The sequence below is a fragment of the Triticum aestivum genome, chromosome 6A (assembly GCF_018294505.1).
Source record: "Triticum aestivum cultivar Chinese Spring chromosome 6A, IWGSC CS RefSeq v2.1, whole genome shotgun sequence".
In the NCBI taxonomy this organism is placed as follows: Eukaryota; Viridiplantae; Streptophyta; class Magnoliopsida; order Poales; family Poaceae; genus Triticum; species Triticum aestivum.
Window position 1 is genome coordinate 93,709,108 of NC_057809.1, and position 144,179 is coordinate 93,853,286.

Below are 144,179 nucleotides of genomic sequence, written 5' to 3' on the forward strand. Positions count from 1 at the left end.
ACTAGCATATATGGTGGCTAACATACGCAAATAAGAGCGAGAAGAGAAGGCAAAAGAACGGTCGAGAAACTATGATCAAGAAGTGATCCTAGAACAACCTACGTCAAGCATTACTCCAACACCGTGTTCACTTCCCGGAGTCCGCCAAGAAGAGACCATCACGGTTACACACGCGGTTGATCTATTTTAATTAAGATAAGTTTCAGGTGTTCCTATGAGCTGACCTACCACAATCGGGTGGAGAGGTCCATTAGTCAAAGCCAGTCCGACGAAAGTCAAAGGGTTAGTTCTCCTGGTCAACTGCTCCAGGGTTTGGCGGGACGTGTGCCTTGGGGGGTAGAAATGCCACCGGAGCATCGCGCGGGGCCCTCATACATGCCATAAGTTGTTGTGGTGGCATGTTTGAGGAGGCAGCACACCACTCCGGGTGTGGCCCCCCTCACAGACAGCGATGACATGGTATAATAATCGTTCTGCGGTAACGGTGCGGCGTGAATATTATTGAACATTCAGAGCACGATAAAATCATGTTTTTCTTACACGGCGTGGGCACATGTGATATAGGACGTATGGTATTTTTTCATAATTTTTGGTGATGCAAAAGTATATGAACAATTCCCTCTATGCGAATTGATCTTCGCGTGTCTACGATTGTGACCTGCGGCTTCCGGGGGCTAGCCATGCCGCCAAATCCGCCAAATCTTGCGTTGGGGCCTCTTAGACGTCTAGTAGTGTGCTGGCGGGTATGCTAGGGTGTCGAAAGAGTCATGAAAATATTAAAGTGGCGTTAAATTAAGAATTTTACAAATAAGACCCATGGAAACTAGTCGACAAAGAATAGGTTAGAATAATAATACTAATTAAGTAGTAAATATAAATGCAATGAAAACCATCTTAAACTAATTTCGCACAAATGTTACGTGGTGCAAAAAATCCACAAATATGTAAACCTAGTGCTTTCATCGGGCACACGGCTTATATGTCCTAGAAGCCGAGTGCCTTCTTCGGGCACACAGCTTATATGTCATATAAGCCGAGTGCTTGCTCCAGACACACGGCTTATAGGTTGCTCCGTGACGGCGCCGTCAACCACTGCCGTTGCAGACACATGTCAGATGTCTTTGCCGAGTGTGTGTTGTAAGCCGGGTGCCTTTTCACGTAGATACCATGTGTTTCATATAAGCCGTGAGCTTTTCTGCGGTACTCGTCTTATAGATGACCATAAGCCGAGTTCCTCTTATTTACGGGTGTTTTTTCTCCAGACTCGGCTTAAAGAAGCATAAGCCGGGTGCCCGAAAAAAGCACACGGCTTATATGCCAACACACGGGAAACCGGGATTTTCTTGTAGTGTTACCGGTCAGTACCAGTATTAACGATGTCAAACTACACATATATATGTACATTGCATGCCTATCATATGGTATCCATTGATGTATACATACATACATACTTACATACATACATACATACATACATACATTGCCTACATACATCAAGCTATACATACATAAATTGCGGAAAAATACCAATAATTTCTTCATTAACTAGATGATTATATAACCACAAACAGACTCTTCTGAAATTATCCCCTTTTAATCCCGGCCGTGTGTTGCAGGATGAAATGCTAAATTTGATAGGGCCCAATCGAGGACCCGCAGAAGCTGATGTTTTCTATTTTGAGATCAACCTAAAGATCAGGGGCGAAGAACCTACTATGGATATGATTTTCAGCAGGACGTTGGTGTACCAAGATTATCCTCTTGATGCATGGACTAAGAAACAACAAGTTTCAAGTTGGCTAAGTACATTAGAGTTTTCATATAGATCTGTGCACTATGCGGTGGAAGCCACCGTTAGGATCAAAATTTTGAGAGGGCCACGATTCTTGCATGGCGGCCTGATAGCTTCACCTCCGAAGAGCCTAGTGAGATGATGCTATATGACAGTGAGCGCTGGGGTGCCAATACCAAGGTTGCTGAGGATGGGTCGGTGAATCTACCTCGTTGTCTAGTAATTCTGCGCGTAGATGAGGATTTATTCCTAAAAGTTTGTGTTTTTGGCCGTCACCATAGAAGAGCTAAGCCCAAGACCACTGTCCTTACAGTTGAACATTCTGATCGATCATTCGATATAAAACTAGGTTGTTATCATTTACAAGTTACCGTGTCTTGGTCAGGCATTTTGTTGCGCTAGATACATCTGTTTGAGTGACAGATAATATGAATTGGAGGGAGTAGTATAGTTTTTGTAATTGCGATAAATCATTAATTCGAATAAAACAAAGTTGTTTTTTACCGGTTGAAGTTCACAAAGAAAAAAATAATACAAAACCATCAAAAACCATCTAATCCATTTTCATGGAGGGGCAACTCGGTTGCGCCTTCCACCACTCCCCCCGCACGACCATGGCAGCGCCGCCGGCCAGATCCTTGCTTACGACTGCTGCCGAGGCTTTGACTGGTACATGTGCGAACCCGCCGTCTTCGACCACGAGGAAGAGTGTAAGATAAATATTATTATATCATATCTCTCTCTTTCTCTTTTCAAAATTAGTGTTCACGTTCAAATTAAATCTCTTTAAACAGATAGAGGTTTGCACAACATGTTTTTTGAGTTTCTTCTCTTGAGCTCACAGCAACGGCTCGGTTCTCAAGGCCGCTTGACGAAATCCCGGAGTCTGACTGCGTGAAGATCACACTGAATGTGATTCATGTGAAGCTATTAGCCTCCGTTGTAGGTTTCCCGGTCAGCGTGTTTGAGAATGTGTTGTACGCTATTCGAAAGTAATAGAAAAATATTTATCTTTTTTTCCCGCGAATACGGAATGCCTTGCGTATCATTCATTGATAGGTAGAAGACTATTGTACAAGAGTACATGAAAGAGCAATGGGAGGGGCGATGAAGTGGGTCGTACAAAGGGATGGCGACCACGTCAACGCGAGCAGAAGAGACGTGGGTTGCTCAGCCCACCCTACGCCCTAAAAAGCTACGATAGAACATTGGTGAGTCCATTGCCCCCCGCCTTGGCCCAAGCTCTAGCTTCTTCCTTGATGGAGTTGGAGAGGAGAAGCGTGGAAGGTTGCTTTCGTCGAAGATACATCCTTTGCGATGGGTCCAGATGGACCAAACAATGAGAAGGATCATGGATGAGAGTCCCTTCCTTGACGGGGCAGGAGAGTTGTAGCCTGCAGAGTGCCACCACTCCAGGAAGTCATTTGCCAGAGATGGGGGAGGGACGACAAGGGAGCACCACGTGAGTAAGTCGCACCAGGTCTGCCGGGAGACAGAGCAGCCGATAAGCAAATCAGGCATGGTTTCAGGCTCCTTGTCGCAAAGGCGACATAGTGGATCATGGGGGAGCCCATGTCTGGCAAGGCGTGCTGCTGTCCAACAGCGGTCCTGGAGGGCCAGCCAGGCGAAGAACTTGATGTGGAGGGGCGCCCAGGACTTCCATGCCAGCCTCCACTGCGGGGCATGAATTGAACCATGGAACAGTGCAAGGTAGCAGGAGCTGGTGGAGTACACGCTAGACATGGTCCAACGCCATACAAGCCTGTCCGGCTCTGAGGATAGGGTAACCTGGCCAAGAAAGCGCCAGAGGTCGATGTAATCCACCATGGCGATGGGAGAGAGGGCACCCTGGATGTCCCTGACCCAGGAGCGCAGATGTAGGCCCTCAGCGACGGTCCACGCGTTGCGCTGGCGGCGCGGGATGAGAGAGGCAATCGTTGGGGCAACCTTCGTAATGGCCTTGCCGTTGAGCCAATGATCCACCCAAAAGCGATACTCGTGCCCATCTGCAAGCGCCCAGGTGGTCGAAGCACGGAAGATGGCAGTAGTATCCGCATCGACGGGGATTCGAAGGTGGCAGCAAGGCCTGGCGGGGTCTGTACGCTGCAGCCAACACCAACGTGTGCACAGGGCGATGCCGAAGCGATGAAGGTCATGTTGGAAATATGCCCTAGAGGCAATAATAAATTGATTATTATTATATTTCCTTGTTCATGATAATCGTTTATTATCCATGCTAGAATTGTATTGATAGGAAACTCAGATACATGTGTGGATACATAGACAACACCATGTCCCTAGTAAGCCTCTAGTTGACTAGCTCGTTAATCAATAGATGGTTACGGTTTCCTGACCATGGACATTGGATGTCGTTGATAACGGGATCACATCATTAGGAGAATGATGTGATGGACAAGACCCAATCCTAAGCCTAGCACAAGATCATGTAGTTCGTATGCTAAAGCTTTTCTAATGTCAAGTATCATTTGCTTAGACCATGAGATTGTGCAACTCCCGGATACCGTAGGAGTGCTTTGGGTGTGCCAAACGTCACAACGTAACTGGGTGGCTATAAAGGTACACTACGGGTATCTCTGAAAGTGTCTGTTGGGTTGGCACGAATCGAGATTGGGATTTTGTCACTCCGTGTAAACGGAGAGGTATCTCTGGGCCCACTCGGTAGGACATCATCATAATGTGCACAATGTGACCAAGGGGTTGATCACGGGATGATGTGTTACGGAATGAGTAAAGAGACTTGCCGGTAACGATATTGAACAAGGTATCGGTATACCGACGATCGAATCTCGGGCAAGTACCATACCGCTAGACAAAGGGAATTGTATACGGGATTGATTGAGTCCTTGACATCGTGGTTCATCCGATGAGATCATCGTGGAACATGTGGGAGCCAACATGGGTATCCAGATCCCGCTGTTGGTTATTGACCGGAGAACATCTCGGTCATGACTACATGTCTCCCGAACCCGTAGGGTCTACACACTTAAGGTTCGATGACGCTAGGGTTATAAAGGAAGTTTGTATGTGGTTACCGAATGTTGTTCGGAGTCCCGGATGAGATCCCGGACGTCACGAGGAGTTCCGGAATGGTCCGGAGGTAAAGATTTATATATAGGAAGTCCTGTTTCGGCCATCGGGACAAGTTTCGGGGTCATCGGTATTGTACCGGGACCACCGAAAGGGTCCCGGGGGCCCACCGGGTGGGGCCACCTGCCCCGGGGGGCCACATGGGCTGTAGGGGGTGCGCCTTGGCCTACATGGGCCAAGGGCACCAGCCCCTAGAGGCCCATGCGCCAAGATATAGGAAAAAGGGGAGAGTCCTAAAAGGGGAAGGCACCTCCGAGGTGCCTTGGGGAGGATGGACTCCTCCCCCCTCTTAGCCGCACCCCTTCCTTGGAGGAAGGGGCAAGGCTGTGCCTCCCCCCTCTCCCCTGCCCCTATATATAGTGGAGGGGAGGGAGGGCATCCATACCTGAGCCCTTGGCGCCTCCCTCCCTCCCGTGACACCTCCTCCTCTCCCGTAGGTGCTTGGCGAAGCCCTGCAGGATTGCCACGCTCCTCCATCACCACCACGCCGTTGTGCTGCTGCTGGATGGAGTCTTCCTCAACCTCTTCCTCTCTCCTTGCTGGATCAAGGCGTGGGAGACATCGTCGAGCTGTACGTGTGTTGAACGCGGAGGTGCCGTCCGTTCGGCACTAGGATCATCGGTGATCTGAATCACGACGAGTACGACTCCATCAACCCCGTTCACTTGAACGCTTCCGCTTAGCGATCTACAAGGGTATGTAGATGCACTCTCTTTCTACTCATTGCTGGTCTCTCCATAGATAGATCTTGGTGACACGTAGGAAAATTTTGAATTTCTGCTACGTTCCCCAACAGTGGCATCATGAGCTAGGTCTATTGCGTAGATTCTTTGCACGAGTAGAACACAAAGTAGTTGTGGGCGTTGATGTTGTTCAATATGCTTACCGTTACTAGTCCAATCTTGTTTCGACGGTATTGTGGGATGAAGCGGCCTGGACCGACCTTACACGTACTCTTACGTGAGACAGGTTCCACCGATTGACATGCACTTGGTGCATAAGGTGGCTAGCGGGTGCCAGTCTCTCCCACTTTAGTCGGAACGGATTCGATGAAAAGGGTCCTTATGAAGGGTAAATAGCAATTGGCATATCACGTTGTGGTTTTGCGTAGGTAAGAAACGTTCTTGCTAGAAACCCATAGCAGCCACATAAAACATGCAAACAACAATTAGAGGACGTCTAACTTGTTTTTGCAGGGTATGCTATGTGATGTGATATGGCCAAAAGGATGTGATGAATGATATATGTGATGTATGAGATTGATCATGTTCTTGTAATAGGATTCACGACTTGCATGTCGATGAGTATGACAACCGGCAGGAGCCATAGGAGTTGTCTTAATTTATTGTATGACCTGCGTGTCATTGAAGAACGCCATGTAACTTACTTTACTTTATTGCTAAACGCGTTAGCCATAGAAGTAGAAGTAGTCGTTGGCGTGACAACTTCATGAAGACACGATGATGGAGATCATGATGATGGAGATCATGGTGTCATGCCGGTGACGATGATGATCATGGAGCCCCGAAGATGAAGATCAAAAGGAGCAAAATGATATTGGCCATATCATGTCACTATTTGATTGCATGTGATGTTTATTATGATTATGCATCTTGTTTACTTAGGACGACGGTAGTAAATAAGATGATCCCTTACAAAATTTCAAGAAGTGTTTGTTGGAAATATGCCCTAGAGGCAATAATAAAAGTATTATTATTATATTTCCTTGTTCATGATAATTGTCTTTTATTCATGCTATAACTGTATTATCCGGAAATCGTAATACACGTGTGAATACATAGACCACAATATGTCCCTAGTGAGCCTCTAGTTGACTAGCTCATTGTGATCAACAGATAGTCATGGTTTCCTGGCTATGGACATTGGATGTCGTTGATAACGGGATCACATCATTAGGAGAATGATGTGATGGACAAGACCCAATCCTAAGACTAGCACAAAAGATCGTGTAGTTCATTTGCTAGAGCTTTGCCAATGTCAAGTATCTCTTCCTTCGACCATGAGAGCGTGTAACTCCTGGATACCGTAGGAGTGCTTTGGGTGTATCAAACGTCACAACGTAACTGGGTGACTATAAAGGTGCACTACAGGTATCTCCGAAAGTATCTATTGTTTTATGCGGATCGAGACTGGGATTTGTCACTCCGTGTAAACGGAGAGGTATCTCTGGGCCCACTCGGTAGGACATCATCATATGCGCAATGTGACCAAGGAGTTGATCACGGGATGATGTGTTACGGAACGAGTAAAGTGACTTGCCGGTAACGAGATTGAACAAGGTATAGGATACCGACGATCGAATCTCGGGCAAGTAACATACCGATAGACAAAGGGAATTGAATACGGGATTGATTAAGTCCTTGACATCGTGGTTCATCCGATGAGATCATCGTGGAACATGTGGGAGCCATCATGGGTATCCAGATCCCGCTGTTGGTTATTGACCGGAGAACGTCTCGGTCATGTCTACATGTCTCCCGAACCCGTAGGGTCTACACACTTAAGGTTCGATGACGCTAGGGTTATAAAGGAAGTTTGTATGTGGTTACCGAATGTTGTTCGGAGTCCCGGATGAGATCCCGGACGTCACGAGGAGTTCCGGAATGGTCCGGAGGTAAAGATTTATATATAGGAAGTCCTGTTTCGGCCATCGGGACAAGTTTCGGGGTCATCGGTATTGTACCGGGACCACCGGAAGGGTCCCGGGGGCCCACCGGGTGGGGCCACCTGCCCCGGGGGGCCACATGGGCTGTAGGGGGTGCGCCTTGGCCTACATGGGCCAAGGGCACCAGCCCCTAGAGGCCCATGCGCCAAGATATAGGAAAAAGGGGAGAGTCCTAAAGGGGGAAGGCACCTCCGAGGTGCCTTGGGGAGGATGGACTCCTCCCCCCCTCTTAGCCGCACCCCTTCCTTGGAGGAAGGGGCAAGGCTGCGCCTCCCCCCTCTCCCCTGCCCCTATATATAGTGGAGGGGAGGGAGGGCATCCATACCTGAGCCCTTGGCGCCTCCCTCCCTCCCGTGACACCTCCTCCTCTCCCGTAGGTGCTTGGCGAAGCCCTGCAGGATTGCCACGCTCCTCCATCACCACCACGCCGTTGTGCTGCTGCTGGATGGAGTCTTCCTCAACCTCTCCCTCTCTCCTTGCTGGATCAAGGCGTGGGAGACATCGTCGAGCTGTACGTGTGTTGAACGCGGAGGTGCCGTCCGTTCGGCACTAGGATCATCGGTGATCTGAATCACGACGAGTACGACTCCATCAACCCCGTTCACTTGAACGCTTCCGCTTAGCGATCTACAAGGGTATGTAGATGCACTCTCCTTCCCCTCGTTGCTGGTCTCTCCATAGATAGATCTTGGTGACACGTAGGAAATTTTTGAATTTCTGCTACGTTCCCCAACAGTGGCATCATGAGCTAGGTCTATTGCGTAGATTCTTTGCACGAGTAGAACACAAAGTAGTTGTGGGCGTCGATTTGTTCAATATGCTTGCCGTTACTAGTCTTATCTTGATTCGGCGGCATCGTGGGATGAAGCGGCCCGGACCGACCTTACACGTACTCTTACGTGAGACCGGTTCCACCGACTAACATGCACTAGTTGCATAAGGTGGCTAGCGGGTGTCTGTCTCTCCCACTTTAGTCGGATCGGATTCGATGAAAAGGGTCCTTATGAAGGGTAAATAGCAATTGGCATATCACGTTGTGGTTCATGCGTAGGTAAGAAACGTTCTTGCTAGAAACCCATAGCAGCCACGTAAAACATGCAAACAACAATTAGAGGACGTCTAACTTGTTTTTGCAGGGTATGCTATGTGATGTGATATGGCCCAAAGGATGTGATGAATGATATATGTGATGTATGAGATTGATCATGTTCTTGTAATAGGAATCACGACTTGCATGTCGATGAGTATGACAACCGGCAGGAGCCATAGGAGTTGTCTTTATTTATTTGTGACCTGCGTGTCAACTTAAACGTCATGTAATTACTTTACTTTATTGCTAACCGTTAGCCATAGTAGTAGAAGTAATAGTTGGCGAGGCAACTTCATGAAGACACGATGATGGAGATCATGATGATGGAGATCATGGTGTCATGCCGGTGACGATGATGATCATGGAGCCCCGAAGATGGAGATCAAAAGGAGCAAAGTGATGATGGCCATATCATGTCACTATTTGATTGCATGTGATGTTTATCATGTTTATACATCTTATTTGCTTAGAACGACGGTAGTAAATAAGATGATCCCTTACAACAATTTCAAGAAGTGTTCTCCCCTAACTGTGCACCGTTGCGACAGTTCGTGTTTCGAAGCACCACGTGATGATCGGGTGTTAGATTCTAACGTTCAAATACAACGGGTGTGACGACCTAGCATGTACAGACATGCTCGAACACATGCAAACACTTAGGGTTAACTTGACGAGCCTAGCATGTACAGACATGGCCTCGGAACACGGAGACCGAAAGGTCGAGCATGAGTCGTATAGAAGATACGATCAACATGAAGATGTTCACCGATGATGACTAGTCCGTCTCACGTGATGATCGGACACGGCCTAGTTTGACTCGGATCATGTAATCACTTAGATGACTAGAGGGATGTCTATCTGAGTGGGAGTTCATAAGATGAACTTAATTATCCTGAACATAGTCAAAAGGTTTTTGCAAATTATGTCGTAGCTCACGCTATAGTTCTACTGTTTAGATATGTTCCTAGAGAAAAATTAGTTGAAAGTTGATAGTAGCAATTATGCGGACTAGGTCCGTAAACTGAGGATTGTCCTCATTGCTTCATAGAAGGCTTATGTCCTTAATGCACCGCTCAGTGTGCTGAACCTCGAACGTTGTCTGTGGTTGTTGCGAACATCTGACATACACGTTTTGATAACTACGTGATAGTTCAGTTAAACGGTTTAGAGTTGAGGCACCAAAGACGTTTTTGAAACATCGCGAAACATATGAGATGTTTTGAGGGCTGAAATTGGGATTTCAGGCTCGTGCCCATGTCAAGAGGTATAAGACCTCCGATGACTTTCTTAACCTGCAAACTAAGGAGAAAAGCTCAATTGTTGAGCTTGTGCTCAGATTGTCTGAGTACAACAATCATTTGAATCGAGTGGGAGTTGATCTTCCAGATAAGACAGTGATGGTTCTCCAAAGTCATTGCCACCAAGCTGTTAGAGCTTCGTGATGAACTATAACATATCAGGGATAGATATGATGATCCTTGAGGTATTCGCGATGTTTGACACCGCGAAAGTAGAAATCAAGAAGGAGCATCAATTGTTGATGGTTGGTGAAACCACTAGTTTCAAGAAGGGCAAGGGCAAGAAGGGATACTTCATGAAACGGCAAATCAGCTGCTGCTCTAGTGAAGAAACCCAAGGTAAAACCCAAACCCGAGACTAAGTGCTTCTGTAATAAGGGGAACAACCACTAGAGCAGAATTACCCTAGATACTTGGTAGATAAGAAGGCTGGCAAGGTCGATAGAAGTATATTGGATATACATTGTGTTAATGTGTACTTTGCTAGTACTCCTAGTAGCACCAGGGTATTAGATACCGGTTCGGTTGCTAAGTGTTAGTAACTCGAAACAAAAGGCTACGGAATAAACGGAGACTAGCTAAAGGTGAGCTGACGATATGTGTTGGAAGTTTTTCCAAGCTTGATATGATCAAGCATCGCACGCTCCCTCTACCAAAGAGATTGGTGTTAAACCTAAATAATTGTTATTTGGTGTTTGCGTTGAGCATAGACATGATTGGATTACGTCTATCGCAATACGGTTATTCATTTAAGGAGAATAATGGTTACTCTATTTATTTGAATAATACCTTCAATGGTCTTACACCTAAAATGAATGGTTTATTAAATCTCGATCGTAGTGATACACATGTTCATGCCAAAAGATAGTAATGATAGTACCACCTACTTGTGGCACTGCCACGTAAGTCATATCGGTATAAAACGCATGAAGAAGCTCCATATTGATGGATCTTTGGGCTCACTCGTTTTTGAAAAGTTTGAGACATGCGAACCATGTCTATTGGTGTATATGCATGAAGAAACTCCATGCAAATGGACCGTTTTGACTCACTTGATTTTGAATCACTTGGGACATGCAAATCATACCACATGGGCAAGATGACTGAAAAGCCTCGTTTTCAGTAAGATGGAACAAGATAGCAACTTGTTGGAAGTAACACATTTTGATGTGTGCAGTCCAATGAGTGCTGAGGCATGCAGTGAATATCGTTATGTTCTTACTTCACAGATGATTCGAGTAGATGTTGAGTATATTTACTTGATGAATCACGAGTCTGAATTATTGAAAGGTTCAAGTAATTTCAGTGTGAAGTTGAAAGATCGTCGTGACAAGAGGATAAAAGATCTATGATATGATCATAGAGATGAATATCTGAATCACGAGTTTGGCACAGAATTAAGACATTGTGGAAATTGTTTCACAACTGATACAGCCTGGAACACCATAGTGTGATGGTGTGTCCAAACGTCATAGTTGCACCCTATTGGATATGGTGCATACCATGATGTCTCTTATCGAGTTACCACTATCGTTCATGGGTTAGGCATTAGAGACAACCACATTCACTTTAAATAGGGCACCACATAATTTCGTTGAGACGACACCGTATGAACTATGGTTTGGAGAAACCTAAGTTGACGTTTCTTAAAAGTTTGGGGCTGCGACGCTTATGTGAAAAAGTTTCAGCTTGATAAGCTCGAACCCAAATCGGATAAAATGCATCTTCATAGGACACCCAAAACAGTTGGGTATACCTCCTGTCTCAGATCCGAAAGCAATAAGGGATTGTTTCTAGAATCGGGTCCTTTCTTGAGGAAAAGTTTCTCTCGAAAGAATTGAGTGGGAGGATGGTGGAGACTTGATGAGGTTATTGAACCGTCACTTCAACAAGTGTGTAGTAGGGCATAGGAAGTTGTTCCTATGGCACCTACACCAATTGAAGTGGAAGCTTATGATAGTGATCATGAAGTTTCGGATCAAGTCACTACCAAACCTCGTGGGATGACAAGGATGCGTACTACTTCAGAGTGGTACGTGATCCTGTCTTGAAGGTCATGTTGCTAGACAACAATGAACCTACGAGCTATGGAGATGCGATGGTGGGCCCAAATTCCGACAAATGGTTAGAAGCCATAAAATCCGAGATAGGATCCATGTATGAAAACAAAGTGTAGACTTTGGCAGAACAACTCGATGGTCGTAAGGCTGTTGAGTGCAGATGGATTTTGAAAGGAAGACAGACAATGATGGTAAGTGTCACCATTGAGAAAGCTCGACTTGTCGTTAAGATGTTTTTCGACAAGTTCAAGGAGTTGACTACGATGAGACTTTCTCACTCGTAGCGATGCTAAGAGTCTGTTGGAATTATATTAGCAATTACTGCATTATTTATGAAATCTTGCAGATAGGATGTCAAAACATTGTTTCCTCGACGATTCTTGAGGAAAGGTTGTATGTGATACAACCGGAAGGTTTTGTCTATCCTGAAATATGCTAATAAGTATGCAAAGCTCCAGCAATCCTTCTGAGGACTGGAGTGAGCATCTCGGAGTTGGAATGTATGCTTTGATGATGATCAAAGATTTTGGGTGTATACAAAGTTTATGAGAAACTTGTATTTCCAAAGAAGTGAGTGGGAGCACTATAGAATTTCTGATGAGTATATGTTGTTGACATATTAATGATCAGAAATGACGTAGAATTTCTGGAAAGCATATAGGGTTATTTGGAAAGTGTTTTCAATGGAAAACCTGGATTAAGCTACTTGAACATTGAGCATCAAGATCTATAAGGATAGATCAAAACGCTTAATAGTACTTTCAAATGAGCACATGCCTTGACGTGATCTTGAAGGTGTTCAAGATGGATCAGTCAAAGAAGGAGTTCTTGCCTGAGTTGTAAGGTATGAAGTTAAGACTTAAAGCTCGACCATGGCAGAATAGAGAGAAAGGAACGAAGGTCGTCCCCTATGCTTAAGACATAGGCTCTACAGTATGCTATGCTGTGTACCGCACCTGAAGTGTGCTTTACCATGAGTCAGTCAAGGGGTACAAGAGTGATCCAAGAATGGATCACAGGACAGCGGTCAAAGTTATCCTTAGTAACTAGTGGACTAAGGAATTTTCTCAATTATGGAGGTGGTAAAAGAGTTCGTCGTAAAGGGTTACGTCGATGCAAGCTTAACACCTATCCGGATAGCTCTGAGTAGAGATACCGGATACGTATAATGGAGCAACAATTTAGAATAGCTCCAAGTAGAACAGTTATTTGGAATAGCTCCAAATAGAACGTGGTAGCTGCATCTAGGAGATGACATAGAGATTTGTAAAGCACACACGGATCTGAAAGGTTCAGACCCGTTGACTATAACCTCTCTCACAAGCATAACATGATCAAACCCAGAACTCATCGAGTGTTAATCACATGGTAAATGTGAACTAGATTATTGACTCTAGTAAACTCTTTGGGTGTTAGTCACATGGGGATGTGACCTTGAGTGTTAATCACATATCGATGTGAACTAGATTATTGACTCTAGTGCAAGTGGGAGACTGTTGGAAATATGCCCTAGAGGCAATAATAAATTGATTATTATTATATTTCCTTGTTCATGATAATCGTTTATTATCCATGCTAGAATTGTATTGATAGGAAACTCAGATACATGTGTGGATACATAGACAACACCATGTCCCTAGTAAGCCTCTAGTTGACTAGCTCGTTAATCAATAGATGGTTACGGTTTCCTGACCATGGACATTGGATGTCGTTGATAACGGGATCACATCATTAGGAGAATGATGTGATGGACAAGACCCAATCCTAAGCCTAGCACAAGATCATGTAGTTCGTATGCTAAAGCTTTTCTAATGTCAAGTATCATTTCCTTAGACCATGAGATTGTGCAACTCCCGGATACCGTAGGAGTGCTTTGGGTGTGCCAAACGTCACAACGTAACTGGGTGGCTATAAAGGTACACTACGGGTATCTCTGAAAGTGTCTGTTGGGTTGGCACGAATCGAGATTGGGATTTTGTCACTCCGTGTAAACGGAGAGGTATCTCTGGGCCCACTCGGTAGGACATCATCATAATGTGCACAATGTGACCAAGGGGTTGATCACGGGATGATGTGTTACGGAACGAGTAAAGAGACTTGCCGGTAACGAGATTGAACAAGGTATCGGTATACCGACGATCGAATCTCGGGCAAGTACCATACCGCTAGACAAAGGGAATTGTATACGGGATTGATTGAGTCCTTGACATCGTGGTTCATCCGATGAGATCATCGTGGAACATGTGGGAGCCAACATGGGTATCCAGATCCCGCTGTTGGTTATTGACTGGAGAACATCTCGGTCATGACTACATGTCTCCCGAACCCGTAGGGTCTACACACTTAAGGTTCGATGACGCTAGGGTTATAAAGGAAGTTTGTATGTGGTTACCGAATGTTGTTCGGAGTCCCGGATGAGATCCCGGACGTCACGAGGAGTTCCGGAATGGTCCGGAGGTAAAGATTTATATATAGGAAGTCCTGTTTCGGCCATCGGGACAAGTTTCGGGGTCATCGGTATTGTACCGGGACCACCGGAAGGGTCCCGGGGGCCCACCGGGTGGGGCCACCTGCCCCGGGGGGCCACATGGGCTGTAGGGGGTGCGCCTTGGCCTACATGGGCCAAGGGCACCAGCCCCTAGAGGCCCATGCGCCAAGATATAGGAAAAAGGGGAGAGTCCTAAAGGGGGAAGGCACCTCCGAGGTGCCTTGGGGAGGATGGACTCCTCCCCCCCTCTTAGCCGCACCCCTTCCTTGGAGGAAGGGGCAAGGCTGCGCCTCCCCCCTCTCCCCTGCCCCTATATATAGTGGAGGGGAGGGAGGGCATCCATACCTGAGCCCCTGGCGCCTCCCTCCCTCCCGTGACACCTCCTCCTCTCCCGTAGGTGCTTGGCGAAGCCCTGCAGGATTGCCACTCTCCTCCATCACCACCACGCCGTTGTGCTGCTGCTGGATGGAGTCTTCCTCAACCTCTCCCTCTCTCCTTGCTGGATCAAGGCGTGGGAGACATCGTCGAGCTGTACGTGTGTTGAACACGGAGGTGCTGTCCGTTCGGCACTAGATCATCGGTGATTTGAATCACGACGAGTACGATTCCATCAACCCCGTTCACTTGAACGCTTCCGCTTAGCGATCTACAAGGGTATGTAGATGCACTCTCCTTCCCCTCGTTGCTGGTCTCTCCATAGATAGATCTTGGTGACACGTAGGAAATTTTTTGAATTTCTGCTACGTTCCCCAACAGGTCAGGGATGCCAAGCCCGCCCAGGGCCAGGGGATGACAAACCTTATGCCAATTGACTAGGAAATGGCTAGCGGAGGTGTCACGATGACCGTGCCAAAGGAAATCCCGAATAATCCAATTGATCCGCTTGAGAGTCGACGCGGACAGAGCGATGGCCATCATAATGTGGGTCGGCATGGCAGAGAGAACATGTCGGGCAAGGGCGAGGCACTCTACCCTAGACATCATCGAGGCGCGCCAAGTGGACAACTTTGCCCCCATGCAATCAACCATGGGTTATAGAGCGGAGGCAGGCACCTTGCAGAGCGACAAGGGCAAGCCTAGGTAGACAAGAGGAAATGAGGTGACAGGGCAAGCCAGCTCGCTAGCCACGATCGCGATCTCCTCTAGAGAGCACTGGATAGGGGTGGCCGAGGATTTTTCCATGTTGGAGTGTAGACCAGAAGCCTCACCAAAGACTTGCATGAGGATACGTACAACACGAATGTCGTCGGCGTCAGGGTGGCAGAAGATGGCGACGTCATCGGTGTACAAGGACACTCGAGGCGAGATGCCAGGCGGTTAGTCTATGCAGGACGCTGGCCCCAAGGGCATGCTACAGAAGGGAGTTCAGGGCATCGATCATCGGCGTGAAGAGCACAAGAGATACTGGGTCACCCTGCCGGAGGCCCTTAGCGTGATGAATCGGCGGCCCCGGCGAGCCATTCACGAGGATGCGTGTGCTACCTGAAGATAACATAATGGACACCCACTCAGACCATCTCCGACCGAAGCCAAGGTGACGAAGGACCTCCAGCAAGAAGGGCCAGGATACGGAATCGAACGTCTGGGAGATATCAAGCTTGAGGAGGACCCGGTGGGCACCGGCCTGGTGTAGGTGCCGTGTTGTGTGCTGAACTAGCATAATATTGCTGTGGATGCAGCGCCCGACAATGAGTGCGCTCTAGCAAGCGGAAACAAACTCCCCGAGCCGCGGGGCGAGCCTCAGAGCTAGGACCTTAGCTACAAGCTTGGAAACCGGGTGAATCAGGCTAATCGGCATGTAGTCGAACAGGGAGGAGGCATATGGACGCTTCGCGACGAGGGTGATGAAGGCTTCATTTAGGCAGTGGAATTCTCAACCATTCATATGGTAAAGCTTATCGAATGCCCCCATGAAGTCCTCCTTAATTGTGCCCCAGTAGTGGCGAAGGAACTCCACTGAGAACCCATCCGGGCCCGGCGCCTTGCCGGTAGGCAGCGGCTTAATGGCTGATACGTCTCCAACGTATCTATAATTTTTGATTGCTCCATGCTATTATATATTCTATTTTGGATGTTTAATGGGCTTATTTATACACTTTTATATTATTTTTGGGACTAACCTATTAATCGGAGGCCCAACCCAAATTGTTGTTTTTTGCCTATTTCAGTGTTTCGCAGAAAAAAATATCAAACGGAGTCCAAACGGAATGAAACCTTCGGGAGCATGATTTTTGGAACAAACGTGATCCAGAGGACTTGGAGTGGACGTCAAGCAACCAACGAGGAAGCCATGATGCAGGGGCACGCCCTCCACCCTCGTGGGCCCCTCGTGGCTCCACTGACCTACTTCTTCCTCCTATATATACCTACGTACCTTGAAAACATCCAGGAGCACCACGAAAACCTAATTCCACCGCCGCAACCTTCTGTACCCGTGAGATCCCATCTTGGGGCCTTTTCCGGCGCTCCGCCGGAGGGGGCATTGATCAATGAGGGCTTCTACATCAACACATAGCCTCTCGATGATGTGTGAGTAGTTTACCTTAGACCTTCGGGTCCATAGTTATTAGCTAGATGGCTTCTTCTCTCTCTTGGATCTCAATACAAAGTTCTCCTCGATTCCCTTAGAGATCTATTCGATGTAATCTTCTTTTGCGGTCTGTTTGTTGAGATCCGATGAATTGTGGGTTTATGATCAAGATTATCTATGAACAATATTTGAATCTTCTCTGAATTCTTTTATGTATGATTGGTTATCTTTGCAAGTCTCTTCGAATTATCAGTTTGGTCTGGCCTACTAGATTGATCTTTCTTGCAATGGGAGAAGTGCTTAGCTTTGGGTTCAATCTTGCGGTGCTCGATCCTAGTGACAGTAGGGGAAACGACACGTATTGCATTGTTGCCATCGAGGATAAAAAGATGGGGTTTATATCATATTGCATGAGTTTATCCCTCTACATCATGTCATCTTGCTTAAAGCGTTACTCCGTTCTTATGAACTTAATACTCTAGATGCATGCTGGATAGCGGTCGATGTGTGGAGTAATAGTAGTAGATGCAGGTAGGAGTCGGTCTACTTGTCACAGACGTGATGCCTATATACATCATCATTCCTAGATATTCTCATAATTATTCGCTTTTCTATCAATTGCTCGACAGTAATTTGTTCACCCACCGTAATATTTATGCTATCTTGAGAGAAGCCACTAGTGAAACCTATGGCCCCCGGGTCTAACTTCCATCATATTAATCTCCCATTAACTAGCTATTTCTATCACCGTTTATTGCAATCTTTACTTTCAATCTTTATCATAAAAATACAAAAAATATTTATCTTATTATTATTATTATCTCTATCAGATCTCACTCTCATAAGTGACCGTGAAGGGATTGACAACCCCTTTATCGCATTGGTTGCGAGGTTCTTATTTGTTTGTGTAGGTATGAGGTGACTCGCGCGTGGTCTCCTACTGGATTGATACCTTGGTTCTCAAAAACTGAGGGAAATACTTACGCTGCTTTGCTGCATCACCCTTTCCTCTTCAAGGGAAAACAAACACATGCTCAAGAGGTAGCAATGGCCCGCCAAACCTCATCCTCGGTGAAAGGGTTCTCCAAGGCCGAAAGATCGAAACGACGATGGTCGATCATGTCGAGACGGAGGGAGGAGCTGTGCGGGTCGGCGGTTCCCATGATGGACGAGAAGTGCTCGAACGCAGCCCTAGAAAGGCCGCAGTCCCCGAACATGACCTCGTCGCCGCAATGCAGCGAGAGAATCCTATTATTTTGCTTGCATTGCACGGCATGGATGCGCATGAAGGTAGATGATGCCTCACCATTGTGAAGCCAAGAGAAATGAACTTGCTGTTGTGGGATGGAGCGCTCAAGGGAAGATAGGCCGAGGAACACGCCCTTAGGGTGGTGGCGAAGCCAGGACTCGGCAGCGGAAAGAGGTCGGGACTCTTGGGAAGCGTCCAGGCGCACAATCAGCTCACGAGCAACCTAGAGCTGAAGGGAGATGTTTCCGATGGACTTAGCACTCCACCGCTGCAGGCGCCATGTTGTGGAGCGTAGCCGCAGGAAAAATGCTTCTGAAGGGATCCGGCTCCTGTGCCTCCTGGGCCCAACCATCAACCACGACTTGCTGGAAGACCTCCATCTTAGGCCAGATTCTCTCGAAGCGAAACCGGCACAACCCGGGTCAGCTCACTGTGCAATCTACCATGAGGGGGCAATGATCGGAGGCCGCAGAGGAAAGGCAGTGAAGTTGATAGTGTGGGTTAGCTTCATTCCATGCGGGGGTGTAGAGCACACGGTCAATTCGGACTAGCATGGGGTTATCTCGCTCATTAGACCAAGTATAGCGACGACCATGGAGGTAAAGGCCTCGCAGCTCCATGTCCACCATGAAGCACCGGAATCTCCACATCATGCGCAAGTTGAGGCATGAGTTGTTTTTGTCGGCAGCGGAAGCGATCATGTTGAAGTTCCCTCCAAGGACCTAAGGCCCTGCGCAGTTCGCCCGCTCCTCCTGCAAATCAGCAAGGAATTGCAGCTTCTCGACTTCGCTTTGAGGGCCGTAGATGCCAGTTAGCCACCAGCGCTGATCACCGGCAAGCGAGGAGACCGCCACCATGATGTGGTGGTAGCCATAGGAAGGACTGGTAACGAATAGCATGGAGCTACGCCGAGCTAGAAGAATAGCGCCCCGGGTCTCCTCCATAGGGAGAAAGAAGAAACCATCGAAGGAAGGCTCGAGAGTCTGGACCACAAGTGGCAGCGTGATGTGGGCAAGTTTAGTCTCTTGGATGCAGACAATAGAAGGCATGTCTGAGGTGACAACGCTACGTACGGCGGTGGGCTTGGCTCTGGAGTTGTGATCTATGATGAAGAGGGAGAAACCCAGTTGGAGAAGAACAGAGAAGGGTGGGCTGGACAATGCAACTACAATTGCGAACGGCGTGGGCTGGTCCATGGCGAGCAGAAGCTCCTCGGAAGGCACGCCCCCAGCCATAGAACTCGACGAAGGCTTGAATCACATCGATGGCGAGGGGGCACTCAAACAGTTTGGCATATCTGTCCAAGATCGCATCTGAAACGGCCTCATCATCCTGCAGAAGGTCTAGACGCCGCAGAAGAACTCTCTTGGCCTTCATCTCTGAATTGAGTCCTCGGTCAGCCTTAACAAGGCGAGCACTACTGCACAGGGTGAAGTCCAGGGGAACGATGCGTCGATGCCACCGCGGGGTGGGGAGGAGCAGAGGAGCAACAACGCTGCGGGTCGAGTCCACATAGACTGCGAGGGTGGTGTCATTGTAACATCTACAAATGTAGCAGCCTGGGAGGAGCTGGGGACGTAGTCATCGTCATGCATGGATTGCATGGCTAGCAAGGGGCTAGATGGACGCTCATTATTAGAGAGGGCTGGGCCAGGATCCGCGCTAGTGGCATGGCCCTCCTTGCCCGACAAGCCTGGCGCGGAAGGGGAGGTAGGGGGCACCCTGACCAGATCAGCGGGGCCACCTGAGGACAACATGGGATCAATAGCGTTGTAGGAGGTAGACATAATCTCTGTAGAAGGCTGTGGGTGATAGGGTTTAACACCCACGATGTGGCTATATCTCCCACGTGTCGGAGGACGACTTAGAGGCATAACCGCATTGTAGGCATGTTGCAAGAGGGGTAATCTTTACATATCCTATGTACTGAATAAGAAAGAGGTACAGAGTTGGCTTACAATCGCCACTTCACACAATACATGAATAAAACATTACATCATTCAGATACAATCAAGGTCCTACTACGGAACCAAAATAAAAGAAGACCACCCCTAATGCTACAGATCCCCGATCGCCCCGACTGGGCTCCACTACTGATCAACTGGAAACAAAACAACACAACGAACATGATCTTCATCGAGCTCCTCCTTGAGCTTGGCTGCGTCACCTGCACGATATCATCGGCACCTGCAAGCTGGTTTTGGAAGTATCTGTGTGTCACGGGGACTCAGCAATCTCACACCCTCGTGATCAAGACTATTTAAGCATATGGGTAGGGAAAAGGTATGAGGTGGAGCTGCAGCAAGCACTAGCATATATGGTGGCTAACTTAGGTAAATGAGAGCGAGGAGAGAAGGCAGAGCACGGTCGTGAACTATAAGTGATCAAGAAGTGATCCTAGACTACTTACATTCAAGCATAACACCAACACCGTGTTCACTTCCCGAACCCCGCCGAGAAGAGACCATCACGGTTACACACACGGTTGACGCATTTTAATTAAGTTAAGTGTCAAGTTCTCTACAACCGGACATTAACAAATTCCCATCTGCCCATAACCGCGGGCACGGCTTTCAAAAGTTCAAATCCCTGCAGGGGTGTCCCAACTAAGCCCATCAAAAGCTCTCACGGTCAACGGAGGATATTCCTTCTCCCAGGAAGACCCGATCAGACTCGGAATCTCGGTTACAAGACATCTCGACAATGGTAAAACAAGACCAGCAAAGCCACCAGGATGTGCAGACAAATCCCGATAGGAGCTGCACATATCTCGTTCTCAGGGCATACCGGATTGTCCAAACTTCCGGTAGGCCAGCCCAGAGTTGCCCCTGGTGGCCACCGGCGGCTGACAAGTTGGACCAATACTCAGAGGAGCACTAGCCCGGGGGTTTAAAATAAAGATGACCCTTGAGTATGCATAACCCAAGGGAAAAAGGTTAGGTGGCAAATGGTAAAACCAAGGTTGGGCCTTGCTGGAGGAGTTTTATTCAAGGTGAACTGTCAAGGGGTTCCCATTATAACCCGACCGCGTAAGGAACGCAAAATCAAGGAACATAACACCGGTATGACGGAAACTAGGGCAGCAAGAGTGGAACAAAACACCATGCATAAGACCGAGCCTTCCACCCTTTACCAAGTATATAGATGCATTAATTAAATAAGATATATTGTGATATCCCAACAAAAATCCATTTTCCGACATGGAACAAACTCGAATCTTCACCTGCAACTAACAACGCTATAAGAGGGGCTGAGCAAAGCGGTAACATAGCCAAACAATGGTTTGCTAGGATAAGGTGGGTTAGACGCTTGACATGGCAATATGGGAGGCATTATAAAGCATGTGGTAGGTATTGTGGCATAGGCATAGCAAAAGAGCGAGCAACTAGCAAGCAAAGATAGAAGTGATTTCGAGGGTATGGTCATCTTGCCTACAAAGTTCTCTAAGAAGATGAAAGCTTGATCCTCGTAAATGTACTCAACGGGTACCTCGAACACAAACTTGTCTCCCGGCTCTACACAAAGCAAGAACACGATCAAAGAAAACGACAATCAACCACGGTGCGATGCGCAAGCAACATGATGCAAAACATGGCATGATATGCGGGATGTGATATGCAGTGCATATGCGAGCTCCAGAAGGAAAAGATTGAACCAGGCCTCAACTTTAAAAACCAAGAGTACCGCTGGAAAGATGAGTTGATTTCGGTCGAAATCGATATAAAGATCACCGGTATCGGATGCACGGTTTGGAAATGGCAAGCAAAACAATAATGGCACTATTCTGCGATTAACAGCATGATGCCATCTAGAATGCAACAAGAAACTAAGCTAGTGCACTCTAACATAACAACAAAGCACATGGTAGTGATCCACTCAAGATGCTTGACAAAATATGAACACTGAGATATGGCTAATTCACTCAATAGCAGGTTCAAACAAGCATGACAAAAGTGCAAAAGATAACAGGTTTACAGACTTAGTGAAATTAACATGTCAGGATTTAACATCAGGAAGCAATGTTTAGAGCAAGATAACTACATGCTACAGGAACATATCATGGCAAAGCAAGGCATGGAATGAAACTACTCAAAGCATATAACAAAAGTCCCTTACTGACCATAAGCCAAAAGGGATCAGAAGATACAATGGCAACCATGTAAACATAGCAAGTTCCGTTAACAGATTCAGACAACAGAAAAACTGGACATGGCAAAACAGAATTACGTAGGCATGTCTGCGAGCTCGATGCACTCATCACAAGGCATTGCATGACAAACTAAGCAGATACCCAGAAAGAAGACAAGATCAATAAGCTAACCATGGCAAGAACACTCTCATAGCATGCATGGATCAACTACAACAACCTCGGCAAAATTTATTAACATGTAAACAATCTGCCAGGAACATTTTATAGCAAAAGTAGAGCAATATTGAGTCATGCTAGCGTACTCCATAATTGCAAACAAAGACATGGATGGATAGAGCATAACAATATCTTAAAATCATCCTTACTGAACCAACTCAAAAAAGGGATGGATCACTCTATAGCAACCTGAATACATGGCATAAAAATAACAGCAGACAAAGAATTTGTGAAATTCTAAGTCTCTGAAATCAGCAACATCACGAGAGCTACTTTGCATGCTTGTGGTAGTCACCACATTGATCACAAAAATACATGGCATACACCCCTATAAATATGGCATGTCATAGCCCAAAACACATGTAGGGCTCAAGTTCATAGGAGGCACACATTAATCATGGCAAAAAATGACAAATGCTCATAAACTGATAAGAAACAGAAACTAACATTACATAGCACTCTTGCAACAACATTTAGGGCATCAAGATGGACTCAAACAAGCATGGTACAATTGAATGAAATGAATAGGACATCGAGACGAACAATTTGATATCTCATGCACGCAAAACAAAGCTACAGATGAGGAGATAAGATTTGTTGAATAGGGGCTTAAAATGTTGCACGGAAAAGACTTAGGCAATAATATACCCTCTCAAAAATAGATCTAGGGTTGACATGGCACGGATGTCGAGGTGAGGCCTGGCTCGTCGTAGAACGTCGTGGTGGCCGGAGTTTGTCGGGGATGGCGGAGGTGACGCCGGAGAGGAGGAAGGAGAGGCCGGAGAGGTTCGCCGGAGTGGGGGCCGGCCGGATCCGGGGCGGTGACCAGCGACCGAGAGGAGATGGGGTGGCGAGGTCGTCGCCAGAGTGCGGAGCTCCATGTGCGGCATGGCGCAAGGCGGCGGTGCAACGAGGGGCGTTGTGGAGGCGGTGGGCGGCGCTTGCGCCGACGGCGAGGGCGCGGTTCGCCGGCGGGAGGCGGTGCGCGAGCGGCGCGCTGCTTGGTCGGGCGCTCGGATGCGGCCCAGATCTGGCCCGGGGTGGGCCGGCCTCGGGCCCCGGCGGGCTTCGGCGGGGACGGCGGGCGCGGGACACATGGCGTGATGCCCCTGGACAGGAGCAGCGGCGGGATTTCGTCCGGCGGCGTGCGGGGGGGGGGGGGGGATTTTTAGGGGTTCAACTGCGGAAATTTCGGGGGAGAGGACATATATATAGGTAGAGGGTGCTAGGAGAGTCCAAATGAGGTGTGGTTTTCGGCCAGGCGATCGTGATCGAACGACCGAGAGGATGGAGGGGCTTTGGATGGGTTTTGGGCCACTTTGGAAGGGTGTTGGGCTGCAACACACACGAGGCCTTTACGGTTCCTTGGTTAACCGTTGGAGTATCAAACGAACTCCAAATGGCACGAAACTTGAAAGACGGTCTACCGGTAGTAAACCAAGGCCGCTTGGCAAGTCTCGGTCCAATCCGAGAACATTTAACATCCGCACACGAAAAGAGACAAAAGGAGGCGCCGGAGGACATAGGAGCGCCGGATTGCAAAATGGACAACGGGGAAAATGCTCGGATGCATGAGATGAACACGTATGCAAATGCGATGCACACGATGACATGATATGAAATGCATGACACACAAGCAAATGACAAGGCAACAACAGCGAATAACTGGAAGACACCTGGCGCAACGGTCTCGGGGCGTTACAACACTCCACCACTACGAGAGGATCTCGTCCCGAGATATAGAATGGCACTGGAGGGAAAACGAAAGAGAAAGAGAAGAGGTAAAACTAAGTTACTTCTTTGACAAACGAGTGAAACCAAGAACCTTTAGAGGTTAAGCCATTTCAAGAAAAGAATACAACGAAGATGAACGTAGTTGAAAGCACTCCGTTAAGAAAGAGGAATAAGAAAGAACCGATTCGGGTAGCACTCCGGTTGAAAAGAGATGAAAGACTTGATAAGATGAAAGAACTTGAGCAGAGGACACAACACTCTGGTTTAATGTATAAACCAAGAAAAGAACACTATCCTGACAAAACAAGAAGATGGGTTGGAGATAGCAACATCATAACGCCTCCGGAACAAAAGTAAGAATGAAATGGAATGAACGAGGAAACAAAATCTTGGGAGAGCACGCTTACAAGATATTCTCGAACGGAGTTGTTGTATTATTAATAGCGAAAGGATAAGCTTGATGTGGGCTTATGGAAGTCATCTCAAAATTATGAGTTGAAATTCTGCCACTAACGGAAAACAATAGATTGGATTGATATGAGCAAGAAGACGAGAAACTATTTTACCAGGGGGATAAAAGAAGAACTTGGGTCATTTATAAGCACCATAAATAGCAAGAATCCTTCGGGAAAGCTCTAGGTGAAATATAACCCAAGATAACTCCAACGAAGAGGTTGATGGATTTAAAATACATCATTCTTAACAACATGTGAATCATGAAACATGAACTCGAATTACCAAGAATGAGGTAATACCACCTCCGATGATAGGGTAGAAATAATTACACTCCGAATTGCAAGATGAAGAATACTTTAACTCCTTTGAAAATAATCTCGATCAACACTTCAAGAAGGAATTAAATCCTTGATGAACCAAGATGTAGAGCCTCCATGAAGAACTCCGGTAACAAAGGATGATCAAACGAAAGGAAGTGACATAGAGAACACAAGGTGAAGCCTTGCGATGATTTAGATGGAGCTTCGCGACGAGATAAAGTGGAAACTTGGAACTCTGGAAAAGAAAAGATGAACAAAAGAAAATCAAGAATTTATTCATCATGAACAAACTCTGAAGGAAGTAATTGGTCACTTGGATGAAACAAGAATAAGAATTATGATATGTATATCCTTCACCAATTTAAATTGATGACAAGCAATGGATTTGACATACTACTTATTCCCGTCGAAAAGGATTGATGAGAGATATAGTGTAAACTTGAGAAGGTATTGATGGAACCACTGGTGGGATTGAAACAACGAATAAATGATTTGATAACCAAGGAAGAGAACTCTTGAACGAACCACCGTAAGGATCAAAGAAAAATGAACGAAGTAAAGGGATGAATCACCGGTAAGAATTTGAAAACGAACAAAGATACTTGGGGAAATTTAGATACAAGTGAACGAAGAGATCGTGAACTCATTAGATAATACTTGAATGATGCACCGGTAAGATTTAGAGAAAGAGATCTGAAAGCTAGAATGAATGATATTTGAAAAGATGACCTTCGGAGGAAAGAAATGGAAACAACTCATGAAATGCTCCGGATGGGTGAAAAGAATTCTCAAAATCAAAAACAATTATGATAGGATGCCATCAAGCTAGAACCATGGATCCTTGAGAGAACGAATGAGATATGGAGGAAAAACTCTTCTTTGGTCTTCAAATGCCAAGAGTGACGACGAGAAAACACCACCATGAATTGTTGAGACACTCCGGAATAGAAAGGTTGAAACAACAATGAAAAGAATTTGAAAGATCTTGGAGAAAGGCACTTGACTGATGAAAATTCATTCTTACATCAAACTTTGAAAGATTTGAGAATAGCTCCAGGAAAATTAGAAGAGTTAGGTAAGATCCTGGAAAAAGACCTATGGGTTAGGGCCCACTCAAAAGATACACCGTTGAACAATTTAAAAGAGAGATTGCACCAGTTGAATTAAATGGCTTCAATGAGATAACAACCTCGAAATAGGTTGAACAGATCTTGAATGAAAAGATGAGCCTTCTGAGATATCTTCAGCACTCCGAACAAATGAACAGCGAGAGGTGAATGTTTAAGTGGTGCACCGACATGAGAAGGTATTAGAACCGAGCAAAGGATTTGATCAACAAAGCTTGACTTGAAACCACCGGAGAAGAAAAGAATGAAGATTAATGAACTTGAAGCTCTATTAGAATCTTCTTGAGAATCACCGGATAAGAACATTGACGGAAAAGAATGGAGAGGCTTCCCATCAATAAAATTGATACTTGATTAAGAAATCCGAGTCCTCGAAGAAAAAGGGTGGGTGGGCGGGAAAACAAAGGCAACTTGGGACGGATGAAACAAACAACGTTGAGAGGACTTGAGTTGATCTTGCGGATGTTGAAAAAGATCGGATCCACTTGAAGAGAAACACGCCGGTGGGCAAAAAATTGGCATGACAATCTCAATGATCAAGAAGCATTAGTATCCACATAGGAATATGAGAACACCACTTAGGAAAGGTATGGAATCAACACTTGACTTCGAAGCAACTCGAATACCACAACTGAAAACAAAACAAAGGATTGGCTTGTAGAATAAGCCAGAACAAACATATGATAGAAATTTCGTCTGAAGTTTTTGTGGTGGGGCTCACACGGGCTCGATCGTACAACACCATCATGTACAAGGCAGTGCACATGACATACGAAGCGTCCCCGAGTTAGCATAGCCAAGGACTCTTTAAGACACAACGAGACCACTTTAAAACCAACCGTGGATAGGCGGACCACTAGACGTTGAACCCCAATCTCATATCATGCATCTGTCTGAAAGATATCCTAGAAGCTACTTGAATTCCCATTTATAAACTCCCGAAACTTTCTAGTTATGCAATCAGGTGTTGGGGATATAGGGGAAGCATAATATCACACCCAAAACTAGCAAATCCTACATCCAGCTGTATCCATCCTTCAACACATAACCAAGAAACCTTCGGAAATCATTTACCTCAACCTTCGAAAAGCATTCGTTATACAAGTTATGGCAATACTCCCGAACTCCCGCCCCAGTACTGGGTGGCGTCGAGGTTATCTCACCAACAACTGCATAAAAGAGATTTTCGATGTCGGCGAAACTCAGGTATTCCAGAACTGCAACGATAAAATTGTGACGACAACACCTCGGAGCTCAACTCCCCGGGACACTGCCACAACCCCTAAATGTCAGGAGGCACCAATAACAATGTTCTCGTCACAAAACCATCGGAACGATTCCAAGATACCCGCGTGATCCTAATTTTTTTAGAGAAATTTGAGGAGAGAAGAATCAAAACTCTACGTCAGGAGGCCTCACCAGAGCGACGAAGGGACTGAGGAGTAAAAAGAATCCTACTCTCCGACATATATAATCCTATAAGACTCAATTTTTTTTCTAGACTCAACAACGCCAGCGATTCGATCAAGCAGGGGGCTCTTAAGTCGGGGAAGGCTCTGATTACCAACTTGTCACACCCACGTTGCGGCTATATCTCCCACGTGTCAGAGCACGACTTAGAGGCATAACCGCATTGTAGGCATGTCGCAAGAGGGGCAATCTTTACACATGCCATGTACTGAATAAGAAAGAGGTACAGAGTTGGCTTACAATTGCCACTTCACACAATACATGAATAAAACATTACATCATTCAGATACAATCAAGGTCCGACTACGGAACCAAAATAAAAGAAGACCACCCCTAATGCTACAGATCCCCGATCGCCCCGACTGGGCTCCACTACTGATCAACTGGAAATGAAACAACACAACGAACACGATCTTCATCGAGCTCCTCCTTGAGCTCGGCTACGTCACCTGCACGATATCATCGGCACCTGCAAGCTGGTTTTGTAAGTATATGTGATTCATGGGGACTCAGCAATCTCACACCCTCGCGATCAAGACTATTTAAGCTTATGGGTAGGGAAAAGGTATGAGGTGGAGCTGCAGCAAGAACTAGCATATATGGTGGCTAACTTAGGTAAATGAGAGCGAGGAGAGAAGGCAGAGCATGGTCTTGAACTAGAAGTGATCAAGAAGTGATCCTAGACTACTTACGTTCAAGCATAACACCAACACCGTGTTCACTTCTCGGACCCCGCCGAGAAGAGACCATCACGGTTACACACACGGTTGATGCATTTTAATTAAGTTAAGTGTCAAGTTCTCTACAACCGGACATTAACAAATTCCCATCTGCCCATAACCACGGGCACGGCTTTCGAAAGTTCAAATCCCTGCAGGGGTGTCCCAACTTAGCCCATCACAAGCTCTCACGGTCAACGAAGGATATTCCTTCTCCCAGGAAGACCCGATCAGACTTGGAATCCCGGTAACAAGACATCTCGACAATGGTAAAACAAGACCAGCAAAGCCACCTGGATGTGCCAACAAATCCCGATAGGAGCTGCACATATCTCATTCTCAGGGCACACCGGATTGTCCAAACTTCTGGTAGGCCAGCCCAGAGTTGCCCCTGGTGGCCACCGGCAGCTGACAAGTTGGACCAACACTCAGAGGAGCATTGGCCCGGGGGTTTAAAATAAAGATGACCCTTGAGTCTGCAGAACTCAAGGGAAAAAGGCTAGGTGGAAAATGGTAAAACCAAGGTTGGGCCTTACTGGAGGAGTTTTATTCAAGGGGAACTGTCAAGGGGTTCCCATTATAACCCGACCGCGTAAGGAACGCAAAATCAAGGAACATATCACCGGTATGATGGAAACTAGGGCGGCAAGAGTTGAACAAAACACCAAGCATAAGGCCGAGCCTTCCACCCCTTTACCAAGTATATAGATGCATTAATTAAATAAGAGATATTGTGATATCCCAACAAAAATCCATGTTCCGACATGGAACAAACTCCAATCTTCACCTGCAACTAACAACGCTATAAGAGGTGTTGAGCAAAGCGGTAACATAGCCAAACAACGGTTTGCTAGGACAAGGTGGGTTAGAGGCTTGACATGGCAATATGGGAGGCATGATAAAGCATGTGGTAGGTATCGCGGCATAGTCATAGCAAAAGAGCGAGCAACTAGCAAGCAAAGATAGAAGTGATTTCGAGGGTATGGTCATCTTGCCTGCAAAGTTCTCTGAGAAGACGAAAGCTTGATCCTCGTAAACGTACTCAACGGGAACCTCGAACACGAACTCGTCTCCCGGCTCTGCCCAAAGCAAGAACACGAGCAAAGGAAACGACAATCAACCACGGTGCGATGCGCAAGCAACATGATGCAAAACATGGCACGATATGCGGGATGTGATATGCAATGCATATGCGAGATCCAGAAGGAAAATATTGAACCAGGCCTCAACTTGGAAAAACAAGAGCGCCACTGGAAAGATGAGTTGATTTCTGTCGAAATCGATATAAAGATCACCGGAATCGGATGCACGGTTTGGAAATGGCAAGCAAAACAATAATGGCACTATTCTGCGATTAACATCACGATGCCATATAGAATGCAACAAGAAACTAAGCTACTGCACTCTAACATAACAACAAAGCACATGGTAGTTATCCACTCAAGATGCTTGACAAAATATGAACACTGAGCTACAGCTAATTCACTTAATAGCAGGTTCAAACAAGCATGGCAAAAGTGCAAAAGATAATAGGTTCACAGACTTAGTGAAATTAACATGTCAGGATTTAACATCAGGAAGCAATGCTTAGAGCAAGATAACTACATGCTATAGGAACATATCATGGCAAAGCAAGGCATGGCATGAAAATACTCAAAGCATATAACAAAAGTCCCTTACTGACCATAAGCCAAAAGGGATCAGAAGATACAATGGCAACCATGTAAACATAGCAAATTTCGTTAACTGATTCAGACAGCAGAAAAACTGGACATGACAAAACAGAATTACGTAGGCATGTTTGCGAGCTCGATGCACTCACCACAAGGCATTGCATGACAAACTAACCATACACCCAGCAAGAAGACATGATCAATAAGCTAACCATGGCAAGAACACTCTCATAGCATGCATGGATCAACTACAACAACCTCAGCAAAATTGATTAACATGTAAACAATCTGCCAGGAACATTTTATAGCAAAACTAGAGCAAGATTGAGTCATGCTAGGGTAGAGCATAACAATATCTCAAAATCATCCTTACTGAACAAACTCAAATAAGGCATGTATCACTCTGTAGCAACTTGAACACATTGCATAAAAATAACAGCACACAAAGACTTAGTGAAATTCTAAGTCTCTGAAATCAGCAACATCACAAGAGCTACTTTGCATGCTTGTGCTAGTCACTACATTAATCACAAAAATACATGGCATACACCCCTGTAAAGATGGCATGGCATAGCCCAAAATACATGTAGGGCTCAAGTTCATAGGAGGCACACATTAATCATGGCAAAAAATAACAAATGCTCATAAACTGATAAGAAACAGAAACTAACATTACATAGAACTCTTGCAACAACATTTAGGGCATCAAGATGGACTCAAACAAGCATAGTGCAATGGAATGAAATGAAGAGGACATCGAGACGAACAATTTGATATCTCATGCATGCAAAACGAAGCTACGGGTGAGGAGATATGATGCGTTGAACAGGGGAATAAAATGTTGCACGGAAAATACTTAGGCAATAATATACCCTCTTAAAAACAGATCTAGGGTTGACTTGGCACGGATGTTGAGGAGAGCCAGGCTCGCCGGAGAACGTCGTGGTGGCCGGAGTTCGTCAGGGATGGCGGAGGTGAGGCCGGAGAGGAGGAAGGAGAGGCCGGGGAGGTTCGCCGGAGTGGGGGCTGGCCGTATCCGGGGCGGTGACCGGCGAACGAGAGGAGATGGGATGGCGAGGTCGTTGCCAGAGTGCGGAGCTCCATGTGCGGTGTGGCGCAAGGCGGCGGTGCGACGAGGGGCGTCGTGGAGGCGGCGGGCAGCGCTTGCGCCGGTGGCGAGGGCGCGGTTCGCCGGCGGGAGGCGGTGGGCGAGCGGCGCGCTGCTCGGTCGGGCGCTCGGGCGCGGCCCAGATCTGGCCCGGGGCGGGCCAGCCTCGGGTCCCGGCGGGCTTCGTTGGGGACGACGGGCGCGGGACACGTGGCGTGATGCCACTGGCCAGGAGCGGCGGCAGGATTTTGTCCAGCGGGCGCAGACATGTCCGGCGGCGTGTGTGGGGGGATTTTAAGGCTTTCAACTGCGGAAATTTCGGGGGAGAGGGCATATATATAGGTAGAGGGGGCTAGGAGAGTCCAAATGAGGTGCGGTTTTCGGCCACACGATCGTGATCGAACAACCGAGAGGATGGAGGGGATTTGGATGGGTTTTGGACCACTTTGGAAGGGTGTTGGGCTGCAACACACACGAGGCCTTTACGGTTCCTCGGTTAACCGTTGGAGTATCAAACGAACTCCAAATGGCAGGAAACTTGACAGACGGTCTACCGGTAGTAAACCAAGGCCGCTTGGCAAGTCTCGGTCCAATCCGAGAACTTTTAACACCCGCACACGAAAAGAGACAAAAGGAGGCGCCGGAGGACATAGGAGCGCCGGATTGCAAAATGGACAACGGGGAAAATGCTTGGATGCATGAGACAAACACGTATGCAAATGCGATGGACATGTTGACATGATATGAAATGCATGACACACAAGAAAATGACAAGGCAACAGCAACGAATAACTAGAAGACACCTGGCGCAACGGTCTCGGTGCGTTACATAGGGCTTTATGCAGGCAGCGGAAGCGAGGCACGCGCCATGTAGAGCAGAAAGAGAGGGCAGGCCAGCAGAAGGGGCAGGCAGGGTGGCAGGTGATAGGACGGCCACCCCGCTGTCGACAAGCGTCACGCTTGAAGTGGGGAATGGGTCTGAGGCGACTAGTTCCAACCCATTGACCGAGTTTGAAACCACGACGGGGCAAGGGGGCGAGGAGGCGGCCGTGCGCGAGGATGGACCATCGGCCAAAAGCGGCAACCCAGCGGCTTTTTCCAACGGCAGGAAGACCAAGCGGCTAGACACCAGGGGCACAACACGCGCTGACCGCACAAGGGTGGGGGCCCAGGATACCCTACCAACCCCGCGGCACGGGCGGCAAATAACGCCGGCGACGATGGCTCCCGGCCGTGGGGGCCGCGTGAAGGAAATATGCCCTAGAGGCAATAATAAATTTGTTATTTATATTTCCTTATATCATGATAAATTTTTATTATTCATGCTAGAATTGTGTTAACCGGAAACTTAGTACACGTGTGAATACATAGACAAACAAAGTGTCACTAGTATACCTCTACTTGACTAGGTCGTTGAGTCAATGACTGTTATGTTTCCTAACCATAGACATGAGTTGTCATTTGATTAACGGGATCACATCATTAGAGAATGATGTGATTGACTTGAACCATCCTTTAGCTTACCACGATGACTGTTTATTTTACTACTATTACTTTCTCCATAATTTATACATGTTCCTATGACTATGAGATCATGCAACTCCCGAATACCGGAGGAACACTTAGTGTGCTATCAAACGTCACAACGTAACTGGGTGACTATAAATATGCTCTACAGGTGTCTCCGATGGTGTTCGTTGAGTTGGCATAGATCGAGATTAGGATTTGTCACTCCGTGTATCGGGGAGGTATCTCTGGGCCCTCTCGGTAATGCACATCACTATAAGCCTTGCAAGCAATGTGACTAATGAGTTAGTTACGAGATGATGCATTACGAAACGAGTAAAGATACTTGCCGGTAAAGAGATTGAACTAGGTATTGAGATACCGACGATCGAATCTCGGGCAAGTAACATACCGATGATAAAGGGAACACCATATATGTTGTTATGCGGTTTGACCAATAAAGATCTTCGTAGAATATGTAGGAGCCAATATGAGCATCTAGGTTCTGCTATTGGTTATTGACCGGAGAAGTGTCTCGGTCATGTCTACATAGTTCTTGAACCCGTAGGGTCCGCACGCTTAATGTTCGGTGATGATCGATATTATGAGTTTATGTGTTTTGATGTATCGAAGGTAGTTTTGTGTCCCGGATATGATCACGGACATGACGAGGAGTCTCGAAATGGTCGAGACATAAAGATTGATATATTGGACGGCTATATTCGGACACCGGAAGTGTTCCAGGTGATTTCAGACAAAACTGGAGTGCCGGAGGGTTACTGGAACCCCCCCGGGTTACTAATGGACCACATGGGCCTTAGTGGAGAGAGAGAGGGCCGGCAAGGGCAGGCCGCGCACCCCCTCCACCTCTGGTCTGAATTGTACTAGGTAAGGGGGGCGGCGCCCCCCTTTCCTTCTCCCTCTCCTCCTTCCTTTCCCCCTCCTAGTAGGACTAGGAAAGAGGAGTCCTACTTCTACTAGGAGGAGGAGGACTCCTCTCCTGGCGCGCCCCAAGGGCCGGCCGGCCTCCCCCTTGCTCCTTTATATACGGGGGTAGGGGGCACCCTAGAACACAAGTTGGCCATTGATCTCTTAGCCGTATGCGGTGCCCCCCTCCACCATAATCCACCTCGATCATATCGTCGTAGTGCTTAGGCGAAGCCCTATGCCTGTAGCTTAATCATCACCATCATCACGCCATCGTGCTGATGATGCTCTCCCTCGACACTCAGCTGGATCGAGAGTTCATGGGACGTCACCGAGCCGAACGTGTGCAGATCACAGAGGTGCCATACTTTCGGTACTAGGATCGGTCGGATCATGAAGACGTACGAGTACATCAACCACGTTGTCATAACGCTTCTGGTTACGGTCTACGAGGGTAGGTGGACAACACTCTTCCTCTCGTAGCTATGCATCACCATGATAGATCTTGCGTTTGCGTAGGATTTTTTTGAAACTACTGCGTTCCCCAACACCGCGGCTGAGCAGCCACTGGCCCACGGAGGGTGATGGAAATATTCCCTAGAGGCAATAATAAATTGGTTATTATTATATTTCCTTAATCATGATAAAGGTTTATTATTCATGCTAGAATTGTATTGGTTGGAAACCTAAATACATGTGTGAATACATAAACAAACACCGTGTCCCTAGTGAGCATCTACTTGACTAGCTTGTTGATCAAAGATGGTTAAGATTTCCTAACCATGGACATGAGTTGTCATTTGATAACGGGATCACATCATTAGGAGAATGATGTGATGGACAAGACCCATCCGTTAGCTTAGCATTATGATCGTTCAATTTTATTGCTACTGCTTTCTTCATGTCAAATACATATTCCTTCCACTATTAGATTATGCAACTCCTAGATACTCGAGGAATGACTTCTATGCTATCAAACGTCACAACATAACTGGGTCATTATAAAGATTCTATACAGGTATCTCTGAAGGTGTTTGTTGAGTTGGCATAGATCGAGATTATGATTTGTCACTCAGAGTATCGGAGAGGTATCTCCGGGCCCTCTTGGTAATACACATCATAAGCTTCCAAGAAAACGACTAAGGATTTAGTCACGAGGAGATGTATTACGGAACAAGTAAAGAGACATGCCAGTAACGAGATTGAACAAGGTATGAAGATACCGACGATCAAATCTCGGGCAAGTAACATACCGATGGACAAAGGGAATTACGTATGTTGTCATAATGGTTTGACCGATAAATATATTCATAGAATATGTAGGAGCCAATATCAGCATCTAGGTTCCGCTATTGGTTATTGACCGGAGGGGTGTCTCGGTCATGTCTACATAGTTCTCGAACCCGTAGGGTCCGCACGCTTAACGTTCATTTACGATATAATATTATATGAGTTATGTGATTTGGTGACCGAATGTTGTTCAGAGTCCCGAATGAGATAACAGACATCACGAGGAGTCTCAAATTGGTTGAGAGGTAAAGATTGATATATAGGATGATAGTATTCGGACATTGGAACTATTTCGGGGGTACCGGGTACTTATCGGGTCACGGAAGGGGTTCCGGGCACCCCCGGCAAAAGATATGGGCCTTATGGGCCAAGAGAGAGAACGCACCAGCCACAAGGGGCTGGTGCGCCCCCATATCTGGACGGCCTAGGAGGAGAAGGAAAGAGGGGAAGGGAAAGGAAAGTGTGCAGTAGGACTCCCCCTTCCTTCCCTCTCCCCCCTCTTTCCTTTCCCCTTAGTTATATATGGAAAGGGGGGCACAGGGCAAGGCAAGAGCCCTAGGGCTGACGCCAGGTCTCTTGGGCTCCCTAGGGGCTGCCTCCTCCCCTCCCACCTATATATCCACGGGGAGGGGGTGCGACACAAAGACCAGAACATTGTCTTAGCCGTGTGCGGTGCCCCCGTCCACCGTTTACTCCCTCGGTTATATTTTCGAAGCGCTTCGGCAAAGCCGTGCGGAGATCACATCACCATCACCACACCGTCGTTCTGTCGGAACTCATCTACTACCTTGTTGTGTTTCTTGATCAAGAAGGCGCAGGACGTCACCGAGCTGAACGTGTGCAAAACATGGAGGTTTCGTGCTTTCGGTACTAGATCGGTTGGAGCGTGAAGAAAGTTTAACTACTTCAATCGCGTTACGAAATGCTTCCGCTTACAGTCTATGAGGGTATGTAGACACACTCTCCCCCTCTTGTTGCTATGCATCTCCATGGATAGATCATTGCGTGTGCGTAGAATTTTTTTGTTTTCCATGCAATGTTTCCCAACAGAGGGAAGTCGTGGCGACGTGGGTGGGCGGCGGGAGCGGCGGGTGTCGGTGTCAAAACCGGAAGATCTCGGGTAGGGGGTCCCGAACTATGCGTCTAAGGATCGAAGGTAATAGGAGATAGCGACACGGTGTTTACCCAGGTTCGGGCCCTCTTGATGGAGGTAATACCCCACGTCCTGCTTGATTGACTTTGATGAGTATAAGGGTTACAAGAGTTGATCTACCACGAGATCGTAATGGCTAAACCCTATATGTCTAGCCTGTATGATTATGATTGCCTCTATGGACTAAACCCTCCAGTTTATATAGACACAGGAAGGGGCTAGGGCTGTACAAAGTCGGTTTACAGAGAAATGAATCTTCATATTCGCACGCCAAGCTTGCCATCCATGCAAAGGAGAGTCCCATCCGGACACGGGGAAACGTCTTCCATCTTGTATCTTCACGGCCCATCAGTCCGGCCCACGTTACATAGCCCGGACGCCCAAGGACCCCCTAATCCAGGACTCCCTCAGTAGCCCCTGAACCAGGCTTCAATGATGATATGTACGGTGTGTAGAGTGTCTTCGGCATTGCAAGGCGGGTTCCTCCTCCGAACACTTCAAAAATAGCTAATCAATGTTAACTATATCCGGCTCAGTTTAGTAGTTACAACCCACTACCACAAGGGTACAACACTTAGTTAAAAAACATAATATGTCTTTACTGACAACTTTGCTTGGCGAGACATTACGTCCGGCCATCCCATTATTTTGAATCGTTTTTTCAATTTCTCGTTTCGCATTTCGAGACGCAGCCTCCGGTGACACGTCTTGTCAATACAAAGATCATTTCCTTTTATCATGGGATTCTCATCAATACGAGCCTAGGCAATCCAACCGTGATGTCCGCATGACCCCTTGGGAATAGGCGAGTTTTAAGGCTCGTGGGAGACGTTCTATATTCACGGCCTTTATAAGGAGATAACAATCCACCTTTTCACCCCACACTTTCTTCTTCCTCGGTCCATCCACCCTCGAGCTCCAGCGCCCAAGCTTCGACCCCTTCCATCCCCGACAAACACTCTAACCATATCCGGATCTGGAATGCAGGGAAAGTGGATGGCCTCCTCCGTCATGGAGGAGAACATCAAGGAGCTCCGGGAAGCGGGGTATTTAGCCAAGGAAATCACCCATCGGCTTTCGGCGAAGAAACAGGTCGTCCCTATTCCGAAGCCCCATGAGAGGGTAGTATGCATTCCTCATTTCCTTCACGGACTAGGGTTTCCACTCCATCCTTTCGTCTGAGGCCTTATGTTCTACTACGGGCTAGATTTCTTTGATCTAGCTCCGAATTCCTTCCTCAACATTTCGGCGTTCATCGTCTTATGCTAGGCATTCCTCCGCATCCCTCCCACTTTGGCCTATGGCTCAAGGTCTTCAATGTGAAGCCAAAAGTGGTGGATGGTCAACATGCGGAGTGCGGCGGCGCCATGGTGAGCAAGCTTCCCAGCGTCACTTGGTCGAAAGGAACCTTCATGGAGACAGTGAAGGGGTGGCAGCAGGGGTTGTTCTATGTCACGGAACCCTGTGACTCCACGTGGGCCGCTCCTTCCGAGTTCAAGTCCGGGCCTCTACTGTGGCTGACGTCCTGGCTCAACAAGGGCCTGGACTGGGCATCATATGATGAGGTGACGATGCTACAGATGCGCATCAAGAGTATGGTAGACAAGAATACCAGCCTTGCTAGCGTCATCCAGGTAATGCTCTTTCACCTGATTCTGCGCTGCCAAGGCCGGACTCAGCGCATGTGGGAGTTTGACCCAGCCGGTCCCCGGACCCTGCGGCGATTCTTTGGGACGAAGCACGAAGACATGTGGAAGTTGCTGTTCAAGACTGTCGGCGTTCTGGGAAAGGGGGTCCCCAGACTTGCCTGCCTGCGGCCTGCACCGTGGCTCAAAAGGGGGCCTAGCACGGACCATCTTCACCAACACAAACCCAAGACCCTCGCGAGGGTCCAAGCCTCGCGGGGCGGACGATGCGGAGCTTCCTCAGGCACGACCTCGTCAGGCTAGCTCACGAGGAGGCAGAGAGATCAAGGCGGGGTACCTCACGAGGTGCCCATGACGCAAGCCATGACGACCGAGGGCGCCAGGCGGGTGCCAGCCCGCGTAGTGTCCTCCTTCCCTCTTTGGTGCAAGGGGGGCAAGCGCAGCCGCAGAGTACCGAGGCATCAGGCAAAGGTTGCCATTTCGGTGCAACGAGACCAAGACCAGGGGGACTACGAGACGGAGGTCACCGTGGAGCCCAAGACGGCGTCATCACCAGAGCTTTGCGCAGGTGAAGACTACTTTTGTCAGGGTAGCTTGTACTAGCTGTCACCCTTCAAATTAGCCCACCATTGTTGGCTCCCTTCCCGCTCGATATTTGGGAAGAGGACAAGGGCCTCTATAAATAGGACCAGCCACCCACATCGAAAGGGGGGAAGGTTGGAAAGGTTTGGTAGGATAGAGAAGATCAGAGAGAGAGAGAGAGAGAGAAAGGCGACTGAGCTCCTCTAGCAGTTCAGCGTCCCAGCCAAGAACAGACCCTCGCGAGGCTGTTCTTCCTTGTATTGTTCATCATCATCAGCCCAAGAGGCAATCCACCACACCACACACTGGAATAGGGTATTACACCACAACGGTGGCCCGAACCAGTATAAACCCTGTGTCTCTTGTGTTGTTCTTGCCATAGTTTAGATTCTAGCGAGGCGGAGGGGTGCAGGCAGGTATGAGGCGAAATCTCCGCGCGCACCCCAGTGTTCGAACCTCAAGGGTCTGCCGGAACCCGAAATCCGACAAAGACCCAAAAAACTTGGCCGAAAACGACCAAATACCTCGGCCTTGACCGTACTCATGCAGCATCCCCCGTGAGTTTTCACGATAACTTTACCATTTATAAATCCAAGGGGCATACTAAGTTTTCCATCCTTCTCACAGGGCTGGACGAAGAAGGCGGAGCAGATTTATTGTTTGTCTCTACTACCCGAAGACCTAACCATCCCTCTGCTAACGAGGATGCTGGTTTTGGCGCACTATCAGGCACCGGAGTAGAAGGCCTAGAAGAAGGGCAAGGAGGCAAGAAGTGGCCTCCGTCGTAAAGGCACTTTAGACGTAGTGTCCAAAGACACTGAGACTCACTCCTCCCCTGATGAAGACGAGGGGAGGAGGAAGAGAGTAATTCTCCCCTCAAGGGGGGAAAGAAGAAAAGGGGGGCTTTCGCAGATCTAGAGGCGGAGGCGTCCAAGAAAGGGAGAATCTCCCTCACAGATGACTCTGAATAGGATGCCGATGAGTGGCGCCCCAGGCCAGAGCCTCTGGCCGAATTGTAAGTATCCTGTCGTGGATTTGTCACGGCAGATGTCCTAGCGAAAGGACTTAGTCGTGGAGCCATCGCTACGAGTTTACTTGAAGGGGTTAAAGCGGACACAAAGACACGTGGGGTTTATACTAGTTCGGCCCCTTCAATGAAGGTAAAGCCTACGTCTAGTTGTGATGGAATTGATATGGTCTCGATGGCTAGGGAGCAAACAAGCTTCGCCTAGGCCCGAGTTGTGGTTGTCCCTTGAACCGCCGCCGGGTCGTCCCCTTATATACACGGGTGACGCCCGTCGGTCCATAGAGTCCCAGCCGGTTCATATTCGTATCCCGGTCGGTATCTCTCTATTCCTAACTTACAATACAAGCTATACATCAGGTCGGTTTTACTGATACAGATTCTAAACCGACTATAGGCCTTGGGCCTTCACCTGCTTATACCACTATGACGTTAACCCGGCCCAAGTAAGCCGGTTTACGCCCAGTGGTAATATCCCCAACATTAGGCCCCAGATTGATTTGAACTGGTTCATGTCAATCCTTCACACCATCTTGCGTCTTGGATGTCTTCTGTTAATTGGCAAATCTCCATGTCGTCATCATTTTTGGTCACTGTAAACCGGCATGACGTCATCAGTTTTGGCTACTATAAACCGGCATGACGTCATTATGAAATTCATAACGCCCTCTTAATGACAGCTCCTGGATTCGCGCGTTTGACCTAGCTCAGTTGCCTTATAAATAAGACCGAAGGGTCATTTCCTTTCTCTTCCCCTTCGTCCCTTCTTCTTCTTCTTCCTTACGTCGCCGGCCTTGGAGCTCCGCCACCACCGTCGACCTCTGCCTCGTCTCAGGCCGCTGCATCAACCTGCACGTACCAGAGTGTCGCGGCGTCTTTCCGCATCCTCTCCGTTCCTGGTAAGTTCTCTCTCCCTCTTAACCTAGATCTGTTCTTAGGGTTCCATGTTCCTTGCTATGTTCATCGCGCGTTCATAGCTGCTCTCTGATCTTGAATGCATCCGTGAACTCTTGCTGTGTTTAGTAGCGATCCCTTTAGCATCCGCTTACCATTTCTCATCCAGACTTATAGATCTCCCGCATCTATCCACTCAATGGTTCACTTCTGTTTCCGTCTTAGTCTTCGAAATATTTCCTGTTTTTATGAGCTTGCTGTAGATCCGCGGCTGTAACATAATTTTGTGAAACTTGTTTCTGCATAACTAGTTATCCATAGTTTCGATTGCTTCCGATGCTTAGGCCAGGCGGTTTAACTTCACCATAGAGAAAAAATTGCTAGACCGGTATATATGCCATTAGTCCCCTGGTTGAACCGCCAGAATCCATCTGATGCTGCGTTGTAGAAGACCGGTTTATGGTACTGCCTCCGGTTTACCGTAATTAGATCACCACCGTTTTATCCGGCATGTTCTTGAACCGGATCATTTATTCCTTGTAGATCTTGTCATGGCCAAACAAGTGTACGAGTGCAATTGGGTTCCCTCCCGTGTCACAGAATCACAGCTGAACGACCTAGTCCTGATTGGCGCTTTGGATAGCAAAGACACGATTCATTGGAGGGTTCCTGGAGATGAATGTCCTCCTACACCCCAGGAAGGAGAGGTCGTGGTCTTCACAGATCATATGGCCCGGGGCTTCAAACCGCCCGGCTCCAAATTTTATCGGGACGTGTTAGCCAACTTTCAACTCCGTCCACAGGATATTGGCCCCAACTCCGTCACCAACCTATGTCACTTTCAAGTACTTTCTGAGGCATACCTTCAAGAGGAGCCTTCCGTCGAGTTATTCAGAGATCTCTTTCATCTGAACCGTCGTACTGAATTCACTGACGGCCCTAATACCGAACTAGGCGGTATGGCCATTCAGAAGAGGAAAGAAATCACCTACCCTCACGTCAAACTCCATACTCACCCCAAGGAATGGAACGTAACTTGGTTTTATTGCAAGGATACATCTCCTGACAATGAAAATCCCTTGCCTGGCTTCCGTCCGGAACGGCTCAGCAACACTCACCCCTTTCCACAAAGGCTAAACGCCAAGGAGAGAATTAAATATGCTCCTCAACTATCCAAGCTCCGGGCCTTCATGGCCAACGGTTTAACAGGAATAGACCTTGCACGCTGCTGGATATCATGGAGTATTTTGCCTCTAAGCCGGCGCCCAAATTTGATGTGTGAGTATACTGATAGTGTCGATGACCCACTCCGACACACTAAAATCCAACTCCCTGAGGATGAAGTCACAGAATCTGTGAAGAAGATGCTGAATGAACCGGAGCACCTCTGTGCTCAAACCGGTCTACTTCCGTACTGCACCACCAACAAACCGCCAGCGGTAATATTTCAATTGCTTTATTGTTGATCCGAGTTACTATTTTATATGTTCAACGTTTTAATTGCTGCTGATCCAGGGTGATAATCCGTTCTGGAGTAAAAAACTTCCTCAAGACAAAACGGAAAAGGCAGGACGGCCAACCCGGCCCAAGACCAAGGCTGTCAAGAAACCAGCTCATAAGAGGAAAACCACCGCTTCATCTGACCCGGCCATTGATGATGATGTGGGTAATCCGGATCTTGAGATAGAACTTGATTCACTTGGCTTACTTTTTACACGCCTTATTGATGATGATGTTTGTCAGGATGACGCTGAAGCCAGCAATGCGGCTTTCGTTGAGGTAACCATTTTCTCTTCTGATTCAGAAATCTTGCCTTTGCCAAAATTTCGCCGGGAAAACCGGAAAGTTAAATTTTCTCATCCTCTTGCTTATCTGGATTCCCAATTTCTTATGAAGACCCAGCAACACGAAGCTTGCCGCACAACCCGGCACAGTGGCCAGGTAGTTACCTCTGCCGGTTTACCAAACAGTCCGGTTCGAAAACGCCGCTCCGAGGTCTCCGACCTTTTTATTGATTTAAATCGTAAAGCGGGTTTCTTCCGTCAACCTCTTAATCCATCCGACTCCGATTATCAGGTCACTTCTCATTCCTCATCTGGTGAATCGTCGGCCACCCAGCTACCACCTTTGAAAACAGTTGCTGGGTAAGTTAAACCGAACATATGCTTCCAGTATACTGCGCAATGTCTTACGCTTTTCCTTGACCTTTGACTTTTTTTTATTTTTCTTTCAGGGCTAAACCAAAACCAAGCAAGAAGGCCCGCCTGGATAAAGCGGCTGAAGAAAATGTGGCCCCGGAACATGACCAAGCGCCGGATCATGAAGTGTTTATTTCTGAAGATATCCCCAATGATCCTCCTCTGCAAGACGACATTATCCCTGAAGAAGGTCTTACTAATGCTCCAGCGTCTGCTGATCCGCCTGCCAGTTCTGTCCATATTGAGAAATCCCACACTCCTGCTGACAAAACGGCCGCACCAACCCAAACCGGCGAATCAAAAGATGATGATGTTGTGATTACCGGTGTAGGCCGTTCTGAACCCGGGAATCCTGCCACTGTCACCAGGCATACCATCAAAGAGGATTCTCCCTCTTTGAACAAAGGAAAATGGGATGTCGAATTGGAAACATATGCCGCTCTGAATGCTCAAGATCTTCATTCTGGCTATTTAAACCGGCTTTACACTAGCCGTGACTGTGAAGCTGGCCTGGTCAAAATGATGATGGATAAATTTGAGGTAAATTCCTTCTTTCTCTTCTGCTCTTGCATTCATCCCGGTAGCCCCCAAGGGCCGGTTTGTGACCTTGGTCAAACCGGGACTTGATCCTGAATATATACTTTATTGAAATCTGTCGGTATAACCCTCGAGGGCCGGTTTAGCATAAGCAAACCAGGGCTAAAAAGCTGTCCTTAAAACAGAACTTGATCAAATAGCCATTAGCCCCCAAGTGCCAAGTTGAATACTTGTATTGAGCTTGGGACTTTGTAGTTGAGCAATATACAAAAAAAATGAAGATACATTAGCCCCCAAGTATCAGGTAGATAACTTTGTTTATGTGGTTGATACTTCACTTTCTTGTCTCGACTGTGAAATTTTTTAAAATGTCATCTGTATGCAGGCTGAGATTAAAATCAAGGAGGACCGGATTGCCGATTTGCAGGAGGGACTGAAGACCCAGCAAGCTGAAACAGATAAAGCCAAGGAGGAATTAACCAGCGCTTTGAGCACTGCTGAACGGCTGAAACAAAAGTTTAAGAAAGAGCGAGCTGACTGGGCCACTGAGAAGGCCGGCTTAACCAAAAGAGCAGAAAATGCTGAAGCGGCCTTTAAACCGGTGGTAGATGAACTGACGGCCGTATAGCGGCAAATACACTCCATGACTGCTGCTATCTTTGGTAAGCTCCTTGTAACTTCTGTGATAATTTTGAATCTGCTGTATCATAAGTCCGGTTTGAGACCATTCCAGTCCTTTTGTAGGCACACGTATTGGGCACTTAGGAAATGATGTGCAGAAGAAACTGAAAGCTGCCTACACCTTGGTAGAACAATTGTACACTGGAGCCCAAAGGATCATCAGCACAGCTTCTCACAACAATCCGGTGCCCTCTTTAATTCAGGACACTCTTAGCAAGTTGTCAATGCTTCCAGCCCGGATTGAGGAGCTGAAAAAATCCGCTGCCCGAACCGGAGCCATCAATGCTTTAATCCGGGCAAAGGCATGGGTGCCCGACTTTGATCCTGTGGAAGCAGCTCAAGGCTATCCCAGTCTGAAAGAAGACGGCTCTGAGTTCGACGAAGAAGATTTAAGGGCTATAAACCGTGCAGTGCGCCCTCTGGCTTGCCAGCTAGCTGAAGAGGCAGATTTGACGCATTATCAAGCGCAATACAATAATCAAAACAAGCGAGTGCCTGCCCCAACTGTTGAAGCGGAGAATCTGATTCCTCCAATCCGTAAGCACACTTACGCCCCTGATATTGAACCGTCTTCCCTGATCCATGAAGAAGCTGTTTTCCAAGCTTTAATGGGAATCGACTGGACCACTGTTGATTTCCAGCCAATGGGTAGAGACGAGGAAGCTGAAGCGGCGGAGGACGAGGAGCAAGCTTGAACCGGAAGCCGGTTTGAAGTGCTATTTGAAACATCCTTCTACAAAAACAATGATTTTGTTTGGGCACCATGCTGCCTTGTAATAGGATAGTTAAAACTTCTGCCTGGGATATGCCTTCGTGCATAAGTACTAAAGCTTTTGCTTGAAAAACTTTAATTCATATTTCCTGCAATCAGAAAAAATTTGAACTTCGGTAGCGGTTATACCGCAGCCGGATTATGATCTTGATATGTGTATCAGAAATATAACAAACACATGATACATAAATACCTTCCATGTTTGGGTATAAAGCTGGCTTATCCAAGCCTGAAGCGGTGGTTTTATAAACCATTACCGTCAAAAAGGGAGAAAGTAGCCCCCGTACAAACCGTGCTGACTTAATACAAGCCCCCTGGTTATTCCATGATGTTAACAGGGAAAAGGTAAACCGGGAGACTCCTCCGGATTAGAAGGGGGATCAAAAATCATTGGCTGAACCGGAAAAAATATGCTTGTCGACATAAAGAAATCCAACAAAAGCAAAAACGAACAAACCATGAAAACAAGATGGAAACGAAAGTAATGATAAAAACCATCCGCAAAAATATGCTATATTAAGCTGTTCAGATGGCATTACCATGGTCGGACAGGATCAAGGCCCCCAATAGGGGTGACAATGATTCAAGTCAGCCAGGTCCCCAAATGACTCGTGGCATATATGCCAAATCAAGAGGCGTAGCAATGGCTCGGGCCCGACCATGCTCCCAAGTGATTTTGTGGCCTTAGGCCGACCAAGAGGCATTACTGGTTCAAACTTGACCCAGTCCCCAAATGATCTGGTGGCTGTCGCCTATCAAAGGGTGTTCGTTGGTTCGGACACGACCAAAGCCCCCAGTGATATTGTGGCCTTAGGCCGACCAAGAGGCATTACTGGTTCAAACTTGACCCAGTCCCCAAATGATCTGGTGGCTGTCGCCTATCAAAGGGTGTTCGTTGGTTCGGACACGACCAAAGCCCCCAGTGATATAAAAACAAATGTCAAGGGGTAAACCGGAGGCCGCTTTAGACAGAACCACTCCGTGTAACCTCGCATGATGAGAAAGACAGAGACCCCGCTTCAGCTGAGGCTCCGGTTTGATATATCAAAGATAATATATACATTGTCATGATATGTACATAAATAGAGCCAATGGCTCAAGTATAGTAAGGCCGAAGATGAGCTATATTCCACGGTCTGTTGGTCTCCTCTTCTGATGTACGTGAGTCTTGATGCTCTCGAATATCAATCAGATAATACGACCCGTTGTGCAGATTCTTGCTGACTACGAAAGGTCCCTCCCATGGTGGGGATAACTTGTGCATATCCGTTTGATCTTGGATGAATCGAAGCACCAAATCTCCTTCTTGAAAAGTTCTGGTTCTAACCCGGCGACTGTGATAGCGACGAAGATCTTGCTGGTAAATCGCCGAACGGGCAGCCGCTATATCACGCTCTTCGTCCAATAGGTCCAAAGCATCTTGTCGTGCTGTCTCATTATCTGCCTCAACATAAGCTGCCACACGAGGCGAATCGTGCCGGATGTCACTAGGGAGAACCGCCTCTGCTCCATAGACCATGAAAAACGGCGTGTATCCTGTGGACCGGTTTGGCGTAGTATTGATACTCCATAATACAGATGGCAGCTCTTCAACCCAACATCCTGGTGTTCTTTGCAATGGGACCAAAAGCCGGGGTTTGATGCCTCGCAAGATTTCCTGATTAGCTCGTTCTGCCTGTCCATTGGACTGGGGGTGTGCTACTGACGACACATCAAGTCGGATGTGCTCACGTTCACAGAACTCCTTCATAGCACCCTTGGATAAATTGGTACCATTATCAGTAATGATACTGTGTGGAAAACCAAACCGGAAAATCACCTTCTTGATGAACTGTACCGCTGTTGCTGCATCACACTTGCTGACAGGCTCCGCTTCAACCCACTTGGTAAATTTATCAACTGCCACCAAAAGGTGAGTTTTCTTATCCTTGGATCTTTTAAAAGGTCCAACCATGTCTAGCCCCCAAGTTGCAAACGGCCATGTTATTGGGATCATCCTCAACTCCTGAGCCGGCACATGAGCACGCCTTGAAAATTTCTGACATCCATCACACCGTTTAACCAAGTCCTCCGCGTCAGCATGAGCTGTCAACCAGTAGAACCCATGACGAAACGCCTTTGCAACCAGAGACTTTGAACCGGCGTGGTGCCCACAATCCCCTTCATGGATTTCTCTTAAGATTTCACAGCCTTCTTCAGGAGAGACACAACGTTGAAACGCCCCTGATACACTGCAATGATGTAATTCACCATTGACAATCGTCATAGACTTGGATCGCCGGACTATCTGCTTGGCCAGAATCTCATCCTCTGGCAACTCCCCCCTTGTCATGTACGCAAGATAAGGAACTGTCCAATCCGGAATAACACGCAGGGCTGCCACCAATTGGGACTCCGGATCAGGAATGGCCAAATCCGCTTCACCTGGGAGCTTGACTGACGGATTGTGCAACACATCCAAAAAGACGTTAGGCGGGACCGGTTTACGCTGAGAGCCCAACCGGCTTAAAGCATCCGCCGCTTCATTCTTCCGACGGTCCACATGATCCACTTGATAACCCTTGAAACAACCTGCAATATTATCCACTTCCCGACGATACGCAGCCATGAGCGGGTCTTTAGAATCCCAAGTGCCAGACACCTGTTGAGCCACTAGGTCCGAGTCACCAAAACACTTGACCCGGCTCAAATTCATCTCTTTAGCCATCCGCAGACCATGGAGCAAGGATTCATACTCAGCTGCATTATTAGTACAAGGGAACATTAAGCGGAGAACATAACAAAACTTATCACCTCGCGGGGAAGTTAATACGACTCCAGCCCCCGAGCCTTCCAATTGCCTGGATCCGTCAAAATGAATAGTCCAATATGTGTGATCCGGCTTCTCCTCTGGTGCCTGTAATTCCGTCCAATCATTGATGAAATAAACAAGTGCTTGAGACTTCACGGCCATTCGAGGCACGTACTTCAGACCGTGCGGCCCCAGCTCTATAGCCCACTTGGCAATCCGGCCAGTCGCCTCCCGATTCTGTATAATATCACCCAAGGGAGCTGAACTGACCACTGTGATGGGGTGCCCTTGAAAATACTGCTTCAATTTCCGACTGGCCATAAAAACACCATAGACCAGCTTCTGCCAATGCGGATACCTTTGCTTGGACTCAATCAGCACCTCACTGATATAATAAACCGGCCGCTGAACCGGATATTCCTTGCCTGCCTCTTTGCGCTCTACCACAATAGCCACACTAACTGCCCGAGCATTAGCCGCTACGTATAATAATAGTGGCTCCTTGTCGACCGGAGCTGCAAGAACAGGCGGATTGGCTAACTGCCGCTTCAAATCCTCAAATGCCTCGTCAGCAGCTGTACTCCAGACGAAATTGTCTGTCTTCCTCAGCAGTTGGTACAAAGGGATAGCCTTCTCCCCGAGGCGGCTGATAAACCGGCTCAGCGCAGCGATTCGGCCCGCCAAACGCTGAACATCGTTGATACACTCCGGTTTAGCTAGAGATGTAATAGCCGTAATCTTCTCCGGATTAGCCTCAATTCCTCTGTTAGACACCAAGAAACCCAGTAACTTGCCTGCTGGAACACCGAAAACACACTTGGCCGGATTAAGCATCATCCTGTAAGCTCGCAAGTTGTCAAAGGTCTCCTTCAAATCATCCACCAGTGTCTCCTTCTGCCTTGATTTTACTACAATGTCATCTACATATGCGTGCACATTGCGGCCGATCTGCTCATGCAGGCAATTCTGTACACACCGTTGATAGGTGGCTTGGGCACTCTTGAGCCCGAAGGGCATAGATACATAACAGAAGGCTCCAAAGGGAGTGATGAATGCTGTTTTCTCCTGGTCCTTAACCGCCATCTTGATCTGATGATATCCAGAGTATGCATCCAAAAAACTCAAACGTTCACAACCCGCCGTGGCATCAATGATCTGATCAATACGGGGGAGGGCAAAAGGGTCTGCCGGACAGGCTTTGTTAAGATCTGTATAATCCACACACATACGCCAAGTGCCATTTTTCTTAAGAACCAGCACCGGATTAGCAAGCCACTCTGGATGGAACACCTCAATAATAAAACCAGCTGCTAAAAGCCTGGCCACTTCCTCTCCAATGGCTTTGCGTCTTTCTTCGTTAAACCGGCGGAGGAACTGTTTCACCGGTTTATACTTAGGATCCACATTAAGAGTGTGCTCAGCGAGTTCCCTCGGTACACCTGGCATGTCAGACGGCTTCCATGCAAAAATGTCCCGATTCTCACGGATGAACTCGATGAGCGCGCTTTCCTATTTGGGATCCAGGTTGGCACTGATAGTGAACTGCTTGGATGAATCGCCGGGCACGAAGTCAACAAGCTTGGTCTCAGCTGCCGATTTGAACTTCAGATCTGAATCATGCTCTGTAGTTGGCTTCTTTAAAGGGGTCATATCCGCCGGATTGACATTGTCCTTATAATACTTTAACTCTTCCTTGGCACAGACCGACTCTGCGTAAGCCGCATCACCTTCTTCACATTCCAAAGCGATCCTACGGTTCCCGTGAACCGTTATCGTCCCCTTGTAACCCGGCATCTTGAGCTGTAAGTAGATATAACAAGGCCGCGCCATGAATTTGGCATAAGCCGGTCGCCCAAACAAGGCGTGATACGGGCTTTGGATCTTCACCACTTCGAAGCTCAATTTTTCCGACCGGGAGTCGTGCTCGTCTCCAAAAGTCACATCTAGAGCTATTTTACCAACAGGATATGCAGATTTGCCTGGCACAACACCATGGAACACCGTATTTGATGGTCTGAGATCCTTGTCAGTTAGTCCCATGCGCCTGAATGTCTCATAATACAGTATGTTAATACTGCTTCCTCCATCCATGAGCACCTTGGTGAATTTATAACCTCCCACCTGAGGGTCCACCACTAATGCTAACTGACCCGGATTATCATCCCGGGGCGGGTGATCTTCTCTGCTCCACACGATGGGCTGCTCTGACCAGCGTAAGTAACGCGGTAAGGCCAGTTCAACAGAATTCACCGCTCGTTGGTGGAGTTTTCGGTCACGCTTATCCAAGCCTGTTGTGAAGACATGGTATTGCCCATTGCTCAACTGCTTCGGCTGGCTCTGATAGCCCGACTGCTGCTGCTGCTGCTGGCTGTTTTGATTATTCTGGTAGTTGTGACCGCCCTGATTACGTCCTGAACCGGAAACCCCCTCGTGATCCGGCCCGCTGAAACCGGATCCTGAACCGCCACCTGATCCGTGATCATACCGGAAAGCATTAGAGTTCTTGAACTCCTGCATGATGTAGCAATCTTTCCAAAGATGGCTAGCCGGTGCCTCCTTCGTCCTGTGCTTTGGGCAAGGCTGATTCAACAAATAGTTCAAACGGCTTGCACTAGGATTGGGAACCCCGTTATGATTTGCCACTTTACCTCTGCGCCGCTGCCCCCTGTCCTGTGCATTAGTGTTAGCCACAAAGTCCACGCTGCCATCCGCCTTGCGCTTGCCTCCGTTTCCATGACCCACTAGTTTATTCTGCTGCTGTTTGGAGTTGCTATCCTTCTTTCCCTTCCCTGCTTCATTATCATTAAGCTCGGGATCCTTGGTACTGTCCGAATCGGCATACTTCACTAGGGCAGCCATGAGGGTTCCCATGTCATTACAGAGTCGCTTCATGCGTCCCAGTTTCAATTTTAGAGGCTCAAACCGGCAGTTGCCTTCCAGAGTTAAGACCGCAGAGTCAGCATTAATCCTGTCAGACGAGTGCAAAATTTCCGAAACGCGACGCACCCAATGGGTCGTTGATTCTCCTTCTTCCTGGACACAAGCCGCCAGGTCTACTATGGACTTGGGCTGCTTACATGTATCCTTGAAATTCTGTATAAACCGGCTCCGCAACTGGGCCCAAGAGCTGATAGAATTGGGCGGTAGGCTCTTTAACCAAGTACGAGCCGTGCCTTCGAGCATCATGGTGAAATATTTGGCACATGCAGCCTCATCCACATCCAGCATTTCCATGGCCATCTCATAACTCTCTATCCATGCTTCAGGGGGTAAATCAGCGGTATAATTCGGCACCTTGCGTGGGCCCTTGAAATCCTTAGGCAGGCGCACACTACGCAAAGCAGGGATCAAGCAAGGCACTCCCAGAGCGGATGTGATTCCTGGTCCGGCAAAGGTGGCAGAACGAACCGGTGTAAGTTGGCCCGCATTATCCTGTGCTGCTAACTCGGCCTCCCTTTGTGCCCGGGCCCGGTTCACCGCATCCCGAGCATCGACAACACCACCCGCCGGGTCATCACCACGGGCCACTTCACGGCCGTGCGCATTGCTTGATATGGCCGGTTCATCTATGCGCCTGCTGTAACTCCGGCTCGGACGGGGCGTAGAATGAATCCGATCACGGCTGTATGAGTATGCCTCCTGCTGCATCAGCGCGGTCCGGAGAAGCTCCTTAACCCGGCGCGTTTCTACTGCTTGCGGAGAATCCCCTTCGACCGGGATGGCCTCTAACCGTGCTGCGGCCGCAACAAGGTTGTCCATAGGATTCGAATAATGACCCGGGGGCGTCTGCACCGGTGGAGGCATCGCAATATTTTGTTGAGGGGGCTCCATCAGGCGAGGTTGGACCGTCGCTCCTGGCCCTGGCGCCTCAATCCGGTTTGTCTCCTGGTACCGCGGTGGATTACTGGGTCCAGCTCCCGGAGTGTGAAAGAGATTTCGGGGGTCAAACCCTAACGGCAGGCGTGATCTGTGCTTTCGCTTTAAAACCTCCTGTGATGCATTCTGGTCAAGCATGAGTTTATAGGCCTGTGCGTCCAAAGCGGCCCGCTCTGCGGCCATCCGGTCTTTTTCTGCTGCCAGATCCGCTTTGGCTTGCACGATCTGCTCTCTCACCTTCGCGATTTCTGCATTATGAGCATCTTGATCCGCCGGGTCATCCTCTGCCATAAGCGCGGCCAGTGCGTCAAACAGATCAGATAGAACTTGAACCGGCGGGCGCACAAGGCCTCCTGCCCCTGCTGCCGCTGCCGCTGCGGATCCGGAGAGCATTGCTGCGGCAGTCGAAGAATAATTCGCCGCCTGGGTGCCAGCCATGAATATTCCAACCCGGTTGATCTGGCCTGGGGGGTCCGGAATACTGTCGCCATCGGAACAACCCCTAACTTGATCTTCTTGCATCCGGTATAGCGACTCGGTCTCTCCGGTCGAGGACTCGTCGCCAGAATAGACGACAGTCTCGCTATCGTGCTCTGATTCGTCCTCAGCGCCTCCTCCGTAGATGACTCCAACGAAGGCACGCTTCATGGCCGGTTTAACCTGAGTAAAGCTCGCACGCTGAGCCGTCTCGACGGGGTCGGTGCAGATGTCCGGCTCAGGCCCAGGCTCACTGATCTTGCCGACGAAGACGTGTACGCTGCCAAAGGGGACCCGGTATCCATACTCGATTGAATCGGCCTCAGGACCCCATCCTACATCATCGATGTAGATCCTGCCCCGATGACTTTTGGTCATCCGGCCCACAACATAGCCTTCGAGTCCTTTGAGCTTGCCCTCCAAGATCGTCAAACCATCGTGCGATAGCCCCACGGTGGGCGCCAACTGTCGTGGATTTGTCACGGCAGATGTCCTAGCGAAAGGACTTAGTCGTGGAGCCATCGCTACGAGTTTACTTGAAGGGGTTAAAGCGGACACAAAGACACGTGGGGTTTATACTAGTTCGGCCCCTTCAATGAAGGTAAAGCCTACGTCTAGTTGTGATGGAATTGATATGGTCTCGATGGCTAGGGAGCAAACAAGCTTCGCCTAGGCCCGAGTTGTGGTTGTCCCTTGAACCGCCGCCGGGTCATCCCCTTATATACACGGGTGACGCCCGTCGGTCCATAGAGTCCCAGCCGGTTCATATTCGTATCCCGGTCGGTATCTCTCTATTCCTAACTTACAATACAAGCTATACATCAGGTCGGTTTTACTGATACAGATTCTAAACCAACTATAGGCCTTGGGCCTTCACCTGCTTATACCACTATGAAGTTAACCCGGCCCAAGCAAGCCGGTTTACGCCCAGTGGTAATATCCCCAACATATCCCGAAGGCATTTGTACTTATATACTTTTCCACCTTGTGATTGTAATATACTGAATTACATGTTGCAGTCCGGCTCGCATCCACCCCCAGCAATCCTCATCTTCGAGGAATTCGCTGAATTCAAACGTGATGGACAGCGGGTCGCCTCCGTCGGCCTCCTCCGCCAAAGCTCTGGACAATGCTGAAGTGCTGTCCTGAAGGACCCTGTCGGCGTTCTGGGAACGGGGGTCCCCAGACTTGCCTGCCTGCGGCCCATGGCGTGGCTGAGCTAGCAGGCTCGTACGGCCCATCATCATCGACAAGGCATTCAAGACCCTCGCGAGGGGCCAAGCCTCGCGAGGCGGACGACGCAAGACCTCCTCAGGAGCGGCCTCGCCAGGCAGGCTCACGAGGGGTGGAGAGATCAAGGCAAGGCAAACCTCGCGAGGCCCTCGTGACGTGAGCCATGACGATCGAGACCAGGTGGGCGCCAGGCGGGCGCCAGCGTGCAGTGTCCTTGTTTCCTCTTTGGTGCCAAGGGGGCAAGAGGAGGGGCGGAGCACCGATGCATCAAGCAAAGGTTTCCATATCGGTGCAACGAGGCCAAGACCAGCAGGACGGCAAGATGGAGGTCACCATGGAGCCCAAGACGGCGTCATTGCCAGAGCCTTTTGCAGGCGAAGACCGCTTTTGTCAGGATAAGTTGTACTAGCTGTCCCCTTTCAAATTGGCCGTTGTTGGCTCCCTTCCCGCTCAATATTTGGGGAGAGGACCAGGGCCTATATAAGTAGAACTAGCCACCATAGTAGGGAAAGACGAAAAAGAGATAACTGATTTGAGGACTGAGACGGAAGAGAGGACGGATCCAAGATCATCTCACCCATACAAGTTCGCCAAGAACAAGAACACCTCAACCTCAGGAGGCTGTTCTTTCCCTTGTATTGTTCATCATTAGCCCAAGAGGCAATCCACCACCACCACACTAGAGTAGGGTATTACACCACAACGGTGGCCCAAACCAGTATAAATCTTGTGTCTTTCTGTGTTGTGAGTTTGTCGAGTTCGTCCGCGAGATCTTAGAGAGCTAGGGCGTGGATCGATAGGGATAAAACCTTCGCGCGCACCCCAGTGTTTGAACCTTGACGGTTTTGCCGGAACCCATGATTCGACATTTGGCACGCCAGGTAGGGGTGCGCTGAAGCTTCTCTGTCGCTCAACACCCCGTTTCTCCGCACCCTGTTGCTCCATTGTCTGCATGGCAGACATGCGCCGCGCTGGTGCTGAGCGCCGGGCTGCCGTCGCCGCCCACGTCACTCAGACGGCTCCCGTCGATGGGCCACCTCGTTGTTCCCCATCGCCTGCCATCAACGCCGCCACCGGCCCTATGAGGAATGAGCAGCAAGCATCCTCGCTGCACCCCTCTGTGTGGCTTGACGACCGCACCGCCACTCCATCGCTGACCCCGGCCAGTTCTTCTTTCCATGCACGTCGCCCTCCCATGGACGCACGGGCCGCGCTCCTCATGGCGCACGAGCTCCTGCACTACCGCTCGGTTGACAACCTTTACGAGAACTGGCTCAACCGCATCGCCGAGCTTGTCTACGCCGCAGGGGGCTCCCCTGCACCGTCCCTCTCTCCGCTTCGCCCTCTGCCAGCTACGGGCGACGTAGCTCACGGAGCACCTCCACCACCTCTGCCCCAAGACGGCGCCCTGGCGCCAAGGCGCGCGGCTCCGCGACGTGACCCGCCGCGTCCCGTGCCCGCGCGTGAAGAAAGAAGCTGTCAAGAAGTCCCTTGTCCGCAAGGAAAATGCTCCGCCGCTCCCTGCACCACCGCGCGGGACCGGCTGCCACGGCAAGACCGCGCGCCACCTTTAGCGGCAGGGCGCGGATCCCATCAAGACCAAGCTCCACCCCCAAGGCGGGCCCCGGTGACCACAGCCGGCTGCCGCGCCTTCACCCCTGAGCTGCGTAGCGTCGCCTGGCTAGGCAAGTTCAAGTGCCTCCTCGCTACGACGGCACCCCCGACCCCATGGAATTCTTGCAGCTCTACGAGCTGAGCATCGAGGCGGCCAACGGCGATGAGAAAGTCATGGCGAACTGGTTTCCCATGGCTCTCAAGGATGGTGCCCGCTCCTGGCTCCTGAAGCTGCCACCGGGCTCGATCTCCTCCTAGGACGAGATGCGCAACCGCTTCGTCGCCAACTTCCAGGGCACTCGCGACCGCGGGCCGGTTGCTGGTGACCTACGCCGCGTCAAGCAGCAACCGGGAGAGACCCTCAAGATGTACATCCAGCGCTTCAAGAACGCCCGCCTCAAGATCCCCAAGGTGACGGACGAGGCCATCATCTATGCGTTCTCTGATGGCGTCCATGACATCAAGATGAAGGAAGAGCTCGCTATCCATGAGGAGATGTGCACATCCCTGGAGTTGTTCAACCTAGTGACCAAGTGCGCAAGAGCTGAGGAGGGGCGCCTCTCCTTCCTTGAGCTCCCAGCCGCAGACCCGGAGGAGAAGAAAGCCATGGCCAAGGACGTGAAGCGCAAGGGAGCAGTCGTGCTCGCAGCGGAACCAGACACCAAGCGTGGCAGAGACCAACTAGAGTCATCCAAGAGCAGCTATCCGTTTTGCGCCTTCCACAACCTGAACACCCACAACACCAGTGACAGTAAAGAGCTTAGAGCCATTCGTGAAGGATGCTTCGGTCGACGCCCCGAGCGCGGCGATCGGGGCTACAGCCGAGGAGGAGGACGTGGTGGCGGACGCTGGGATGACCGTGGCCCACGCTAGGAGTGGCGCGACTGGCCTCGCGAGGACCGTTGGCAGGATCAACCTCGCGAGGGTGCCTGGAGGGATCAGTCTCGTGAGGATCGTCCTCAAGGTAATTCTGGGCTCCCTCCACTTCCGCCACCGCCAAGAAGGAATGACAAACACCATCAGGACGAGGGGGCTGGGGGCTTCCAGGAACCGCGTGCCATCGCCTACATCTTGGGCGGAGGCCAGGCCCCAGCCTCGCAGCATATTTTTAAGCAGTTTGCTCATGAAGTGAACACAGTCCTCCCCAAGATCGAGGCCACACGCCCGCTCAGATGGTCCCAGTGCCCCATCGCGTTCAGCTCGGCAGATCAGCTCAAGTGCGCGGCTACCGCTGGCGCACTCCCGATGCTTTGCTCTCCAGTCATCAGCAACATGCAAGTTACCAAGACCCTCATCGACGGCGGCACAGGGCTCAACGTCCTGTCCGTCGACACGTTCGACAGCCTCCAAGTGCCATATAACTAGCTTCAGCCCACCAAGCCTTTCTCAGGATTGACCGACGGTTCCACCACACCGATAGGGCAGGTCCGCCTCCCTGTCACCTTCGGAGAACGCAAGAACAACCGCACCGATATCATCGACTTCTACGTCGCGCACATCCGTCCCCCGTACAATGCCATCCTCGGGTATCCAGCCCTGGCCAAGTTCATGGCGGTGACCCATCACGGCTACAATGTCCTCAAGATGCCGGGAAGCGATGGGATCATCACAGTCCCATGTGAATAAAGAGATGCGGTGTGCTCCCTCGAGCGTGCCTTCCAAGCTGTAGCAATCGACGACCTTGACAGCAAGGGCGATGGCCCTCCTGAGGCCATCCCCAAGAAGAAGAAGAAGCAGCTGCGTCGTGCAGGACCTCAGGAGGGTGGCGTCAGAGCCGGAGCCTCGTCAGGATCAGCGCCCCCTCCAGGGGCGCCTCCCACCATCGCATAGGATGGCTCGCCCGACGCCCTTCTCGGGCAGGGCTCGGGGGCTTTCTTCTGGAAGGCCTCAGACCTTGCCCACATCATGAGGGAGGCGCTCGGACACCACTTGGAGGCGTGCTTCGCGGAATGTTTCCCTCAGGAGGGCACAGGGCAAGGATTGCCCACCGTTCAGGAGTTCACAGGACCACCCAAGAATTGCAAGATGCAAGGGCCATGCACGGCGACCGCCGCTCACGAGACGCAGCCTCCTATCCAGCTGAGGACGCCGGGCTGCGGGTCTGCATCGACGTTCCAGGGCTCAACAGGGCCGCTTCTCAGGAGCTTTTATGGCCTTCACGTGTGGGACGCTGCGAGGGCCCACCGCACAGCTACATTCGCATGCCCTTTGGCCTGCCGAGCGTGTCATCCGCCTACCAGTGCAATTTTCAACGCATCCTAGCGGCTCAGGAGGGCAGGCACCACGCTGTCCTGATGGAGATGGAGACGGTCCTCAAGGAACCACCTGAGCCCCATAGCCTCCTGAGGCTCAGGGCCCCGATGGCTCGTGAGGAGCAACCCTTTCGCCGTGCACATTTAGCTGCCCCAACTCTCCTTTGTCAACAGAGCCAGGTGACATTTTCCAAGTTCATTTAGCTGGGAGCGCCCCTCGGGCTGCATCATTCCCAGGCCGCGTGGGTCTGTCCCTATGGCATGTACCCCTTTTTATGTCTTCAGCTTACCTTGTTGCGGGCGCCCCTCGGGCAGCATCATCCCCAAGCCGCTCGGGCCTGACCTGGTGGAACGTATCTCCCATGCACTTACTTAAGCCTGCTACCCTCATGTTTAATCTACCTATGATTACTACTTGCTCGATCGCCACCCATCATGGGCACCGCGCACGGGCCGTCTTTCTTCAGGACCCTTCGTGTGAGTAAGTTGAGCACGACGTCTTTGCAGCGTTGATAAATCCAACGGCTAAGCTCTGTCTGGCGGGTCGGCCCCGTTTACGTCACCTCCTGGGGCCATTGGTGCTTGCTTTCTCACGTGATAAATTCAGGAGATTCGTTCGGCGCAGGTTGTCTGACCACCTCGCAGGACCAGCACAGCGAACAAGAACCAAGACTAGGCGCAACCCGCCTTGAGGTAGGGCCTCGTGAGTCCTGCGCTGGCTCACGAGTGCCCAGATACACCTTTTCTAGCCCTGCCGTGCAAGCCACGTGTCAGGGCAGGGTTGTACACTCCTCGCGGGCTCTCCACAAAGGGATCCCCCCTCCCAGGCACAAGTGGAAGCACCATGCTCCATGCTGGCCGTTAACACTGCCGAGGAGCGGCTATGCCCGTGCACAAGCGGAAGCACTATGCTCCGCGCTGGTGATAAACAAGTGAGGGCGGCTTCACGGTCATATCAACCTCAGGGAGCCCTATAGCTCAACGTCCGGCCTCACTTCAACGCCTCCCCCGGGGAGAGCTGCGCGAGGGGGCTGGGCTTGGGGGCTGCGCTCGGGTCACGCCCAAGCGTACGCCACCCAACCATGTCTCCCGGACCTGGTCGCCGCACGCCCCTCCCGAGCCAGGCCTCGGCGAGTGCAAATGTATAGAGATTGTTTGCACGTCAAGGGGGACTCCTGAGCGTCGCGACTCAGGAGCCTAACTGGTCACATAGTGATAACCCACAAGTATAGGGGATCACAACAGCTTTCAAGGGTAGAGTATTCAACCCAAATTTATTGATTTGACACAAGGGGAGCCAAAGAATATTCTCAAGTATTAGCAGCTGAGTTGTAAATTCAACCACACCTGGATACTTAGTATCTGCAGCAAAGTGTTTAGTAGCAAAGTAATATGATAGTGGCGGTAGTGGCAACAAAAGTAAAGACAACAAAAGTAATGTTTTTGGAATTTTGTAGTGATTGTAACAATAGCAACGGAAAAGTAAATAAGCGTAAACCAGTATATGGAAAACTCGTAGGCACCGGATCAGTGATGGATAATTATGCCAGATGCGGTTCATCATGTAACAGTCATAACATAGGTTGACACAGAACTAGCTCTAGTTCGTCAATGTAATGTAGGCATGTAATCCGTATATAGTCATACGTGCTAATGGAAAAGAACATGCATCACATCTTTTGTCCTACCCTCCCGTGGCAGCGGGGTCCTGTTGGAAACTAAGGGATATTAAGGCCTCCTTTTAATAGAGAACCGGAACAAAGCATTAGCACATAGTGAATACATGAACTCCTCAAACTATAGTCGTCACCGGGAGTGGTCCCGATTATTGTCACTTCGGGGTTGCCGGATCATAACACATAGTAGGTGACTATAGACTTGCAAGATAGGATCTAGAACTCTCATATATTGATGAAAACATAATAGGTTCAGATCTGAAATCATGGCACTCGGGCCCTAGTGACAAGCGTTAAGCATAGCAAAGTCATAGCAACATCAATCTTAGAACATAATGGATACTAGGGATCAAACCCTAACAAAACTAACTCAGTTACATGATAAATCTCATCGAACCCATCACTGTCTAGCAAGCCTACAATGCAATTACTCACGCACGACGGTGAGCATCATGAAATTGGTGATGGAGGATGGTTGATGATGACGACGGCGACGAATCCCCGCCCCGGAGCCCCGAACGGACTCCAAATCAGCCCTCCCGAGAGGTTTTAGGGCTTGGCGGCGGCTCCGTATCGTAAAACGCGATGATTTCTTCTCTTTGATTTTTTTCTCTCCGAAAGCAAATATATAGAGTTGGAGTTGGTGTCGGAGGGTCAACAGGGGGCCCACAAGGTAGGGGGGCACGCCCTAGGGGGGCGCCCCCCACCCTCGTGGAAAGGGTGTGGGCCCCCTGGTCTTCATATTTGGCGAGGATTTTTTATTGTTTTTTCTAAGACCTCCCGTGGAGTTTCAGGTCATTCTGAGAATATTTGTTTTCTGCACATAAAACAACATCATGGTAATTCTGCTGAAAACTGTGTCAGTCCGGGTTAGTTCCATTCAAATCATACAAGATAGAGTCCAAAACAAGGGCAAAAGTGTTTGGAAAAGTAGATACGACGGAGACGTATCAACTCCCCCAAGCTTAAACCTTGCTTGTCCTCAAGCAATTCAGTTGACAAACTGAAAGAAAGAAAGAAGAACTTTTACAAACTCTGTTTGCTCTTGTTGTTGTAAATATGTGAAGCCAGCATTCAAGTTTTCAGCATAGATCATAACTAACCACATTTGCAATAATTCTCAGGTCTCATAATTACTCATATCAATAGCATAATCAACTAGCAAAGCCATAATAATAAATCTCGATTGACAACACTTTCTCAAAACAATCATAATATGATATAACAAGATGGTATCTCGCTTGCCCTTTTTGAGACCGAAAAACATAAATGTAGAGCACCTTTAAAGATCAAGGACTGACTAGACATTGTAATTCATGGTAAAAGAGATCCAATTCATAGTCATACCCAATATAAATTAACAGTGATGAATGCAAATGACGGCTGTGCTCTCCAGCTAGTGCTTTTTAATAAGAGGGTGATGACTCAACATAAAAGTAAATGGATATGCCCTTCGCAGAGGGAAGCGGGGATTTGTAGAGGTGCCAGAGCTCGGTTTTAAAATAGAGATAAATTGTATTTTGAGTGGTATACTTTCATTGTCAACGTAACAACTAAGAGATGGCGATATCTTCCATGCGAAACACATTATAGGCGGTTCCCAAACAGAATGGTCAAGTTTATACTCCCCCTCCACCAACAAGCATCAATCCATGGCTTGCTCGAAACAACAAGTGCCTCCAACATACATCAGGTCCCAGGGGGAGTTTTGTTTGCAATTAATTTTGATTTAGTTTGCATAAAGCATGGGACTAGGCATCCCGGTGACCAGCCATTTTCTCGTGAGTGAGGAGCGGAGTCCACTCCTCTTGAGAATAACCCGCCTAACATGGAAGATAAGGACAACCTTTGTTGATACATGAGCTATTCGAGCATACAAAACAAAATGTTTATTTGAAGGTTTAGAGTTTGGCACATACAAATTTACTTGGAACGGCAAGTAGATACCGCATATAGGAAGGTATGGTGGACTCATCTGGAATAACTTTGGGGTTTAAGGAATTGGATGCACAAGCAGTATTCCCGCTTAGTACAAGTGAAGTCTAGCAAAAGACAAGGAAGCGACCAACTAGAGAGCGACAACAGCCATGTATATGCATTAAAATTAATAAACATTGGATGTAAGCATGAGTAGGATATAATCCACCATGAACATAAATATCGTGAAGGCTATGTTGATTTGTTTCAACTACATGCGTGAACATGTGCCAAGTCAAGTCACTTAAATCATTCAAAGGAGGATACCACCCCATCATACCACATCATAATCATCTCAATAGCATGTTGGCATACAAGGTAAATCATTATAACTCATAGCTAATCAAGCATGTCACAAGTAACTCTGATCTCTAATTGTCATTGCAAACATGTTTATTCATAATAAGCCGAATCAAGAATGTGGGACTCATCATATTTACAAAAACAAAAGAGATCGAGTTCATACCAGCTTTTCTTATCTCAGTCAGTCCATCATATATCATCATAATTGCCTTTCACTCGCACGACCGAATGGTTAAATCAATAATAATGCATATGAGAGCCACTTCAACAATTTAATTATGGTCTTCTCCTACTGATCCCCAAATAAAAGAAAATAAATAAAACTATTTACACGGGAAAGCTCCCAACAAGCAAAAGAAGAACGAGAAATATTTTTGGGGTTTGTTTTTAATTATTAATACTACAACAGAAAAATAAACTACTACTAATTGTTTTTGGTTTTTCTTAAGGTTTAACAAGCACACAAGAAGAAAGCAGGAAAAAGAAAATAAACTAGCATGGATGATACAATGAAAAAGTATGAGTACCGACATCTAGCAATGAGTGTGTGTGAACATAAATGTAATGTTGTTGAGAAATACGTACTCCCCCAAGCTTAGGCTTTTGTCCTAAGTTGGTCTATGGCCACGGCTGGCCTGGCGGATATCCATAATAATAGTTGTTGGGGTCGTACTGTGATGAGGAGGAATAGTTGGGATCATATTGTGTTGAAGAAGAAGACTCTGACTGCCACTGGCTGTCAGTCATCTCTGGATCCCAAGAATAAACAGATATTCATGGAGGCTCATCGTGTGGTTCCTGTTTTGGCTCCTCGGTAGGTGCAGGGTTCCGGTAGGCATGAATAGCTGTCAACGGAACAAGGTATGTGCCTGCAGTCAAATCAAACAAAGAAGGAGCAGGCAGGGTGATAGTCTCAGGATGATGTTTATTAAAGAACAATTGATATCTAAACTCCCCTGCCCTATTTTTAACAATAAAATCATGTGCCACCGTACTTTTACGATCTAGATAAACACGGTGTAGCACTTTTTCTTCCTTCTCAGCATGCCTAATAGGTATGTTAAAATGTGCGGCTAGGCGTGTGGCATAGATGACTCCAAAGATGGGGCCCTTAGTACGGTTCATATTTAACCATCTAGCAATAATACCGCCTAAACTAAAAGTGTTATCACTATATAAACCTTGGAGCAGAATAATTAAATCAGGGATACTAAGGTTTCCAGAATTTCCGCGTCCAATTAAATAACGACTAGCAAATAATGCAAAGTAATGCAAAATAGGAAAATGTATGCTAGTGATTCGTGCATCGGAAACCTTCCTGGTTTCTCCTACAGTGATATTATCAATAAATCCAGCCACATCATCATGATGTGGTTCTTCTGTCTTGCCTTCAAAAGGGACTAAACAAATCCGACAGAAATCATAAAGCGACATCTCCTTAGGCTCATCATAAAAATGAAATTCCACCGTAGGTGGTGAGTTCCTAGGATAAAAATAAAAGTTTTGCACAAAGGTATTTGTGAGTAAGAGATACTGATCGCATTGGTCGCAGAGGAAAGTGGTGAGGCCTGCATTGTGAGCCAATTCATGGAAATCTTCATAGATACCGGCTGCTCTCAAGAAATCTTCAGAAGGCCATTCACACGCCCGAATCTCCGCGGTGTGTGGCAAATTATATTTAGGCTTAGGTGCCTTTTCCTTTGAGCTTTGGCTTGATGAGCCCCTCAATAATCTCCTCATCATTTTTCTGAAACAATCTGAAATTTTTAGTAACTTCAAAATAAAAGTAAACTAAACTCAATAAAACTGATAGCAACTATTCCTACAAGTGCCTAGAGCCTATATCAAGCATTAGAACTACTTGGAACCATATAAATTTGACATGCAAGCTCAAGAACATGGTCACCTATGCAGCACAAATTTGCAATGAATAAAGCACTAGAACAAAAACTAATTGGACCAATGGAGGAGTCACATACCAAGGAACAATCTCCCCAAGTAGTTTTGCGAGAGGTGCTTTGAGCAAGGAGATCGAAAATCGCAGCAAAAGTGGCTGGAACTTGTGCTTGAGTTGGTTTTTCGGGTTTGTGTGAGAGAGAGGAAGAAGATGGGTGCTGGGATAAGTGGAGGAGGGCCACCGTGGGCCCACGAGGCATGGGGCGCACCCTATAGGGGGGGGGGGCGCCCACCACCCTCGTGGCCAGGTGGCAGCTCCACCCGCGGTAATTTTTGCACAGTAAATCCTCAAATATTCCCGAAAAAATCATATTAAATTGGCATGGCATTCTGAGGACTTTTATTTTCGGGATATTTTTATATTGCACGGATAAGTCAGGAAACAGACAGAAAATACTATTTTTACTTTATTTAATATAAATAACAGAAAGTATAAAGAGGGTACAGAAGTTTGTGCTTCTAGTTTCATCCATCTCATGCTCATCAAAAAGAATCCACTAACAAGGTTGATCAAGTCTTGTTAACAAACTCATTCCGATAATCATGAAACCGGAGAAATTTCGAATAACACTAAGTTACCTCAACGGGGATATGCACATCCCCAATAATAAGAATATCATATTTCTTCTTGACAGTAGGAAGAGGAAATTCAAAACCTCCAAATATAATCGATGGAATTTTTCCAATAGAGTTGATACTATGAACTTGAGGTTGTTTCCTCGGAAAGTGTACCGTATGCTCATTACCATTAACATGAAAAGTGACATTGCCTTTGTTGCAATCAATAACAGCCCCTGCAGTATTAAGAAAAGGTCTTCCAAGAATAATAGACATACTATCATCCTCGGGAATATCAAGTATAACAAAGTCCGTTAAGATAGTAACATTTGCAACCACAACAGGCACATCCTCACAAATACCGACAGGTATAGGAGTTGATTTATCAACCATTTGCAAAGATATTTCAGTAGGTGTCAACTTATTCAAGTCAAGTCTACGATATAAAGAGAGAGGCATAACACTAACACCGGCTCCAAGATCACATAAAGCAGTTTTAATATAATTTCTTTTAATGGAGCAAGGTATAGTAGGTACTCCGGGGTCTCCAAGTTTCTTTGGTATTCCACCCTTAAAAGTATAATTAGCAAGCATGGTGGAAATTTCAGCATCCGGTATCTTTCTTTTATTAGTAATGACATCCTTCATATATTTAGCATAAGGGTTTGTTTTGAGCACATCAGTTAATCTCATACGCAAAAAGATAGGCCTAATCATTTCAGCAAAGCGCTCAAAATCCTCATCATCCTTTTTCTTGGATGGTTTCGGAGGAAAAGGCATGGGTTTCTGAACCCAAGGTTCCCTTTCTTTACCATGTTTCCTAGCAACAAAGTCTCTTTTATCATAACGTTGATTCTTTGATTGTGGGTTATCAAGATCAACAGCAGGTTCAATTTCTACATCATTGCCATTACTAGGTTGAGCATCATCATGAACATCATCGTTAATATTTTTACTAGGTTCATGTTCATTACCAGATTGTGTCTCAGCATCAGACATAGAAATAACATTTGGATTATCAGGTGGTTCAACAATAGGTTCACTAGAAGTTTGCGCAGTTCTATCATTTTTCTTTTTCTTCTTTTTAGAAGAACTAGGAACATCAATATTATTTCTCTGAGAATCTTCCTCGATTCTCTTAGGGTGGCCTTCAGGATACAAAGGTTCCTGAGTCATTCTACCAGTTCTAGTAGCCACTGTAACAACATAATCATTTTTCTTACTATTCATTTAATCAAGCACTTCTTTTTGAGCTTTAAGTAATTGTTCTACTTGAGTGGTAACCAAAGAAGCACGTTTTCTAATAAGTTTAAGTTCACCTTTAATATCAGCCATATAATCACCCAAGCGTCTAACCATATAAGCATTTTCTTTTAATTGTCTACCGAAATAAGCATTGAAGTCATCTTGCTTATACATAAAGTTATCCAACTCATCCAAGCATTGACTAGCAATTTTAGTAGGAGGGAGTTCAGCTTTATCATATCTATAGAGAGAATTTACCTTTACTACCTGTGTCGGGATATCAGGATCAGGAGGTTCTTTAGTAAATAAATAATTGAGATCATAAATTTCTTCAACAGGGGATGAATTAAGACCATGTATTTCTTCAATAGGAGGTAAATTCTTAACGTCTTCAGCTTTAATACCTTTTTCTTTCATAGATTTCTTTGCCTCTTGCATATCTTCAAGACTGAGAAATAAAACACCTCTCTTCTTCGGAGTTGGTTTAGGAATAGGCTCAGTAATTGGAGCAGGAGTTTGCTCAGGAGCTGGCTCAGGAGGTGCCCAGTTATTTTCATTTGTCAACATATTATTCAATAGAATTCCAGCTTCATCCGGTGTTCTTTCCCTGAAAAGAGAACCAGCACAACTATCCAGGTAATCTCTGGAAGCATCGGTTAGTCCATTATAAAAGATATCAAGTATTTCAGGTTTCTTAAGAGGATGATTAGGCAAAGCATTAAGTAACTTGAGAAGCCTCCCCCAAGCTTGTGGGAGACTCTCTTCTTTAATTTGCACAAAGTTGTATATTTCCCTCAACGCAGCTTGTTTCTTTTGAGCAAGGAAATGTTTAGCACAGAAGTAATAAATCATATCCTGGGGACTACGCACACAACCAGGATCAAGAGAATTAAACTATATCTTAGCATCACCCTTTAATGAGAACGGAAATATTTTGAGTAAATAGAGGTAACGTGATCTCTCATTATTAGTGAACAGGGCGGATATATCATTTAGTTTAGTAAGATGTGCCACAACAGTTTTCAGATTCATAGCCATAAAACGGATCAGATTCAACCAAAGTAATTATATCAGGATCAACAGAGAATTCATAATCTTTATCAGGAACACATATAGGTGAAGTAGCAAAAGCAGGATCGGGTTTCATTTTATCTCTAAGTGATTCTTTGTTCCATTTAATTAATAACCTCTTAAGCTCATATCTATCTCTACAAGCTAAAATAGCTAAAGAAGCATCTTGATCAAATAAATAACCCTCGGGAATAGCAGGCATATTTTCATCATCACTATCATCATCGTATTTAGATTCAATAATTTCTTTTTCTATAGCCCTAGCAATTTGTTCTTCTAGAAAATCACTAAGTGGCACAGTAGTATCAGGCATAGAAGCAGTTTCATCATAAGTATCATGCATAGCAGAAGTGGCATCATCAATAACATGCAACATATCAGAACGAATAGCAGAAGCAGATGTAGGTGTCGCAAACTTACTCATAACAGAAGGTGAATCAAGTGCAGAGCTAGATGCAGTTCCTTACCTCCCCTCGTAGTTGAGGGATAGATCTTGGTTTTTGGATCTCTCAAGTTCTTCATAGTGTCCAGCAGATATAAATCCCAAGTGACTCAAAGAATAGAACTATGCTCCCCGGCACCGGCGCCACAAATTGGTCTTGATAACCCACAAGTATAGGGGACCGCAACAGCTTTCGAGGGTAGAGTATTCAACCCAAATTTATTGATTCGACACAAGGGGAGCCAAAGAATATTCTCAAGTATTAGCAGCTGAGTTGTCAATTCAACCACACCTGGAAACTTAGTATCTGCAGCAAAGTGTTTAGTAGCAAAGTAATATGATAGTGGCGGTAGCGGCAATGAAAGTAAAGACAGCAAAAGTAATGTTTTTGGTATTTTGTAGTGATTGTAATAGTAGCAACGAAAAAGTAAATAAGCGTAAACCAGTATATGGAAAACTCGTAGGCATCAGATCAGTGATGGATAATTATGCCAGATGCGGTTCATCATGTAACAGTCATAACATAGGGTGACACAGAACTAGCTCCAGTTCGTCAATGTAATGTAGGCATGTATTCCTTATATAGTCATACGTGCTTATGGAAAAGAACTTGCATGACATCTTTTGTCCTACCCTCCCGTGGCAGCGGGGTCCTATTGGAAACTAAGGGATATTAAGGCCTCCTTTTAATAGAGAAGCGGAACAAAGCATTAGCACATAGTGAATACATGAACTCCTCAAACTATAGTCGTCACCGGGAGTGGTCCCGATTATTGTCACTTCGGGGTTGCCAGATCATAACACATAGTAGGTGACTATAGACTTGCAAGATAAGATCTAGAACTCTCATATATTGATGAAAACATAATAGGTTCAGATCTGAAATCATGGCACTGGGCCCTAGTGACAAGCATTAAGCATAGCAAAGTCATAGCAACATCAATCTTAGAACATAATGGATAGTAGGGATCAAACCCTAACAAAACAAACTCGATTACATGATAAATCTCATCCAACCCATCACCGTCCAGCAAGCCTACGATGCAATTACTCACGCACGGCGGTGAGCATCATGAAATTGGTGATGGAGGATGGTTGATGATGACGACAGCGACGAATCCCCATCTCCGGAGCCCCGATCGGACTCCAGATCAGCCCTCCCGAGAGGTTTTAGGGCTTGGCGGCGGCTCCGTATCGTAAAACGCGATGATTTCTTCTCTCTTATTTTTTTTCTCTCCGAAAGCAAATATATAGAGTTGGAGTTGGCGTCGGAGGGTCAACAGGGGGCCCACGAGGTAGGGGGCGCGCCCTAGGGGGGGGGCGCCCCCCACCCTCGTGGAAAGGGTGTGGGCCCCCTGGTCTTCATATTTGGCAAGGATTTTTTATTATTTTTTCTAAGACCTCCCGTGGAGTTTCAAGACATTCCGAGAATATTTGTTTTCTGCACATAAAACAACATCATGGTAATTCTGCTGAAAACAGCGTCAGTCCGGGTTAGTTCCATTCAAATCATACAAGATAGAGTCCAAAACAAGGGCAAAAGTGTTTGGAAAAGTAGATACAACGGAGCCGTATCACGTAGCCCCTCACTCCTTGGTCTGTCCTGGTCTCTGGTCATCCCAACAGTGGTTGAGGTATGCATGGGGCCGGGCTCTACCGACATAGAACGTCAACCTATCCTCACGTATCCTTCCTATAAGTTGTTTGTGTGTCAAGGGGGACTCCTGAGCATCGCGACTCAAGAGCCTAACTGGTCACGTAGCCCCTCACTCCACGAGGCCTGGCGCATATTGCAGGAATGAAACGGGAAAGCAGCTGCAGGTCACCCCTGGACACCACCATCGCCTGCAGAAGGTGCTCCTCCCTTGGTAGCGTCGTCTTCACCCGCACCACCAGCCGCCGGATTGGTGGAATCGCCGGTCGAGGGCGTGAGGACGAAGACATAGAACTTCTTCAATAGGGCCTCCACCTGACCTTTCATGGATGCGACAGCGGCCGCACAATGTTCATCAGCTATAGGCTCCAGCAGCTCATTGAGACGAGCATTGGGGTCGTGAAGGTACAGATGGCTGAAGACACACGTCAGTGCAGCTGAAGAAAGGACATGAGCCTCTGCCTCCGCCATGGGACCGATGCCCTCCATGACTTCCTCAAGCGCCTTCATCAAGTGGGGAAGCAGCTGAGCAGGACCATCCTCATCGGTGGTCAGCGGCTTGGGGCCGGAGGCGCAGCAGGAGGAGGAAGCGATGTCGTTACCAGAGCCTGGAAGATTGAGGGCTCCGGAGCCCTTGGGACCTCATCAGCCGAGCCGGGTTTCGGCACTACCAGAGCCAGCAGGGCCACAGGGGCTGATTCCTCCCGACGATGCTCCTCTTGGCCTCGCGAGGACGACCGGGCTGGGGAGGTGCGGGTGTTGTCGCCTCTCTTCTCCGCAGAGGGGGGCATGACCGCGACATCCTCCTTCTTCTTCTTCTTCGCTGAAGACCCCGGCCTGATCAACCAAGGGCGAATGTCAGAAAATAGCAAGTACAAGCAGGAACAAGACGAAGCTCGAAGCACTTACTGATCCACCGCGACATAGTCCACCTTCCGCTTGGGGAGCTTGAAGCCCGAAAGCTTCGGGGCCTGAGGAGTGGGCACACGGGCTCCGTGGGAAGAAGACGGTGCAGCAGAAGGGCTGGATCCGGCCCCAGGCGGTGTCAAGACGGAGGCAGCATCTCGAGAGACGGGCGACGATCTACCCCTTGTCGGGATGAGGGGCAGCTCCCTCTCCTCCTGGCGGCCGTCGACCTCGGCGATGTCTGGCAGAGCACGGAGGATGTCGGCCTTGCACAGGGGGGAGTTCTCCCCCGTCTCCTTGGGAGTCTCCTCAGAGTCTTCCTCCCCGCGGGACTCGTCAGAAGACACCTCCACCTGCTTCGGCGTTGCAGAGGCCCCAGTGAGCGCCGGCGGCACTAGCCCGCGCGCATCGAAGGTCGGCCTGGAGGCAACGAATTGCTCCCAGTCCTTGTAGTGGAACAAAGGAACAAAGGCGCTCGACAAGTACTCTTGGTTATCCCCAACTGAGGGAGTCCTGGATTAGGGGTCTCCGGACAGCCGGACTATATCCTTTGGCCGAACTGTTGGACTATGAAGATACAAGATTGAAGACTTTGTCCCGTGTCTGGATGGGACTTTCCTTGGCGTGGAAGGCAAGCTTGGCAATACGGATATGTAGATCTCCTCCCTTGTAACCGAATCTGTGTAACCTAGCCCCCTCCGGTGTCTATATAAACCGCAGGGTTTAGTCCGTAGGACAACATACAACCAGACCATAGGCTAGCTTCTAGGGTTTAGCCTCTACGATCTCGTGGTAGATCAACTCTTGTAATACTTATATCATCAAGATCAATCAAGCAGGACGTAGGGTATTACCTCCATGGAGAGGGCCCGAACCTGGGTAAACATCATGTCCCCTGCCTCCTGTTACCATCCGCCTTAGACGCACAGTTCGGGACCCCCTACCCGAGATCCGCTGGTTTTGACACCCCGAACCTATAGCATTATATGCATCAGCTCCGAATCATGTCTTGGGTCAATAGTTCGGTTTCCCCGGCTCCCATGTTTTGGTACCTTACGTTCCGCTATATCGGCTAAGGTAGCACTAGGAGAACTACTGTGATTGTGTCGCGGTTCTTCCGGATGAGCACCTCAGTAGAGAAAGCCGAAAACTGACTGTCATGATACGGCGAGAGCTGGTTAGCTGTTCGAGCGGTCACAAAATCTTTAAGGATTTCTCCTGCATAATGCCATAATCAATGCAGCATGCGATGGATCGGCTTTTTCTCCGATCAGGCGCTTATAGAGCCCCTAGTACGGTCTTCTGAACACAAGGGGCTGCGCTGACCATTCTAAAGCTCCTATGGCTAAGTGAGAGTGATAAAGCCCTATAGTCCGATTGCCTGGTTCATTGTGCTAAGCACCTCCTTCGGAGGACCCAAAACTGGGATAAAGAGTGCTCAGGTTTATCCCGAACACCCCCGTACTTCTTACGTGGGGGCAGAAGCCGACGACTGGCAACTCTCATTCTTAACATAAAAACGGCTGCACAAGAGGGTAAACTTTTATATAACAGGCGACATATAAACGACCTTGTTTAAACATTACAAAGGACAACATGATCGGCATTCATGGAAATATAATGTCCTTGGTGCATAGCTCCGCTGCAAGGTAGGATCCTTTCAGGACACTCTTATAATATAATTCGGGCTTGCGGTGCTCCTTCCCCTCTAGTGGTCCCTCGGTCACTAGATTTTCGGCATTCATCATCCCCCAGTGCACCTTTGCGAGGGCGAAGGCCATTCGCACACCTTCTATACAGACCGACCGCTTAATGACGTCAAGTCGAGGGAAAGCGCTTACAAGCCGCCTCACAAGCCCGAAGTAGCTGCTTCGAATCGGCTCGGCAGGCCATAGCTGGATAACCATATCTTTCATGGCTAGTTCCGCCGCCTTATGCAGTTCGATCAGCTATTTCAGTTGATCGGCAAAAGGCACCGGATAATTCGGCGCCAAATACTGCGACTAAAAGAGCTTATCGGCGGTGTTCCTTCCTTTGGCTCGGTAGAATTGAGAGGCATCTGATATGCTGTGAGGTAGCTTGGCAAATACACCTGAGAAGTCCAGATTCACAATCAGAAACATAGTTTTCCCTTCAAATACTTGCTTTACATGGGAAAAGCCTTACCCGCCGCGATCTTCCTCGCCTCTTGGATCCCCTGCAGGCCGCTTTGGGTTTCCCCCCAGGCGTCGCTCGTGGCTTGACGCGCCTTGGTGAGTTTGGACACTTTCTCCGTTAAACTTTGCTCCAAGGTCTCGCATTTACTTACGGCCTCTTGCAGCTCCTGCTCAGCTTTAGTAACTCTGGCCTCGTGTTTCTCATGAAGAGTCCGCTCCGTGGCCGCCTTTTCCTTGGCCTGGGCAATGGCCCTTTTGAGGGCCTCGACTTCGGTCATAACCCCTAGCACAAATCATGCGGCTTATTTCATACTGAACATTTATTTCACAATAAATGCGCGCAACGCTTGTGCATACGTTGTTTATACCTCAACTGCATTTTCAATTGGCCAATTTCTTCTATGGCCCGCTCCAGACTTTGATTCAGTCCGGAGATCTTCGCAGTACGAGAGGCAGCAGCCGCTATAGGTATCTGCTTGAAACAGAAGAGAAACCAATATCAGTCAATGAGTCTTACTGTGATCATCAATGCGATCCCCTGTCCGGTTCTTTCTTTCACCGAACAGTGTATCAGGGGCTACTATCTATACTATGACACTCTTCGACAACTTATAAAACATACCTCAAAGCCTCTTATAAGGCTGATACAGGCTTCATTCAGTCCAATCTCAGTTGACTGAATCTTCTCAACCACTGCACCCATAAGGGCACAGTGTTCATCAACGATGGAGGCGTCTCGTAACGCCACCAACAAAGCATCCGACACCTCTGGATGGACAGAGGTCGCCGGCGGAATAGGCACGCCCCCTCCAGCTGAAGGAGGCTGCCTTCTTCATTCTGGAGCCATATAGGCCTCTGGAATTGCATCCGGTGGGGAACCGAACTAAGGATCGCCCCCGCTGTCAGACCCCATGGGAATCTTTCCCCCCATGTGTACGGCCCCTGTCGTTTGACCTCCAGGCACCGCCTTCATGGTTTCTTCCTTTCCTCCTTGGTCGGGGTCCTTCTGGGACGATGCCTCGGTGTTATGCACCTGGTTGGAGGAAGGAGCCTTGGGGGTGTCCCACTCTCCATAGAATTTGAGCTCAGCAGGTCCTCTGATGAGGATTGTTTGGTACGGGACCTCACTAGACTACCAAAAAAAGATGGCTTAAGGTTAAAATACTAAGCCACGACGAGTCCGGACGCTTAAACGTACTCAGATTTTATATACTTACGAGTTCGCTAGGGGCTGGGCCCTAGGATCCCATGTCGGGCCGCTGTCGGCGGCGGTAGTGGACTCCTCCGGAAGAGAAGCCCTTCCCCATTTGGGCAGTTCGGCCTCCAAGGGTGCGGAGGCCGTCCTCTTCCTTCTCCCCCCGTAGGGGATTCATCTTCCTCCTCCTTCTCATCCTCTTCAGAAGTGGAACGGGCATCAGAGCCTTCAGGTCCGAAGTGTCGCGACGACGAAGGCCGCCCCGGGTCTTTTTGGCCTCCTTCTCGGCCGTCTTCTTCGGCACCTTGTAGGGCGCCGGGACCAGCATCTTCGTCAGAAGTGGGATGGCCGGGTCTTCGGGCAACGGGGCCGGACAATGGATCCGCTCCGCCTTCTTCGTCCAGCTCTAGGGGAGTTGAATAAACACGCATTAAGCACTTCCTTTGGGTCATGCGGATAGAAAAGTTTGATGAACTCACCGAACTTGCAGGGCAGGATAGTTGGTACCCGCGGTCTTCGGCGGAGTCCGGCCATAATTTGCTGGACTTTAAAAGCACCTTCCAAATGTCCTCGTGCGAGGAGCCGAAGAACCTTCGCAAAGTTTGGTGCCTGGCCGGATCGAATTCCCATAGATTGCAAGTCAGGTGTTGACAAGGCAGTACCCAGCGGACTAACATCACCTGGACTACGTTGACAAGTTCAATGTTCTTATCTCCCATATATTTAACGCACGTCTATAGCACCGATAGTTCGTCGGACGAGGACCAGTCCAGGCCTTTCTTGACCCAGGATGTAAGCCGCAGAGGGGCGCTGGATGTAAGCTGCGCGACTCAGTGATGTAAAACCACTTCTATTGCCACTCCTTGACAGAATAATTAAAGGTTCCCGTTGGCCATACGACGTTGGGCATCTTGCTCACCATAGCGGCCCCGCTCTCGCCATGCTCGCCGCCCACCACCATGGGCTTCACATTAAGAACCTTCAGCCATAAACCGAAGTTAGGTGAAATACGGAGAAAAGCCTCGCACACGACAATGAATGTCGATATGTTGAGGAAGGAATTAGGGGATAGATCGTGAAGATCGATCCCATAATAGTACATGATGCCACGGACGAACGGGTGGAGGGGAAACCCTAGCCCGGGACAAAGTCAGGGAGGAATACAACCCTCTCGTGGGGTTCCGGAGTAGGGACGATCTGTCCCGCCATCGGGAGACGGTGGCTGATTTCCTTGACCAGATACCCGGCCTCCCGAAGCTTTTTGATATCCTTCTCTCGAACGGTAGAGGCCATCCATTTGCCTCCTGCTCCGGATCCGGACATCTTTGAAAGACCTTTTGTGGGTAGAGAAGATGAACGCTCGGGCACTAGAGCCTGAGCAGAATGGAAGGAATCGGGAAGAAGGCGTGGGTGAAAAGAGTGAATCCTAGTCCCTTTATAAGGACGGAAGAGGCGATGCGCCTCCCCACTCACCTGGTAAAACTTCTTATTCCCGAAGCGCCGTAATTGATGGCGTGGTTGGGTTACCTGCATCCGTATTGATGAGAATCCCATGATAAGGGGACACGATCTCTGCTTTGACAAGACGTGCCAAGGAAACCACCTCGCGATTTGTGCAGTAGCTGGTTGAGAAAAACGGTTCGAATAATGACCGGGCCGCGACGTGATGTCATGCTGTCAAACGTGTCAGCATTAGATTTGTGGAAATATTATTCTCTCTTAGGTGGTATGTGGAAATTATTTTGCAGAGCCGGACACTATTCTTGTGTTCAAAATCTTCTATGGAGTATTCGAAGGAGGAACCCGCCTTGCAATGCCAAAGACAAATCTGTGCGCCGAACTCATCGTCATTGAAGCCTGGTTCAGGGGGTACTGAGGGAGTCCTGGATTAGGGGGTCTCCGGACAGCCGGACTATATCCTTTGGCCGGACTGTTGGACTATGAAGATACAAGATTGAAGACTTCATCCCGTGTCTGGATGGGACTTTCCTTGGCGTGGAAGGCAAGCTTGGCAATACGGATATGTACATCTCCTCCCTTGTAACCGACTCTGTGTAACCCTAGCCCCCTCCGGTGTCTAAATAAACCGGAGGGTTTAGTCCGTAGGACAACATACAATCAGACCATAGGCTAGCTTATAGGGTTTAGCATCTATGATCTCATGGTAGATCAAATCTTGTAATACTTATATCATCAAGATCAATCAAGCAGGACATAGGGTATTACCTCCATCGAGAGAGCCTGAACCTGGGTAAACATCGTGTCCCCTGCCTCCTATTACCATCCGCCTTAGATGTACAGTTCGGGACCCCCTACCCGAGATCCGCCAGTTTTGACACCGACACCAACCAAGAGGCGCAGAACTGCAGTCAGCTCGTCATCAGGCAGGGCCACCGGGCTCAGGCGAATCTAGTCTTCTTCATCTCCAAGCTTCCACAAAGGGCGCGTGCGCGCCTGGAGTGGAGCAACACACAGCGTCAAGAATTCCGTCAGGAGCATGACCCCGTCACCTTGGCCGCCTTCGCATTGCCCGGCTTTAAATCGATCTTCATTTGCTCCAACACCGATGACGCCCGCTCGTTGGTGAGCTCTACACAAGACCACCCCTTGTCCGATTGGGGCATGTTTGTCGGCAGTTCCAAGCATGGATGGTGGTACCTCTTGAGCACTGCATTGGTTTTCCCTTGAAGAGGAAAGCGTGATACAGCAAAATAGCGTAAGTATTTCCCTCAGTTTTTGAGAACCAAGGTATAAATCCAGTAGGAGGCTACGCGTGAGTCCCTCGCACCTACACAAAACAAATAAATCCTCGCAACCAATGCGATAAGGGGCTGTCAATCCCTACACGGTCACTTACGAGATTGAGATCTGATAGATATGATAAGATAATATTTTTGGTATTTTTTGATAAACATGGAAAGTAAAATAAAAGACAATGAAAATAACTAAGTGTTGGAAGATTAATATGATGGAAGATAGACCCCGGGGCCATAGGTTTCACTAGTGGCTTCTCTCTAGAGCATAAGTATTTTACGATGGGTGAACAAATTACTGTTGAGCAATTGACAGAATTGAGCATAGTTATGAGAATATCTAGGTATGATCATGTATATAGGCATCACTGCTGAGACAAGTAGACCGACTCCTGCGTGCATCTACTACTATTACTCCACACATCGACCACTATCCAGCATGCATCTAGAGTATTAAGTTTAAGAGAACAGAGTAACACTTTAAGCAAGATGACATGATGTAGAGGGATACATTCATGCAATATGATAAAACCCCATCTTGTTATCCTCGATGGAAACAATACAATACGTGCCTTGCTGCCCCTACTGTCACTGGGAAAGGACACCGCAAGATTGAACCCAAAGCTAAGCACTTCACCCATTGGAAGAAAGATCAATCTAGTAGGCCAAACAAAATTGATAATTCGAAGAGACTTGCAAAGATAACCAATCATACATAAAAGAATTCAAAGAAGATTCAAATATTGTTCATAGATACACTTGATCATAAACCCACAATTCATCGGTCTCAACAAACACACTGCAAAAGAATTTTACATCGAAGAGATCTCCACAAGAGAGGCGGAGAACTTTGTATTGAGATCCAAAAAGAGAGAAGAAGCCATCTAGCTAATAACTATGGACCCGAAGGTCTGAGGTAAACTACTCACACTTCATCGGGCTATGGTGTTGATATAGAAGCCCTCAATGATCGATGCCCCCTGCGGCGGATCTCCGGAACAGGCCCCAAGATGGGATCTCGTGGATACAGAAAGTTACGGCAGTGGAATTAGGGTTTTGACTCTGTATCTGATCGTTTGGGGGTACGTAGGTATATATAGGAGGAAGAAGTACGTCCGTGGAGCAACAGGGGGCCCATGAGGGTGGAGGGCGCGCCTGGGGGGGGGGGGTAGGCACGCCCCCTACTTCGTGGCTTCCCTGTTGGTTGCTGGACATAGGGTCCAAGTCTCCTGGATCATATTCGTTCCGAAAATCACGCTCCTGAAGGTTTCATTCCGTTTGGACTTCGTTTGATATTCTTTTTCTGTGAAACTCTGAAATAGGCAAAAAACAGCAATTCTGGGCTAGGCCTCCGGTTAATAGGTTAGTCCCAAAAATAATATAAAAGTGGATAATAAAGCCCAATAATGTCCAAAAGAGAAGATAATATAGCATGGAGCAATCAAAAATTATAGATACGTTGGAGACGTATCAAGCATCCCCAAGCTTAATTCCTTCTCGTCCTCAAGTAGGTAAATGATAGAAAACAGAATTTTTGATATGGAATGTTACTAGGCATAATTTCAATGTAATTCTTCTTAATTGTGGCATGAATATTCAGATCTGAAAGATTCATGATAAAAGTTTAATATTGACATAGAAATAATAATACTTCAAGCATACTAGCTAAGCAATTATGTTTTCTCAAAATAACATGGCCAAAGAAAGTGCATCCCTACAAAATCATATAGTTTAGTCATGATCCATTTTCATCACACAAGAATGCTCTCATCATGCACAACCCCGATGACAAGCCAAGCAATTGTTTCATACTTTAGTAATCTCAAACTTTATAAACCTTCGCGCAATACATGAGCGTGAGCCATGGATATAGCACTATGGGTGGAATAGAGTATAATGATGGGGATTATGTGGAGAAGACAAAAAAGGAGAAAGTCTCACATCAACGAGGCTAATCAATGAGATATGGAGATGCCCATCGATTGATGTTAATGCAAGGAGTAGGGATTGCCATGCAACGGATGCACTAGAGCTATAAATGTATGAAAGCTCAACAAAAGAAACTAATGGGTGTGCATCCAACTTGTGGCTCACGAAGACCTAAGGCACTTGAGGAGGCCCATTGTTGGAATATACAAGCCAAGTTCTATAATGAAAAATTCCCACTAGTATATGGAAGTGATAAAACAAGAGACTCTCTATCATGAAGATCATGGTGCTACTTTGAAGCACAAGTGTGGAAAAAGATAATAGCATTGTCCCTTTTCATTTCTCGTTTGTTGGGCCTTCTTTTTTTGGCATTTCTATCTTTTTTTATTGGGATAATGCTCTATTAAATGATGATCATCACACTTTTATTTATTTACAACTCAATGATTACAACTCGATACTAGAACAAGGTATGACTCTATATGAATGCCTCCGACGGTGTACCAGGATATGCAATGAACCAATAGTGACATGTATGAAAGAATTATGAACGGTGGCTTTGCCACAAATACTATGTCAACTACATGATCATGCTAAACAATATGACAATGATGTACGTGTCATGATAAACGGGATGGTGGAAAGTTGCATGGCAATATATCTCGGAATGGCTATGGAAATGCCATAATAGGTAGGTATGGTGGTTGTTTTGAGGAAGATATAAGGAGGTTTATGTATGAAAGAGCGTATCATATCACGGGGTTTGGATGCACCGACGAAGTTTGCACCAACTCTCAATTTGACAAAATGCAATGCACTGTACCGAAGAGGCTAGCAATGATGGAAAGGTGAGAGTGCGTATAATCCATGGACTCAACATTAGTCATAAAGAACTCACATACTTATTGCAAAAATCTACAAGTCATCAAAAACCAAGCACTATGCGCATGCTCCTAGGGGGATAGATTGGTAGGAAAAGACCATCGCTCGTCCCCGACCGCCACTCATAAGGAGGACAATCAAAGAACACCTCATGTTTCAAATTTGTTACATAACGTTTACCATACTTGCATGCTACAGGACTTGCAAACTTCAACACAAGTATTTCTCAAATTCACAACTACTCAATTAGCACAACTTTAATATCACTACCTCCATATCTCAAAACAATCATCAAGCATCAAACTTCTCTTAGTATTCAAAACACTCATAAGAAAGTTTTTACTAATCTTGAATACCTAGCATATTAGGATTATTTAAGCAAATTACCATGCTATTTAAGACTCTCAAAATAATCTAAGTTAAGCATGAGAGATCAATAGTTTCTATAAAACAAATCCACCATCATGCTCTAAAAGATATAAGTGAAGTACTAGAGCAAAACTATATAACTCAAAAGTTATAAGTGAAGCACATAGAGTATTCTAATAATTTCCGAATCATGTGTGTCTCTATCAAAGGGTGTGTACACCAAGGATGATTGTGGTTAACTAAAAATCAAAGACTCAAATCATACAAGACGCTCCAAGCAAAACACATATCATGTGGTAAATAAAAATATAGCTCCAAGTAAAGTTACCGATGGAAGTAGACGAAAGAGGGGATGCCTTCCGGGGCATCCCCAAGATTTGGCTTTTTGTTGTCCTTAGATTATCTTGGGGGTGCCATGGGCATCCCCAAGCTTCAGATTTTGCCACTCCTTGTTCCATAATCCATCAAATCTGTACCCAAAACTTGAAAACTTCACAACACAAAACTTAAAGTAGAAAATCTCGTGAGCTCCGTTAGCGAAAGAAAACAAAACACCACTTCAAGGTACGGTTATGGATTCATTCTTTATTTATATTGTTTTCAAAACTACTATATTCCAACTTCTCTATGGTTTATAAACTATGTTACTAGCCATAGATTCATCAAAATAAGCAAACAACACACAAAATAAGAATCTCTCAAAAACAGAACAGTCTGTAGTAATCTGTAGCTAGCGCAATATCTGGAACCCCAAAAATTCTAAAATAAATTTCTGAACGTGAGGAATTTATCTATAAATCATCTGAAAAACGAATTAACTCAATAGCACTCTCCAAATAGAAATGGCAGCAGTTCTCGTGAGCGCTAAAGTTTCTGTTTTTTATAGCAAGATTAACAAGACTTTCCCCAAGTCTTCCCAGCGGTTCTACTTGGCACAAACACTAATTAGACACACAAAAAACAACAAAAAAGAGGCTAGATAAATTATTTATTACTAAACAGGAGCAAAAAGCAAGGAATAGAAATAAAATTGGGTTGCCTCCCGACAAGCGCTATCGTTTAACGCCCCTAGCTAGGCATAAAAAAGCAAGGATAGATCTAGGTATTGGCATCTTTGGTTTTATGGAAGAAAAGAGCAAACTTGCTATCTATGGAATTAATCTTTCTATTTTGATAAAGCACATGGCTATTAATGGTAGAAGAAAGATTAAGTATGTTACGAAAATTTGTATCTAAGCTAGCCTTCATCTCTTTGATAGATTCATTTTGGTAAGAGAGCAAAAGAGATGTAGATTCAACTTTCTCATTCATGGGGTGCCCAAAAATGGTTTTCAGCTTCTCATAAGTGTCTACGGCATCCCCTTCAAGAAAGCCTTCTTCAAATATAGAATCTAAGACATGCTTAAAAGAAGAAGGAAGGGCAATATAAAAGCTTTTTAAGTAAATTTCAATTTGGTATTGAGGCACATTGCTAGCCCTGATCCTTAATAGTCTATACCAAGCATCTTTCAAAGATTAATCAAGTAAATAACGAAAAATTCCAGAATCTTATTCATAAAAATTATTAAGATTCTCATTGATAACTTCGATAGGTTTTTCCATAGTATCCTTATTTATGAGCTTAGCGAGAATAGAAGGGTTGTCCAAAGTACTAAAACTCGGGAGAGAACCCCCAACCCTTTTTGATTCAGACATGGCGGAAGGAAGGCGAGAGAGAAAAAGAGAGGGCAAATAAAATGAGAAGGGTGAAGTGGGGGAGAGGAAAACGAGAGGCAAATGGCAAATAATGTAATGCGGCAGATAAGGGTTTGTGATGGGTACTTGGTATGTTGACTTTTGCATAGACCTCCCTGGCAACGGCGCCAGAAATCCTTCTTGCTACCTCTTGAGCACTGCGTTGGTTTTCCCTTGAAGAGGAAAGGGTGATGCAGCAAAGTAGCGTAAGTATTTACCTCAGTTTTTGAGAACCAAGGTATCAATCCAGTAGGAGGCTACGGGCGAGTCCCTCGCACCTGCACAAAACAAATAAATCCTGGCAACCAACGCGATAAGGGGTTGTCAATCCCTACACGGTCACTTACGAGAGTGCATTTGATGGATATGATAAGATAATATTTTTGGTATTTTTATGTTAAAGATGCAAAGTAAAATAAAAAGCAATGAACATAACTAAGTGTTGGATGATTAATATGATGGAGGATAGACCCGGGGGCCATAGGTTTCACTAGTGGCTTCTCTCAAGAGCATAAGTATTTTACGGTGGGTGAACAAATTACTATTGAGCAATTGATAAAATTGAGCATAGTTATGAGAATATCTAGGTATGATCATGTATATAGGCATCACGTCCGAGACAAGTAGACCGACTCCTGCCTACATCTACTACTATTACTCCACACATCGACCGCTATGCATCATGCATCTAGAGTATTAAGTTCAAGAGAACAGAGTAACACTTTAAGCAAGATGACATGATGTAGAGGGATAAATTCATGCAATATGATAAAACCCCCATCTTGTTATCCTCGATGGCAACAATTCAATAAGTGCCTTGCTGCCCCTACTGTCACTGGGAAAGGACACCGCAAGATTGAACCCAAAGCTTAGCACTTCTCCCATTGCAAGAAAGATCAATCTAGTAGGCCAAACCAAACTGATAATTCGAAGAGACTTGCAAAGATAACCAATCATATATAAAAGAATTCAGAGAAGATTCAAATATTGTTCATAGATAAACTTGATCATAAACCCACAATTCATCGGTCTCAACAAACACACCACAAAAGAAGATTACATCGAATAGATCTCCACAAGAGAGGGGGGGGAAACTTTGTATGGAGATCCAAAAAGAGAGAAGAAGCCATCTAGCTAATAACTATGGACCCAAAGGTCTGAGGTAAACTACTCACACTTCATCAGAAGGGCTATGGTGTTGATGTTGAAGCCCTCCATGATCGATGCCCCCTCCAGCGGAGCTCCAGAACCAGGCCCCAAGATGGGATATCGTGTATATAGAAAGTTACAGTGGTGGAATTAAGGTTTTGGCTCTGTATCTGATCGTTTGGGGGTACGTAGGTATATATAGGAGGAAGAATTACGTCGGTGGAGCAACATGGGCCCCACGAGGGTGGAGGGCGTGCCTGGGGGGGGGGGGGTAGGCGCGTGCCCCTTCCTCGTGGCTTCCCTGTTGGTTGCTTGACGTAGGGTACAAGTCTCCTGGATCATGTTCGTTCCGAAAATCACATTCCCGAAGGTTTCATCCCGTTTTGACTCTGTTTGATATTCTTTTTCTGCGAAACTCTGAAATAGGCAAAAAAAAGCAATTCTGGGCTAGGCCTCCGGTTAATAGGTTAGTCCCAAAAATAATATAAAAGTGGATAATAAATCCCAATAATGTCCAAAATAGAAGATAATATAGCATGGAGGAATAAAAAATTATAGATACGTTGGATAAGTATCAGATGGATGCACTTGGCACTCATCATGACCCATTTGGCCCTGATGTTGTCAACTCTCTTCCCGATGTTTGAGATCGAGTTGGCCTGGCCGTCCGCGATGAAGTTGGCGCACCCGGAGATATAGCCACCAGTGACGCGGAGGAAGAAAAGGTGGCGCAACAGTGCCACAGACGGCATCACGCCAAGGTACTCCTCGCAATAATAGGTGAAGATAGACAATAGAAGAACGGAGTTCGGGTGGAGATGCAGCGCCTATAGCACAAAGTGGTCGAGGACCTCGAAAAAGAAATCGGAAAAAGCGGGAACCAACCCGGCGGCGATGCTGCTCGTGAAGAAAGGGAAGAAGGTGCTTCCCTCAGACTCCGGCGCATCGGAGGCAAGCCGGAGCTCCGTCTTCCCACTCTCGTTGCTCTCCCCCTCCGTCAGCAAGCGCGTGGCGGCTAGGTTCTTCTCCGTGGCGTTGGGCGCATCAAGGGCTGGCTCGAACCAAGCCGGCACCAAGGAGGACTTGACCTTGCACGACGCCATTGGTCGCAGATGCGGAGCGAGGTCGAAGCGGCTCTGGAAGTTCTGGCAGCAAGGAGCGAGAAAGGGGATCTGGAGCAAGGCGAGGAAGAAGCAATGAAGGCAAGCACTGTCCGCACCAGCCTTTTTGTCAAGTCGGGCGTTTGCCGAGGCAGCGTGGGGAAGCGGAGACGCCCACGTCCAATCAATCACCACACGTCAACCAAGGCCGCATGCTTTTGGGGCCCGCGGTGCTCCGCGCTTGACCTTTGGCTTCGCCTCGACGCCAAGCCCGAGCGCACCTTGGGCCCGGGGGCTACTATCGGTGTTCTGGGAACGGGGGTCCCTAGACTTTCCTGCTTGCGGCCCACGGCGTGGCTGAGCTAGCAGGCCCGTATGTCCCATCGTCATCGACAAGGCATTCAAGACCCTCGCGAGGGGTCAAGCCTCGCGAGGTGGACGATGCAAGACCTCCTCAGGAGCGGCCTCGCCAGGCAGGTTCACGAGGGGCAGAGAGATCAAGGCAAGGAAAACCTCGCGAGGCCCTCGTGACATGAGCCATGACGATCGAGACCAGGCGGGCACCAGCACAGTGTCCTTGTTTCCTCTTTGGTGCCAAGGGGGCAAGCGCAGGCGCGGAGCACCGAGGCATCAAGGAAAGGTTTCCATATCGGTGCAACGAGACCAAGACCAACAGGACGGCAAGACGGAGGTCACCATGGATCCCAAGACGGCGTCATCACTAGAGCCTTTTGTAGACGAAGACCACTTTTCTCAGGATAAGCTGTACTAGCTATCCCCTTTCAAATTGGCCGTTGTTGGCTCCCTTCCAGCTCAATATTTGGGAGAGAACCAGGGCCTATATAAGTAGAACTAGCCACCACAGTAGGGAAAGACGAAAAATAGAGAACTGATTCGAGGACTGAGATGGAAGAGAGGACGGATCCAAGATCGTCTCACGCACACAAGTTCGCCAAGCACAAGAACACCTCAACCTAAGGAGGCTATTCTTCCCCTTGTACTGTTCATCATCAGCCCAAGAGGCAATCCACCACCACCACACTGGAGTAGGGTATTACACCAGAACGGTGGCCCGAACCAGTATAAATCTTGTGTCTTTCTATGTTGTGAGTTCGTCGAGTTCGTCTACGAGATCTTAGAGAGCTAGGGCGTGGATTGATAGGGAGAAAACCTTCGCGCGCACCCCAGTGTTCGAACCTCGAGGGTTTTGCCAGAACCCGTGATCCGACAGACTCTTCCGGGCCAGGGAGAGGTGCAGGAAGCCGCCGAGGTGGCGCTAGAGGGCGATACCTCTGCTGCCGGAAACACGGGGGCGCCGACTCCTATGAAGACTGGCAACGGGGACCATGCCCAATTCGGTCCCCAACCGAATATTATTCCGGAGACATATATGGCTCTGGAATTAGGAAGGCAACCTCCTTCGAAAGGAGGGGATGCGCGAATCCCACCGGCGACCTCTGTTAATCTAGAGGCGCCGAATAGTCTGATGGAAGCACTTTGGAGTGCCGTTATTGTAGAAGAACACCATACCCTTATGGGTACAGTGGTTGAAAGAGTTCGGTCCGCTAAAAGCGGATGGAACGAGGCCTACACTACCTTCCGAGAGGCTTTGAGGTATGTAGTATACTGCTTTTTAGCTATACTAGGACAAGTTCCCGTGCGTTGCACCAGGCGATAAAATTAATAGAACCTTCTCAGCGTGCCATTCCACAACACTTCACATATCCAATTTTGAGGAACATCAGAAATAAGGTAATCCTGAGTATCCTTTCCCTCCATGAAGTGTGAATGTGAAGAAATCTCCCAAACATCGTTCATCAGGATGTACTATAGCTCCGCACTTTCATCTCACATTTTCATCTGATCACAAAGTAGCGATGCATAGAATAGTTTTTCACTCTTTTGTTGTTGTTCAGAATAACACGATTTCTTTTTTTAATGTATTTTTTGCAATTTTTGAGAACATTATTTGAAAATTTTAAGTCATTTTTTCATGACTAACTTGTTTGATTTTGAAAATTATATTTCATTTGTAATTGTTTTTTACTCTATTTGGGCTTGCCCCCAAACATAAGGACTTGGCCTACACAACACGCACGCTCTCAGGAAAAGAATACACCTTCTTTCTAGTGAGACCAGAACTGCACGCACTGTCTCTCTTCCGGTTCCTCATCTCACTATACTAGTAAACGCCACCGCCGGCTGCCTTTCCCAACCGTCGGCCGCTCACTCACGCGGCAATCTCCACCAGTGTAGATTCAGAATTTTCTTTTGTGTTAATCCCCAGCTACGCCTCGCCATGCCGATCAATGCCGCCCCTTCGTGTTTCTAGTGTGGCATCAACCTGGACAATGGCGCGGCTTTCTCCGGTTCTTGTTCCTCGTTGCCGTCTATGAGGTCCTGTCTCTCTGGGTGATGCGGTGCTCCGCGCCTGCGCCCGTGGCGGGCTAGTTGGTGCTCGGCTTAGTCGCCCACTATGGCCTACGATTTTTGACTGGTTAGTCCCCGCTTCCACTCAGCTCTCAATATAAAAAGCTACTCTTCTTATCAAACTATCTATGTCAAATTAACATAAAAATATAAGAAGAAGGCAGTACCACCAGGATCACTATATGACATATAAAATTAATAGAACCTGCAGCAAAAAAGAAGTGTAATATACAACACATACTACAGAATCAGGAGCGTCCTTTTCATGGTTACTACTTGCTTGCATCAATTTAAATTGCTACTTGCTGCAAGCTAGATTCACAAAGGAGCATTACTCTCTCAACAGTACTGCTGAGTTCAATTTGTCAGCAATGAAATAGTACTGCTGAGTTCTCAGAGTGTAGGGCTCAGGATTTAGATCGAAACAAAATGAGAATTGGGAACTAATTTATCAAACAACAACTTGGGGTAATTTCCTCAAATACTTCTGAATTGTTCACTGGTTAGGGGTGACATGATCCACAACGCATGTCAAATACTATGTGCTCATGATAAAGTGAACTACCAAAAACTTCATAAAGCACCTGAGAAATAAATTAATAGTACAAACTACTTTTAAATTAGGACAAGAGTAACATGTAAACGTTGTGCCTCCAAAAATTATATGTATCAAAGACTACATCACTGTCAGGTATTGCATGTTCTGTCCACCAATATACAATATAATATTAGGCTTGTAGATCAACCATGAATGTATGCGAAAAATGCATCTACTGAGGTTACATGCATGTCATAAGTATTTATATCTGAACTCACTTCTTTCCCTTAGGAAAAACATAAGTTATATATTAAATCCAAAGGGGTAAACTGTAAGAAGCAACTCTTGCAGAATTCTCGATTCGATAGAAAAAAGAACATACAACAGTTGCTAATGTTACTGTTAGTCATACACATGAATGTATCTCTAATGCATAGCACTATAATTCAGAACCTTTAATCTTTGTCCTGGAGGATATGTTGCTTGACATGGATCTGGGTCTCTCTAGTAAGAAACATTGCTATCTCATCAAGGTTAATTCGTGCCAATAAATACGTCCAAAGAGATGAACTGTAGGTTGCCAAAGCAGCCAAAGCGAGTTGGGGAGGAAGAGAGGTTGCAGACATATTTGAAACCACAAACTGTAAGTCGCTAGAGAACCAGAAATCATGATTTCAAGCCTGCTTGTCCACATACCTCAAGTTTAAAATTGGCCGACAAAGTTTCGGCAAACTGTGGAACACTGTCAGATGCTAGATTGTTTTCCATCGAAGTCTGATGAGGCGACATTGGGCAGTATTTTGGACGTCGTCTTGTTTTCCGGCGAAGTCGGTGAAGGCGACATTGGGCGATCTTCCGGCGAACTTGGCGGGGGGTGAGATACTTGTAGTCTTGCAAATTTACTATGCAATTTAGCTCGATTTCTAGTCGATCCTTTCTTTCTATTGCATAAATTCTTTGTGGAATCCTGATGGAGGCATCCATGACTTCGTATTGCGATGGGAGAAAAGAAATCACACATCCTATAAACCTAATAAGCGTGGTTCAAGGACCCTCCCTCCTCGGTCCACATCATCTATTTGAAGTTTTTTGAACACTGAACACGACAACCCGTAAGTGATAACATTTATCCTCCATCTGACGCTCGCCCGTCACAATATCGCATTTTAGTTCTCGACATCAACAATTCAGATATATAGAAATCGTTCACCCATGACATGTGCACCTAAACACAACACCTAGGAATTCAGCTACAAAGAAGCGGTTCAACAAATTTAGAAACAAAGAAAAAGTCATCAGTTCAGTAATTGAATATACCTCGGACCGTGTAGGAAAACTATGCTATTTTTGTGGCAAAATTACCAATGGTCTTCAATTAAACCACCAAAGAAAAAAATCATATGCTTAGGAAAGATGAACATCCATATTCTAAGAATCATGACTAACCTATGAGGTGCATACGTTATAGGTGCGTGGGATGATGATCCCGCGGCAGAAGATGGAATCAAATAGTCAAAAAATACAACTGTGTCAAGTGTCATACAAAATTAGTTCACGTTTTTACGAAAAACGCTCGAATTAGTCTGAGAGACTAAATGCTTCTGGTTTTAACAAATGGGGGTAAATGACCATTTGTAAACATTTGATATCTTGAAGTTGTGCGCACACTAAAAGAAGAAAAATATTACTTTTTTTCAAGAAAACTACACTTCAATCTTTTTACATTTGGCTTAAGACGACCGCAAGATTTGTTCCTTTAAAAAAAGACTTTACTTGTTTGACACCGTGGGCGTAGGCTTCTTATTGATCTTGTAATCCGCTTTGCATCTGCTCGAGAGATCCAGCACTTGGTACGACAAGATACAATACAACGTTGTTTAATTGGCAAGTGCACCAACGCATGCATCCCATTTTCCTTCTTTATTTTTCCTTCTACTCTCTTTCTCTTTCCTTCTAGTTTTTCCTCTTTCCTCATTATTCTTTCCTTCTGTTTTATACGCAAGCATCCTAGTTTCCGCCTTTAATTTTCTTTCTCTTTCCTTCCTTATTACGGGATGATTTATTTCCTTATTATTCCTAAGACGCCTTCGTAATACCTAGAAAAGTCCAAGGCGTATATAAATTAGAAAGATTAGATCTAAGGGAGCAATGTGGGATTATTTAATAGGATTATCAACGTTCTATTATCAAATAGTGTGAGCTATGTGAGTCGGTTACAACATTTGTTTTTGTACATGAGGTTGAGAGTTGGAATCGCACAACAAGCACTAATTTTTTGCACCGGGCCGCCTTGCTGGGCCGGAACAATTTGGCCCATCCCGATAAAAGCACCTGCGCATGGAAAATCATTAACAAAATTTTAGTACCACCTCAGATAATAAAAAATCTCCAAAAAACAGAAATAATAATTTGGGTGAACGAATTAAAAATTTGGAGAAACGCACCTTGCTTTATTAGTAGGTATAGATAAGAAAAATATCTGCGTATAGATAGTAACCCCTGAGACTCTGTTCAGCGTTCACAAAGAAAGGTCAAACAGAGGATCTAAGTACTCGAGCAGGAGATTAACATACATATCTATTTGAATCAAACAGGCTGCGACGCAAGCATCAACTTCCCATGCCGCCGAAGCATCTGAGATGAGGCGGAAGTTAGCGGAAAAACAAGGTATGTGATACCAAAAATTCGTCTGAAATAATATCAGTGATAACTTTTCATCTGAAATGAGTGTTATAACTTTGCTCACAGCTGACGCGTCTGAGGTCGAGACCCTCAAGAGCGCACTGGCCGAGGCCAAGAAAGAGGCAGAGGAGGAATGAGCCACCCGCCTGAAGCATGAGTCAAGGGTGGAGGAAGTCCAGCAAGAGCTCAAGTATGCTATAAGCAAATGTGAGTCCTTAGAGCACGACGTTTCGGATCAATATCTGAACTTGCTAGGCTCTCCAAAATGCTCAGGAGGCCCCGACTGAAGCCCAAAACGCATGCCGGGAGATCCCGGAGGCGAAGCAAATTGTAGCTGGTAAGGCCTTTAACATGCAGAGCAAATTTGTGAGGAAGAAATACATCTTGCTCACCCGGATTTGCAGTTCTCCAGGAGCATTTGCGGGCCTGCCCCGGAGTATTGCCGATGCTGCGGAGTTCTTCCGAGCCGAAGAGGGGAGCTCAACGGAGAAGCTATACTGGTCGCAGTATCTTGCGCCTAAGCATCCTATGCCGCTCAGCGATCAGCTGAAGCAGTTGGACGAACTGCATAGGGTGGCCGGATTGGCCATGAGGGATTTTGTAATCCGCATGTGGCCTGTCGAACCCATACCCAACAGCTACTTCGGGCTCGTGAAGCGGCTGGTCAGTGCCTGCCCCCGGCTTGATGCCTTGAAGCGGTGGGTCTGCATCGAGTGTGCACGAATGGCCTTCTCCTGTGTCAAGGTGCAGTGGGCGAAGATGGACGCCATCAAGCTCGCAACCAAGGAACCGCCCGTAGGCAAAGAGCACTGCACGCCGGAGCGGTATTTCGATGATGTCCTGGAAGGACCACACACTGTAGAGAGCGAATGTTCGAAGGACATCATTTTTGAATGAATGTATCTATGTTGTCCAATCCTGTATTACGAAACAAGGCTTATGTATGATATATTGCTTGCTTTATTTTGAAATATTTCCTCCTGTGCGGCCGTTTACGAAATCTGAGAGTTGGCTAGTCGTCGGCTTCGGCCCCCCATGTAGATAATAAGGGGGTGTTTGGAATAGCACCAAAACACACTTGACCCAGTGATTTAGTCCATGAAGGAGGTGTTATGCGGCGAACCAGGCAATCAGACTATATGGCTTTATCGCTCTCAGCTAGCCATAGGAGTTTTATAATGGTAGTATAGGTGCAACCCCTAGTATTGTTCGATTATCCGAACATGGGTGTTGTAGTTGCCTGGTTGGCTGAAGGCCGGCCTATCACGTAATGCAGAAAAATCGCAAGAGATTTATACTTAATCGCCGAGTAGCTGACCAGCTCTCGCTGCATCATGATAGTCAGTTTTTGGCTTTCTCTACTGAGGTGTTTGTCCGGATGAACCAGAAACACAATCGCAGTAGTTCACCCTTTACTACCTTAGCCGAACGAACAAAACGTAAGGTAGCAAACACAGGAGCCGGGCAACCCAACTATTGACCAAAGACATGATTCGGATCCGATGCATATAATGCTAAATTCGGGACGCCAAATTGTACTATGAAAGTGTTCAGACTTTTTTTAGTATTGAAAAAATGTACATGGCTCAATAGAGCCCCTGGCAATTTGAGTCCTCCGAGGTGTACTTGACAATCGGAAAATACAGGGAACAACAGATTAAGAGATAAGCCAATGACATATAGGTTGGGCTAGAAACTATTTCCATTGTATTCTGATTGATACGTCCAAACGTATTGGTACAAAAAGTGCAGTAAGCAACAAGGCTATTTTACAAGCCGAGCACAGGGGAAAGCTGCGTGCAGGTCTTGCAAATGGACGAGGTCCTCTTTAAAGACCCTTTTAGATACTCCGCCGTGCCTCTACGCTACTTGTCTCCTTGGTGTATTGTCCTTTGAGAGGATCATCACTCGGTGTTGTCATGATAGGCCTCGAAAAGAGGCCTAGGCACTGTTGAAAAGGTGACGTGGGTTGTAAGGAACCTGAAAAAGATAAAAAGAAGAAAAAGGGGGAAATATGGATGTCCGGATATGGTCTTGCCGTATTGTGGACTTTATCATTATTGTGCCTCCGTCTTTGGCCATGGTATCTTTAGTGCGTAGTTATGTACGTGTGGCACGTGGACCGCAATTCGGTTGGGGCGGAGGCCGAATTGCTAATCGAGCTCCTGACGAGCTGGACTGTCGTATTGTGGGGTAGTCCAGACTCGTTTGACCGTGTTCGGGGACTTGACCTCCGATGTAGTAGTCGGCTTGATAAGGCCGCCATGTACTTCCGCTGCCAGGGCGGCGATGTGCTCCTTGGTATAGAGGGAGCGTTCCATGTTTCCATGGACCGTTATAACACCGCGTGGTATGGGAATCTTGAGCTTGAGATAAGCATAGTGCGGGACCGAATTGCAGCGAGTGAACGCGGTTCGTCCGTGCAGTGCATGATAGCCACTGCGGAAGGGGACGATGTCGAAGATCAAGTCTTCGCTCGGAAGTTGTCCGGCGAACCGAAGACGACCTCCATGTGATTGAACCCGTGCACCGGGCCTCTACACCAGTTGTAACTCCTTTAAAGGTAGTTTTCCTAGGCTTGATCCTTGACGGATCAATGCCCATATTGCAGACTGTGTCCTCATAGAGCAGGTTAAGGCTGCTGCCGCCGTCCATGAGGACTCGCGTGAGGTGGAATCCATCGATGATTGGGTCAAGGACTAGTGCGGTTGAACCTCCGTGATAGATACTGGTCGGATGGTCTCTACGATCAAAGGTGATCAGACAGGCTGACCATGGGTTGAATTTAGGGGCGACTGGCTCTATCCCGTAGACGTCCCTTAGCGCACGCCTGCGCTTTCTGTTGGGGATATGAGTGACGTATATCATATTTACCATTTTGACTTCGGGGGGAAATTTCTTCTGTCCCCTATGTTCGGTTGACGAGGCTCCTCATTGTCGTCCTCACTGGGCGACCCTTTCTCCTTATGTTCGGTATTTAACTTACCAGCCTGTTTAAAGACCCAACAACTTCAGTTGGTATGATTGGCAGGCTTATCGGAGGTGCCATGAATCTAGTAGGATCAATCGAGTATTCGGTCCAAGCTGGATGAGCCTTCTCTATTTCTTTTGAATGGCTTCTTCCGCTGACCAGACTTGGAGCCGTTGAATCCGGCATTGACCGCCGTGTCGTTGGTATTTTCATTATTGCTGCGGTGCTTGTGTTTGTTGCTTCGAGGCCTGCCGTTGTTATTCTTAGCTTCAGAAGTGCCAGGCTCGCTTGTATTATTACTGATATGGGCTAGCCATCTGTCTTCACCCATGCAAAAGTGGGTCATGAGTACCGTGAGGGCTGACATGGATTTCGGCTTCTCTTGGCCAAGGTGTCGGGCGAGCCGTTCGTCGCGAATGCTATGTTTAAAGGCCGCTAGGGCTTCGGCGTTTGGGCAATTGACAATCTGGTTCTTTTTAGTGAGTAACCTAGTCCAGAATTTTTGGGCAGACTCTCCGGGTTACTGGACAATATGACTTAGGTCATCGGCATCCCGAGGCCGAATGTAGGTTCCTTGGAAGTTGTCACTAAAGGCGTCCTCCAGGTCTTACCAGCTTCTGATAGAGTTTTCTGGGAGGCTATTCAACCAGTGTCGAGCTGGCCCCTACAGCTTTAGGGGAAGGTATTTGATGGCGTGTAGATCGTCACCGCGAGCCATGTGAATGTGGAGAAGAAAATCTTCAATCCATACTACGGGGTATGTTGTGTCGTCGTATGATTCAATGTTCACGGGTTTAAACACTTCTGGGAACTGGTGCTCCATTAACTCATCGGTGAATCATAGGGGGTGTGCGGCGTCTCTATATCGGGCCATGTCACGATGCAATTCGGATGAAGTTAGTATGCGGTTTTCGGACTTGGCGTGGTTGTGCTTGTTGCACCAGGATTGATAACTGTCCTCTCGCGCCGAGGCACGCCACCGTGATCTATAGATTGATTTGGTCTAACCTGCTCTATATTCCCGGTCCTTTCGTAGGTCATATGTGTATCCCCGAGCTGTTGTTTCTCTGCTTTTACAACGAGGTGGCGCGGGCTGGTGTTCGGCTTGAGTTGCCGTTCTGTCCTGGCCTCGTGGTGGTCGGTCAGGTCTGCCTGCCGCGTTACGCGCGGGTGGTATGGGCTCCAGTGCCTCATCGTCGAATTGGGGTAGCTGTTTACACTTCGGGCAACTCTTTGTTGGGCGCTCGAGGCCGTATTCTTTGGCTGCCAGGACATTAGTCCATCCGTCGTTGAGTGCTACCTCTTGAGCATGCGTTGGTTTTCCCTTGAAGTGGAAAGGGTGATGCAGCAAAGCAGCGTAAGTATTTCCCTCAGTTTTTGAGAACCAAGGTATCAATCCAGTAGGAGACCACACGTGAGTCACCTCGTACCTACACAAACAAATAAGAACCTCGCAACCAATGCGATAAAGGGGTTGTCAATCCCTTCACGGTCACTTACGAGAGTGAGATCTGATAGAGATAATAACAATAATATAAACATTTTTGGTATTTTTATGATAAAGATTGAAAGTAAAGATTGAAAATTAACGGTGACAGAAATAGCTAGTTAACAGGAGATTAATATGATGGAAGATAGACCCGGGGGCCATAGGTTTCACTAGTGGCTTCTCTCAAGATAGCATAAAAATTACTGTGGGTGAAAAAATTACCGTCGAGCAATTGATAGAAAAGCGAATAATTATGAGAATATCTAGGCATGATCATGTATATAGGCATCACGTCCGTGACAAGTAGACCGACTCCGGCCTGCATCTACTACTATTACTCCACACATAGACCGCTATCTAGCATGCATCTAGAGTATTAAGTTCATAAGAATGGAGTAACACTTTAAGCAAGATGACATGATGTAGAGGGATAAACTCATGCAATATGATATAAACCCCATCCTTTTATCCTCGATGGCAACAATACAATACGTGTCATTTCCCCTACTGTCACTGGGATCGAGCACCGCAAGATTGAACCCAAAGCTAAGCATTTCTCCCATTGCAAGAAAGATCAATCTAGTAGGCCAAACCAAACTGATAATTCGAAGAGACTTGCAAATATAACCAATCATACATAAAAAATTCAGAGAATATTCAAATATTGTTCATAGATAATCTTGATCATAAACCCACAATTCATCGGATCTCGACAAACACACCGTAAAAGAAGATTACATCGAATAGATATGCAAGAGAATCGAGGAGAACTTTGAATTGAGTCCAAAGAGAGAGAAGAAGCCATCTAGATAATAACTATGGACCCGAAGGTCTGAGGTAAACTACTCACACATCATCGGAGAGGCTATGGTGTTGATGTATAAGCCCTCCGTTATCAATGCCGCCTCCGGCGGAGCGCCGTAAAAGGCCCCAAGATGGGATCTCACGGGTACAAAAGGTTGTGGCGGTGGAATTAGGTTTTCGTGGTGCTCCTCGATGGTTTCAGGGTACGTAGGTATATATAGGAGGAAGAAGTAGGTCGGTGGAGCCACAAGGGGCCCACGAGGGTGGAGGGCGTGCCTAGGGAGGGTAGGCGCACCCCCTGCCTCATGTCCGCCTCGTTGGTTGCTTGACGTCCACTCCAAGTCCTATGGATCACGTTTGTTCCAAAAATCACGCTCCTAAAGGTTTCATTCCGTTTGGACTCCATTTGATATTCCTTTTCTGCGGAACACTGAAATAGGCAAAAAACAGCAATTTGGAATTGGCCTTGGGTTAATAGATTAGTCCCAAAAATAATATAAAAGTGTATAATAAAGCCCATTAAACATCCAAAAACAGAATATATAATAGCATGGAGCAATCAAAAATTATAGATACGTTGGAGACCTATCAAGCATCCCCAAGCTAAATTCCTGCTCGTCCTCGAGTAGGTAAATGATAAAACAGAATTTTTGATGTGGAATGCTTCCTAACATATTTCTCAATGTAATTTTTTTATTGTGGCATGAATATTCAGATCCGAAAGATTCAAGATAAAAGTTTAATATTGACATAAAAATAATAATACTTCAAGCATACTAACTAATTAAGCAATCATGTCTTCTCAAAATAACATGGCGAAAGAAAGTTCATCCCTACAAAATCATATAGTTTGGTCATCCTCCATTTTCGTCACACAAGATTGCTCTCATCATGCACAACCCCAATGACAAGCCAAGCAATTGTTTCATACTTTAGTAATCTCAAACTTTTTTCAACTTTCACACAATACATGAGCGTGAGCCATGTATATAGCACTATGGGTGGAATAGAATATAATGAAAGGGGGTTATGTGGAGAAGACGAAAAGGAGAAAGTCTCACATTGACGTGGCTAATCAATGGGCTAGGGAGATGCCCATCAATTGATGTCAATGCAAGGAGTAAGGATTGCCATTCAACGGATGCACTAGAGCTATAAATGTATGAAAGCTGAACAAAAGAAACTAAGTGGGTGTGCATCCAACTTGCTTGCTCACGAAGACATAGGGCACTTGAGGAGGCCCATTGTTGGAATATACAAGCCAAGTTCTATAATGAAAAATTCCCACTAGTATATGAAAGTGACAAAACAAGAGACTCTATATCATAAAGATCATGGTGCTACTTTGAAGCACAAGAGTGGAAAAAAGGATAGTAGCATCACTACTAGGAAAAGGCCTACTAGTGGCGCACCAGTTTTGCCTACTAATGGCGCACTACTAGTGCGCCACTAGTACCACGCCACTAGTATTATATACTAATGGCGCACCACGGGTGCGTCATTCGTATCTGGTATACTAATGGCGCACCACGCCGTGCGCCATTAGTATAGATGAACATGCGCCATTAGTATGCCTCCCAGGGGGCCATATTTACCCATGTGCTTTGGCATAGTAATGGTGCACTGTGGGGTGATGCGCCATTAGTATCCTTTGGCATAATAATGGCGCACTACGTAGTGATGCGCCATTAGTATCCTTCGGCATACTAATGGCGCACTTTGAGATGATGCGCCATTAGTATGAATATTAGGTTTTTTTACTTTTCTAATTTTTGCACAGGTTACAAAATATATTATTGGACAGAATATAGACAGCACCACACAACAACAGCAGATTCATCGAATACAATAGAAGATTAGTCTCCCAATACAATTCATCATATTAGTCTCCGAATTCAAAAGACCGAACAAAGATAAAACATTACAAGTCTCGAGACCGCAAGTAGCGAGTTTGTCTTCACATTACAAGTCGATATCGATCATCTAAACTACCATCACATAGAAGAGAGGTGCGGTCATCACGATGAGCATCATCACGATGAAACTGGTCTTCATCCAGTTCCTCCAACGCTCCCTCCTCTCTCCCGCTAGATAGCGGGCGTATCTAGATTCCGCCTGCGCCCTAGTGGTGTACCCTTTGTAATTGTTACCGCTGAAACGGTGAACCTGTCTCCGACACTCCTCCCAGTCGTCATAGACTTAGGGAACCTTACCCTTGTACACGACATACGACGACATCTCTATGCACAAGCCAAACAATAGACAATACATGAGCAATATATAAGTATGCAACAAAAGGATCGGAAGAGAAAAGCAAGACATTAATAGCACGATTCATGGTCCTACTAATAAATAACCTCGATTACATCTAAGTTGAATGACTGTCCAAACCAAAGAGACATACAATTCATTAAAGTTTAATTACAACATGAGCCAATTAATGTTTCAGAACGACACATAGCTTCACTACTTTCGACTGGACTCATGTGACCGGAGCGTGGATGAAGCCGTCGTCTGTCGTGATGGTCATGAAATCACGGGCGTTGTCAGCCTGCATTTGTAGCGTTGTGTCTATCTCACTGTTCGACAATTGATATCTGAGGTAGAACTGCCCCGAGGTATGAAGGACATCTTGATGGATGATTTCCGCAAACTCCGACTGGATGCGAAAGAATTCTTGTCTGATCTCCGCGTCCTGGATTGCCAACAAGCTCGCGGCCCAATCTTTGAGATTATCTGGTAGCAGAAGGTGATGATGGTCCTGTACGATCACCCGCATGTGATGGAGGGCGTAGTAGGCATCCTTTTGACCGCCAGGAGGCTGCTTGACGCAGTAGAACTTAGTATTGTGGGCGAACACGTGCCTGCCGTACCTACGAACTGGCCTGGTGAAGGTGCCTCCAGATTTGGCGTAGCCGGGGAGAACATCATCAAGAACTTTCTTGATATTTGTGTAGTCTATCTTGGAGTCACGGTTCAGGTCGAAATACGTGGCCATGGAATATTTCGGGCTTAAGAGGATGAGTGTGCAATGTGTGTCACTGCACAGAACACAGAATGTTTGAAAAAAAACGATTGAAATCTAAGAAATCATATGTTATGGGGCGGTTAAGGGATGACTTACTCGGGAAAGTAAGACACGAGGAGGTTATCCTTATCTTGGTTTGCCAGAATGACGCCTTCAAGGCGTGAATTCGTGACTTGGCGGTCCCCAGCGCTGCCCAAGAGCTTGTCACGCATGTAGAAGGGGTCGACTATCACGATGTCCGGGGTCTTGTCTCTAATGATCCGCATCTCCATACTCAGCGAAAACAGCCGAATGAAGGTGTAGTGCAGCAGATGAAGGTTAAACATAGCAAAGATGTCATCAAACCGCAGGACGATCGTACCCCCGATGGCGCCATCCACAAAGCCCTTGCCCTCTGGCACCTTGGCCACGAAAACCAGGTATGCCACATCATTCTCTCTGAGATGCCGCTTCTCCAAAGAAAGAACACTATCATGCAGACTCCGCATAGCACCGGTTGCAGCATTGAGCATATTTGTCGGTAGCATCGCCCTACCGGCCACATGCACCCTCCTCGAGATATCCTAAGGTGAAGGTGGCCCGCCCTGAGCACGGATCATACTCGGTGCCGGCTGGATCGCACCGGCGCCCCTTTTAGCCTTTCGTTTCTGTCCCTTCTTCTTGATCTGTTGTAATGGGACCGAGTTCTGCTCACAGACCGCCTTCTTGAGCGTGTTGCGGCTGATAATATTTTGCACCTCAGCTATCTGAGGCTCGGCGAAGGCGGCGGCTGGAGGTGTCTCCTGAGAGCTGAACGCCATGTTAGATCACGGTCGTCTTGGTTGGGTTCTTGAGAAGGAGGCCCGCAGAACTCGTCACCGTACCCATGTTCGGTAAAGTACTTATCGACATTGGTAAATGTACCGTCGTCATTGTCGTCGTCGTCCGGATCCTGTGCCATATGCATGTCCAGACCTGTGCCATAGGGATGTCCGACATGTCCGGTAGCGTTGCGGCGTTCTTACCATGGCTTGGCGCCGGCACGACTGGCGGTCTTGTCTGTGGGGTGGTGTCCCCCGCCCCCAAACGAATCTGGCTCTTCGGCCAAAGCAGGGGCCAGCTTACGCAGGCGCTGAGGGTCATCTCATCTTCTTCGTCGCCCCAGCGGGTCGAATCGGAGGTAACAGCTCGTCGCAGCCTAGCAGCACCCGAACCACTTCAACCCTATACACTGTGGGTGGCATCGGATTACCGTGGAACACGGGGTTGCTCGGTTGAACGATTCTGCCCTTGGCGACATCGACCAACTCGCTGCCCACGAAGTGCAGGAGAGTGCAAGGAACATCGGTGGCGCCATGCGAAAACATGTAGGGCATCAGGGATGCCTAGTCAAAGGCAGGGAGATCAAGTCATCGGCCGAGAGGCTTAGTTACCGTGATGCCGTCGAGATCGGCTAATGTTGAGGCACCGCCAACGGCGGGCGTGCAAATGACGGAGGGGCTGCTTGCTGGCTAGGTGCCGGCCGGCGTACACCCGAGTGCATTATGCTCCAATGCCCATGCCGGCACCAGAGACACGAATACCGCCTCCGTCGGAGACACTAATGGTGCCGCCTGCGCGTTGTGCGAGTTGTTGGCCATGAAGCTGGGAACCAGGGGAGGCCCCTGTTGGCCACCCGCAATCCACGTCGTCAGCCCATGAATCAACGTAGGCACCATGGCATTGAGCGTCATTCCCAGTTGTTGTTGCACTTGCTCTTGGACAATCTCCGGAATCTGCGCCACTTGTGCCTTGAGTGCTTCAACCTCGCGCGACTGGCTTTCCGAGCTGGTCTTTTTCTCCTTTCGCCCACCAGCGGCATAGTATGACGACCATTTTGTGGACAAGCCTTTGCCGGCCACACGACCAGCTGACGTCGGCTTACTGAGCTTATCCTTGTTTTTCATTACGTTCAACGCCCTATTTAAAGGGGTGTCGAAAGGGGATGAGGGAGTCCTGGATTAGGGGGTGTTCGGATAGCCGGACTATACCTTCGGCCGAACTCCTGGACTATGAAGATACAAGATTGAGGACTTCGTCCCGTGTCCGGAAGGGACTTTCCTTGGCGTGGAAGGCAAGCTTGGCAATGCGGATATTCAGATCTCCTACCATTGTAACCGACTCTATGTAACCCTAACCCTACCCGGTGTCTATATAAACCGGAGGGTTTTAGTCTGTAGGACGACATACACATCAACAATCATACCATAGGCTAGCTTCTAGGGTTTAGCCTCTCTGATCTTGTGGTAGATCTACTCTTGTACTACCCATATCATCAATATTAATCAAGCAGGACGTAGGGTTTTACCTACATCGAGAGGGCCCGAACCTGGGTAAAACTTCGTGTCCCTTGCCTCCTATTACCATTCGGCCTAGACGCACAGTTCGGGACCCCCTACTCGAGATCCGCTGGTTTTGACACCGACATTGGTGCTTTGATTGAGAGTTCCTCTACGTCGTCGCCGTCAGGCTCGATGGCTCCGACGATCTTCAATAGCGATGCAGTCCAGGGTGACACCTTCCTCCCCGGACAGATCTTCGTCTTCGGCGGCTTAGCCTTGCGGGCCAATTCACTTGGCCATCTGGAGTAGATCGAAAGCTACGCCCCTGGCGTCAGGTCAGATTCAGAAGTTTAAACTACACGGCTGACATCCGCAGGGACTTGATCTTCGACGGATTCGAGCCACTGCCGAGCGCGCCGCACTGTCCCGACGAGCATGATCTAGCTCTGCCGCCGAACAGTGCCCTGGAGGCCGCACCCGCATCGGCTCCGATCCTTAATTCGGAGCCAACTGCGCCGATCGAGGATGGGCGGTTGGATGTCGCCTCGGGGGCTGCGATCCCAATGGTGATTGAGCTGAACACCAGCCCCGTACTCTGTGAGACTCGTGACTCCAAGGAGCCGGACTCCTCTCCGGACTCCGAACCCTCTGCGCCCCTGCCAATCAAACCCGACTGGGCGCCGATCATGGAGTTCACTGCCACGGACATCTTTCAGCACTCGCCTTTTGGCGATATTCTGAAGACACTGAAGTCTCTCTCTTTATCAGGAGAGCCCTGGCCGGACTACGACCAGCAAGGTTGGGATTCGGACGATGAAGAAATTCAAAGCCCACCCACCACCCACTTTGTAGCCACTGTCGATGACTTAACCGACATGCTCAACTTCGACTCCGAAGACATCGACGGTGTGGACACCGATGAAGGAGATCATGAAGAACCAGCGCCTACTAGGCCCTGGAAAGCCACCTCGTCGTATAACATATACATGGTGGACACCCCAAAAGAGGGAGATGGCGATGGAATAGCGGAGGATGACCCCTCCAAGAAACAGCCTAAGCACCGACGTCAGCGGCGCCACTCAAAATCCCGCCAAAACAAACATGGTGATTCCAGCACGGGAGATAGTAATACTCCAGAAAGCGCCGAAGAAAACCCCCTCCAGAAAGATTTAGCACAGGAGGATGGAGAAACCAGCCCTCATGAGAGAGCGGCAGACAGAGAGGTCGAGGACGATAATTATATGCCTCCCTCCAAAGACGAGGCAAGCCTCGACGATGACGAATTCGTCGTTCCAGAGGATCCCCTCGAGCAAAAGCGTTTTCAACGCAGGCTTATGGCCACGGCAAGAAGCCTCAAGAAAAAACAGCAACAACTTAGAGCTGATCAAGATTTGCTAGTTGACAGAGGGACTAAAGTCCTTGCGGCCGAAGAGCATAAACTCGAACGCCCCTCCAAGAGCTACCCAAAGCGTAGCTTGCTACCCCAATTAGAGGAGGAAGCACTTGATGCGGCCGACTGGCCACCTCGTGGCCGTGACAGAGAGGCCTCTCGGCCCTCCAGTCAAGCCGCACCCCGTACCAAGGCACGGGACTATGCGCCGGACTTACGAGATATGTTGGAGGACAAGGCAAGGCAAACAAGATCGATCTACGGATCGCGTGGGCGCCCCACGGCTCGAGACGGCAACCATCACGCCAGCCACAAATTCGGCAGGGACGAACACAGTAGACAAAGCTCATTGGAGCTACGTCATGATATAGCCCAGTACAGAGGCACCTCACACCCACTCTGCTTTACAGATGAAATAATGGATCATCAAATCCCCGAGAGTTTCAAACCCATAAACATCGAATCATATGATGGCAGAGCAGATCCCGTGGTATGGATCGAGGATTATCTCCTTCATATCCACATGGCCTGCGGCGATGATTTCCCACTACTAGGAAAAGGGCTATAGATAGGATTGATTCTAATGGCGCACCGTGGAAGCAGTGCGCCACTACTATATACTAATGGCGCACCAGCTTGTGATACGCCATTAGTGTGGAAGACACTAATGGCGCACCGTAAATAGGGTGCGCCACTAGTATGAATTATTATTATTTTTTCCATTTTCCCATACATACTAATGGCGCATCTGGTCCATCATGCGCCATTACTATCTATAACTACTAATGGCGCACCAAGCAGGCAGTGCGCCATTACTGTAAATTTTGTTTTATTATTTTTTTGCACTTTTTGGTATCATGAATATTTTTAAATTTCATGGGCACTTTTTGAATTCATGAGGACACTTGATCTCGATTCCCCCTCCATCTCGATCTCGATCCCCCTCCATCTCGATCGCACCCGCACCCTCCCCCGCTAGCTCCACCCATCGCAACCCTCCCCCGCTCCACCGCCGGAGCACCCGGCCCCCCGCACCCGCACTTTTTGAACATATTTTTTAATTTTTTTTACTATTTTTATAAAAAATATTACTGTTATAATTTAAACAAGTTTGAACATATTTAAACACAAATAAATATAAAAAACAGCATTTAAAATACATAAAAAAATATTACTGTTATGATTTAAACAAGTTTGAACATATTTAAACACAAAAAAATATAAAAAACACCATTCCCACTCCACCGCCGACCCCCTGCCCGCACCCTCCCCACTCCACCGCCGCCGCCGACCCCCCGCACCCTTCCCCACTCCACCGCCGCCGATGTCCCATCGCACCCTCTCCCCCGCACCCTCCCCGGCCCGCTCCACCGTCACAAATGGATGCAACTAAAATTGCAAAAAAAAAAATAAAATTTGATTATATTTCCAAATAAGAAATTTGATGATATTTTCAAATAATAAATTTGATGATATTTTTTCATATTCATAAATATTTTCAAATAACAAATTTGATGATATTTTTTAAAAAATTATTTCTATTTTGATAAATTCTAATGGCGCACCGTGGCGGGGTGCGCCATTAGAGTGGTTGTACTTATGGCGCACTAGGGTTGCGTGCGCCATTAGATCCCTCTCCCTAGTTCACCTGTTCCCCTCTCACTGTTGCCTCCCGCCCTCCCTCGCCAGATCCACTCGACCCAACCGTACGCCGCCGCTCCCTTGCTCCGCCCCCTCCGTCCGTCGCGCATGCACGACGTCGGTGCCGCCGCCGCCGCTGTGGTCTTGTGCTGCCCCGGCGCCGCCGCCCCGACCCCCGCAGGAGTCCACCCCCGCCGCCCCGCGCCCCCCGAACGGGATCGGCCGAGCGCGCGCCGCCCGCTCCTCTCCTCTTCTCCTCCCTCCGACGAGCGAGGGCCTCCTCCGTCCCCTGCAGCAGACGGCGAGCGCGGCCCCGACGTGCCCACCCGGCCTGCCCCTGCCATCCTCCGCCACCGGCCCCTGCTCTCCTTCGACCGCAGTGAGCGAGGACCCGGACGAGCTCGGACCCTGACCCCGACCCCTTCGCCGACCCTGACTCCGAACCCTCCGGCGACCAGGTACCTCTCCTCCTTCCTCCTTCCTCCCTCTCTCCACCATTCCCCATTCCTTCCAACCGATGCTCCAAAAGGAATTTCAAGATAGAAAGCACATGCTCCAAAAGTTAGGGTTCACGATTCAAATTGCACTGCATTTTTGTACTGCATTTTTTGTAACTATATAGGAGAATCCGAGTTCCTGCTACTTTTGTTTGTTTTCTTTTTGAAACTGTGCTATATTTTCATTAGAGATGGGATGTTTCTACTTTCTAGCGGTGAACATGAGAAGGTTGTGTTAGTTGCTCAGCCTGGGATAGGAAACTAGACCGTGAACTTTCTGAGATGGTAAAATAGATGAGGGCATTGTTCTCCAGGGAAGGTGCAATGGGTGTGATTGAAGATTCAGTTCGGTTGTTCCATTAATGATGTCTAGGCAGAATGCTTAATAAGTTTCATCCTGCGGCAAACAACAAGAACTGCAGGACTGCCCTGTTGCTAGGTAGTAGTAGAGTACATGCGCTTGCAAGTTCCAACTAGTTGCTTCAGGGATTGAGTTAATTCATAGATGTTGACCTTCATCCAGTGGCATATAGATTGGAACAACTGAGTTCTGTTTCTTGTTATTTTAGATTGTACTGTGGATTTGATTTATCATCTGCAAAGTGATAAATTTTGAATTTGAACTAATTCAGATTCTCCTATGAAGAAGGCCAGGCCTCGGAAATTGGTTAGTTTGAAGGCCAGGCCCCTTATAATGATGCTTTTCTCTAGAAAAAATGATCCTGGATTTTTTTTATGTAATTCTTTGTGGTATTAAGATGGAAACCTGGGATACTATTTCTGTTAGGAGATGGTGTTATATTAAGATGCATATATTGTTATGTTACGCAAATTGTATCATCTTGCCACTTAAGTCAGCCTTCCCTTTAAGCAGAAAATTCAGTTAGGAGCTACTGTTAGGAGATACTGTCAAAAACTTGAGCTACTGTCAAAAAATTCAGTTATGGCATCTAGAATTATGTCAGTTTTGTTTTGTAACTAGAAGACCAAAGTGTTAGGAATTCTGTCCAAACTGTAGTTTTCAGTATTCTGTCCAAACTGAAAACTGTTAAAAAGCATGATGTTTCTTGGATTTCTGTAATGATGATGATGATGGAACACATGGTCTTGGATTTCTGTAATGATGATGGAACATTATAAAGCATTGTACTCCAGTGTGTATGAAGGATACAAAAAATTTAGCAACTTCTTTGATTTTATAAAGTTGTTCTTATATGGGTGAAACTTCACTTGTTTTTAGGCTAGTGCAGGGTGTTGCTTTATTGTGATGCCTCTGAATTACTTGTGATCACATTGAGAAAGACTTGCTAGTTTGTTGGGTTTTGTCTCCGACCATTGTGTCGTGATGAATTTGCAGGTACCCCGAGAGGCCCTTGAGTTTGCCAGAATGTCGATTAACTTCCGTTCCGGCAAATTCGGGCACTCCATATGTCCTATTTTCAGCAAAGGTCATGCTGAAATTTTCCGTGAATTTTAGCATGACTTTGCTAAAAATAGGACATATGGGGTACTTGCGACTAATGCCTGTTATCATGCATGGGTACTAATTGGTCTCTTCTGCTACTTATCAGAGATGGCGGGAAGCAGCCACCGCCGATCTGCGACACCGCAGTACGAGTTGGATGCTTCCGAGTTCTTCACTATCATACTTGAGGCTTCAGTATCATCCATGACGCTGGTATATAAAACGAGAGATCTCCCCTTCACCCATCTCATTATGATATCTGTTGTTTGCTACATCACTCATTTTCCCAAACTGCAGAGGCTGCCTGACAGTTTTATGAACATGCTGATGGGTGAAGATCCGCCAAATAATGTGAAGCTGCGACAGGCCGGCATCGGGTTTCGCAGGCAGTGGGATGTGCAGTTGGCGATCAAGAAGGGCAACATGTACTTGTCTCGTGGGTGGGAGAAGTTCTACCGTGCCTACGACCTGCAGCTGGGGTACTTCCTTGTCTTCAGGTACGACGACGACGCCAACATGCTCATCGTGAAGGTGTACAACAAGACTATGTGTCGCATGCGCTACGCTGCCAATGATGATGCCGGTATGTACGTTCTGCCTCTTCTTATTCCTCTACATTTGGCTTTGTCTCACATTAATTGTTAACGGTCATTGTTGCATTTTGGACAGGTAGGAGCAGCAGCAGCGACACTGGCTACAGCCAAAGCAGCAGCGACTATGGCTGTAGCAAAAGCAGCAGCGATTCTGGCTGTAGCGAAAGCAGCAGCGATTCTGGCACCAGCATAGACAACAAGAAGGATGATCCGGACTGGAGTGTGGGAGAAGAGGAGCAGAGTGAGGATGAGGAGCTGCATGATGACGATGGGCATCAGGCTGAGGATGACCTAGCACTGGTGGTGGCTGACCAAGGGCAAGAGATGGTGGTGGCTGACCATGGGCAAGAGATGGAGGTGGCTGAGGATGACCTAGCGATGGTCGTGCCTGAAGGTGGCCTCGCGATGGTGGTGGTGCCTGACAATGACCACGCACCGGTGGTGGCGCCGGCGATCCCACAGCTGGGCGACATGACCACGCCAATTGTGGTAGAAGACTACATCCTACTACCTCCACTGCCTCCACTGCCTCGCCGCTCTAGGCGCATCAGGGAGATGAAGGAGAAGAAGGAGAAGAACTTCCTACTTTGTCAGGTATGTTAGATCTCCTATAGGTTAGCTATCCAAAATGATATATATATATATACTTAGTTACCTATGTTATCTCTAATATGCTTAGTTTCCTATAGGTTAGCTTCATTTTACCTAAGTTGGCTCTAATATACTAACTTAGACCTTATATGCTTAGTTTCCTATAGGTTAGCTCCAAAATAACTTATGTTAGCACAAAATGATCAAGTTTACATAATAAGCTTATAGTCTTCTTCTTATTCTTCTTCTTTTCCAAAACTCTTCTTATTCTTCTTCTAGTGTTCTTCCTCTTCTAGTATTCTTCTAGTGTTTATCATTTTGCAGATTTGATTTAATTGACGGAAGCTTGCGTGGATGGAGTGCTTTTTTTCCATTTGTGTTTTTATTTTGTATCAATGTGAAACTTTTGTGAATTGATGGATAACGGTGTTGGATGAACAATGTGAAACTTTTGTAACGACGGAACTATGTGTTGGCTATGTATGTATATATGATGAAACTTGTGTGTTGGATATGATTGCTATATGGATGCTTGTTGTATATATATATATGTTGAATATCTCATATGTGAAATAGTGACTTGAGATTAAGAAGAAAAGAATTAAAAAAGTTGTTACTAATGGCGCACTACCATGTGTTGCGCTATAAGTATAGCAGATAATAGTGGCGCACTGTGGGCTATACTAATGGCGCACTACGTGGTGCGCCATTAGAACACCAGATACTAATGGCGCACATGTGGTGCGCCATTAGAATTTAATTCTAATGGCGTGATGCCAGTGGCGCACCAGTAGTGCGCCATTAGAAGGCAAATTCGGTGCGCCACTAGCATGCCTTTTCCTAGTAGTGTCCACGCCATCAAATACGTCCCACTCAAGCTTAAAGGACCAGCTAAGCATTGGCTTAACAGCTTGCCAACAGGATCAATCAGCTGTTTGGAGGACCTGGAAGCCGCATTCCTCCACAATTTCCAGGGCACTTATGTGCGACCCCCAGACGTCGATGACCTAAGTCACGTAATTCAGCAGCCAGATGAATCGGCCAGGCAATTCTGGACACGGTTCCTAACAAAGAAAAATCAAATAGTCGACTGTCCGGACGCTCAGGCCCTAGCAGCGTTCAAGCACAATATCTGTGATAAGTGGCTGGCCCAGCACCTTGGACAGGAAAAGCCGAAATCTATGGCAGCACTCACGACACTCATGACCACTTTTGCGCGGGAGAAGACAGCTGGCTTGCTCATAGCAACAATATAACCAAGAACCCTGGTAATTCGGACACCAGGGACAGTAGTGGCAGGTCGCGTCGAACCAAGCAGAAGCGCTGCATTAACGGCGACAATGCTGAGGATACGGCAGTTAATGCCGGATTCAGAGGCTCTAAATCCGGTCAGTGGAAAAGGCCATTCAAAAGGATTCCTAGGGGCCCGTCCGGTTTGGACCGAATACTCGACCGCTTATGCCAGATACATGGCACCCCCGAAAAGTTGGCCAATTACACCAACAGGGATTGTTGGGTGTTCAAGCAGGCAGGCAAGTTAAACGCCGAAAACGAAGACAAGGGGCTGCATAGCGATGATGACGAGGAGCCCCGGCCGCCGAACAACAGGGGACAGAAGGGTTTTCCCCCACAAGTGCGGACGGTGAACATGATATACGCAACCCACATCCCCAAGAGGGAGCGGAAGCGCGTGTTAAGGGACGTATACACGATAGAGCCAGTCGTCCCAAAGTTCAACCCATGGTCCTCCTGCCCAATCACCTTTAATTGAAGGGACCACCCCACTAGCACCTGAACCTGCTTTACCAGGATAGAGTGCGGAAAATGGGTATAGATCCCTCGAGGATTAAGCCCACCAAAACGACCTTTAAAGGCGTAATACCAGGTGTAGAGGCCAACTGTACAAGCTCAGTCACACTTCAAGTGGTCTTTGGATCTCCCGATAATTTCCGAAGTGAAGAGTTAATCTTCGACATAGTCCCGTTTCGCAGTGGCTATCACGCACTGCTCGGGCGAACCGCACTCGCTAAGTTCAATGCAGTACCGCATTACGCATACCTTAAGCTCAAGATGCCAGGCCCTCGACGAGTAATTACGGTCAATGGAAACACCGAACGCTCCCTCCGAATGGAGGAGCACATGGCGGCCCTTGCAACGGAAGTTCAAAGCAGCCTCTCCAGGCAGTTCTCCAGTGCGGCCACTAAACGACCGGACACCGTCAAGCGTGCCCGGAGTAACCTACAACAAGACCGCCTGGCATGATCCGAGCAGGCATAGCAATGCAGCCCCAACCCCAACCCTCGCAAGAAGGCGACGCCAGTACTTCGTGTACATAACTACGGTCTAGAGATATCATGGGCACAGGGGAGGGGCACCATCACGGCACACCCAAAACACGGCTTCAACCGTACCAGGGGCTGCCGAATTTTTAATTTTCTCTTACTTTCAGGACTCCACTCTTCGGAAGGCCTGTTCGGCAGTTCAATTGCCACACAAACGATGCAAGAACTAGGGAAGCACACAAGCCATGCCGCATTATGGAACTCCCAGGTGGTCTCTATCACGAGCAGTATACCTGTTTCACATACTATTCCGCAGCTTGCCCCTGGAGCGGACATGTTAAATAGTCCAACCTTTTGCTTATCGCATTAATTGTATCGTTCTGCTTTGATCATAGCTCTTTTTAATAAACCATGCATAGCTTTTGTCTATTTTTACATTACTCTTTTCTTATATTTATGTATGTTCCTTAACGACATGTTGCACCCGTGCACTTTGGTACGGCCAAAATACGCCAGGGGCTTCAGTACCCCTTAATATGGTGTGAGAAGTCTGAACACTTTAACAAGTGTGGCACCCCGAACTTATAGCATTATATGCATCGGCTCTGAATCATGTCTTGGGTCAATAGTTGGGTTTGCCCGGCTCCTATGTTTTGGTGCCTTATGTTCCGCTATATCGGCTAAGGTAGCACTAGGAGAACCACTGCGATTGTGCCCCGGTTGAGCTGGGTCGAGCACCTCAGTGGAGAAAGCTAAAACTGACCGTCATGATGAGGCGAGAGCTGGTCGCTGTTCGAGAGGTCTTTTCGAGTCCTTAAAGACTTATGCCACTTAGGGCGAGGAGCCGGCTCTGTCCGGCCTAGGCGTGGATAGCGCCCCAAACTCGGTCTTCCGAATACCAGGGGCTTCGCCGAAATTTAAAATTATAGAATTCTATGGCTAAGTGAGAGTGTTCACGCATTATAGTCCGATTGCCTTGTTCGTTGGGCTGAGCGCCTCCCTTGAAGGACCCAAACATGGGAAAAAGAGCCCTCAGGTTTATCCCCGAACACCCCAGCACTAGCGGCACGGGGGCAGAAGCCGACGACTCGCCATCTCTCAGAGTTGATAAACAGCCGCACAGAAGGTAATATTTTAAATTCAAACAGCATTGCTTAGCGCATATGAACAAGTTTTCAGCGCACAGGACAAGACGAGCGAGTTTTACTCAAAAATTACATCCATAGAACATTCATCCGCCACAAGGCGGGCACCCTTCAGAACATCCTTATAATAATTTTCGGGCTTGCGATGCTCTTTCCCCGGTGGTGGCCCGTCCTTCACAAGCTTCTCAGCATCCAGCTTGCCCCAGTGCACCTTTGCATGGGCAAGGGCCCTACGGGCACCTTCAATGCAGACGGAGCACTTGATGACTTCGAGCCTTGGACAGGCCTCCACCAGCCGCCGCACTAGCCCGAAATAGCTCCCAGGCTGAGCCTCTCCAGGCCACAGCCGAACTATGAGGCCCTTCATGGCCTGTTCGGCCGGCTTGTGGAGCTCGACCAGTTGCTTCAACTGGTCGCTCAGGGGCATAGGGTGTCCGGCCTCAGCGTACGGAGGCCAGAACACCTTCTGCGTCGAGCTGCCCTCCTCGGCTCGATAGAATGCGGCGGCATCAGATATACTCCGGGGAAGATCTGCGAACGTGCCTGGAGAACTGCGGATTCGGGTAAGTAACAAGTAACTCACGCTTATGTGTTTACTTTGCATAAAGAATGCCTTACCCGCCGCTATCTTCTTCACCTCATCCAACTCCTGGAGGGTCTTCTGGGATTCAGCCTTGGCAGACTTGGCACTTTCAGTAGCCTCCGCGAGCTCGGACGCTCGCGTCCTTGAGTCACACTCCAAACTCTCATGTTTTTCCATGAGAGCCTGGAGCTCTTGCCGCACCTTGCCAACCTCGGCCTCATACTTTTTCTCGCTCAGTGCGCTCCGCGGCCAACCTCTTCTCGGCCTCGAGCAGTGCTTGCTTCAGGGTCGCCACCTCAGACATGGCCCCTACAATAGCCACGATAATCCTGTCATTTTTTGCAATTGCACCTTTATATATATATATATATATATTTAATTTAAACAAGGTATTTCTTACCTTCATTGTCCTCGAGCTGCTTCTTGGCACATCCGAGCTCTTGCTCGGATCGCTCGAGGTTCTGCTTTAGCATGTCCACTTCCGCAGTCAGTGTGGCAGACGCCAGCAGGGAAGCCTGCACACGCATATTGACTCTTTTTAGACTCCTGCGATTTTTATTTGATCCTCTATTCGGCTTTTCTTTCCGAACGGCAAACAGAGCATCAGGGGCTACTGTCTATGCGGTAATATTATCTACGCATTCTTTACTTACCTCAAAGCCTGTTAAAAGGCTTGTACAAGCTTCAGTCAGTCCGCTCTTGGCGGACTGAACCTTCTGGACCACCGCACTCATAATGGTGCGGTGCCCCTCGTTGATGGAGGCGCCTCGGAGCGCCTCCAACAGATTGTTCGGCACCTCCGGTTGGACGGAGGTCGCCGGCGCGGTGGGCTTGCTCCTCTTGGAAGGAGGTCCCCCGCCGGACTCTGGAACCTTTGAAGGTTCCGGAGTGGTGTCTAGCCTAGGGCCGGACGTGGAGCCCTGGGGGGTTTCGTCCCCTTTACTCCTGGAATCCGGGAGGTCGCCTTGCGGCGCCTCCAGGACCACCTCCTCCCGGATTGGAACCTGTTGGGACAACACTTCGGTGTCGTCCGTAGGGCGGGGGGGAAGGAAGTCGTCGTCAGCGAGTTCATGTCCGACGAGTCCAGTGAGCCGCTCGACGATGCGTCGAGCCGGTCTTTGGGTGGGCTGCATAAACACATTCGACACAAGGGAAAGCTGTGCAATAAACGAATACTATGAAATCACTCCGGTATCCGGATACTTACGATTTCGCCAGGGGCTTCGCCCTGGGTGGCCATTCCTCTTCGCCGCCGTCGGTGTTGGTGGAGTAGTCCGTAGGATGGGTTTTTCCCTTCTTGGACCCTTCGGCCTCCCTAGTTGGGGCGGCCTTCCTTTTCTCCCCTTCCCCTGCTGGAGGGGGAGGGGTTTCTTCTTCCTCCTCCTCGTCTTCACGGGAGGAATGCGCCTCGGAACCGTCGGATGATGGATCCGACGCCTCCTGGCGCCGGGCACTCTTTCGAGTCCCCGTGGCCTTTTTCGCGGCCTTCTTCTCTGGCACCACATAGGGTGCCAGAGCCAGCAGCTTTGCCAAGTGGGCATCGGCTGGGTCTTCGGGCAAAGGTGCCGGATAGTCGATCTGTCCGGACTTCACCTGCCAATCTTGTCAAAGGTAAGGGAGCTTAGATCTCGCACAGAGTTAAACTACGAAAAACTAGTGCCCTGTAAAAAGTACAAAAAGCTCACCCCGCTAGCATGACGCTGCGCGCTGAATCCACGATCCTCGGTAGCGGATGCGGGAGCCTCGGCGCCTTTGAAAAGCACCTTCCAGGCATCTTCGTACGTCGTGTTGAAGAGCCTGCTCAGAGTTTGGTGCCGCGCCGGATCGAACTCCCACAGGTTGAAAGCCCGTTGTTGACACGGGAGGATCAAGCGGATGAGCATAACCTGGACTACGTTGATAAGCCTGAGCTGCTTGTTCGCTAGGGATTGGATGCATGTTTGTAGTCCAGTCACCTCCTTTTGGCTGCCCCACGACAGGCCCGTCTCTTTCCAGGACGTGAGCCGCGTTGGGGGTCCGGACCAGAACTCGGGGGCTGCGACCCACTTAGGGTCGCATGGCTCAGTGATGTAAAACCACCTCGATTGCCACCCCTTCAGGGTCTCCACAAAGGAGCCCTCAAGCCATAGGACGTTGGCCATCTTGCCCACCATGGCGCCTCCGCACTCCGCCTGGTTGCCGCGCACCACCTTTGTCTTGATGTTGAAGGTCTTGAGCCATAGGCCTAAATGGGGGCGGATGCGGAGGAAAGCCTCGCACACGACGATAAACGCCGAGATGTTGAGGACAAAATTCGGGGCCAGATCGTGGAAATCCAGGCCATAGTAGAACATGAGCCCCCGGACAAATGGATAGAGAGGAAAACCCAGTCCGCGGAGGAAATGGGGGAGGAACACCACGCTCTCATGGGGCCTTGGGGTGGGGATGAGCTGCCCCTTTTTGGGGAGCCGGTACGCGATGTCGTTAGACAGGTATCCGGCCTTCCTCAGCTTTTTGATATGTCCCTCCATGACGGAGGAGACCATCCACTTGCCTCCCGCTCCGGACATGGCTGGAGAAGGTTGAGGTGAGGAGTGCGGACTTGGGCGCTGGAGCTCGAGTGGCAAGAATGGATAGGCGAAGGAGGAAGAAGGCGTAGGTGAAAAGGTGGATCCTTATCCCCTTATATGGGTGGATGCAACTACATGTCCCCACCAGCCTGGTAAAACTTGCTTATCTCCCAAGCACCGTAATCAAAGGCGCGGTTGGGTTACCCACGCCCGTATTGATGAGAATCCCAGAATAAGGGGACACGATCTCTGCTTTAACAACACGTGCCAAGGAAACCGCCTCGCATAACGCGCTGAGATGGGACAGTAAAATAGTTTGAATAAAATCTTGGCCGTGGTGTGATGTCACACTACGGAATACATCAGCAGATTAGATTTGTGTAAATATTATTCTCTCTATGGCAATATGTGGAATCTTATTTTGCAGAGCCGGACACTACCTTTGTGTTCAAAATCTTCTATGAAGTACTTGGAGGAGGAACCCGCCTTCCAATGCCGAAGACAATTTGCGTGCCGGACTCGTCGTCATTGAAGCCTGGTTTAGGGGCTACTGAGGGAGTCCTGGATTAGGGGGTGTTCGGATAGCCGGACTATACCTTCGGCCGGACTCCTGGACTATGAAGATACAAGATTGAGGACTTCGTCCCGTGTCCGGAAGGGACTTTCCTTGGCGTGGAAGGCAAGCTTGGCGATGCGGATATTCAGATCTCCTACCATTGTAACCGACTCTATGTAACCCTAACCCTACCCCGTGTCTATATAAACCGGAGGGTTTTAGTCCGTAGGACGACATACACATCAACAATCATACCATAGGCTAGCTTCTGGGGTTTAGCCTCTCTGATCTCGTGGTAGATCTACTCTTGTACTACCCATATCATCAATATTAATCAAGCAGGACGTAGGGGTTTACCTCCATCGAGACGGCCTGAACCTGGGTAAAACTTCGTGTCCCTTGCCTCCTGTTACCATCCGGCCTAGACGCATAGTTCGGGACCCCCTACCCGAGATCCGCCGGTTTTGACACCGACAGGGGAGCTCTGAGACGACCCCGCACTACTGCTTTCATTGTCCTGCGGAAGGAACGTGAACCATTTAGAAATATTGGGGATTAATTAGAATGCAACCATATGGAGCTAATTACACGGGGGATGTATTCCTTACCAGAACAAGCTCAAGCGCCCTGTTCTTCGGATCCGTGGTAAGCTCCTTTGTTACCGGGTACTCCTTGTACCGGGCCCTGAGAAAGTTCCTGGTCTACTTGTCACAGTATTTCTCGAAGCGGGGCGGTAGGCCTTGCTCGACACGCTCCGCGTCCTCCTTGTCCCATATAGGTTCCGCCACTCTGTAACCGCCGGGACCGAGTTGGTGGACCCCTAAGTTCAACTTCTGTATTTCTTTCCCCCACTGACTTGATTCGGAGGTTGCGCTACTCTCGCACTTGAGCTTGAACTCCTTGTAGGCATCTCCGCTCATCAAAGGATATTTTGCCTTGATCTTCTCATAACTATCACCTTTTTCAATCATTGCCTTCGCCGTGCTTTTCCAAGTAGACAGGGCCGTGCTCATCCTCGTGAGGGCGGCACTGTTCACTTTATTCCCTGAGAGGCGTGTGTTTGCAAACTCAGCGGGAAACTTCTATCGTTCGTGCAGCTTCGTGAAGAGGAGGCTGCGCAAATTCCCTCGGTCCGTATGCCTTAGGTTCTCGGTGTTGATCGAGACGGTGCTCCGGAGAATGCACCGGAGCTGAACCGAGTACCCCTTGACTACTTGTTTGGGTGTCGTCGGATGCCCGTCGGAGTTCACTTCAGTAAGTTCCTCCCTGACGGTGCCGAGCACGCTCGGGCGCCGGTCCTTCCGTTGCCTCTTCGGTTGGCTGCCATCTGTGCGTGCGCCGCCATCATCAGTGGTGGCATCCGCGGCACCATCATCAGTGGTGTCATCCCTGACGCCGCTAGGGGTTGTGTAGTCAGGATCGGTGTCTTCCGCGGCGTCCTCATAGCGGCGAGGTTCTTCCTCCAACTCCTGGGACAGCTCCCAGAATTGCTTGCCGCCCAAACCGCCGGCCTCATTGTTGTGGGACATGTTTCGCTCTAAATAGGGAAAAAGTTTAGTCAAAAAGTTGGTTATTGTCAAGGAACAAGATCATGGTCTCATCATTTAGGGTTTGTCGACACCGAGGCATCCTAAAAGCTAAGCTTTTATCATTTAGGGTTTGTCGATGCCGAGGCACCCTAAAGGCCTAAGCGTACATCATTTAGGTTCTCATCGCGACACCGAGGCACCCTAAAAGCCAAGGTTTCATCATTTAGAGTTTGTCGACTCTAAGTTGGGCCTAATCACTTGGCTCTATTGCCACCTATGGTTTAATGCAGCAAGAATAAAGGGGCAGTTGATCCTACTTAATTAAGTACTAAGATACCCCAACCCATGCATTAGTAGCAAGTACCCCATATGTCCGTTTTTTAGCAAAGTCATGCTGAAATTCACGAAAAATTTCAGCATGACCTTTGTTGAAAATAGTACATATGGAGTACCCGAATTTGCCGGAACAGAAGTTAATCGACATTCCGGCAAACTCAAGGGCCTCTCGGGGTACCTGCAAAATCATCACGACACGAAGGTCAGAGACAAAACCCAGCAAACTAGCACCACAATGTGCCTCTACTTTCATATGGATGAAAAGGCCACAGACCATATGGTCCTCTGCTTTCATATGGACAAAAATCAGCTCAACTTGGACCATGGCAATTTACTTTCATGGAGCATGTGCATTGAGTCCAGAAGCAAAGACTCTACAGTGAAATGAAAAAAAACCTTGGAAATATATTTATGATAACTCTGAATGGATCAGAAAGTGCAGATGCACTTGTAAAAAAAGGTATGCATTTGGAGCAGCTTTGTTCTGATGATGACACCATTCTGTTAATAAGGCAAGATACACATACATACAGGTAGGAGCTACAACTATCAATTGCAATCTGACCACCATTATAACATGTGCCTCCAAAACCTAGTACTGAAAGGTGGAAGCAGGGCAGGAAAAAAGTGATGCTGATGATGCAGAGATGGCTGGCTGGCTGGCTCCATTGACACACACAATCACTAGGCCTCCCAAATTAAACTGGCCACCCAGCCAGCTAGCTAATGATACTAGCCCATGATTATGCCCTGTTTTTACCCATGCACATCTCTCTTTTCTTTTTTGTAGCCCAAGGTATCCACCAAATAAGATCCAATTAAAAAGAAAAAATGGAGTTGTCTGCTTCAAAAAATATGTTGTCCCAGTGTTGTAAGATGGACCAATTGTATCAAATACCACCAGAGATTATAGTTGGTAGCGATAATCAGTAACAAGTTATTTAGAGAAAAGAACATTTTGGGGAAGTTTTTTAGCATATTTGTTATGGTTCCTGTGGCAACTCTCAGCTTTCATATTCTAATGATACATGGCCATTGTCATTGAAGATGTCATGAATCATCTCTAGAGAAATTCAATCACCTAGTACTAACAAAACATCCATACATTACTAATGAATTTTGTTTCCAGGTGACAATTAAAACCTAGTACTGAATTTACTAATGAACTGATGATGCAGAGAAGCGTAGGAACAAAACCTAGTACTGAATCAGACTGGATAGATCAAATGTTCTCTTGAGATTGAATGAGATCGATCTAGGGTTTGAGCGAGGCTCACCAGGAGACGGCGAAGACGGTGAAGCAGAGGCAGCGGGTGACGCCGGAGACCAGCAGCTGCGCGAGGAGGAGCACGAAGAAGGCGCAGACGCTGTAGACGGTGCAGGCGTCGGTGTCGTAGAGGCAGTAGGAGCACTCGTCGTACTCGTCCGGTACCACCTTACCCTGCGAGACAGAGAAGGGGCCGTCAGCCCCGGCGCAGGCAGGGGAAAGGGGAGGAGGAGGGGCGGGAGGGTCGGGGGGCGTACGGTGCTGCGTCGCTGCTCGGCGCCGATGGCGAGGAGGAAGGCGAAGATGTTGAGGAATATGAGGAAGCCGCAGAGCGCGAGGGAGGCCGGCGGGGGTCGGGGCGGCGGGGGTGGGGCGCGGGGGCGGCGGGGGTGGTGTCCGGCGGGGGTCGGGGCGGCGGCGTTGTGGGTCGGGGCAGCGCGCGGGTGGATCTGGCGAGGAAGAGAGGGACGAAGGGGATCTGGCGAGGGAGAGGGAGGAATTAGCTAGGGGGAAGCTTACTAATGGCGCACCCCCCGTCGATGCGCCATTAGTACTCTTTTTTTATATAGCAATGGCGCACCAGCAGGAGGTGCACCATTAGTAATCTTTTTTTATATAGCAATGGCGCACGAGCCAGAGGTGCGCCATAAGTAATTATTATTATTATTATTTTTTGTTGCATCTCATAATTTTTAAGAAAATGAATATGAATATGAAACAGTAATATTTTTTTATAAAAACAGTAATATATTTTTTTTAAAATATCATCAAATTTGTTATTTGAAAATATTTATGAATATGAAAAAATATCATCAAATTTATTTTTTGAAAATATCATCAAATTTGTTATTTGAAAATATAATCAAATTTGTTTTTTTGGATTTTTAGTTGCATTCATTTGTGATGGTGGAGCGGGGAGGGTGCGGTGGGTCGGCGGCGGCAGTGGAGCGGGGGAGGGTGCGGGGCATTATCGGCGGTGGTGGAGCGGGGGAGGGTGCGGGGGGTCGGCGGCAAGGGTGGAGCGGGGAAGGGTGCGGGGGGTGCTCAGCGGTGGTGGAGCGGGCCGGGGAGGGTGCGGATGGTCGGCGGCGGCGGTGGAGCGGGGGAGGGTGCGGTGGGCCGTCGGCGGCGGTGGAGCTAGCGGGGGAGGGTGCGGGGGGGGGGGTCGAAATCGAGATGGAGGGGATAGCGATCGAGATGGAGGGGGATCGAGATTGAGTGTCCTCATGAATATTCAATATTTTGTCATATTGAATATGAAAAGATATCATCAAATTTGAAAAAATATTCATGAATTCAAAAAGTGCCCATGAAAGTTAAAAATATGCATGAGTTCAAAAAGTGTCCATGTAATACAATCGAGAAATGAAGACAACGATTTAAATACAATCGATCTTAGCTAGCTATCTGTTCACAATCTTCTTGCCCTTATTTTTCGTAAATGGAGTTCTTCTCTTGAACAGACGTCCTTTAGGTAGGGTGGTCCTGCTTCTTCTTGTGGTGTATGCTGCTACTTCATCGTCGTCGTCATGTTCGACCTTTGGGTCGCCGTACTTGTCGAAGTCTTGCTCATCTGCTACTCCATCCATTCCGATGATCTTCCTTTTGCCTCTCCTCACGACAACACGACTGGGCTTTGACGGGTCGGTAATGAAGAAGCATTGGTCCACTTGGGAAGCCAGTACCCATCGCTCATTTTTCGCGGTGACGTTTGCGCCCGCGATCTTGGATTTGGCTTCGGGTATAACCATGGTGGTGAAATACCGGTCTTCTTTTAGGACGCTCTTGGCCCATCTGACACGGAACATCGGGACCTTCTCTCCAGCGTAGCTCAGCTCCCAGATCTCCTCGATCCTTCCGTAGTATCTGTCCTTGTCGTTACCGGTGTAAGATTCCATCGTTACCCCGGAGTTCTGATAACCATCGCTCTTCATGTCCTTGTCCTCCATGTAGAATGTGTAGCCGTTGATATCATATGCCTCATAGGTCATCAGGTGGTACTCGGCGCCCTGTGACAAGGCATATATGAGTTGTTCTTCCGCGGAAGAATCCTCATGTAAATGGTACGATAGAAGCTTCTGCTTGAACCAACGCATGAAACATGAGTTGTGCTCTTTGATTATATCTCTGTCCGTCCTCTGTTGGCCTCTGTCATTGTACGTCTTCTCAATAAAGGTTTTGTGCTCTACCACCCAAGGATCGACCACGTCTATGTGTTGTAGCATGACTAGGTTTGCTCTTTCAAAGTCGGCGAGTCGACCCTCGAAGTCGACATGCATTTTGCGGCGACCCTCACGGTGACCCCACCCAGCGAGCCTGCCGAGGTGCCTATTGACGGGAAGACCAACGGGGTTCTCAATGCCTAGATAATTCGTGCAGTAGGAGATGCACTCTTTGGTCAGAAAGCCCCTGGATATGCTTCCCTCTGGATGTGACATGTTGCAAACGTATCCTTTGATGACACCATTCATTCTTTCGAACGGCATCATGTTGTGCAGGAACGTCGGCCCGAGTTGGATGATATCCTCCACGATATGGACCAGTAGACGCACCATAACATCGAAGAATGCGGGCGGGAAGTACATCTCAAGCTCGCATAGTATCACCACGATCTCTTCCTGTAGCCTTCTGAGTTGCCTCACGCCAACCGACATCCGAGAGATGACGTCGAAAAAATTGCATAGGCCAAATAGCGTTTCACGGACGTGCGCATCCATGATCCCACAGATTGCAACTGGAAGTATCTGCGTCATCAGCACATGACAGTCGTGAGACTTCATCCCGCTGAACTTCTGCTTCCTGGGTCTACGTATCTGCTTATCTTCCCCGCGTAACCGTAAGGAAGTTTTACTCCTACGAGGCAGGTGAAAAACTGCTCGATCTCCTCCTGACTTAGAGTGAAGCACGCGGGAGGGTAGTCATTTCCGGTCTTCTTGTCCTTTTTGCCTTTGCGACGACTTTCTGTGTCCTGTTTCACCTCATCATCATCATCATCATTAGCGTGAAGCTCCTGCCTGATGCCCACTGATTTCAAGTCTGCCCTTGCTTTCGGCCCATCTTTGGTCCTCTCTGGCATGTTCAGTAGGGTACCAAGCAGACTCTCACACACGTTCTTCATGATATGCATGATATCAAGGCTATGACGCACACGGTGGATCTTCCAGTACGGCAAGTCCCAAAAAACAGACCTCGTTTTCCATACCTTCAGCAGCGGCTCTGGCGCCTTTCGCTTCTTTCCCAGCTCCGGCGCCTTTTGCTTCTTTCCCAGTAGTGGGAAATCTTTCCAATTTTTCAACAGCTCGTCTATTTCCTCGCCGCTCCTCGTATGCGGGCGTCTTCGGGGTTCGGTTTCACCATCGAACAGATCCTTGCGTTTCCTCCACGGGTCATCGTCGTGAAGCCACCTTCAATGTCCCATGAACACGGTTTTCGAAGACCCGAGATCTCTATCTAGCTGGCGATATGTTGTGTCATCCATGCACCGAACGCATCTAGAAAATCCGTGGACCACCTGCCCCACGAGGTATCCGTAACCGAGATAGTTGTGCACCGTCGTGAGCAGTGCGGCTCTCATAGGGAAATATTCTTTCTCTGCGGCGTCCCACGTATTGGCTGGCGTTTTCCACAGCATGTCTAGCTCCTCTTTTAGCAGCCCCAGATACAGATTGATGTTGTTCCCTGGTTGTTTCGGCCCTTCAATTAGCATACTCATGTGAATGTACTTCCTCTTCATGCACAACCAGGGGGGAGGTTGTACATCCACACAAACACAGGCCAGGTGCTATGTGTGCTTCTCTGGCTGCCAAACGGATTGACTCCATCAGAGCTCGCGCCCAGCATGATGTTCCTTGCATCGTTCCCAAATTCTGGGTCTTCGAAGTTCAACTCTTTCCACTGGCTCGCATCCTTAGGGTGACTCAGCATCTTGTATTTTTTATTTATCTCCGGATCATTTCCGTCATCTTCCCGCTTCTTCTTCTCCCTATCCGTGTGCCAACACAGGAGCGTTGCTACCTTAGGGTCCGCGAAATACCGCTGCAGACGTGATCGGAAAGTACCACACCACTTTTTGAGGAGCTTTCTTCCTCTTCTTGTATCGATTGATGCCGCACACCGGACATATGGTAGACTCCGCATGCTCGTCCCGATAAATGATGCAATTGTTCATGCACACATGGTATTTCACGTGAGGTAAATCCAGAGGACACACGATTTTCTTCGCCTCCTCGAAACTGGTCGGGCACTTGTTCCCCTTGGGAAGACGTTCGTGCCAGAATGACATGTTCTCGTCGAAGCATGCGTCGGTCATTTTGTGTTTTACCTTCATCTCCAGAGCCATGAGCGTTACTTTCAGGCGGATATCCTCGGGCCTGCATCCTTCATACAATGGAGTAACCGCGTCTATCTTCAGTTGATCCAGCTTGGCTTTCTCTCAGGCGGCAGCTCTTGTGTTATCCGTCTGCTTGAGAAGCAGCTCTTGAATATGAGGGTCCTGCACCCAGCCTCCATCGTCGTCTGCTCCTGCATCTTCATCTTCATGATCATGCCCTTTGTCTTGATCTTCCTCATCATCATGTCCGGCATCTTCTACATGATGACTGTGTACAGCATCACCGTCATGATCATGTCCTGGAGATTCTTCATCTTCTCGCCTGCCCGAGCCGCGGTGGTTGTCTTGCTGCCCTTCCTCATTTCTTGCCCGGCCCCCATGGATGACTTCATAGTCATCTTCATCACCTTGCCACCGATAGCCATCCATGAAACCACGCAAGAGCAGGTGGTCCCGCACCTGGCCAGAATCCGGGTCCGCAATAAGGCTCTTCAGCTTGCATCTTCGACACGGACATCTTATCTCCGTCTCGTTCTTTTGAAGCATCCCGGCCTTCGCAGAGCTCAAAAACCTATTCACTATGCCTTCAGTCATCGTGCGGACCATGGTCGCCTGCGGGGTAGAGCAAAATGATATTTTAGAACCAAGAAAAAATTTGGAATGAGTTTCCCTAAAAATAGGACCAAAAATAATGCATAGTGCCAAAATTCTCGCCGAAACGGAAATGAATCAACATTCCAGCAAAATATTGGCAACTATCGCATTTCAAATACCGGTACCTGCAAACACAAACATATATGCAACACCACAAACATACATAGATCTAGCTAGGCCATAAAAAGTGCATGTGCACGTTGTTGGAGCGAGCTAGGGAGAAAAAAAGTAGATCTACAACATAAAGATAGCTTTCCCTTACTTACCTATCAAAAAAGGTAATTTAACCACTTAATTTTGATGAATCTATGGTGCAAATGAGGTGAGGAGGAGGAGGCAGCCGACACAAGCTTGGAGAAGGAGGTGGAGGGAATGAAGTGGGGAAAGTGAGTGTGTAGGTGTGGCTGTCCAAAATATCTAGCTGGTCCGAGGTTACTAATGGTGCACCACCCACTCATGCGCCATTAGTAACCCTACACTACGAGAAAACAAGCTATAGATGATATAGACACTAATGGCGCATTATACATGCGGTGCGCCACTACTATATAGTAATGGCGCACCTATACATAGTGCGCCATTAGTATCTAAAATAGTAATGGCGCACCTAGTAAAAAGTGCGCCATTACTATGTTTGACCAAGCTTTGACCCACTTCTGAGCATAGTAATGGCGCACTTTTCCCTGATGCGCCATTGCTATTTTTGATACTAATGGCGCACGTTTCCCTGCGGTGCGCCATTGTGGTTTTGCAGGTAAGTTCCACAGCCTGACCGCCCACCATCTCTCTCCTCTCTCTCTTGCATGGAACCCTGTCCTCTTCTTCCTCACCCCACGCACACACACATACACACACACACACACATGTCTCTCAGCCTCGCCCCGGCCCCGATCCATGCCGCCTCCCAGTGCTCCCTCCTCTTACTGCGCGATAGCCCTTGCCCTCCTCTCTCTTTGGTCCCCTTCGCGCCTCCTCGCGGCAGTCGCAGCCAAGGAGCCCGAGCTCGGTGGTGACGGATCGGAAGGCAGCGTCGGCGCTGGACTGGGAATGGTGGAGCCGCCACCGTCTCCACTCGCCGGGAACTGGCCAGATCCGCCCCACGAGCTTCACAGGTGCCACCCCCTCCGCCACTAGCCATGGTGGCCTCCCCCGCCCCGTATCGGCGTGGATCCAGCCGCCATCTCCCGTAGCAATGGCGGCCTCGCCCTGCTCCGCCCCCGCTCCTCCTCCTCCGCCTCCGCGCCTTCGCCTTGCTCCCCATCCCGGCCGCCGCGAGAGGCGGCCTCGACCCGTCTCCCTCAGGTTCTCTCCGCTCTCACACCCTCCGTGTCCATCCTCTGGATTCCGTTTCCCAGGGCGTTGTGCACAGCGACGCACGCCGCGCTTGCTGGACCGGCGACCGATATCGTACATGTGGCTAGCTCGATAGGACGCGGATCCGTTAGTTGGCTTGAATTCGTGGATTATGCCGCTGTTATTCACGGACTGGGACTGGTGTTAAGACAGACTGTCAGTGCACTGGCAGTGGCAGTGATGAAGAGCAAGAGCTCTCCGGATGCATGATTTGGAGTGACTCCTACACTAATTCGTAAACCTAGATTCCTGAAATGGCACATATCTTCTCTTTGTCTGTCACCAAACTTGCTCTATCAGTCAAGACTATGCATCCATTTGCCACTTGGTGGCCACATGTTAATTCAGCTCCCGCAATTAATGTTACCAAATGAATATCTTCTCTGTTTCCCCAAACTCGCTTTATCAGTCACGGCCGCATATCGATCTGCCACTTTCCTGCCATAGATTAATTCAGCTCCTTGAAAAATAAGAATAGGAAAAAAATCAGCATCGATTTGGTCGTCTATTCATTCTTCATAAACTTCACATGCAATTTCTAGCATATGGTGTTCACCCAAGTAATAATCTGCTATTGTTAACCAGGTATCATCGATGAAAAACATGGGTCGTTTTCGCGTACTCTTCTTCAGGATAAGCCTGAGATCACGTATGCTTCGTAATCAGATCTTTCACTTTCTATTCATGTTCTTCTTGCGAGGGAATATTTGTTGAAACATGCCCCGCAATGGTTTTTCCAACAAATTTAGGGAAGAAATGATTCGTGGGTATATGAGCAATTCTGAACTTGAGACTGTTATACAAGACTTTGGGTGGCGCTGTGCTAATGTCTCCAGGATATACAGGTATATGATGTAATACTTTGCTCCCTGTCAAAGAGTACGCTCAGAGTTTCTCGAGCATTTTTTGGGATCGTCAATTTGTTTAGCCATGTCATATAGATATTGTTATGATTGGTTAATATCCAACTGTGGTAGGTAGACGATAGAAATAAAATGCATTACTGATCTAAATGGGGTTTAGTAGTTCACAGTTACACTCATTGAGAGGTAATATAACTTAATATCAGTTTAATGTGTATGACTGTAACTTGCGGCGGAGGAGCAGAGGCGGCAGCCCGCATGCAGGGCGGCTGCTCCGGCCAGCCCCTTCGACTTCTCCACCATGATGAACTTGCTGAATGTAACCAAGAGCTTATACTGAATTCTCTGAATGAAGCGTTTACAGTTTCATACTCTGTTTTGTTCTGTTCATTCCAAACGCGAGTTCTTGGAGGATTTTACATATACTACAGGTTTGAATCGGTTGTTAATTTGGTTGGGTTTCACTAAAGATATTCGCGTCCATTTTAACAGATTCGAACTTGCTCAATGTAACCAAGCTCTACTGAAGCATTTTACAGTTTCTACAAAACTAGAAATACTCTGCTCTTTTCTCTCCATTGTCAAAGTTGAGTTCTTGGGAAGATTTATTTATACAAGCTTGAATTTCCTATGAATTTGTTTCGATTTCATGGGAATTTGTGTGAAAATTAACTTGAATCGTGGATTTTGTTGTGGCGTGGGCGCAGGACCCAAGCATCAAGGAGATGGCGGAGCAGATCGCCAAGGACCCGTCCTTCAGCGAGATGCCCCATAAATCTACTGTATGATCAATCAAAACACGTTTTGTCCAAAGTCCAAACTTAATGGTAAACAAGAGGCTAATCTTGCTATTTTTGTTTGTTATTCGGTTTGCACTTTCTGTTTCCTTGAACAGTTTACAGTTCATCTAATTTACATTTTTTATGTTAACTTTAGCAATAATTTACCTCAAACAAGGTAATTAATATGATAATTATCCCCTGTGTATACCGCAAGTAAGTAACTTACTGTAATTATGTTAAGAAATTAGAATGTTTGTGACCGACTGTTTAATAAGATGCTCTTTTCACAAGGTGTGATATTGTGGCATATTTACCCTGGAGCTAGCATATATATGGAGCTGACTTTGTTCCTGGAGGTGAGCATATATTGTTGATCTTCTCATGTCAATTGCAGCAGTTCCTTGATTCACAATTTATATAGTGTGGTATAGTGGTTATATTTGGAGGTTTATCCCTGTGAAATAATCACCGCTGCAGCTAATGTGTTATGCATAAGCTCAGTGTGTTTGCTCAATTAGCTACTGCTCAATTAAAATTGGTGACCTTCCATTGATGATTGGTTTAGAAATTATGCATTGAGTAACTGGACCTGACCTGGAGTACTTGGTTAATTCAGTGATCTTTTAACAAAATTTTAACTGAATTATTTTGGGCAATGGAGTACTGAATTTTAACTGAGTAACTTGCACTTGCATATGCACTAGACCACTTGTAAATTCTTTGGCTCCTCTTTAATCTGGTGCAATTACTTAACTGACCGTAATAGCCCTGACACTTTTAAGTAACCATATCATTCAAACATCCAACTAAATCTATTCTACTCCATTTCCTGAGATGAAATTGTGATGATGGGAGTGACATTAAACAGCCTTAACATCTAATTGTGCATGTACTCCATTGTTATATACTGATCCATCTTGTCTTTGCCCCATGTTAACATTCAAATTGTTAATTGCATTCAAAGTGTTAATTGCAGGAGCAGACACAAAGGAGGAATCTGCTACCTCAAAGTAGTTGATCGACGCCGGGAGGGTGGGTGAGGCTGCCAGGAGGGTGGTGACGAGCTACCGAAGAGATGAGTTCTGGCTCTCCTCGATGCCAGGACGAGGCGCTGCTGCCGATCGGACGTGGACTCGATTGATTTTGATTTGAAATATGACGGGGTGTAATGTAAAATGCACTTTAGTTCAAAATTTCCTCCCCTTGCGAGAGGTATTCTTGGATGGAGGGAGTAGAAGATTAGTTATAGGATTTTGTTTTATTTCTGTGCAATTTTCTTTTTATTGGATACTTGTAAAGACATGGTAATATTCTTGCTATAATAAAAATTATGGTTCTATTTCATTTTTTGTTTTTAAATTATTTTTCCTTATAGGTTGTTTTTTGTAAATTTGTATTTTTTTGTTTTCCAATTATACTATTAGTGGCGCATTTCAGCCTTTATTGGTGGCGCACCTAGCTTTTTAGCTAGTGGCGCACCTCTAAGGTTACTAGTGGCGCACTTGGCTTTATTACTAGTGGGGCACCTAAGGGTTAGTAATGGCGCACTATTAGGTGCGCCATTACTGTCTGGGATAGTAATGGCGCACCAAATGTGCGCCATTACTAAAACTTACTAATGGCGTGCTAGTAATGGCGCACCTAATGTGCGCCATTAGTAACCAAAATAGATGCGCCATTACTAACATGTTTTCCAGTAGTGCTACATACTAATGGCGCACCTGCTGGTGGTGCGCCATTAGTAGTTTTGCAAAAAAAAATACTAATGGCGCACCGTGGCAGAGTGCGCCATTACTAGTTTAAACTAGTAATGGCGCACTATGCCACAGTGCGCCATTAGTAGTTTTGCAAAAAAAGAATAGAAAAAATACAGTAGTGGCGCACTTGGTTGTTGGTGCGCCATTACTAGTTAGAACTAGTAATGGCGCACTATGCCTGGATGCGCCATTAGTATGTTTGGAAAAATGAAAAAAAGTTTTTGTTACTAGTGGCGCACCATGTGTCTGGTGCGCCATTAGTGCCAATTTCATCTATAGCCCTTTTCCTAGCAGTGCATTGCCCCTTTTTTTTGGGCCTTCTTTTTTGGCCTTTCTCTTTTTTTATGGGACAATGCTCTATTAATGATGATCATCACACTTTACAACTCAATGATTAAAACTCGATACTAAAACAAGATATCACTCTATATGAATGCCTCCAGTGGTGTACCGGGAAATGACTCATGAGTGACATGTATGTAAGAATTATGAACGGTGGCTTTGCCACAAATACGATGTCAACTACATGATCATGCAAGGAAATATGATAATGATGATGCATGTCATAATAAACGAAATGGTGGAAAATTGCATGGCAATATATCTTGGAATGGGTATGGAAATGCCATAATAGGTAGGTATGGTGGCTGTTTTGAGAAATATATAATTAGTTTTATGTGTGATAGAGTGTATCGTATCACGGGGTTTGGATGCACCGGTGAAGTTTGCACCAACTCTCAAGGTCAGAAAGGGTAATGCACAGTACCGAAGAGGCTAGCAATAATGGAAGGGTGAGAGTGCGTATAATCCATGGACTCAACATTAGTCATAAAGAACTCACATACTTATTGCAAAAATCTACAAGTCATCAAAAACCAACTACTACGTGCATGCTCCTAGGGGGATAGATTGGTAGGAAAAGATCATCGCTCATCCCCGACCGCCACTAATAAGTAAGACAATCAAATAACACCTCATGTTTCAAATTTGTTACACAACGTTTACCATACGTGCATGCTACGGGACTTGCAAACTTCAACACAAGTATTTCTCAAATTCACAACTACTCAACTAGCACAACTTTAATATCACTATCTCCATATCTCAAAACAATCATCAAGTATCTAACTTCTTTTAGTGTTCAATGCACTTATATGAAAGTTTTTTATTATAGCAAAAGCAAATTACCATGTTGTTTTAAAGGACTCTAAAAATAATCTAAGTGAAGCATGAGAGATCAATAGTTTCTATAAAACAAATCCACCACCGTGCTCTAAAAGATATAAGTGAAGTACTAGAGCAAAACTATATAACTCAAAAGATATAAGTGAAGCACACAGACTATTCTAATAATTTCTGAATCATGTGTGTCTCTCTCAAAGGGTGTGTACAGCAAGGATGATTGTGTTAAACTAAAAAGCAAAGACTCAAATCATACAAGACGCTCCAAGCAAAACACATATCATGTGGTAAATAAAAATATAGCTCCAAGTAAAGTTACCGATGGAAGTAGACGAAAGAGGGGATGCCTTCCGGGGCATCCCCAAGATTTGGCTTTTTGGTGTCCTTGATTTTACCTTGGGGGTGCCATGGGCATCCCCAAGCTTAGGATTTTGCCACTCCTTGTTCCATAATCCATCAAATCCTTACCCAAAACTTGAAAACTTCACAACACAAAACTTAAAGTAGAAAATCTCGTGAGCTCCATTAGCAAAAGAAAACTAAACACCACTTCAAGGTACTGTAATGAACTCATTCTTTATTTATATTGGTGTTAAACCTAGTGTATTCCAACTTCTCTATGGTTTATAAACTCCATTACTAGCCATAGATTCATCAAAATAAGTAAACAACACACGAAAAACAGAATCTGTCAAAAACGGAACAGTCTGTAGTGATCTGTAGGTTTCGACTACTTCTGGTACCCCAAAAATTCTAAAATAAATTGATTGACTTGAGGAATTTATCTATTAATAATCTGCAAAAATAATTAACTAAATATCAATCTCCAGTAAAAAATGGCAGCAATTCTAGTGAGCGCTAATGTTTCTATTTTTTACAGCAAGATCGCAAAGACTTTCCCCAAGTCTTCCCAAAGGTTCTACTTGGCACAAACACTAATTAAAAGAATAAAACCACATCTAAACAGAGTCTAGATGAATTATTTATTACTAAACATAATCAAAAAGCAAGAAACATAAATAAAATCGGGTTGCCTCCCAACAAGCGGTATTGTTTAACGCCCCTAGCTAGGCATAAAAGCAAGGATAGATCTAGGTATTTTCATCCTTGATTTTTAATTTTTTTAGCGGACTCCGGGAGGTTCTTTATGTTTCCCTTCATATTCAGAAATTTTTATATCTAAAGAGTCTAACCACTTATTACAAAGAGTGATCAACATATTCATGTGGTGAAGATTCCCGCTAACACTCTTAAGAGGTTCAAAAGATTTTTGTAATATTTTCGTTACTTCGCAAATTTTCTCAAAAACTTGACTTTCTTCCTGGGTATGATGAGGCCCCTTTTGTTGAGTTAGTGTTACCACTATTCCCTCTATAATTTCATGCACAATACTAGGAACAATTTCGATAAAGTTTCCTTTGGCAACGCAGTCCAAGAGTTGTCTATGGGACATATTTAGTCCAACATAAAAATTGCGAAGAAAAATTCTAAAATTCACCTCTAGGGTGCAATTATGATAAGATTCCAGCATCCTAAATCAAGCATATTTTAAGTTTTCACCTTGTCTTTTTTTGAAGTGAAGAACCTCAAACTCGGGAGACAAGGGAGTAGGTAAAGGACTAGGCATAACAACGAAGCAAGCGAAAAAGAGGCGAACGAGAAGAGATGGCGAATAAAATGGCAAGGGTGAAGTGGGGGAGAGGAAAACGAGAGGCAAATGGCAAATAATGTAATGCAAGGGATAAGAGTTGTGATGGGTACTTAGTATGTCTTGACTTGGCATAGATATCCCCGGCAACGGTGCCAGAAATCCTTCTTGCTACCTCTTGAGCATGCGTTGGTTCTCCCTTGAAGAGGAAAGGGTGATGCAGCAAAGCAGCGTAAGTATTTCCCTCAGTTTTTTAGAACCAAGGTATCAATCTAGTAGGAGACCACGCGCGAGTCACCTCGTACCTACACAAACAAATAAGAACCTTGGAACCAACGCGATAAAGGGGTTGTCAATCCCTTCAAGGTCACTTACGAGAGTGATATCTGATAGAGATAATAATAATAAGATAAATATTTTTGGTATTTTTATGACGAAGATTGAAAATAAAGATTGCAAAATTAACGGTGACAGAAATAGCTAGTTAACGGGAGATTAATATGATGGAAGATAGACCCGGGGGCCATAGGTTTCACTAGTGGCTTCTCTCAAGATAGCATAAAAATTACTGTGGGTGAAAAAATTACCGTCGAGCAATTGATAGAAAAGCGAATAATTATGAGAATATCTAGGCATGATCATGTATATAGGCATCACGTCCATGACAAGTAGACCGACTCCTACCCGCATCTACTACTATTACTCCACACATCGACCGCTATCCTGCATGCATCTAGAGTATTAACTTCATAAGAACGGGCTAACGCTTTAAGCAAGATGACATGATGTAGAGGGATAAACTCGTGCAATATGATATAAACCCCATATTTTTATCCTCGATGGCAAAAATACAATACGTGTCGTTTCCCCTACTATCACTAGGATCGAGCACTACAAGATTGAACCCAAAGCTAAGTACTTCTCCCATTGCAAGAAAGATCAATCTAGTAGGCCAGACCAAACTGATAATTCAAATAGACTTGCAAAGATAACCAATCATACATAAAAGAATTCAGAGAAGATTCAAAATTGTTCATAGATAATCTTGATCATAAACCCACAATTCATCGGATCTCGACAAACACACTGCAAAAGAAGATTACATCAAATAGATCTCCAAGAGAGTCGAGGAGAACTTTGTATTGAGATTCAAAGAGAGAGAAGAAGCCATCTAGCTAATAACTATGGACCCGAAGGTCTGAGGTAAACTACTCACACATCATCGGAAGGCTATGGTGTTGATGTACAAGCCCTCCGTGATCAATGCCCCCTCCGACGGAGCGCCGAAAAAGGCCCCAAGATGGGATCTCACGGGTATAGAAGGTTGCGGTGGTGGAATTATGTTTTCGTGGTGCTCCTCGATGGTTCCAGGGTACGTAGGTATATATAGGAGGAAGAAGTAGGTCCGTGGAGCCACGAGGGGCCCATGAGGGTGGACGGCGCGCCAGGGGGGTAGGCACACCCCCTGCCTCGTGGCGGCCTCGTTGGTTGCTTGACATCCACTCCAAGTCCTCTGGATCACGTTTGTTCCAAAAATCACGCTCCCGAAGGTTTCATTCCGCTTGGACTCTGTTTGATATTCCTTTTCTATGAAACACTGAAATAAGAAAAAAACAATTTGGACTAGGCCTTGGGTCAATAGGTTAGTCCCAAAAATAATATAAAAGTGTATAATAAAGCCCATTAAACATCCAAAACAGAATATATAATAGCATGGAGTAATCAAAAATTATAGATATGTTGGAGACGTATCATTGAGCAGATCTTGGTCAGCTTGGAGCTTCTGCTGCTTCTTTTTTAGGCTTCTTGCCGTGGCTATTAGCCGGCGTTGAAAGTGCTCTTGTTCGAGGGGTTCTTCTGGCACGATAAAATGTTCATTACCAAGGATCACGTCGTCCTTGGAGAGTGGTAGATAGTTGCTATCCTCCGAGTCTTTGTTCCCTGCTTGCTTGTCAGGGTCGACCTGCCCGTCCTCCTGATCATCCTGTTCGGATGTTGATTCGATGGGGTCTTCTTGGTCTTCGGCATTCTCCGGAGTATCATCGTCACCAGTGCCGGTATTGCTGTCCTTTCTAGGACGCGATTTAGAGTAGCGCCACTGACGTCAACTCTTTGGTGGTATCTCAGGAGGTTCATCCTCGACTGGATCCTTCTCATCATCATCGTCGCCTTCTTTAGGTGTGCCCACCATGTACACGTCGTATGAGGAGGTGGTGGTCCAGCGTCCAGTGAATGGCGGGTTTTGGGCTTGTTCCTCTCCGGCATCGTCGTCCATACCGTCGATGTCTTCGGAGTTTTAGTCGAGCATGTCAGTTAGATCTCGATAGTGGCTATAAATTGGGTGGTGGGTGGGAAGTAAAATTCCCTATTTTCAGCCCCTAGTCCGGGCTGGGAGCAATTCGGAAGCGGTTCCTCTGTGTGAAGGAAATATGCGCAAGAGGAAATAATAAAGTTGTTATTTATGTTTCCTTATATCATGATAAATGTTTATTATTCATGCTAGAATTGTATTAACCGGAAACTTGGTACATGTGTGAATACATAGACAAACAGTGTGTCACTAGTTTGCCTCTACTTGACTAGCTCATTTAATTTATGATGGTTATGTTTCCTAACCATAGACATGAGTTGTCATTTGATTAACGGGATCACATCATTAGAGAATGATGTCTTTGACTTGACCCATCCGTTAGCTTAGCACGATGATTGTTTGTTTTGTTGCTATTGCTTTCTCCATAACTATACATGTTGCTATGACTATGAGATCATGCAACTCCCGAATACCAGAGGAACACTTTGTGTGCTACCAAATGTCACAACGTAACTGGTTCATTATAAAGGTGATCTACAGGTGTCTCCTTTGGTGTTCGTTTAGTTGGCATGGATCAAGATTAGGATTCGTCACTCCGATTGTCGTAGAGGTATCTCTGGGCCCTCTCGGCAATGTACATCACTATAAGCCTTGCAAGAAATGTAGCTAATGAGTTAGTTCCGGGATGTAGCATTACGGAACAAGTAAAGAGACTTGCCGGTAATGAGATTGAACTAGGTATTGAGATACTGACGATCGAATCTCGGGCAAGTAACATACCGATGACAAAGGGTACAACGTATATCGTTATGCGGTTTGACCGACAAAGATATTCGTAGAATATGTAGGAACCAATACGAGCATCCAGGTTCAGCTATTGCTTATTGACCAGAGACAAGTCTCGGTCATGTCGACATAGTTCTCGAACCCGTAGGGTCCACATGCTTAACGTTCGGTGATGATCGGTATTACGAGTTTATGTGTTTTGATGTACCGAAGGTAGTTCGGAGTCCCGGATTTGATCACGGACATGACAAGGAGTCTCGAAATGGTCGAGACACAAAGATCGATATATTGGAAGCCTATGTTTGGACATCAAAATGGTTCCGGATGAGTTCGGGCATTTTCCGGAGTACCGGGAGGTTATCGGAACCCCCCGGGGAGTATATGGGCCTTATTGGGCTTTATTGGAAAAGAGGAGTGTCGGTGTCAAAACCGGCGGATCTCGGGTATGGGGTCCCGAACTGTGCGTCTAAGGTCGATTGTGACAGGAGACAAGGAACACGATGTTTACCCAGGTTCGGGCCCTCTCTATGGAGGTAATACCCTACGTCCTGCTTGACTGATATTGATGAATATGAGTATTACAAGAGTCGATCTACCTCGAGATCGTAATGGATAAACCCTAGAGGTCTAGCTTGTATGGCCATGATGATGAGTGTCCTATCTGGACTAAGTCCTCTGGTTTATATAGACACCGGGAGGATCTAGGGTTACAGAAGGTCAGTTACAAAGAAGGGAATCTACATATCCGGTCGTCAAGCTTGCCTTCCACGCCAAGGAGAGTCCCATCCAGACTCGGGTGCAGCCTTCGGTCTTCGTATCTTCATGGCCCATTAGTCCGGCCCATGGCTAACAGGCCGGACGCCCGAGGACCCTTTGTCCAGGACTCCCTCAGTAGCCCTTGAACCTGGCTTCAATGACAAGGTATCCGGCGCGTAGTGCTATCTTCGGCATTGCAAGGCAGGTTCGTCCTTTTGAAGTCCAAAATAGTCTTCGGATGAATTGATTGTGCCCACACCTGTAACTTACAGCCGTAGAGCGTACAGTATTCTACGAATCCAATCTGCCGACAACTTTTAGTAATGTGACGTCATGCTTCTCGGTCATTATTTCAAACCGTTCCGTCCCGCCATCCCACTTTTCAGGGCGTGGTTGTCATTGACACGTCTTGTCGAAGCAGAGATCGTATCCCCTAATTGCGGGATTTTCACCAATACAAGCGTGGGTAGCCCAACCGTCCTGCGGGAAAGATTCCTTAGGAATAGGCAGGTTCTTAGGCTTGGGAGGAGGCGTTTAATACCCGCTGCATTTATAAAGGAACCCAGGGCCGTCTTTTATGCCAAACCTTTCCTCAGCCTTCCCAACCTCGAGTTCTAGCACCCAAGGTTTGACTTCATCGTTTCAAGATTCCCATCATGTCCGGACCCAGCTCCCAAGGCCGATGGGCGGCTTCCTCCGTCACGGAGGAGGATATCACAAAGCTTCGGGCAGCCAGATATTTGAACGTGGAGGTGCACCACAGGCTTCCTGCTCAAGGACAAGTTATTCGGACCCCCAGATCTGGCGAGAGGGTTGTATTCATCTCCCACTTCCTCCGGGGGCTAGGGTTTGTTCTTCACCCCTTCGTCCGGGGGCTAATGTTTTATTACGAACTAGATTTTCATGACCTAGCCCCAGACTCTATCCTCCACATCTCGGCGTTTATCGTTACATGCGAGGCCTTCCTCTGAATCCCCCCACACTTCGGCTTATGGCTCAAGACCTTTAGTGTGAAGCCGAAGGTAGTCGACGGGGAACAGGTGGAGTGCAGTGGTGCTACGATCAGCCAATTCACCAGCACTCCTTGGCCAAAAGGTTCTTTTGCTGAAACTTCCAATCACTAGCAGCGGGAGTGGTTTTACATTACGGAGCCCCGCAGCACCAAGTGGGTAGCTGCACCCACATTCCGTCCTGGCCCACCGTTACAGCTGGCATCATGGGTTAACAAGGGGCTGGACTGGGGACCAGTTGATGAAGTGCAGACTTTACAGAGCCGCATCCGAACCCTCCTTGAGGGACACATTGATCTTGTCAACGTGATCCAAGTGATGTTAGTTCGCCAAATCCTGCCGTGGCAGCACATGTCTCGCCGCATGTGGGAGTTCAATCTAGAAGGACCACAAACCCTTCAACACTTCTTCGGCACCACACACAAAGTGATGTGGGAGTTATTTTTGGGAAGCGGAAACACTGGCCGGACATCACCAAAGATGATGGCCTTAACTACAACCGTCCGGATACCCCGGTAAGCACTTGGCTCCCGAACACTTTATAATTATGCATACCGTAATATGGTACTAAGAAAGCTATCTTCTTCCAGGGCTGGACAAAGAAGACGGAACTAATTATGTGTTTGACCCCTCTGCCCGAGGGCCCAGCAAATCCTCTTCTAACAAGGATGTTGGCCCTGGCACCCTACCAGATGCCTGTGAAGGAGGGTGAGGTGGAGAGTGAGAGGACCAAAGATGGCCCCTATTCCAAGGGTGCATAGGATATTGTGTCTGGAGGAATCAAAGTCCCCCTATCCGAAGACAAAAGTGAAGAGGGGGCCACTGTCTCCCTTCCTCCTAGGAAGAGAAGGGCCGCCTCCGAGGATGGGGAAAAGCAGGCTTCTAAGCAAGGCGAGATGCCTCAGGAGGCCGGCTCGGGCTTGGAGGATGTTGAAGCGTAGTCTCATGACGAGGACAAGCCTCAGGCCAAATCGTAAGTGAATCAAGGCTGTTTTAAACATGTCCTGTTCCTTTCTTATAATGCCCGGAATGTATATTCTTTGTTTTTGCAGTTCAGTACGCAGTCTTCCTCAACAATCCTTTTCCTTGGGGGACCTTTTCCCAGAGATGATGGAAAGCGAGACGCCCCCACCGGATTCCCCGTCCAATTGGGCGGACGACTTGGAGGTGTCGTTGCGGAGGGTCTCCCCCGACCAACAAGTGGTGCAAGGGATGATGAAGACATTGCCCGAAGGTAATACTTTGGTGGCCCAGGGTCCAGGGGACAACAATGAGGGCCCTGGACAGTCCGATATAGAGCCGGATACGAATGAACGGATCCCTTCAAAGGGTGGGCATACTCTTACGGCAGCCTCCGGAGACCCAGAGGCACCGGATATCTTGACGAACATGCTGCGACAGGCGTCCGTCTCAGAGGAACATCATACCTTAATAGGCACGGTGGTTGAAAAGGTCCAGTCCGCGAAGAGCTGATTGGATAAGGCCTTTGCGAGCCTACTAAGAGGCTTCAAGGTTTGTACTGTATTATGTGCAATTGTGTTTTATTCACAAAATACACCTATGTATAGATAGTAGCCCTTGAGACTCAGGTTGGCTTCCCATGGGAGGCAAACGGAGGATCAAGAAGAAACATTCAAGGACTAATCTGATTTACTTGAACACACGTTGCTTCCCCCTGGCTACTTCCTAGACTACGGATATTGCTGAGCTACAACGGAAGCTGGATATGGCCGGGGATGACATTGCGTTAATCAATGTGCCTCTTGACGAATTGCAAGCTATATGTTCAGGGCAGTCACTTCACATACATGTTTGATAAGCACAATGCTGAAATTTATATACTGTAATACGCATGGCTGCAGATGGTGATGCCGTCGTTGAAATTCTTCGGGCGGAGCTGGCCCGGGCCAAGGAGCAGGCCCGGTGTAGTAATGCGGCTGCCGAAAAGGCATCAGCTGATTTAAAGGACGAACGAGGTGCTCGGCGTCAAGACGAGGAGAAGATATCCACGATGGAGCTCGAACTAAAAAATGCTGCTAGCCGCTGTGAACTCCTTGAGAAGGAGAATGAAGCCAAAACGGTTGAAGTTGACAAGGCCTTACGAGAGGCGAGGGAAGCGCAGTCTGAATCCAAAGCCACCCGTGAGGGGATCCGGCAAGCTAGGGAGATTGTGGCTGGTGAGCCATTTTTGCTACAGACTAAGTTCGGCGATCCGAACTATGCTCAGCTTAACCAATTATGGAGTTCTCCGGACGAGTTTTTAGACTTGCCGAAGAGTTCTTCCGATGTGGCGTAGTTTTACCAAACGCGAGAGGTGTATGCAATGGAGAAGCTTTTCTGGTCGCAATTCAGCGTGTCGAAGCGCCCCCTATTGCTAAATGAGCAGATGTCCTAATGGGCCGAGCTTCATAGGGTATCCGGCGCTGCCATGAAGAACGTCATAACCCGGTTATGGCCAACCGAGCCTGTTCCGAATAGTTACTTCGGCTTGGTGCAACGTCTTGTTGGCGTGGTTCCACGTATCCACGCTATGAAGCGGTCGGTGTGCATCGAGGGTGCACGGATGGCTCTTGCTCGTGTCAAGACATTCTAGGGGAAGATGAAGGCCATCGATGTTGTAGTGAAGAGTCCACCCAAGGGCAAGGACATCCAAGAACCGGAGCACTATTCTGAAGACATCCTCGTGGCTGCTCGCTTGATGGAGGGCCAGTGCTTGAAAGACATAATGTTCGAGTGAGGTGTATGAGAATTGTACGAGACAATTTTATAGTTAATCTGTTTTATATATTGCTTGAAAGTTTGTGTTCCTCCTGTGCGGCCGTTTTAATATAATCTGAAAGTTTTCCAGTCGTCGGCTTCAGCCCCCTCGTGGGAAGTACAGGGGTGTTCGGAAAAGCATTTGATCACTCTTGACCCAATGTCTTGGTCCGTGAAGGAGGTGTCAATGCGGCAAACCAGGAAACCAGACTATAGGGCGTTAACACTTTCACTTGGCCATAGGAGTTTTATGGTGTGTCTACGACATAGCACCTGGTATGTATGTGGCTTATTCATACAATGCGTGTACATATTTGATCGAAAAGAGGTCCTTCATGTGAAACGGAGGAATCGCTAGAGATTCCAATAAGTCATCGAGTGGTTGACCAGCTCTCGCCGCATCATGACAGTCAGTTTTCAGCTTTCTCTACTAAGGTGCTGAGCCAGGTAAACCGGAAGCACAATCGCAGTAGTTCTCCCTTTACTACCCTACTCGATAGAGAGGAATGTAGGATAGCAAGCACAGGAGTCGGGCAACCCAACTATTGACCCAAGACATGATTCGGAGCTGATGCATATAAGGCCAAACTCGCGACGCCGAAGTATGCTGCAAGAGCTGTTCGGACTTTCTTGGAAACTCAATTGTTCCCGTACCGACCCCTAGCAAGTTTAAGCCAGGGTATATCTATGAAACAACCATATGAGGTGTGTTCAATTGCAGAAAGACGCGGATAAATAATATTAGTAATGTGAACTGGGACCTGAGCAATATGCCAAAGATTACTTGATATATATAAAGGCCACGACCCCGGCTATTTGATATGCCCTGGGTCGAAGGCAGAGGAAAAGGGCAAGTTACAGGCTCTAAAAAGAGTGCAGTCTACAAAAAGTTATTTTGGACCTCCTATCGCATGTCTGCGCCGCCTGACCTCGACGAGGGGAATCCTTGAAGGAAGTAGCCCTGTACGGATCCGAACTCCGATAGAGTCGGTTTTAGATGTTTGTCCTTTGCGCCACCTGTTTTTGAGAGGTAATGAAGAAGCAAAGAAAAAAGGAAAGTAGATTAAAAATGTTACCGGAGTGCTTGCAGACTTGTTCGAATTATGCTTCTGCCAATGCCCATGGTATCTTAAGCTCATAGTTATGTATGCACGGTATAGTTTTAACGGGTATATGAAATGGGCCACGGAAGCCAAACTGCTATTTCTGCTTCGGATTTGATCGATCTTTGGGGGGAAATTGCTTCTGGCCTTCGACACTTGGCTGGTGAACCGTTCCGTCGTCCCTATTGCCTAGCGGCCCCCTTCCCTTGTGTTCGGCATTGGGCTTGCTGGCCTGCTTAAGGACCCAATAGTTTCTGTTGGTATGATTAGCTGGTTTATTGGGGTGGCCGTGAATCTGGCAGGATCGGTCCAGTATCCTGTCTAGGTTGGATGGTCCATCTCTGTTCGCCTTGAATGGATTTTTCCGTTGACCAGGCTTAGGATCGCTGAATCCGGCGTTAACCGCTGTTTTGCGTGATCTTTCATTATCGTTGCGACTGTTGTGTTTACTTTGTTGTGGCTTGCCGTTGCCGTCTCAGATTTCGGAAGTGCCCGGGTCGCTGGCGCTATTGCTTCTATGAGCGAGCCAGTTATCTTCTCCCGCGCAAAAGCGGGTCATTAGAGCGGTAAGGGATGTCATGGATCTATGTCTTTCTTGACCGAGGTGGCGTGCAAGCCATTCATCCCGGACGCTATGTTTAAAGGCCGCAAGGGCTTCCACGTCCGAACAGTCGACGATTTGGTTCTTTTTAACAAAGAACCTAGTCCACAGCTGCCTGGCTGACTCTCTGGGCTGCTGGACAATGTGACTTAAGTCATCGGCGTCCGGTGGCCGAACGTATGTTCCTTGGAAGGTTTCGCGAAAGGCATCCTCCAAATCTTCCTAGCTGCCAATAGAATTTTCGGGCAGACTGTTTAACCCGTACCGAGCTGGTCCTTTGAGTGATAGTGGTAGGTATGATGGCATGAAGGTCCTCCCCACGGGCCATGTGGATATGGAGGAGGAAGTCCTCGATCCATACCGTGGGATCTGTTGTTCCATCGTATGATTCAATATTCATAGGTTTGAACCCGTTTGGGAATTGATGCTCCATTATTTCGTCTGTGAAGCAAAGAGGGTGCACGGAGCCTCTATGTTGGGCCACACCGCGACATACCTCCGATGGAGTCCGTTTGCGGTTTTTGGCCCGGACGTGGCTAGGTTTGTCATGTCCGGATAGGTGGTCGTCGTCGCGTGTCAAGGTTTGTCCTTGCGATCCATAGGTCGCTCTCGGGTGTCCTGCTCTGCTACCCGAGGCCTGGTGATGGTCGTGTGCACAATCCCTAGTTGTTTTGTTCTTGCCTTTATGGCGAGGTGGGGCGGTCTGGTGTTCGGCTTGAGTTGCCGCTTTACCCGGACCAAGTTGTGGTTCACCTAACGTCCTGTGCGATAATGGCGCGGGCTTGAGCGCCCTGTCGTCGTCCTGGGGTAGCAATCTACTCTTCGGGAAGCTTTTGGCTAGGCCACTAAGGCCGTATTCTTCGGCGGCTAGGACTTTGGTCCATCTATCATTAAGCAGATCTTGGTCGGCTTGAAGTTGCTGCTGCTTCTTTTTCATGCTCCTTGTGGTGGCTATTAGTTGGCGCTGGAAGCGCTCCTGCTCAAGAGGTTCCTCAGGCACGATAAAATCCTCGGTGCCGAGGCTCACCTCATCCTCAGAGAGCGGAAGGTAATTGTCGTCCTCCGTATCTTCGTACTTGGCCTTCTTACCAGGGCTAGCATGCCCGTCTTCCCGTTCATCCTGGTCATTAGCTGTATCAACGGGGTCTTCGTTGTCTTCGGCATCGTCGTCCATACCGTCAATGTTCTCGGAGTCGTAATCAAGTGTATCGGTCAAATCCTCGACCGTGGCTATGAAGTGGGTGGTGGGTGGAAAGCAAAATTCTCCGCCACCAGCCCCTAGTTCGAGCCGGATATACTTCGGCTGTGAGTCCTCTGTCAAGGATAGATTCTTTAATGAGTTTAGCACATCACCCAAAGGTGAGTGCTGGAAGATGTCCGCGGCACCGAATTCGAAGATCTTTAAATGATAAAGCTCGGCATCCGCGGGCTCACATGGTTAGGAACTTACGGCCGGAGACGATTCCGGAGTTCCGGTGACCAAGACATCATGAGATGTTGAGTCTATGTGCGGCTCCAATGTTGTGGAATTTTTGGCCTCCGTAGTGGGATGAATCCTCCCACCTTGGATGGCGCGGCTTGCTCCGGATCTAGGGCAAGAGCGGTTATAGGAGCAATCTCCTAGATGCGGCCAGATGACAGATTTAGGTCATGATCATCTGGGTGATCGGGAGCGGCTACCGCGGTCTCGAATCCGGCGAAGATCAAGTCTCCATGGATGTCCGCAACGTAGTTCAAGCTCCCGAATCTGACCTGATGGCCAGGGGCGTAGCTTTCGATCTGCTCTAGATGGTCAAACGAGTTGACCCACAGTGCGAAGCCGCCGAACACGAAGATCTATCCAGGGAGGAAGGTTTCTCCTTGGACAGCGTCATTATTGACGATCGAAGGGGCCATCAAACCTTTTGGTACAACACAGAGGAACTCTCAATGAAAGCACCAATGTCGGTGTCAAAACCGGTGGATCTCGGGTAGGGGTTCCCGAACTGTGCGTCTAAGGTCGATGGTAACAGGAGACAAGGAACACGATGTTTACCCAGGTTCGGGCCCTCTTTATGGAGGTAATACCCTACGTCTTGCTTGATTGATATTGATGAATATGAGTATTATAAGAGTTGATCTACCTCGAGATCGTAATGGCTAAACCCTAGAGGTCTAGCGTGTATGGCTATGATGATGAGTGTCCTATCTAGAGTAAGTCCTACGGTTTATATAGACACCGAGAGTATATAGGGCTACACAAGGTCGGTTACAAAGAAGGGAATCTACATATCCGGTCGTTAAGCTTGCCTTCCACGCCAAGGAGAGTCCCATCCAGACTCGGGTGCAGCCTTCGGTCTTCGTATCTTCACGGCCCATCAGTCCGGCCCATGGCTAACAGGCCGGACGCCCGAGGACCCCTTAGTCTAGGACTCCCTCAAGGAGAGGGAAGGAAAAGGTGGGAGGCGTGCCCCTAGCCCAATCCGAATTGGGAGGGGGCCGCCCCTTTCCTTTTCCCTATCCTCCCCTTACTTCTCTCCTACTCCTATTACATGGATGGGGGGAATCCTACTCCCAGTGGGAGTAGGACTCCCCTAGGGCGCGCCACAGAGAGGTCCGACCCCTCCCCTCCTCCACTCCTTTATATACGGGGGAGGGGCACCCCATAGACACGCAAGTTGATCATTGATCTTTTAGCCGTGTGCGGTGCCTCCTTCCACCATAATCTACCTCAGTCGTATCGTAGTGGTGCTTAAGCGAAGCCCTATTCCGGTAGCATCATCATCACCGTCATCACGCTGTCGTTCTGACGAAACTCTCCCTTGAAGCACTACTGGATCGCGAGTTCGCGGGACGTCACCAAGCCGAATGTGTGCAGATTGCGGAGGTGTCGTACCTTCGGTTCTGGATCGATCAATTATGAAGACGTACGACTACATCAACCGCGTTGTCATAACGCTTCTTCTTACGGTCTACGAGGGTACGTAGAGGATACTCTCCCCTCTCGTTGCTATGCATCACCATGATCTTGCATGTGCGTGGTAATTTTTTTGAAATTACTACGTTCCCCAATAGTGGCATCCGATCCAGGTTTATGCGTAGATGTTCTATGCATGAGTAGAACACAATGGATTTGTGGGCGTGGCTATATATATATATTGCTTGCCCTCACTAGTCGATTCTTGATTCGGCTACATTGTTGGATGAAGCGGCCCAGACCGACATTATGCGTACGCTTATGCGAGACTGGTTCTACCGACGTGCTTCACACACAGGTTGCTATTGGGTGTATGTTTCTCCAGGTTTAGTTGACTCGGATTCAATGAACATGGTTCTTTCTGAAGATCAAAAAGCAATCACTATACCGCATTGTGGTTTTTGATGCGTAGGTAAGAACGGTTCTTGCTCAGCCCGTAGTAGCCACGTAAAACTTGCAACAACAAAGTAGAGGACGTCTAACTTGTTTTTGCAGGGCATGTTGTGATGTGATATGGTCAAGACATGATGCTAAATTTTATTGTATGAGATGATCTTGTTTTGTAACACAGTTATCGGCAACTAGCAGGAGCCATATGGTTGTCGCTTTATTGTATGAAATGCAATCGCCATGTAATTGTTTTACTTTATCACTAAGCGGTAGCGATAGTCGTAGAAGCAATAGTTGGCGAGACGACAACGATGCTTCGATGGAGATCAAGGTGTCAAACCGGTGACGATGGTGATCATGACGGTGCATTGGAGATGGAGATCAAAGACACAAGATGATGATGGCCATATCTATCACTTATATTGATTGCATGTCATGTTTATCCTTTATGCATCTTATTTTGCTTAGTTCGACGGTAGCATTATAAGATGATCTCTCACTAAATATCAAGGTATAAATGTTCTCCCTGAGTATGCACCATTGCTACAATTCGTCATGCCGAGACACCGCGTGATGATCGGGTGTGATAAGCTCTACGTTCACATACAATGGGTGCAAGCCAGTTTTGCACACGCGAAATACTCGGGTTAAACTTGATGAGCCTAGCATATGCAGATATGGCCTCAGAACACTGGAGACCGAAAGGTCGAGCGTAAATCATATAGTAGATATGATCAATATAGTGATGTTCACCATGGAAAACTACTCCATCTCACGTGAGGATCGGACATGGTTTAGTTGATATGGATCACGTGATCACTTAGATGATTAGAGAGATGTCTATATAAGTGGGAGTTCTTAAGTAATTTGATTAATTGAACTTTAATTTATCATGAACTTAGTACCTAATAGTATTTTGCATGTCTATGTTGTCGTAGATAGATGTCCCGTGTTGTTGTTCTGTTGAATTTTAATGCGTTCCTAGAGAAAGCTAAGTAGAAACATGATGGTAGCAACTACAAGGACTGGGTCCATAACTTGATGATTATCCTCATTGCTGCACAGAATAATTACGTCCTGGAAGCACCGCTAGGCCAGATGTTATGAACACCTGGCAGAGCAAAGCTGATGACTACTCGATAGTTCAGTGTGCCATGCTTTACGGCTTAGAACCGGGACTTCAATAATGTTTTGAACGTCATGGAGCATATGAGATGTTCCAGGAGTTCAAGTTAATATTTCAAGCAAATGCCCGGATTGAGAGATATGAAGTCTCCAATAAGTTTTGCAGCTGCAAGATGGAGGAGAATAGTTCTGTAAGTGAACATATACTCAGAATGTCTGGGTACCACAACCACTTGACTCAACTGGGAGTTAATCTTCCTGATGATAGTGTCATTGACAGAGTTCTTCAATCACTGCCACCAAGCTACATGAGCTTTGTGATGAACTATAATATGCAAGGGATGGATAAGACGATTCCTGAGCTCTTCGCAATGCTAAAGGCTGGGGAGGTAGAAATCAAGAAGGAGCATCAAGTGTTGATGGTCAACAAGACCACTAGTTTCAAGAAAAAGGGTAAAGGGAAGAAGGGGAACTTCAAGAAGAACAGCAAGCCAGTTGATGATCAAGTGAAGAAACCAAAGTCTGGACCTAAGCCTCAGATTGAGTGCTTCTACTGCAAAGGAACTGGTCACTCGAAGCGGAATTGCCCCAAGTATTTGGCGGAGAAGAAGACTGGCAAAGTGAAAGGTATATTTTATATACATGTTATTGATGTGTACCTTACTAATGCTCGCAGTAGTGCCTGGGTATTTGATACTGGTTCAGTTGCTAACATTTGCAACTCGAAACAGGGGCTATGGATTAAGCAAAGATTAGCTAAGGATGAGGTGACGATGCGCGTGGGAAATGGTTCCAAAGTCGATGTGATCGCCGTCGGCGCGCTACCTCTACATCTACCTTCGGGATTAGTTTTAGACCTAAATAATTGTTATTTGGTGCTAGCGTTGAGCATGAACATCATATTTGGATCTTGTTTCTTGCGAGACGGTTATTCATTTAAATCAGAGAATAATGGTTGTTCTATTTATATGAGTAATATCTTTTATGGTCATGCACCCCTGATGAGTGGTCTATTTTTACTAAATCTTGATAGTAGTGATACACATGTTCATAGTATTGAAGCTAAAAGATGCAGAGTTGATAATGATAGTGCAACTTATTTTTGGCACTGCCGTTTAGGTCATATTGGTGTAAAGCGCATGAAGAAACTCTATTCTGATGGGCTTCTGGAATCACTTGATTATGAATCACTTGGTACTTGCGAACCATGCCTCATGGGCAAGACGACTAAAACTCCGTTCTCCGGAACAATGGAGTGAGCAACAGAGTTGTTGGAAATCATACATACTGATGTATGTGGTCCAATGAACATTGAAGCTCACGGCGGATATCATTATTTTCTCACCTTCACAGATGATTTGAGCAGATATGGGTATATCTACTTGATGAAACATAAGTCTGGAAGATTTGAAAAGTTCAAAGAATTTCAGAGTGAAGTGGAAAATCGTCGTAACAAGAAAATCAAGTTTCTACGATCTGATCGTGGAGGTGAATATTTGAGTTATGAGTTTGGACTTCATTTGAAACAGTGTGGAATAGTTTCGCAACTCACGCCACCTAGAACACCACAGCGTAATGGTGTGTCCGAACGTCATAATCGTACTTTATTAAATATGGTGCGATCTATGATGTCTCTCAGTGATTTACCGCTATCGTTTTGGGGTTACGCTTTAGAGACAGCTACTTTCACGTTAAATAGGGCACCATCTAAATCCATCTATGATGTCTCTCACTGATTTACCGCTATCGTTTTGGGGTTAAGCTCGAACTATGGTTTGGCAAGAAACCCAAGTTGTCATTTCTTAAAGATTGGGGTTGTGATTCTTATGTGAAAAGGCTTCAACCTGATAAGCTCGAACCCAAATCGGAGAAATGTGTCTTCATAGGATACCCAAAGGAGACTGCTGGGTACACCTTCTATCACAGATCCAAAGGCAGGATATTCGTTGCTAAAAATGGATCCTTTCTAGAGAAGGAGTTTCTCTCAAAAGAAGTGAGTGGGAGGAAACTAGAACTTGATCAGGTAATTGTACCTGCTCCCGAATTGGAAAGTATAACATCACAGAAATCAGTTCCAGTGATTCCTACACCAATTGGTGAGGAAGCTAATGATGATGATCATGAAACTTCAGATCAAGTTACTAACGAACCACGTAGGTCAACCAGACTAAGATCTGCAGCAGAGTGGTACATTAATCATGTTTTGGAGATCATGTTACTTGACCATGACTAACCTACGAACTATGAGGAAGCGATGATGAGCCCAGATTCCGCGAAATGGCTTGAACCCATGAAATCTAAGATGGGATCCATGTATGAGAAAAAAGTATGGACTTTGGTTGACTTGCCCGATGATCGGCAGTACATATAGAATATATGGATCTTCAAGAAGAGGTCTGACGCTGACGGTAATGTTACTGTCTACAAAGCTCGACTTGTTGGGAAAGGTTTTCTACAAGTTCAAGGAGTTTACTATGATGAGACCTTCTCACCCGTAGCGATGCTTAAGTCCGTCTGAATCATGTTAACAATTGCCGCATTTTATGATTATGAAATTTGGCAAATGAATGTCAAAATTGCATTCCTTAATGGATATCTTAAAGAAGAGTTGTATATGATGCAACCAGAAGATTTTGTCGATCCAAAAGGTGCTAACAAAGTGTGCAAGCTCCAGTGATCCATTTATGGACTGGTGCAAGCTTCTCAGAGTTGGAATATACGCTTTGATAGTGTGATCAAAGCATATGGTTTTATACAAACTTTTGGAGAAGCCTGTATTTACAAGAAAGTGAGTGGGAGCTCCATAGCATTTCTGATATTATATGTAGATGACATATTATTGATCGGAAATGATACTAAATTTCTGAATAACATAAAAGGATACTTCAATAAGAATTTTTGAATGAAAGACCTCGGTGAAGCTGCTTATATATTGGACATCAAGATCTATAGAGATAGATCAAGACGCTTAATTGGACTTTCACAAAGCACATACCTTGATAAAGTTTTGAAGAAGTTCAAAATGGATCAGGCAAAGAAAGGGTTCTTGCCTATATTACAAGTGGTGAAGTTGAGTCAGACTCAATGCCCGACCACTGCAGAACATAGAGAGAAAATGAAAGGTGTTCCCTATGCTTCAGCCATAGGCTCTATCATGTATGCAATGCTGTGTACCAGACCTGATGTGTGCCTTGCTATAAGTTTAGCAGGGAGGTACCAAAAGTAATCCAAGAGTGGATCATTGGACAGCGGTCAAGAACATCCTGAAATACCTGAAAAAGACTAAGGATATGTTTCTCATATATGGAGGTGACAAAGACCTCGTCGTAAACGGTTACGTCGATGCAAGCTTTGACACTGATCCGGA